The 144179-nt window shown below is 42.9% G+C and overlaps 2 protein-coding genes and 1 long non-coding RNA gene across 14 annotated transcripts; 2 read left to right on the top strand and 1 right to left on the bottom strand.

Moving 5' to 3' along the window:
• The first annotated feature begins 13636 nt into the window (after nt 1-13636).
• LOC125738049 (protein arginine N-methyltransferase 8-B) lies at nt 13637-52860 on the top strand. Of its 10 annotated transcripts, none has more exons than XM_049006557.1 (10): nt 13640-15332; nt 20896-21120; nt 22731-22886; nt 27622-27685; nt 31523-31665; nt 32067-32154; nt 38966-39081; nt 43248-43398; nt 49646-49767; nt 50162-52859. In XM_049006557.1, exons 1-10 carry the CDS (start codon nt 15264-15266, stop codon nt 50243-50245), a joined length of 1218 nt encoding a protein of 405 aa, XP_048862514.1. In that variant the 5' UTR covers nt 13640-15263; the 3' UTR covers nt 50246-52859. The 10 variants fall into 10 exon arrangements, with proteins under 10 accessions (XP_048862510.1, XP_048862511.1, XP_048862518.1 ...); XM_049006556.1 differs by having other exon boundaries at nt 13641-15332; nt 20893-21120; XM_049006558.1 differs by lacking the exon at nt 13640-15332 and adding an exon at nt 18749-19903 and having other exon boundaries at nt 49646-49789; nt 50162-52860.
• Nucleotides 52861-53865: 1005 nt separating this feature from the next.
• Nucleotides 53866-79553, bottom strand: cracr2aa (calcium release activated channel regulator 2Aa). 3 transcript variants are annotated; one of them, XM_049006533.1, is made up of 18 exons: nt 79496-79553; nt 74765-75043; nt 72675-72786; nt 71112-71292; nt 69753-69899; nt 68877-68967; nt 68699-68794; nt 68431-68618; nt 67414-67485; nt 66992-67037; nt 66590-66675; nt 62871-63216; nt 61557-61689; nt 60876-60957; nt 60643-60757; nt 57567-57668; nt 57118-57197; nt 53866-54938 (listed from the first exon to the last, which is right to left on the bottom strand). In XM_049006533.1, exons 2-18 carry the CDS (start codon nt 74906-74908, stop codon nt 54845-54847), a joined length of 2115 nt encoding a protein of 704 aa, XP_048862490.1. In that variant the 5' UTR covers nt 74909-75043; nt 79496-79553; the 3' UTR covers nt 53866-54844. The 3 variants fall into 3 exon arrangements, with proteins under 3 accessions (XP_048862490.1, XP_048862491.1, XP_048862489.1); XM_049006534.1 differs by lacking the exon at nt 79496-79553 and adding an exon at nt 78910-79470 and having other exon boundaries at nt 57118-57194; XM_049006532.1 differs by lacking the exon at nt 79496-79553 and adding an exon at nt 78910-79470.
• Nucleotides 60003-70904, top strand: LOC125738069 (uncharacterized). The gene is made up of 2 exons (XR_007396692.1): nt 60003-60192; nt 70761-70904. It is a non-coding gene; the product is annotated as an uncharacterized LOC125738069 (long non-coding RNA).
• Nucleotides 79554-144179: the final 64626 nt, after the last annotated feature.

Consider the following 144179-nt stretch of genomic DNA (forward strand, 5'->3'; position numbering starts at 1 on the left):
CCGGGTACTCCAGTTCCCCCCCCCCCCCCGCCCCCCACAGTCCAAAAACATGCTGAGGCTAATTGGACTTGCTAAATTTCCCGTAGGTGTGCATGTGTGAGTGAATGGTGTGTGAGTGTGCCCTGCGATGGGCTGGCCCCCCATCCTGGGTTGTTCCCTGCCTCGTGCCCATTGCTTCCGGGATAGGCTCCGGACCCCCCATGACCCAGTAGGATAAGTGGTTTGGAAAATGGATGGATGGATGTATATGTTTGTTTTACAGGAATAAAAACAGGAGAGATCATTCTCCACTGGAGAATGTCATCTGACTGAAGCTTTTTACTGTTTGCAGTCTTTTCCAGGGCTCTCCTGGAATGTAGGCAGATCTTAAGAAACCACACCAATGCCTACATGCTAAAGGGACATGGCCTTCTCACCAGGAGCCTCACTTAGGCTGAAAGAGCTTCAGATTTGCCATATTAAACAGGAGTGAGGGCCCATCCATTAACGCCAGGGCCATTCTTACTAAATCAACTGGTTCTACCCTTGAGTAGGATGCTTAACTGCTCCAGTAAAATAACCAGCTGTAAAAATGGGAGCAAATATTGTAAGCTGAGCTCCTTTGGATAAAATCATCACCTGGGTGATGTGTGTAGTCAGGAATTATGTTTATAAATGTCTGGTATCCTGTACCATGGTTCTGGGTCGACTTGGACTGGGAGACCTGGATTTCCTAGGTTGGAACTGTGCCTGATCTGAGATCAGGTCTGAAGACAGACACAGGCTTTTGCTGTGAATTTCAGACTGCTAACAGACAAATAGCTGGAGAGCACTGTGCCACATAGCATGTCAAATTCAAGACCGTTTCATGGTTATTAAAATAAGTAGCACATGAGGTCCTTTTCATAGCTTCATCTTCTTATTTTAGAGAGCAGCTATTTTTAAAGAGGAAATCAGTATAGTGTGCAGCCATGAAAGGTACGTAGATTAACAGGGAAAGTTAGTTTTTTTCTAAGATTTTACAATCGTAACAGGTGGCGAGCCCCCCTCCCCCCCCAGAAGCTGGCAAATTTTCCCTGTTGTACATTCCAGCACCCCCACCACTATTGTGGCTGAGGCAAGGGGGAGGCGGGAGGCTTGTCGACGTCTGTGCCGAAAACAGCGATATCGCCTCTGAGGAGGAGCTGCTTGTATCAAACATGGTGTGAGGGGGGTAGGTCCATGTCATCTCAAAATGAGGAGGGGTTGATGTCAGCACGGACTCTGTGCTGTGCCTGCCCGGAGAGGGGTCAGGGAGACAGAGGGAGTGTGGGGAAGAGAGGACAAGAGGGAAAAGACAAAAATTAGCTATGTATGCAAATATATCCACATTTTGGCTCCCCGTGAAATGAGCTCTGCTCCCCATCTGTGATGAGAGGTGTCAGCGTGGCAATTTTACAGCCTGCCAGGGTACCAGGGGGCAGCAGTGGCCCACTTAGACACAGAGGGGGCTAAAAATACATGCCACACTGTGCCATTTCAGAGAGAGAGGTAGGGCAAGAGGACCAGCAGACCTGGCCCTGACCCAGCCACACACCTCCCTGATGGTGGCCCTCACGTCAACCTGAAGAATTAAACCATCTCTGCAACAGCAGAATTATTTTTAAAAGCTCCCTGACACTCTTTTATGGCCTGCCTTTCTGTAGCTGATATGTTCTTCTCCTGCAGCCATACATTTTCAGGGGGAGGATATCAAAAATGATTAAAAAAAGGGAGAAGATCTTGAGTGACATGTCTGCTGTGTTAAATCATTTCCGCAAGCATGTTGACCAACGTGTTGTTACAGGTGTCATGAACAGCTGAGAAAGCCCACAGAGTTTCCTTAATGGTTCTATGCTGTATGATAGAAGCTGCCCTATACCCCCCCCCCCCCCCATTAGCTTTTGATGCATGATGTTAGCAGCTCAGTCTTCCTCATCCCACCATGATGTAAAAGGGGGGGAGGGTGTGGCCAGCGGGTTAGGACTTGATGTCCAACCCTCCAACAACAACAACCATTGGGATGGCAAACAGATATAGTGGACAGGAGAATGTGGAAGGAAAAGGGTCAATTTTATTTGCATTATATAATATATAATATAATAGCGTTACAGTGCACCGAGGCACGGACCAGGGAAACAGGAGCAAGACTTGGGTAAACACAGGATTTAATTGCAGACACACACTCAGAACACAACACAATGTTAATGATGGGATGGGGAAACATACTCAAATGCGGACTTGAATATACAGGATTAATTAACAACAACTAGACACAGCTGGGAACACTGGGATTCCACACGAGGTAAATGATGGGGAGCGTGGCACACGGGGGGATCAGACGAGCAGGGAATGACAGAACCACCCTGCAAAGGCATGCACTCCGGGCACACCTAAAGGGACCAAGGGCACGAGATCGGGGATATTGCAGAACAGGATAGCACCTGGGAAAACCAAAACAACAACCTCAACAAGGCATGGGGAACAACAACTGCACAAAGGACAGACAAAACAAGAACTCAGACAACAGCTGAAGAAACGCAGACACAAACAGGGACACTAAGGATGAGAACAACCGCGGGACAACCGTAGAGGACAACCCAACAGGAGGAACAAAAGGACCATGAGGGAACAAAGGCGGAACCACGGGGGTGGGCTTCGGGTTCCATCTCGGACATAGGCAAAGCAGCAGGCAGATGAGCCTCGGGAGGGGCTCCTATCAACTCGATGCAGGCGGAACAGCAGAGAGAAAGACGGACCCCAGGAAGATTTCTGGCTTTTCCTCCCTTCTGCGGTCTTTCTTCCTTTTCTTCCTCCGGGCAGCTTTTCCCAGAGGCGGGAACACTTCTGGCAATTCTGCTAGTGGTCCAAACAGCAATCCACTGTCCAGCGCGACTTATTTCATCATTGCCTCCGCGACTCAGCCAGGTCAGGTACTGCCGTACCTCTTTGGCTAGGTGCGGCTTGTTAGACAGTAAGATCTCCTCCGACACAGCAAACGTCTTCTTCAGGTCTATTGACACGTTTCAAAGCACGTTACGCTGTGCTTTTCAGCGCCGTCACCAGCATCTTCTGTGCTTCACAATCAGCATGTCAGGACACATATGAGAAAAAAATAAAAACAAAGCTTTTCCAGCATGCTTTCCACCCCAGTTCTGGACTGGGATGAATAGGGGCTCTGTCAAGCTGGACCTTAAAGATCACCGTGCATTTCTGGAGAGACACTGGGAAGGCAAAGGTGCCCAGCAGGACAGGTTGCCGTGACCTTTTACAATCTGGTGAGACCTTATTAAAACAGGACAGGTGTTAACTATAAGATATTTTCTGTATCTGCTTGAAAGCCACTCTGCCCTAAGGCAGATGGCCCTCACCACAGCCCATCAGCTGGATGTCCATCAGGCCACATCTGCCTCATATGCTAAGTCTGATGTCTGAGATTGGGATTAAGTCTGGCTCAGGGAGGGCAGCGGAACAGGTTCTGCAGCCATCTGCATTCAGGGTCTGCTCACGCCACCCAGAAGCCTGTTTAGGGACACATATGTGGATGTGCAAGCACTAGCATCTTAACTTACAGCTCTACTCCTATGCTACACTTAACTGGCACGTTTTTCAGCAAAAGTGCCAAAACTGTCAGCTTATTAAAAGGCAGTATAGCATGGCACTGTAGAATTCTCTAAAGGCTATTTATTAATTTTCTAAAATTGCACACGTAGGGGGCAGTGTGTGGCTATAATCACAAGGTCACCGGTTCAAACCTAGCCTCAGCACATCTGCGGGTCCAAAGCGTCCGGGGCGCCTCACCAGGTGGCTGCCTTTCACGGACAGCTTGCTCTACAAAGAGCAAGTTGAGGGAGGCATAAAAAAGTATTTCACCACAGGGACAATAAAGGATCAATTATTATTATTATTATTAGTGCCAGCCAGTCGAATCACAATAGTGAATCAATGCCTAATAATCAATTAATAATCTTTATTTCTACAGGTAACTAATGTTACAAGGGCACAGAGCAACAAGACACATGTGAAGCAAGTAACACTAATCAACACAGAACTAAGGAACTAAAAACCTGAAACTAAGGAAACAAAGGCAAATACTACACTATGAAAATAAACAAGAAAACAAAGTACAACATAAAACCGGAACAGAACACAAGGAGGGCAAGTCTAGAATAGGAAACTCAAAAGGAAAGATAAAACACTGGGGAACAGAGATTCAAATACAAAGAAAGAGATGAGGCTGGTCATTAGTCAGCCTCAAACCTCTTAGCTGCACTCTCAACCCGTTGGACCATGCGGCGGGTCAGGGAATAGTGAGACCACACTGGGATTGAAGCACAAGAGAGAGTATGAAGAACAGGATGGTCAGCAACACCTGCTGGCCAAACGGGGAGGAGGCAGAAAGAGCAGGGTTGGACAGATGCTGACACTGACGCACTTGTCGTAAGTCCTATTTAACCTGTCTAAACAATATACTGTAGTACACAGGTCTGGTTTAAATAATCAGCAAACACTAAATAACTCAGGTTTTACCCATAACAGAGCTCAAAACGTTGCGCAAAAAGGTAATCTAATTAAACAATAGTTGAATATATACATTTACTTTCATTGGCCTCCACACCCATGCATTTTAAAATAGATAATGCACAGCTTGGAATTCATTAACCCTTACTTTACTGGCCAGTTTGAAAAGCTTATTTTATGTTCAGCAAATGGCATAGACAAGAGCTAGTCCTGCTGTACCAAAGAGCATCAGAAGTCAGAGATGCTGGAATCTAACCCATTCCTGCTTCTCACTGGACTGCAACTGGTATATAGTGAATTGGGGCTTAAAACTCATCTCTTTACATAAACACCACAACTTGAACTATATCTCAGCAAAGCCAATTAAGATCAAGGAACCAATCAAAGTCTTAGCGAAACTCATTACTTTAAAAAACATTAGCATCATAGTGGGCTAATGTATGTGCCCAAAGCTCCATGCTGTTGATTAACATGGTCATTAAATTTAGGATCTTACAGCTTTACTTAGGTGTCATTTTTTAAAACACTGTAGCTCTTTTTCCATGGCAAATTATCACTACAGTATTCCTCAATGCCTCTGAAGAAAGGCACCAGTCAAATATTAATTAGCCCTTATAAACTTTACAAGTTAGACCTTGAATTAAACCAGCAGGCATAGTGTGCTCTACAAATGGGTGGGAGTCTTGATTCCAGGTGACCATTTTGAGTGGAGGGAACATAGAACCTCTCTAAGATTTAATATATTCATAATGGACACAGATATCTACTGTTTGTAAAGGCCTCTGTTCCTGGGATGCTGTTATAAAGCAATTCCCTGCATCAGGATTTTTTCGTCTTATGATTAAAATTATTCCTACAGATGCAGCTCGTACCACAAATAAACTTCTCAATCAAAGGCTTTGATTTGACACAGTCTGCCTCCAGCACGCAGGTCTAGCATAGCTAATGATTTCACTGTCAATTAAACAGACAATTAGTTGGAATCTGTTCAAGCACCCAAGCCAATTAATATTCCTGGTGACTGCCAGCATCTCCTGTCAGACAACTAGACTGTTGTTAAATCGGTTTGGCTTTTGATCTGGAAGATATATTCACTATATTACCAAAAGTGTGGGGACACCTGCTGTTAGGGTTATCTTCTTCTAAAGATACGCTGGAAACCAACCAGTCTCTGAACACAGAACAACACAGACAGCTGTGATGACTTTTTACTTGCTGCAAGGGAAGTCTGGTCCTGACTTCGAGGTGTCAGCCTCCCAGTTGAACTCAGCCAACTTCGAAAGAGGAACTCCCCTCGCAGTGTCTTTTATTGACGTACACAAACAGGATATGCAAATAACATTCAACATTTTTCATCACCATGTATGGGGTGGAAATATTCAAGCGACAGTTCTTAAGAAGTGTTATTGCTAAATTAAGATCAAGCTGCTGCAGGGTGTTATTTCTAAGAAATGGCATCTAGCAAAATTACAATAAAAAAGTACATATTTCTCTAACACCTGCCTTTACACACACATGAACTTTAAAGATATCCCATTCTTAATAAATAGGCTATAATATGGAGTTGGCCCACCTATAACAGCTTCAACTCTTGGGAAGGCAGTCCATAAGGTTTAGGAGTGTGTTTATGGGAATTTTTGACTATTCTTCCAGGAGAGAATTTGTAAGGTCAGGCTTGATGTTGGACGAGAAGGCCTGGCTCACAGTCTCCTTTCTCATTCATCCCAAAGGTGTTCTATCAGGTTGAGATCAGGGTGGCTCTGTGCAGGCCAGTCAAGTTCTTCCACACCAGACTAGCTCATCCATGTTCTTATAGATCTTGCTTTGTGCACTGATGTGCAGTCATGTTGTAACAAGAAGGGGCCATCCCCAAACTGTTCCCACAAAGTGGGGGCCATGAAATTCTCCAAAATGGCATAGAATGTCAATAATTCCTTTCACTGGAACCAAGGGACCCAACCAGGTCTGCTGGTTCTCTTATTCAACCCCTGAAAATCAACCCCACACCATAATCCCCCCTCCACAAAACTTTACACTTGGCACAATGCAGTCAGACAAGTACCGTTCTCCTGGCAATAGCCAATTTCAGACTCATCTATCGGATTGACAGAGAAGCATGATTGGTCACTCCAGAGAACATGTCTCCACTGCTCTAGAGGCCAGTGGCGGCGTGCTTTACACCATTTCATTCAACGGTTTGCATTGCACTTGGTGATATAAAGCTAGGATGCAGCTGCTCTGCCGTGGAGACCCATTCTAGACCGACCCATTCTTTCACAAATGTCTGTAGAGGCAGTCTGCATGCATAGGTGCTTGATTTTATAGAGCTGTGGTTATGGAAGTGATTGGAACACCTGAATTCAATGATTTGGAGAGGTGTCCTAATACATTTGGCAATGTAGTATATGTAACATCTCCTCGTTCATTAAGCACCCAGGCATGTTTCTAAGGAAACTGCTTTAGCACAAGCGAGTAAATGTTCATAAGAATGAATATTAGAGTTATTTAGTTTAGGTGTTTTTTTTTCACATGCGCCAAGGTGAAATTCTTGTCCCATAGTTGCATAGGGGATAATACAGAACAATACAGCACTGCAATAAAAGAATGAATGTACTAATGATGCTACCCCGTGATCTGATAATTACCATCTGAGTTGGCTAGACAGTGGTACCATTACCATGTGGTTCTATAAACATGAACAAAAGCAATGGTACTGGGCCTGCATGGGGCTGATATTAATGTGGGACCAGTTTGCAATGCAGAGGATCACAGCAACCACGGGGATCTCTGGACAGGGAGGGACACTCGTTGAGGGGCTGTGATTACTGCTGAATGGACACGTAATGCCAGGGAGTTTATCCAGAGAAAACAGCTTGATATGATCACAATGAGGTGACTGAATCAAAGAGCACTGACACCCCCTGACTGATGTGTCGGGCTGTTATTTTCACTGCATTAATCAGCAGCTGTATGTATTCACTGTGATGGAGTGGGACAGCCTGGTACCAGAATGTTCTGTAAGGAGAGACAGCTTTACAGGAAGGTAAACAGGGGCTTATGCAACCCCAGCTGAATTAATATATTTTAAAAATAGTTCCTGATTCAAAAGCTTACTAATTACTTTAATAGAGTAATAGAGATCACTTGATTTCTCTCCTTGATTAAAATATTAAACATTTTATTAAACTGGATGGGTGAATATTAGGAATCCATTAGTATTTACAAATAAGGAATGGAGAGTGTTCTTTAAACAGGCTATTAACATCCATGTCCCATTTTAAAATGATTCACTTTAAGAGAAATTTAAAAGCAGAAAAATTAAAAGGACTTTTATTCTGCAAAGACCTATGTATCTTACAGTTTCAGTGTAGCTGCCAAATCGCTGGACCATGTCCATACTGTAGTTGGGAAAGCACATTCAGAATCAAGACGAGTGAAATCCATCAGAGCTGCTGAAATGATAAATTACACATACACAGATCCAAGATCCAACCAAACATACTAATCTTAATAAGCATCTAATGAAGAAAGATCCAGACATTTACACCAGTAATTTAATTTCTGAGTGGCCAAATCTTCTGCAACTTACCTAAATAAATGAATAGAGGAATTTAATTTCAGTTCTGAGATCAGATCTCTGACAACTACAACAATGCAGAGATCTAATGACGGACACCTCACGTCCAGGTCATGTGCCGTGTGAATCTGTGCATTACACTGAGTTTGGATACTTGAAGAACATTTGCTGCCATTACTCCACACAGTGAACCATCACAGGCTTTTCCCGGGGGGGTAGGGGAATACATGCTTTCACGTCACACCACACATTTCATTCAGCTGTTTGTGTGTGTGTGTGTGTTGGGGGGGGGGAGGGGGGTTGGGGCGACAACCCCACATGCCACAAAAATATGGATGTATTCCAGTCCATCTGTCATCCCTAAAAGTATCCCGTTAGATTAAGCACTTGGAGCCATTAGGGTATAGCAGTAATAATAGAGGATATTAATACTGAGTTAACGGTCAGGAACGGTGTGTGTGTGTGTGTCGGCATGAAAGGGCAGGGGCGATGCACGCTCCTCAGACACGTCGCTTCTTTGACCTGCCATGTCCATGATTAAAACTCTTACCTCCTGGCATGAGTGGAATCCTTCATGACAGACCAAGGTCACTGGAATAATGTGGACAAGTCTGAACTTCAACAGCGAAGAGCTTTTATTAATCTTGTCTGCTCTGCCCGTGACTGACAGCTCAAGAACAGAGAGCAGCTGTTACAGATCCCATTGCTAAACTGTCTCTCAGACATCTAATGGTGGGGGTAAACATCCAGTACTGTCACTGCTGCTTGATGATTCAGAGTTAGAATTCACAGGAGCAGGGTTGTCTTAGGGTCATGTCCACGCCACACTTCTCAGATTTTTCTTTGCTTACATTTTTGAAAACCATGTATCTTTTTCGTTCCACTTCACAATTATGTGCTTCTTTGTGTTGATCTATCACATAACATCTCAATAAGAAACATTTCAGTTTGTGATTGTAAGGTGACAAAATATGAAAAAGTTCAAGGGGTATGAATACTTTTTAAAGGCATTGTAAATGCAAGACCACAATGCTCCTGTACATATTATTTATTTAGTCACACAGCAATTGGGGGTTAAGGCCTTAGCTTTGGGGCCCGATGTTGAAATCACTCTAACTCTGGGATTTGAAGCAGCAACCTCCTGATCACTAACCCACCAAGCCACACACCATCTCCAAGCCACACATCACCTGCTTTTAAGTACTTCTCATGGTTAGTAACTTAAAAGTAACCTAGCTATTAAAAAAAGATGAGTCAATAATAAAATAATGGAAGATGAATGGTACCGCCCAGGTACAGATTGCATCAGAGCTTCATCCAAAGTGAGTGCTTGGTCATGGAGGAATCTGAGAGCCTGCCAGCAGCTTTTCAAGACCTAGAGAGTTTAATGATATGAGGTGAGAGCAAAAACGCATCAGTCAACAATCTCCCGAACAAGAAGTGTGCATGTTGGAGAAGCAGGAAGGAGACTATTAATTAAGCCAAGTTTCCCACAGATTTATGGTGGAAAAAAGGTGCCTTATTCAGATGAGAAAGTTTTTCAGCCCGAATGCCAAGTGCCACGGCGGCAAAACTGACACCTCCACCAACAAAGTTTGAAAGCAACTCTGAGAGAAATATCACAAGCCCTAAGTGTATCTTAAAGGCCCTATACACATAGCCTTGAGGGTGGCAGCCAGATCCACAGGGCAGCACACACCAGCAATTTTATTACAAGGTGATTGACAAAACTTGTGCATATGTTAGAATACACAACTTCTCAGGAAGTTAGACATCTAACAAGTGATATAATTAAGAGAACTTAAAAAAAATTAATGTCAAGCGAGGCTCCGACTTCAAGGTTTACCACATTGACAGCTGACAAATGGACCCAGCTGGTTGATGAAAATGTCTATTATCTTTTTAAAAGGGCCATCCTTCAGTGTCTCACTCAGCACAGGTCTGGATCACACCCTAGTGCATTGTGGGAGCAGTATATTTATATTATAGAATGCCTGGTAATTGTATTATGGTTCACAGGGTGGAGCAGAAACAAGGAGGACAAAAAAACTTCATTCCATCTGGGAGAATAATATAGGAGGGGCAGGAAATTGATTTCCAGCTGGATGGTCCCACACAGTATATCCTAAAGAAACCCATTGGAAGTCCTGCAATCCAATGTGACTGCTTTGCAATGTGTGTGTGAAACTTCTTGGAAATGGGCACCTGCATGGGAGCCAACAGGGGCTGCAGGAGAACAGCGAGCAATCACACCATGCCAGTGTGCGTGCCGGTACAGTAGGGCTCCTCTTTAATTACTGCACGACAAGTTTCCACAAAGCTTAGCTTAGTATCTAATTAACATTCCTATTTTTTCTGACATTTACCGTGAGTCCTTGTACACATAGAAAATGTCAGGTTCGGCACGAGTGTGTCGGAAAGCGCAGCCTGCTGAAATAAATGTGTGCTTCAATCTCGTATCACCCGAAACGAATGCAGACCCTAGCACCATTGCATTAATGTTGGAAAGATCCTGCTCGTTAACCAAGGCACTTTAGTCATCAGCCCCAGTTTTAAATGATGCTGATAATTGGCATTAGGGTGCATGTATAGTTTATTGTAATAAACTGTACTGAGCAAAAGCTGAGCTCATTTATTCAGATGAGCAGAGTACAAGACTCAGGGATTTGATAGATAAACCATAAAGCTTATGGGTATGACCCTCAGTCTGCAGCCATTCGACAAATATCCACCTGTTACAAACTCATTATCTGTCTCCATGAAAACTGCTCCAGATCCAAACTGGCACATATGACCCCCCCCCCCCAACATGGAACACGAAGTGATCAAACTACCCATCTCTTCCTTTGACTTTGTGTTCATTATGCAGTTCAAAAACAGATCTCCAAATCTCAACTCAGTTCATTTTTGGTTGTTTTTGAGATAAGACTGCCAATGACCTGAAGTCAGGCTTCTTCATCTTGTGTTACAGTATTGGCAATTCAAAAAATAACTTTCATTAAATTTCCTAAATTTACATTTTTTCACCATTTACATTTCTTCTGCGAGCTTCTTCTTCTGCCTGATCCTGTACATCTGCAGTTCACCAGTGATACACTCCAAGGTCATATTGTACTAATGGTAAATACAATGACCTGAGCAAGTGGCAAGCCAGCCTCATGTGGTGAACCCCCAACAATCACCCTCCAAAAACTCACTGGAATATTTTAGAGCCATCTGTTACACACCAGACCAGAAAAGATGAGACAGAGGTGAGGAATAACACAACACAACAAAATGATTCAGTCGATCTGAAAATGTACTGGCAATTTCAGAGGCAAAAGCACATTCCTGAAAGCACACCATACTTAAACCTCATCGCTGACTAGGCTTTGACAAAGTGGTTCAATCTACAGCAGCTCGCTTGTAATGAGTCTCTTTCTCCCAAGCTGGCTCCATCATAGCATCATCGCTTTATGGCTCTCTCAGAACCCATTAAGTGGTTCCACAGGGTCTGGCTAATCTATATTTGAACAAGCAGGTTCTGTGAAACCTGAAGACTGACAGTCCACCATTTTTAGATCCAATAATAAGCCCTTCCGGAGCTGAAGATGGCCACTGGTGTCCTGGGTGACTGCTTTCTTGTCCGAGGCTGCTTTCAGGTCCGTGTGTTCTGGACATCTGTGATTGGCTGCCGTGTCTCCATCCATGACCCTTGGCATAATATAACCTTGCCAAGTAACAGCTGGGTGGATTTCAGTATGTGAGAAAAATGGAAAGATGAAGCTGGCGTTAACATTTGTCTCAATAATAACTCAATCAGAAAGAGGAATAAGGAGCAGGAGCCTCCTGCGGCTTGCAAACAGCCCTCTGTGACATGCCCTCTGCACATCCTCGTTTTGAATCGATCCCCGAGATCTTACAACAGTTATTTTCCAGCAGCCATCTGTGCACAAAAGCCAGGATTTTCAGGCAAAGATGACAAAAATCCTTCGGAAAGCACATGCTTAATTAAAGTGGCATTATTCATTTAACATGCTCAACCAACACAGCTTTTATGAGATCTACAAGTTCATTTGGTTACACACCTTCTTTAAGGGTGTGTGGTTCAGCGAGTTAGGACTCTGTGCCTGTGATCTGAATGTTACTGGGTTCAATCCCAGGGTTGGCAGAGTGATGTCACTGTTGGGCTCTTCAGCAAGGCCTTTAATCTCCAATTATCCAGGGACTGGCCGACCCTGCTTTCTCAGGGCCGCTTTGAATAAAAGCATCTGTTAAATAAATAATATGTAAAGGTACAACAGCAAGAACCTTCAGGGCACAAAGCAATGTCCTTAATTAGCATGCTGTTGGTATCTTTTTATCTTTCATGCTTGAAGCGTTTCTTTGGGGGAGGAAAGCACCTGAGGTTTCCGTTGACGTGGATCAAGTGAATGTGGTGTTTTCAGAGCAGGCGATGGCTGTCCCTCAGCTCAACAGGAAGCAGGTCATAGAGATGCCTTGCCCCTCCCGGCAGCCCTATTTATAGCACACTAAACTGTGTCTGGCGCCACGGCCAGGGAGGCATTTACACCCAAGGCTACAGGGGCCTCAATGCTTTGGAAGAAAACCTCCCCATGTATCATGTGCACGGGAAGTGGCCGCAAACATGCTCGTCCCAGCCTTGCCCCGGTGACTTACTGTTAACATCAGCAAAGAGCTGGCCCCATTTTACAGAATCTCAGGGGGACTGGTTGAGAGGGAGTGAGCTGTTCTGTCTGGTGCAACTCCCAAATTAAGCAACCAAACACCATCAAGATGACCTCTAGCTTAAAGAAGTGCCAGAGACAGGATGAATCGGGGTCAGCTCCTCTGCCCCCCTCCTCTTCCCACCAGCCCTGGTGCCCCTCACTGACACCAAAAGCAAACCAGGAGGAGCTCTTCAAACCCACGGAATGCAGCCTCTCCTGTCAACTGGGGGTGTCGAGCTGGTGTGGGCCAGGAGGCCCTTCAGCAAAGCTGCTAATAGCCATGCAGCCTGCGAGGGTCTGAACGCATCTGATTACAGCTCTTGTGGGCAAGTACTGGACTGCCAGCAATAACAGATAAAAATAACAAGGGGAAAGAATGGCGTGATTATGCAACACTGACGTTAGGACAGACGTGTATAAAAACTCTTATAGCCCAGGTAAGTTACACAAGCCAGCGCATTAGCTGTGCTTCGCGTTTGGCAGTTGCTATTCACCTCTCTCTTAAGAGAAAGCAGATTGGCGATAGCAAACGTCGGCTTTTTACAGAGATTCGTTGTGTGAGCAACAGCTTCTCCCACGTTGCGGTTACGAGCCAAAAATAGCTGATTCGTGTTTATAGATATGCATTTGTTTTTGATCTGAAGGCGTAGTTGGTCTATACAAAAAATATTATATATTTTCTAAAGCGATTATATTGAGGATGACACTTTATGTATAGGACTTGCACCCCAAACCTATTCCCTAGGCGTCCTGAATGGGACGCTTTGCTTTAAGGTATTTTTGTATGAATGAAACCCCAGGACACCCGAAACGAGGGCCGAATCGCGAGGCCGGAGTGCGCAAATCGGAGGGGTGGCGGCTGTACTCGGCGAGCTGCCGAGAGTCACGCGTTACGCAACCTGGAGGTGTGGGAGGCTGCGGGAGGGGGTGTCGCCTGGAAATAAAGCCTGCCGACCTGCAGTCGGTCCCCCTGGCAGCAGTGCGATGTGCACCCCGAACACGGCATCATGATGGAGAATATTCAGAGGAAAGAGTGTCTGCGATCGCCGGAGAAATTCATATGCAGAGAGCTGAAATAAACAATCATTCGTGATTTACAGACGATTAGTTCTGTAGATCGAAACTATCGGGCGAATGGATATTTTCGGTGTCTTACATGAAACTTGAGACTTGACTTTTCCTAATCGGTCACCTGACAGGCATCAAGTAAAAGTCACTCTTTTAACTTTACAGTAGGAAGCGCAAACACGCTGGCGAAGATTAATAACGGGTTGCAAAGAATGGAAAATTTTCAATAACATCCAAAATGAAATATGTGTTACTGAGTTTATGTAACCGGTAAATCAATTTGTCACACACATTTAATACTTAAGCCATAAACATTAAGTCTCCTGATCGCATGTGAAACGAATGGCAACAACTACCCACTATAAGAAGCACTGCATGGTGACTATTTCAAAATAAACACAAATTGCTTTTACGATGCCCGTGGTGTGCATCAAGCGAGCCTTTTATGAACAGCAATGAAACTGGTTACAGACGACCGTTCAGACGAGGATGATCGTGCGTGGGAAAGAAGAGGCCGCCGAGAATCCTATTGGTCACCATTGCGCTACAAAACGATGTCGGCTTTCTCCGACGCAAGGATGCGCTTAGAAACTGGAGGAGCAGCCGGCAAGTAGGAGGCATCCTCACTGCAGGATCACCATCCACTTTCCATGTATCCGCCACAGCGGACTCCTCCCTGGACGCCGCAAGAAGTTAATCTTACGATCCGAAGATGACGATCGCTGGCCCATCGATGATGGAGAAGGGCTTCTTAAAGTGTTAATTCAACGCAATGGGACAATGGTATATTTGCAGAAAAGGAGGATATGAAAGCCACTTTGAGACTGTCATAGCGCTGGCACTACAATTTTTTCGCCTTAAAGAAAAGCAACAGACCTAAGATTACTTAAGTGTTAAAAAAAGACATACCATTAGAGTCGAGGACATCTGCTGATATTTACGATCGCTTACTGGATTCCAGTTTAATTACAATTTCCCCATATTTGAACTGACCGCCAAAGGCTATAAAAACGCGTTAAGGGGAGAATAAAGTTTTATCTTCCTTACTTCGGGTGTTACAGCACAGGACAATGCGAAAATATACAATTCCTGAAGATATTTTCCCAAGAAACTGCATCCGTCCGACAGGTCCTGAAAAGGTTTATAACTTTTACACATGGATTCGCAGAGCTCTTCACAAGAAAACTGGGGGCGCACTTCTTCTGCGACCTAACCGACTTCTTAAATCTGTCTTTTATCTTCTCGTCTAATTCATGCATATTTACTTTTGAAGAAAAAAAAACTGGAATTACAAGAAAAATAAATCAAAGAAATAAAATTGGCGTTTCACTTGCATCGTGATACATACATATTTTTATGGACACTGAGCTAGAGGAATCTCGTTTGCTCTTATGGGAATTAAGCACTCTTCACGTTGCTTGCTCCTTAGGAGAAAAATGGCGGAGTCCGAGAGCACGGAGGTAGGTAAGAGTAAAATAACTGACTTAATTCGGTAAAACACTTAAGTGAAATATCCGTGTGATCAGCCAGTCTCTTCTCCATATTTGTGTTTAGAAGATGCGATGCGAAATTGCTCACAGATCTGTATACAGGTTATGCAATTATTTCGGGCTGTCAACTTCCAGTGTCCCGTCTTCAGCCGTAATTAATGCAAAAAGGGAAAATGCGTTTAAGTGTCAACCGATGTATATTTGTCGCGCGGTTTTTAATTGCGTCTGAAAGGTGCCGATGAATGAGACGCTGCCAAAAGCGTCGCTCGAGATGCGAAAGATGAAGATAGCGGATGAAGTTCCAATCCAGACTGGGTCCTAGTTACGGCAGCTGCGAGGCTGATCACTCCATTTTATGGTATTAGATTTAGTTTCATTTTAGTAAAATACACGTTTTATCTTGAGAATGAAAGCTGGAGCTTTGCGCTGTCCTTGGTGCTGCAGAATAAGCCGCAAACACCTCGAATTCTCTTAAACTGGGACTGCAGCCATTTTGGAATGCATAGAGCGATAGAATCCGATTGAAGTCGCTTACTGTTTCATAACGTCGCTTTCCGTCCCTGACAAATAGGGTAAGGGATAGCAAAAATGTACTATTAACTTTAATTTCTTTTAATTTTTGCGAGTCACGATATAATTAATGAATTTATAACGCAATTAATTATGCCTAATTGCAAATGTTATGTAAATCTGAGTGGCTGGCGTGTGTAAACAATATGTTCCTTAAGGTCTTAATGGATCCTACAGTGAGGCAACTTTGGGTATGAACTTTTTCATAAAACTTAAGGCACAGCCACGGTAAAACTGCAAAAATTTCCTTCACAGCTTTTCTGATCTCTCTTGTCTTTCTTAGTCCAGCTATATTTCAATTTTAAATACAGAATTTTTCAATATGGATTGGCGCTCTATCCCAGCCTTACTCACATAGCATCTGGGATAGGCTCTGTACCCCCGCGACCCTGAATAGGACAAGGGGCTACAGAAAATGGATGGATGCATGGACAGATGGATGAATGGAAAGTTTTGAATACAAAATTTTGTCCTTGAAAACGTATACTCCTCTGTAACCAGATGCAATAAATTACTGACATTAATGAATACATTGCCATGTATGGTTTTTGGGGCTTTCTTTAAATTGACGAGTATGCAGAATAAATTTACCCTTTGGCAAAACTTGGTAGCATTCATATTAAAATTTGCAATTTCAGTTTTTGAGATTTTGATTGGGATTGAGAAGATCATTACATGAGTACATGAGCCAATCAGATGCCCCCTTTTCCATTCTCTGCAGACCTCCAGCCAGGCAGTGTGTGGTGCCATGGTGTTAATGTAGCTGTACATTGCGGCACTTGCTATCAACGGGGCTGAGTGGCATGTGGGGCAAATGTTAAAGTGATGTCCTTGGTTCAAATTCAGGTTGGAATCCCGTATAAGATGTTAGGGCAAAAGTGAGCATACAAGGCTGTGTGAACATGGTGAAGTGCCTGAGGACAGGTTCATGTTGTAGCTGAGAGCCACTGAATGTAGTAGTAACCATAATAGGACAACTATTAAAAACTGCTTGTATTTGAGGCTAAGAGCAAGCCTTCAAGATCAAGTACCAGGGTTGTCCCAACCCTTTTCAGGACCATAAACAAAATTTGATTAATGTAGCTATCATTTGTCATCTCCGTTTCCATTCTGACATGCTGATCGGATGGGGAGGGTCCCTTGTGGCTGCTGGGCCCTAAACAGCTGCTTAGTTTACTTAGTTTACAGACATGCCAAGCTAAGGATAGCTGGTTATGGGATATTCCCTAAAACCAGGGCATGTCAGGCGTCAGGTGGGTGGACTCCTCGCAAGTGATGGCCTGGGTAACACACCAGTGCAGTGTGTAGATGGGCATCCTGCTTTGATATTATTCCTGGAAGAATCTGCAGCTGTGTGAGTCCCAAGGTAGCAAAAATGCTCTGTGACGTGACAGGTGAACCACAGTGGGGAATCACCATTATCTTACTGAACAGATGAGTCCTGGCGTGGACTAGATTATCTCTAACTGAAAAGACAGACCCTGTTGTACAGTGAACAGTGTCTTACTTCAATGTTGGACCATGGTGTGCATTTAACATTCTCTTATTCACTACATGACTCTAGTAAGTATGTTGTGATACTTAGGTAGATATGTTGGTAGAGTGTCTCATTGGGGGGGGCTAGGTCTTGAGAGAGGAATACTGACACCATCAGTGATCAAGATGAATTAGCCCTCTGCTAGTCTTGGGTGGTATACTGTTTCATACTGAAAAATATTGTGATATAAATTTTTGTTTGTCCCAAGCTTTGGGGTGGGTGGTTGGAATTTCTCTGCATTTGAACCGACTGTCTCATGACTGATCTTCAAATACTTCATCGCAATTTCATCATCACCCATGTAAACACAGAGTGCCTTGAGGATTGTTGTTCTGTTAAGGTCAACGCTGGTAGCCTATGATAATTAATCATTACAGTTAGTAATGACATACATACACACCAGAAATTACATTAGGTAACACTCCCCCCTCCCCAAAATATAAATATGTATTCAGCCTTGGTTGACAAATCCACTCAAACAAATAACGACCAGCATGTGAATGGTGTAGGATTTCACTGCACCACAGAACCAGGCGGTTTGCATGAATAGTACTCTTTTTCTGAATAAAGCTGGGCTAGTATGAAGAACTACTCTAGGCTTATCTAATAAAGTGGCTGATGAGTGTAAAAGTGACTATTTAAATTTTTCATCATTACCTGTAACTATTTACCTGCTTAAAGACATCCAGACCCTGAGCTAATTTCTGTTCCAACATACCTCCCTTCTTTTGTAACAGATGTCAGCTGTGGTACATGGCTATCCAGCTTCAAGTGGAAGTGTGGTAATGCGCTAAAATTCAGCATTGATCTGTAACACACAAAGAAAAAAAAATACATCAACGAAGTGAACGTTTAATATTATTCATCTCAGACAGTTGAATATATTAATTTATTGTAATGCTATCCAAAACATATTGGGGAAATCTGCAGCTTACATTATAGTTAGCGAACATTAAGGATGTACTCGGACTAGGCAGTTCGCACCAAGATCGAGTTCAAACCCCACCGCTCGGTTCGGCTGTAGCGTAGCTGTATCTATAGCATGAAGAAAGGTCTCTTCATAAAATATGTAGGTCACGTTCAACACTTAGCGTTAGGAACAATCATTGGAAGGTGGCATAAACACATTTTCATCTTGTCTTTCTATAGACAATAAAATATTCTAATAAATATTCTAATAAACAATAAAATATAAAAAGTACTCACCAACTCAAACAACGATGTTAGCAGTAGTTGTGCCGATCGCCAAATACGCTGGAAACACCAGCAAGAACAGTCCTGGATGCAGAAACAGCGTAGAGTTGCACGTGCACAGTCCTAACGCTCATTTTCAGTTTTATTCACTTTCAAGTTGATTTTAACCAAGCTGAATTATATTATTCAAATAGCACAGAAAATTATTTCAAATTAAACAATATTATTTAGGTTACTGATTAAATAAAAATAATTGATTTAATTAAATATATTTTAAACATGCAGTATTTAATGGAGCCAAAAATCAGTTTTTTGAGTGCACCTGACATCACACACACATCATGGAGCTCGGGTGTTGACACTGTAATTGGACAGGGGGGCATATCCATTGTTACATATACCCTGCTGGCATAAATCTCATTCACTGACCTTCTTCAGGAAGGATGCTATATAAAGACAAATATAACAGGACAGTACTTCTCACTGCTGATTTTATTTCCCAGCTATCATGTTTACAATGGTTGTTTCATGGGTAGCTTTATCTTATCTCATCTTAACCTTATGCTCGTGGTGGCATTCAGGTCTTCTGCAATGTCCCACATGTCCCCACACATGTAAAGGCAATCCCCCTACTTTTCATAGTGTAGCCCTCGCCTCAGCCCTCCGGGGGAAGAAGAAGATTTCATTTTGTAGATGTCTTGGATAAAGACCAAGATTCAGGCATTTAATGACTTCTTAGGCACAGCCATCAGTAATGTGTCTGTCTGCGGGGAGAATGTCGACCTTGTCAAAAGATTTACCTACCTCGGTGGCGACATTCATGCCTCTGGTGACTCTTCTTATGAAGTCAGCAGATGGATTGGAAGAGCATGGGGGGTCATGAGGTCGCTGGAAAGGGGTGTGTGGCGCTCCTGATATCTTTGCAAGAGGACGAAGGTTCAAGTCTTTCGAGTCCTGGTGCTCCCTGTCTTACTGTATGGCTTTGAGACATGGATACTATCCAGTGAGCTGAGACGAAGACTGGACTCCTTCAGTGAAAGTCACATTACCTGCATTGTGAGGGAGTGTCAGTTTCGGCCATGTGGAGCATTTCCCTGAGGGTGATCCTGCTGCTGAGGACCCAAGTGGCTGGACTAGGCCAAGGCTGTGGCAGATGGATGGCCATTTCCGGAGAGTGGGACTGGACCATGTATCTGCCTGGGGGATTGGCAGCCGGGATCCCGAAGAGTTTCGCTATGTGGTGGGTGTGGCCACACGCTGCATCAGCGCATGCTCCCCAACCTGACCTGACCTGATGTAAAAATGTGGTCTCTTGTATGTCCCTTTAGACACACAGATCCTAACAGATGAATACGATTAATGATCACTTTTGACATGAGGCTGAAAAGGTATATTTATATTATCAGTTTCTAAGCCAAACATAAGAGTATATCCCACCCCTGTATATCATAAACCCTATTCACTCTTTGGACTCAAATAACCATGCTACTGAGATGCTTGTCATTTTCTCTCAGAAGTATATAGTTCTTAGTGCTTATTCAGAATTTCTGAATGTGAGCATTATGGTCAGGCTGTCAGGTCACTTGGGTTTAGCTGTGTTGGAACTACAGTAGGCATGCTTATGATAGTGATACTGTATCACGGTGTCCATTATAAATAGCTTAATTGAATAATGAGGTGTTTGTGAAGTGTTAGTGAAACTGCAGCTCCCAGAGGTGCGTGCCATTTTTATAGTGCTCAGAAGGCAGTGTGTATTCAGCAGATGGGTGGGGGGGGGGGGGGGTTGGGGCACCTTCTCCCAGCAGACACTGTGGGTGATCAACAGCTAAGCACAGAAAGTGTTGCACGTGATCAACACCAGCTCCCAGTAGACATTGCAGGTGATTAACACCTCCTCCCAGGGGGTGTTGCAGGTGACCAACACAACTTTATAAATACTCTTACTTCATAGACGCCTGGGATGGGCTCTTTGGAAGAAGAATTTGGAAACTTTTTTTGAGACTCAGGAAATGTTGTTCACTTTTGTGGTTTTAAACCCTCCCCATCTTTCTATGCTCCTACATCAACCTTTGTGTTCATCACATGTGGCTCTCTCTCCACATATGATGTCATCTCTCTCTCTCTCTGTCCGTTGCGTGTGACTCTGCTTCTCTCTATATGTGATATCACTCCCTGTTCATCACATGGGACTCCACCCCCTTTGGTGTGAACCCCGCCCCCATCTCTCAGCAGCCCCCGGTCAGCCATGCGCCACCGTCATCCCAGTCGTCTCAGCCTTCTACGATGTCCAAGCCAGTGCTGCCCGTCCACCACCTGACCCGCCCTCCACATATGCCCCACACCGCCTCCTTGCCCAGCTGCCCGGGCCGGGGCAAGATGGCTAAGTTCGTCAACCCCGAGGAGATGACATCGCGAGACTACTACTTTGACTCCTACGCCCACTTTGGAATCCATGAGGTACTGGTGCTCCCCGAGAGGACCTGTGATCCGGGCATGCTGGTCAACGAGAGGCTGAAGGGGTGGGGCAGTGAGGGACAGAGCAGGAAGACCGGTTCTTTCTGCTTTATTTATAAAATGCAGGTCAGTATGTGGGCTCTTTCCACAAAGGAGGAAAAGGAATATTCTGAGGGATAGCCAACATGGATTTAGGAGAGGTAGATCCTCTTTAACTAATTTACTTGAGTTCCTTGAGGAAGCTACAAGAGAAATTGATCACAAAAAGGCCTACGATGTGATCTACTTAGATTTCCAGAAGGCCTTTGATGTTTGATGTACAAATGGCTCTTGCTTAAGCTCAAAACTGCAGGGATTTTAGGAACAGTAGCAGCTTAGATCGAAAACTGGTTCACAGATAGGAAGCAGCGAGTAGTTATTAGAGGCACAATGTCACAGTGGGTCTGCGTTCATAGTGGGGTACCGCAGGGTTCAATTTTAGGACCACTATTGTTCCTAATTTACATTTATGATATTGACACCAATACATACAGTAAAGTGGTTAAATTTGTTGATGACACCAAGGTGGGTGGTGTAGCAGATATTGATCTAGCAGCAGAGAGGCTACAATGGGATCTTGATGTGATTAGCGACTGGGCCGATACCTGGCAGATGAAATTTAACATAGATAAATGTAAAGTAATCCATGCAGGGAGCAGAAATATAAAATACAGATACTTTATGGGCGTGGGGAAGCAATAAAAAATGTCAATAGGATGTTAGGTTACATCTCTAGATGTGTAGAGTATAAGTCAAGGGAGGTGATGCTACGAATATATAATTCCATGGTAAGACCTCTAATATTGTGTGCAGGTTTGGTCACTATACCTTAAGAAGGACATTGCTGCCTTGGAAAAGGTGCAACGTAGGGCTACAAGAATGATTTCTGGTCTTAGAAGAATGTCTTATGAGGAGAAGTTAGCTGAGCTGAATATGTTTAGCCTCGAGCAAAGGAGACTAAGGGGGAATATGATCCAGGTATAAGATTCTAACAGGTCTGGATGCTGTTCAGACAAATGGCTATTTCAATATTAGTTTAAATAGTAGAACTTGTGGCGATAAGTAGAAATTAGCGGGAGAACATTTTAAAATGAATTTGAGGAAGCACTTCTTTACACAGCATGTAGTTAGAGTATGGAATAGTCTTCCTGCTAGTGTAGCACAAGCTAAAACCCTGGGTTCCTTTAAATCAGAGCTAGTGAAAGATTTTAACATCTCTGAACTATTAGTTAAGTTCTCCCCAAACGAGTGTGATAGGCTGAATGGCCTCCTCTCGTTTGTAAATTTCTTATGTTCTTATGAAAGTGTAAACGTACAAAAGGGAAGTACATCAGCTATTTGCTCCGTCCTCAGGCTTCAGATGTAACCATTTTCATTTCTCAGGCCTGCCTATTTGTCTCGCCCCCTCTGGTTCTATTCAGATTTTCCGTTACCTTGTTCCTGACCAAACTATAGGCACTTACGTGGGAGAGCAGAGGCAGGCTGAAAATGTATTTAGTGCCCCACTGCTCCCCAAGTTGCTGCACGTTTCTCTGGTCATGTTTGGCTTCATAAGGATGAAATGCCTCCCACAGGAGATGCTGAAGGACGAGGTGCGGACGCTGACCTACAGAAACTCCATGTACCACAACAAGCACGTCTTTAAGGACAAAATCGTTCTGGATGTGGGCAGCGGGACGGGGATCCTATCTATGTTTGCAGCCAAAGCAGGAGCCAGGCATGTATATGGGGTAAGAGGCAAGTCATGTAATTGATGAATAGACTGCTTATAGAAGATGCGCTGACGCCTTTTTTTGCCTTACTTGTCTTAAGAAAACTCTCCTTTTATCTGTTTTCAATCATATTATCATCTGTGTGTTCCTCTGTTTCTTCAGCTAGCTGATAGAGTAAGAGTTTGGATCTAACTGCAGTCTCAGGGCGAGATTTCCAATTAAAACTTATCTCAGGGGTCACTGTCCTAATGTACACTGTGAAATAGAAATTTAAATCTCTTAGAACAAGGCCTGATATTATCATAAACACATACTTATATAACCTTTCCTTTTTGTTACGCTACCAAATACATTAGACAGTCCTACGTTAACTTGGAGAGGAAATTACATGAAAACTTCTCTCGAAATTCCTTCATTCTTTTTCAGTTTCCATGGTAGCTGCTACAGTAATTAGATCCCCTTTGGCTGGAACTGGAAAGCACAACTTTAAAGTATTTCAGTGTGACATTTATTTTGAATTTCTGCTCTGTAACTGTTTAATTTACAACATTTTGAGGTCAGTTGTTCACCCTGACTGGAGTAAGCTGAAAAATTAGCTGAAGTCTCTTTTTATTAAAAAAAAAACATGCCCAACTCAGGAGATTGGTTCAGACTGAACCAATACAAATAATAGTAAATGAGTGGTATTCACTGTTCATGGATGCATTTTAACAATAGGCTTTCTTCAGCCTGAAAACCTCTCTATGTGCTGCAGTGAGCCACTGACAGCTTTAATCAGGAGCTTCAATAAAGGGCATGCATTGACGTCACTTTCCCTTCCGATGGACTGAGTGATAAAACAAGCTGCGACGTGACTGATTTTAATTGGGGAAACTGAAACAAATGCTTATCTGCAGAAATTAAAGCAAGTTTGACTCAACATAGATCCTTCCTAAATGGCTGCAACGATTCATCGAGTAACTCGATTACAAAAAATCCTCGATGCAAATTTTTTGCTTCGATGCTTTCTGTAATCCGCATGACTATCTACTGTTTAGTGATCACCGTGTTTCATTCGGAGGATTTTCATTGTCGCAGAGTGTGTTTACACTGCATTACGTATAGCAGGATTGATTTGATGCCGCAATGGAGGAAGACAGGGACAATAGCGAGGAAATTCAGAGAAAAAAATGAAAAATAAAAAGTTTGGGATTATTTCAAACAAAAGAAAAGCGGAAATACTGTACATTGTGTCCATTGTAAAACCAAATTAGGTTACCACAATAGCGTTTCACTTACATTTGTGACCCATCACCACGAAATGAGTCTTTCTACCAGTGCGACTTAACACATTTCGTGGTGATGGGTCACATTTGCGGCTAAAAATAGACCTGTGATAGAAACATATTTATGGCCATATGTGTGAATTAAAAAAGTATAACAAGATTGAGCTCAAGCAGCCCCAATTTTTCCTCAACAATAACACTAATGATGCTGTCATAGTTTAACTAGCTGTGTTACAAAAAGGTCTCCTTTTATAGATTTTTATGGCACTACATTCATTGGAACCATCTTAGAAATAGCTTTCCAACAGTAAAAAAAAATATTTTTCTAGGCCAAATATGAATGATTTGATGAAGTTTTAATTAGTGAAAAATAGCCATTGATTCGGTCATTGAAAAACAATAGTAACTAGCACTTGACTTTGTGATCTGATTCTTGGATGCTTCACTTCAAAATGCTCTAACTTGCTTAATTCTTATCCAAATTACACAACTGAGGTACTATTGGGCAGCTTATGAATAGGACAAGACAATTAGAGTATTTTGTAGTACATTGTATTAACCCAAATTAACCCCTTCCTTTCTAATGACAGTATGATTTGAGAGAATCTTCAAGGTTGATGAGGCATTGAACGGATGGTTACCACACAAGGATACTACTCTATATCCATGAAATTCCATGCTTCTTTGTTAATGTGAGTTATATCTCATTTCTAAGCTGGAAAAGAGAATAATTAAAGCTTGAAAAGTACTCATTAACCTTTAAAGAGTGGAAAGAAATCACATTTTAGACATTTGATCGAGATCTAAACTATGATTCTGGGTGAGGTAAATAATGTTGCGATTAAACTAATATTAAATGTCCTTGGGGTGCTTTACAGTATTTCTGGCTGGATGGTTGGCCTTTTTCCCGGATTCTCGTTCACCATGATGGATTCTGATCGGACCACCAGTCCTTTCGGTCCCTAAAAAAGTATCTTCTGGACATGTATTTTTCATGAAACTTTGTCAGTGTATAGTTTAAACATAGTGTAAAATGTCAACTTACCTTAGGATAGTGTCATAAACACCGTTTGAGAGTTAGGACCGAATACGAGACAAATTTTCAGTACGTGCGAATCAATGGCAATTGTTGACAGATGTAAAAAATTCGAAAACGATGTTGTAGATGTGCATTTCCTCTATGCCATAGTATGGATTCCCTGGGAAATCCGCATCAAACAACTAATAGAAAGCGATCTTTCTCGGAGACACTCATAGGCAAGACCCAACTTCGTTAGCAGGCTACCTGGAGAAAATCGCTCCCGCTGAATTCATATAGCTAGTTTAACATGAAGCTGGAGCCTGTCTATACACTAAGAGCAAAGAGACGGTTCCGTTACAGAGATGGTGAACTCAGGTGGAGCCTGTCTATATACTAACAGCAGTGCTTGTAATCGCTACTAAAGCTTTATTGGTAAAGAGCTGGCGAGAATCTGTAATCAAACCAGCTGTTCAACAAGCTGAAAGGTGAAGAAAAGCGATGTTGTCAGCTGCTCCCGTCCACCGTCCTTGTCCTCCACAGCAGCAAGGCTACAGTAAAGTACTCAACTAGATCTATTTCAAGGCTTTAGTAATATTATTTTGCAGATTTAGATTAATATAAATACAACTACATAATTATAATAATATAAATAATATTATATAAAAATTACCCCTCCCCCCCACAGCCTTGGGCCAGTAAAACTCTGAGACACTGAATTATTATTATTTCCTCTCCTTTTCAGTAAATCTTATGGACAGCTTTGTTCAGTTCAGCAAGCTGCTGAGTTGACCAACAGCATTTTGAACATGACTCAAGACATATCCAATCCTGGCAAAGCTAGCAAAGTGCTTTCTGTGTGTTCCGGCAACATCTACACCATCAGAACGTCTATTTTCTGCAGCAGGAAACATTCCGTCAAAGCAGAGAGCAAGCCTCAGTTCTGAGCATGTTGATATGCTCCCTTTTCTTTATTGTATCCGCCACATGCTCCTTTAAAGGCTCACACACACACACACTCATTCTCTAACACACTTAAACATACACAGTCTCACTCACATTCACTTACACACACATGAACATGCACACACCATTCCTACCTCATCCAGGAGATACAATCCTGTCAGAACTTTTTTTATGCCTATAAATGTACAAGAATACAGAGAGTAAAGGCCATTTTAATGTATGCCTTAATTTAAGATATATGTATACCTTCTTCAGTAATTTTATTTGACATTTTATTTATTTTTGCATTTAAGAAAGTGTTTTCTTTTAAAAAGCAAACCAAATATGTACATAAATGCACTAAAAGAATTTAGTTCTTTTGTCAGTTGTTGTATGGAGTTCAGTCATTAAAAATGTTCCTAAAACAGAAACCCATGAGTTATTCATTTTAAGAATAGTTACGATTGCTCTGTGTAACTGTCTGCACTTACTTTTCCGAGTAGTACTTTATGAGGAATTAGCCACCCCCACTTTGTAGAACACAAGGCTCATCATCTTGGAAGTTGTTTAATAAATGCTGACAAAAACGTCACAGTTATACACAATATAAATGAATGATGTTAAATATTTCATTGATGGATTCCAAAAATACATCATAATTGACATAAAAAGATAACTGCAAATCCCCACCCACCGTCCTTCCTTGAGAGCCCCAGGGTGCCCAATCTGCCCTCATGTGGTATCTGCAGATAGATGTTTGTTCACTCTTTGTGATGGATATTAGTACATTGTTACAGGAGACAGGCAAAACTTACTAGCGCATGAGGAGATTATTTGGGAGTTTGTCTGAACTCTGCAGCAGTACGCTTACAGCTCATTCATGATATGAGTGTCAGTTTGAAAGGAAGATTGCAGACACGCAATGGCCCTCAGTTTCAGTACAAGGAGAACAGCAGACACCTACTGTGGAATACCACCCACGCACATTTGTATTTGTATCTTTGTGGGGACCCTACAGTCATTAATATGGGGAAAACTGTAATCACAACATGACGACCTTAACCACTACCCAGCCCTAACCTTAACTATGAGTAACCGGACAAAATACGAGACTTACAAGTCTATTGGCATTTTTAGTTTTTTGATTGCATTTGCTGATTTTTATAAACTTGAATTTCCCGCCTGTGGAAAATGAAAAAATGGTTCCCACTATATCAGTATAACAGGTTTTTATCACATTGTGGGGACATTGTAAAATATATCTAACCCACACCCCGACACACACACACACGTTTTTTTACAGGACAGCTTAACTTGTACACACTTGCCTACGCACTCACACAGAGGGAAGGGTGCTTACCCCAAAAGGCACTTGGAAAAAATAAAACCAGCTGCCTCTCAGTGACTCAGTGTGTTTCTTACCAAACACAACAGTCAAAGGTCATGTGACATTACCAAGAGGAGCAATAATGCATTGTGTCTCTCATGAAGAATTTAGTTTGTTTACCTTTTTCTCCATTCACAGATTGAATGTTCAAGCATATCAGAATACTCAGAGAAAATCATCAAATCCAACCATCTGGACAATGGTAAGAGATAAGGCTTACCCTGCAGGACCAGCGTATGGGTCATGTAGAATGTGAAGGCAGCCTGATGAACGTAGATGAAGAGAACAACTTACAGGCTCAGCTTGTGAGCAAAAAACTGCCTATAAACCCCTTTGTGATCTGCAATTTGTCAGAACATTCACTAAGACTCAAGAGGACCTGAATCAGTGAAAATCGTTTCATTAAATAAATCACTATGTTTACATGCACACTAAGAAAAACGAATTACTGTGTTAGTCTAATTAAAACTGGATGTTTAAAGTACATGTAAACATGTTAGTCCGACTGAAATTGTAGTAAATCGAATTTCTCTTAATCAGACTAAGACACCCCGATAATGCAATTGGGAGTCGATTTACTCTTGCATGTATACGCTGAAATGGACTCAAACGAGCCTAGGTGCTTTGCGCATGCTCCACAGTCCCCCCTCCCCCTGGGACTTTGACCTGCAAGTAACAGAAGAAGCTCAGAGCAGCATAGCAGAAGACATACTGCACGTACGAAATGTGCAGCGCTCTAAAGCTATCCATTTCACTGCTCAACTAAAGGGCATTGCACCAGGTACCATACTTTTGGTACTTCAAAATTGTAACAAAAGTACGGTACTTTAAGGTGCTGGTTTTACACTGGCATAAAAACTGGTACCAGCACCGAGTGTCATCACAACGAGAAACAGGGGATTTTGTACTAAATTCGAAAAATGGCTGCAGTATATTATAGGGCTGGATGAGGTGCTGTAAACGCCCCCCTTGCCACTGATTGCCTCCCCTGACGTAATCATTCTTTTTAAAGGCAATGTCACTTTTTGCCTTAAGCAGCCTAATAAACTCACATTGCTTGTTTATTATGGTGTTTTACAATCAAAGCTGAAGTTAAGATTAATAACCTCCTGTAAAATGTGGTTGTATGTCACACCCCTGACATACAAAGCTGTCTTCTCCGAGACAATCATAATCATTCTCATCCTAGCTGTTTATATCACTCCCAGACGGGTTCGCGAGAAATTTATGTTGAACTCCTTTTTGTTTCATAAATACCCGAATATTTAATGCAACAAAATCACATCGTAATATCTGAAAAATTTCCCTTACCGTGCTGTCATAGTATATTATACAAATTACTTCATTTCTTGTTAAGGATATCCTGATCTTGTTATATCTGTTCTTCGACCAGATCGCAATTAGAACTTGTGTCACTTCATTTGTCACTTAACATTAATAATAAAGGACAAGTCATTTTTTACGTCAGTGATGTAATGGGTCAACTGGAAAAAGCCCAATACCAACAAGCTGAATGGAATCATATCGCCACCTATTGTAGCAAAGTCGGACATACTTAGGTCATTAAATCGATTCTCCTCCTGTGCATGTAAACTGGGCTATAACCATTGCTCAATGTAACGTTATCATGGTGAACTTTTCCTAAAGAAGTTTTCTAAAACCAACTCTTTTGTGAGTTGGAGTAATTTATGAGGAGGGAATGGCTATATTTTCAACAATGAATGTCTTGTTTTATAACATTTTAAGTGTCCCTATCTATGGCATAACAGATATAAAAGGTGATAATCTCTCTGATCATTAACTGGTTTAGTTCACCTGCCTTGTCACTTGTCACTGAACAAATAATGGTTTCTCTGTGGTGAGCAGTTGGATCGGAGATATTAAATCGGCCACTTGTCTGCCAGTTTTGGTCTTTTAGTAAAATGTAGGTTGCAAGGTTATTTAATTTTCTGTCTTATTTCTAGGGGAATGAGTTCAATAGAGACTGCTTTTGGACACTTCTGACTATACTGTACATATACATTGTCACTTCCTACTGCTTGGTCATATCCAGGCTGAACAGTAACAGCATTGATGGAGGACCTTAAGGACTTCTGGGATATTCTTAGTAAACTTACTCAGGTGATACTTGTCACATCCGATCCTTAGTTGGTTGACCCTCACTTTTACACTGTTGCCATGCTTTGTAGTATTTCTAGTGGCTGTTGCATAGAATCAGCAGCTGGATGTTTTCATTTATTTGACTGTCTCTATGATTGGTTATTCCTGATGATTCGGTAGGATGTTGATAGCTTCTTGATTGGTCTGCTGCCAGTGATGTGCCTGACATACAGCTTTATATGTCAGGGGTGTGTCTTGCTAAATTAATGCTAATCTGTAATCTTCAGTCTTCTGCACACTCATGTTCTGCCAGGTCTGGCTTCAATTTCTCTAGAATGGCCAATTAATCCCGCAGTCATTCTTCCTCCAGCACCCAACATGCACACAGATGGGTAAAGACTAGCACATCCACCTGTGCTGCACACCACCTGACTCGCTTCACTCAAATTTCCGAGCATTGAAACATGCTTCGAGGAGAATGCTCCTTGTCTCTATTCCACTGCCCTGTAAGTGAGCAGCTGACAGTAGGCAGCACTAGAAAGAGGTAGATATCCCCCCCTCCCCGGTTGGTCTTCATTCTCCAGACTTCTCCATAGCAGGCAGCATAATGCAGAGATTGAGATGAGGTCCTGAGGAGATACCATGTTCTTTATTTCAGGGGATTGAATGATGACAACCAGCTATCACACGTGTCTGTCCTGTCTGTGACGGTACCTTCTAGAGCTTAAAAACGTCACCTCAAATCTATTTTGTCTAAGATTTTCATCATTATGAATAATTTTGACAGAAAATAATTGACTGAAACCTGATGCAGTTATAAAATATATTTTTTTACATTTAAATAGGATTTCTGCTAAGGTAAGCTGGTTCAGGATTATTATTGCTAAGGTAAGCTGAGTCCGTTTGTTACCCAGCAGATAGTGAACCATGAATATTCAATGCATTAAAATGCTTTGGTGCAAACATCCCCAAGTCTTACTGATTGGATCTTCCTTTTAATTATATCCAGCTTTACTCCAAAGATTTTTTCCGACCATTGGATGCCGTTCTCCCCATGACCATGTGCAGAAGAATGAAATTCAGGCCTGTAAACCAGGAGTGGTACAGGTTCAAGGAGGAACGACCTGGTGTGACAAAAGCATGTCACATTTTAATGCTACAGTCAATCTGCAAACCCACCTGATGCAGGTGTTATCTGTACAAATTTCTGGGTGAACTCCATTAACCTCAACCTTTAAAGTCCTCCAAAGCACATTTTGTGCTGTATTTTACATGCAGTCACTGATACCACTGAACTCTTTCTGATGGAATTCAAAATAAATAATCAGTATGTAGAATAGATCTAAATTCGATCCTGAAACCTTCTGGTGCTACGTCCAGTGCTGTTTCCAGTGAAGGTACCACGCTCCTGGCCCCTGCTGATTCTCAGCTGGAGATGGGCTCCACTTGGTTATGGGAACATTGACAAAAATCCATCCTTATTTGCCCTATTTAAAATGTATAGGGTTTGATATGTCCTTGTTCATGAGTTTTTGCCATCGAAACACCTGAGAGGGTTGGTAAATGTTTCAATCCAGCTGTAGTTTTCAATATTCACATCGGTAAGATTTAGTAGACAAACCCAAAACACTGCATTTTTGGTTTTGATTTTGAAGAAAGGTCCACTTTCAGCTCGTTTTGTGCTCATGAAAAGGACTTATTGACTGGACAAATATTGGCTTTTTGGAAGTGGGGACCTCATTCACAGCTGAGAAGCCAGGGGACCTTTTATGCGATTAACAAAAGGGTGTACAGTTGATGGAATTATGTCAACACAAGAGTTCTGCAGCATGTTCACAGTTTTAACATGTGGGAAAACATCATGCTAAACCTTTAGGATGTTCTATTGTAGCTCTGAAAGATGATGACTCCACAGTTGTCCCCCCTGTTTGTTCTCCAGTCATCACCATCTTCAAGGGCAAGGTGGAGGAGGTGGAGTTACCTGTGGAGAAGGTAGACATCATCATCTCAGAGTGGATGGGATACTGCCTCTTTTATGAGTCCATGCTCAACACCGTCATCTTCGCCAGGGACAAATGGCTGGTAGGGGGCAGTGTTGTAAAGATGCTCTGCAGAGTGGTCTGAAGCTGTCCTGGAGAGTGCAAGCTGGGCAGCAAGGATGTCTACATATCTGTCTGTTGATCAGTTTGTGAATTAGTGGGTGGTAGTGCGTGTGTCTTGAAGAGCAGTTGAGAAACTATTGCATCGTCATTTATATTGTCATGTAGGAGTGTTTATGAGTAAATATGTGAATTTTTCTGTGTTACCTGGTTGTGATTAATTACATATGCATGCATACATTGTCTAAGTGGTAAGAAAAAGGCAGGTTCGGGGTGATGTGGGGGGTCTGCAGGATTTTAGTTGGTTCTTTCAGGTCCAAGAAGTGATATCATCCATGTGTGTGGTCCAAATTGCAGTGCCTCTGTCTGATTTACCCCTGGTAGAAACCTGGCGGGCTTATATTTCCAGACCGTGCTGCTCTCTATGTGGTGGCCATTGAGGACCGACAGTACAAGGACTTCAAGATCCACTGTAAGTGCAACCGGTTCGAACTAGTTTTCTGCTCCAGTCCCCGGACAGGACTGATGGGCCTTTCACACACAAAACACAGGAACACAGATGTATATGTTCTGTGTCAGGTGTAAGTGACTAAAGGTAGCCAGTTAATCAAAATTACCGCTCGACAATTAAGACTCGCTGTGGCTGCTGGGATTGCTATAGAGGCTGCTGGGATTCCTTAACTGTGAGGGAGTAGTCTAGACACTGTGCACTTCTGTTGTGCGCCTGTTTAAGTAGTTGACTGGAATTATTTGGAAGTGTATTTGAGTGTTTGTGTGCCAGTACGGTTACGTGGGTGGTTGTTTCATTTTTAATTTTGTTTTGGTCGGCGTGAGTGCTTGTCTGTCCTTGTTAATAGACAGCGCGAGTGTTATCGATAACTGCGGGTGTCGAGTGAGCGCCATTTCAGTCCACATACCTTCGCGACAAATATCCACGGGGTAATATTATCTAACGTTTGTAACATTAAAGAAACGGACAGTTGCTCCTAAGCTTTGTTCGGTCGCTATTTGGGGCTGGGAGGACATTTTCCAATTTTTTTCCTGCTCTGGAAGTAGCAGACCTTTCTAGAGCAACTTCGCTTTATTTTAGTTAAACATGGTTCAGCAAGAAGTTAGTTTTGGGTAGGTAATTGTTAATTTGGTCATTTTAAAAGTTTAATTTCAAAGGTTGTTATCTCTGACGCTGTTGGATAATTTAAAAAGTTCCCTTTTAAAGCAAGTGTTAATGTAGTGTTTTACTGTACTCGGCACTTTATTGTTTTAACTATACATTAATTAGATCAACTAAAAGTTAAATACCCTATATTAATATACTGGGCTGGGGTCATAGTGAGTTGGGTAATTATGAGGCCAGCTCAGTCTTGTATTTGCAAGATGTTTGCCCTTCTGGATGTTTGTGTCCAGTCGGACTTCATCTGCGAGCGATGTAATTGGACTCATTCATGGTCATGGTTCGCTACCTCGAGGAGCAACTGGCTCTCATCCAACACAACCAGGAGTTTCAGGAGGAAAGAGATAATACGCCTTTTAGGGAGACGTTGTGTACGTCAGAAGCGAGGAGGGGGGAGAATGAAGAACAGATAGGTCGAGAGAACTGGGTGAACGTAGGTCATAGACGTAGAAAAGGGCGCACACAGAGGCGGTATCACTTGAAGTGATGGTGTCTAACCGCTTTCAGATGCTTCCAGCTTTAGAGCCGGAAGAGACTGGGGAGGCAGGTGGGCCCTTGGGCACCAAGGAGCCCCCTCCCCCCAAGAAGAGGGAGGTTGTGGTATGTGGTATTAGGGGATTCAGTTATTAGAGGTGTAGATAGTTATGTATGCCCCCGTGATAGAGGGTCCCATATGGAGTCTTGCCTGCCTGTTGCCCAGGTAGGGGACCTTCCAAATCGTGTGCACAGGCTTTTGGCCGCAGCCGTGGTGGATCCAGTGGTCATGGTGCACGTTGGCACCAATGACATAGGCAAGGGCAGGTGGCCTGTTCTGCAGGAAAAATTTATAGAGGTCGCAGATAAGAATGGATGCAGAACATCCACAGTGGTATTCTCTGGAATACTTCCCAGAATATTCCCAAGTGCAAGCCAGGTTAAGTTAGCTGAGATAAGGAGATTAAATGCGTGGCTAAAAGGGTGGTGTGGGAAAGAGGGGTTTAGGTTTATGGGGCACTGGAAGACCTCCTGGAACACATGGGACCTGTTCAAGCTGGACGGTTTGCATCTGAACCAGAGGGGAACCAGTGTATTGGGAAGGCGTACTGTATGTGTAGAGTAGTTGAAGAATGTTTAAAGTAGGGATTGGGGGGGGGGGCAGGGAGGTTAGTTAAGAATATAGGTGGGGAGAGATGGAAAGCCCCAATTAATATTATTTAAGAATAATACCGTAAGTAGCCTACCCTTTGCGGTCTGTATTTAAACGCTAGGAGTATTAGAAACAAAATTCATGATTTAGAGGCTTTAATTTCATCAGACACTTACGACATTATTAGAACAACAGAAACATGGATGAGTGACAGTGATGGAGAGGAATATAATATGGATGGTTACACGTTATTCCGTAGAGACCGGATAGGCAGGAAGGGAGGTGGTGTTGCAGTATATGTAAAAGAAAACTTGCAGGCAAGGGAGCTCAATGATAAAAATAAAAATACAGAAGCCATATGGGTAAAACTAGATGCTAAAAGCTCAAATGGAAAAAAAAAATCAAGTGGTTGTGGGTAATTTTAATTTACCTAGGATACAGTGGGACTTCTGTAAATGAACTTGAGATGGTTGAATTAGAACAGGATTGTTTTTTTTACTCAGTTTGTTAATACCGCTACCAGGGGAGAAGCCCTTCTTGATTTTGTTTTCTCTAATAACCAGGACAGGATTGGAAAATTTGAGGTTTTAGAACCACTGGACGGTAGTGATCATAACATGGTTAAATTTGAGGTTAATTTTAGTGTCCGAAGAGCAAAGTCCAAAACAAAAGTATACAATGTTAGGAAGGCTAACTTTAATGGTATGACACCGAAATTAGAAGCTGTAAACTGGATGGAGTTAAAAAGCAAAACTGTTGAAGAGGCATAGGAATTTTTTAAAAGCACATTGTTGCAAGTGCAAGGCGAATTCATACCTCTTTCCAGCAAAACTAAACTTAGGAAACTGCAACCAAGGTGGTTTACTACAGAAATTATGAATAAAGTCAGGAGGAAAAGGGCTCTGTTCCACAAATGGAAAATAATTTCAAAATAAAGCAGGAGTATCTAAGTCTACAGGCTAAGTTAAAAAATAACATTAGACTCGCCAAGAGGAATATAGAAAGGAATATTGCATTGGAGGCTAAGGATGACATTAAAAGTTTCTTCCAATATTTTAACTCCAAAAGAGCTCTAAAAGCTGAAATCACTCATTTGCAGGATAGTAAGGGCTTTATAGTTGAAATTGAAATTGATACATCCATCCATCCATCCATCCATTTTCTAAACTGCTTATCCTACTGGGTCGCGGGGGGTCTGGAGCCTATCCTGGAAGCAATGGGCACGAGGCAGGGAACAACCCAGGATGGGGGGCCAGCCCATCGCAGGGCACACTCACACACCATTCACTCACACATGCACACCTATGGGCAATCTAGTAACTCCAATTAGCCTCAGCATGTTTTTGGACTGTGGGGGGAAACTGGAGTACCCAGAGGAAACCCCACGATGACATGGAGAGAACATGCAAATTCCGCACATATGTGACCCAGGTGGAGACTCGAACCCGGGTCCCAGAGGTGTGAGGCAACAGTGCTAACATGCCACCCCCAAAATTGATACAGTTCACAGTAGAGAACACGAGTACTGTAACTTACCATCATTTAGTACTTAAGTGTCGTCTATGACTAATATATGTATAACTCAGGCTGATGTGGTAGAAACCCTAGCTAAGCTCAAAATGAATAAATTGCAGGGAACCGATGGAATCTTACCTATAGTTTTAAAAGAGATGAGGGATATTATTAGCCAACCTTTAAATTTACTCTTCCAGAAATCGTTGTCTGCTGGTGTGGTACCTTCTGATTGGAAGTGTGCTAATATAACGTACATATTCAAAAAAGGGGATAGAAGTAATCCAGTAAACTATAGGCTAATCAGTTTAAGTTGCATAACTGGAAAAATAATGGAAGCTATAATCCAAGTTAAAATGGTAGATTATCTGGATTCATTCTGAGGGATAGCCAACATGGATTTAGGAGAGATAGATCCATCCATCCATCCATCCATTTTCCAAACCGCGTATCCTATTGGGTCGCGGGGGGTCCGGAGCCTATCCCAGAAGCAATGGGCACGAGGCAGGGAACAAACCAGGATGGGGGGCCAGCCCATCGCAGGGCATACTCACACAACATTTACTCACACATGCACACCTATGGGCAATTTAGCGACTCCAATTAGCCTCAGCATGTTTTTGGACTGTGGGGGGAAACCGGAGTACCTGGAGGAAACGAGAGATAGATCCTGTTTAACAAATTTACTTGAGTTCCTTGAGGAAGCTAGAAGAGAAATTGATCACAAAAAGGCCTACGATGTGATATACTTAGATTTCCAGAAGGCCATTGATGTCCCCCACAAATGGCTCTTGCTTAAGCTCAGAACTGCAGGGATTTTAGGAACTGTAGCAGCTTGGATCGAAAACTGGTTAATAGACAGGAAGCAGCGAGTAGTTATTAGAGGCACAATGTCACAGTGGGTCTGCGTTCATAGTGGGGTACCGTAGGGTTCAATTTTAGGACCACTATTGTGCCTAATTTACATTAATGATATTGACACCAATACATGCAGTAAACTGGTTAAATTTGCAGATGACACCAAGGCGGGTGATGTAACTGATACTGAACTAGCAGCACAGAGGCTACAACGGGATCTTGATTTAATTAGTGACTGGGCTTTGCTGGGACCTGGCAGATGAAATTTAACATAGATAAATGTAAGGTAATCCATGCAGGGAGCAGAAATATCAAGTTTATACCTACTAGAATGATCCCTGGTCTTAGAGGAATGTCTTATGAGGAGAGGTTAGCTGAGCTGAATCTGTTTAGTATCGAGCAAATGAGAATAAGGGGGAGCATGATCCAGGTATATAAGATTCTAACAGGTCTGGATGCTGTTCAGCCAAATGGCTATTTTAATATTAGTGTAAATACAAGGACTCGTGGCCATGAGTGGAAATTAGCGGGAGAACATTTTAAAATGAATCTGAGGAAGCACATTTGAGGAAGCGTGTAGTTGGAGTATGGAATAGTCTTTCTACTAGTGTAGCGCAAACTAAAACCCTGGGTTTCTTTAAATCAGAGCTATATAAGATTTGAACAACTCCCAGCTATTAGTTAAGTTCTCCCCAAACTAGCTTGAGCTGAATGGCTTCCTGTCGTTTGTAAATTTCTTATGTTCTCATTTACATGGTAACCCTGTCACAGTGTATTTACTGAGGGCTTCATAATTACCACACTGTAATACTTCTGAAGGGCTATTCTCTGGCACCTGACCTCAGTGTGATCTAGGGGCAGGATGGCCTATAGATTGAATCTCCGCATTGATCCAGTGCCTATTTTGCCTCATATGGTAGTTTGACAGACTGCAGAGGCAGGTGGTAAATCCCCTACACCAGCTTTATATGCAAGTTTATTAAACTCCAAATGATGGCTGAACTGGAGCCTGGACTACATACTTACAGTTACATTCATTTGCTTAGCTTTTAGTATTATCCTGAGGGACTTACAATTTTATCCATTTACATAGCTTATATAGCTATTTCATTTATATAGCTATTTCAGTGAAACAATTCAGGCTAAGCACCTAGCTCAAGGGTATAGCTGCAGAGCCTCCCCTAGGGCCAGGCATATAAAAAGCATAACTATGTCAACTGAGAAAATTTTTTTCGCTGCTATGACACTGGACTCAACTAAACCACATTTGTTTGTGCTGTGTGATGAATAGCCTGCAAACACATGAATGCATTAGGGGCCAAGTAGAGATCCATCCCCAGACGAGTGTGGTGCTTGACATGATGCTGCCCGCTGACTAAACACATGCACACATAACCATGCTACCCGCTGAGGGGTGTCGCCAACCTACACAATTTCTCTCACTTCATTCTCACATAACTTGAATTTTCATTAAACTGACAGAACAGCAGAGAGGTTTCTGTAGAGTAACCACACTCAACAGAGTCACATGTGAAGGGTGCGGATGAGGGAGCGTTAACATCTGGGAGTGCTAGTGTCAGGATGTGCTAATGTCTGGGAGTGCTAATCTAAAGATATGCTAACAACAGGGAGTGCTAACCTCAGGGAGTGCTAACGTCAGGGAGTGCTAATGTCAGGATGTGGTAATGTCAGGCAGTGCTAATGTAAGGGTGTGCAAATGTCTGGACATACTAACATCTGGGAGTGCTAATCTAAAGATATGCTAACAACAGGGAGTGCTAACGTCAGGGAGTGCTAATGTCAGGGAGTGGTAATGTCAGGCAGTGCTAATGTAAGGGTGTGCAAATGTCTGGACATACTAACATCTGGGAGTGCTAATGTAAGGATGTGAAACTTATACAGTTGAAAGACGCATAACTGAACTATAAATGCTGAAAATATAACTATCTCAACTCAACTCCTTCAATATAAACTTCCAGGGTCAAATATGACATTTTCAAGTCTTTCCATTCAGCTGCCAAGAGGTCATTTTTGAGAATACCCCTCTTGAAATGTGAATCTTATGAGAAGGAGCACTGTCAGACAGAGATACTTAAATCAGATCTTAAATTTGAAAAACCTACTAGTAGCATCATTGAATTAATGAGAAGCCATGTTCACAGTTCTTAGATATTCTTTGGTCAATCCATTCTTCGCCTTTGATTCGAAGCCCTGGTGATTAATTGCGCATGCGCCATATAAAATCGATATTATATTTCCCAGCCCCATGTCAGGGAGTGCTAACGATGTAGTAAAGTCATGGAGTGCAGTGCAGTGATCTTCATTCAGGCACTGTGACTGCATGTGTCTGACAGAATTTTTCATTTCCCCCACCCCATAATTTTTCTATGTGGCTACATGTCTGGTGATATCACAGCAGCTCTGCCTAATGCTGGGTAGTAGGAGCGAGGCCTACAGGTTAAGGTGTACGTCTGTCATAATATCCCAAAAGTTCAGGCTCTGCAGGGACAGCTTCTTCAGACCATTTTACCATTTTTACCATTGTTGGGATATATTCGAGATTCATTAAATCTGTAAGTAAATCACATTTGCATTTCTTTGTGTGTTTTTCCACAGGGTGGGAGAATGTGTATGGCTTTGACATGAGCTGCATCCGTAACGTAGCCATAAAGGAACCCTTGGTAGATGTCGTGGACCCCAAACAGGTGGTGACGAACTCCTGCCTGATAAAAGTAAGTGTCCTGATGTCCCAACATCTGTGAGCTGTGTAGTTACAGCATCAATCAAAAGTACTGTGCATTTGACAGAAATCATGGTTTTTTCATACAAAGCAACTCTTGTGAATTGCTTTGCTTTGACTCCTCTATTCTCTTTGTCCCACACAAGTACTATAGGACTAAGGTTTGAAGACTAAGCCATCCAGTTCATCAGTTATCCTTTGTTTTCCTTCTTCGCTGAAATTTTTACTCCTTAGTCTATAAAACTAATTTCTGTTTCTGGTAATAGACAACAGAATGCAATGTAAAGCATTCATGAATATAGTGTGAAGTAGGGCTGGGTGATAAAACGATAGCGATAACCATCACAATATATTTTTCTTCAATATCAATATAACAAATGTTGCATTTTGAGAGCCCTCTAGTGGCAAGACACAATGTGTCACCAGTGACGCATTTTGCATCACAGTGAAATGACGTCTTGGCAATGGACCACAAGCGCAGACACCGCTGCAAAAACACAAATGGGCGAAACAAATAAGAGAATGCATTAAGATGCAATGCACTGTATTTGTATGTTTGTGTGTAGGATGGAGGCTGTATGTGTGTGTCTCTGGCATTCATAGAAGCCATTTTCAAAGGAATGTTCACTTGACGTGTGAGGCTAGAGCCGATGTGCCAGCTGTCACACAGCACCAAACAAACAAAATATGCTGCAAAGTACTTTATGAATAAAATTGATCCTGATCCTTCAGTATCTGAAGTGGTCCATAGGTGACTTTTCAGCGTGTTTTGGTGGTGAGATCTTCATGTAGGAGAATTAGCAGTCACCATCAGCAAAACTCTATCTCATCTGGGTCCCCCTGGAATACTTTATTTTTTCCTTTACATAGTTATTTCTGGTAAAACGTTTGCCCCCAAAATGGGTGAATTGCATGGAGGCCTGACTTTAGATAGGACAGAGTCCTCTAGTGGCAAGCAGGCATGACCCTGCTGACGTATCACTGGCAGTAAATTTCCCTTTGTTGTCAGGGATACTGATTTTCTGTTTACATCAGTTGAGTGAATGGTGTGTGAGGGTGCCCTGTGATGGGCTGGCCCCCCATCCTGGGTTGTTCCCTGCCTCGTGCCCGTTGCTTCCGGACCCCCCGCGACCCAGTAGGATAAGCGGTTTGGAAAATGGATGGATGGATGGATGTTTACATCAGTGACGAGTAGCTGACTGAAAGACATAGGGGGTCAGCTATGAGTATACTGCTGGAATGATAATGTCTACAGGTTCCCAGGTCTCTAGCATTTTGTCTGAAGGCCTTTGATATCTGTCGTATATTGATATCAGTATATTGATTCTTGGTGTAGTTATCACATAATGTATCATTAACATAGAGTGAGATCAATGTCAAATCAACTCAGCTTCTTTGCATTTGAAGAGCTGAATGATTTAAAATAAGTATGTAAATCACATGTCATATTATTAGTCTTTCATTACAAGCAATGTCATTTTAGGAAATTTACATGTACATATTTAGCAGACACTTTTGTTCATGTGACATAAAAGCAAGGAAAATAGCACATTGCAAGCATTCATGCTGTCAGGGTGTCGACTAGGCATTTCTTGAAGGCAGAGAGAAAATGTGTTGACTGAATGTGGTTCGGCAGTTCATTTCACCACTGGGGAACCATGTAAGAGAAGTATCTGGGCTGACTCTTCTTATATGGTGGAGAAGATGGGTAAGATGGGATAGAGGTCTTGAGGAGCCTTTTGATTGAGATGGGTACCTGTCCATTAATGCATCTGAAGGCTAGCATCATGGACTAGAACTTAATGTAAGTGCCAATAGGGAGCCAGTGATGAGAGACGAGGAGGGGTGTGACATGAGAACATATAGACTGAAGAAATATCAAATGTGCTGTTAAATTTGGAGTAATCTAATGGTCTGACAGCACAAGCTGGTGTACAAGGTGGTAATTGTACATAATCAGTGACCTTGGATGGAACAGAAAATGGATGGATGGATGGATGGATGGATGGACGGACGGATGGACGGAACTTAACAATAGGTCTGTCACTCTTCCTTTATCTACGCAGCACAGACCTGCTTTATCCCATTAATCAGTTACAGGTGTAGAGTTACTTGTCTCCCAAGTTCACTGCTCAGAGAACCGACCACATCATGTCTGTTTTTCACAATGTGCTTTGATAAATTAATATTTGAAGAGTTCAGATGCAAAACAGTCTAAATCCGCCTGACTACTTTTCTGTTAAAAGAACATTTTTTATCAGGCACCTATGTTCAAGTTCAGTCACTTCAATTTAAAGGCAATGATAAGAATATTAGTTAATGAAAAAAAATGTTTTTTTTTTCAGAAATGTAACTTCAGCCAGTTCACTGTTTTTTGACAAATATTTTTCTCTTTTGCGTCAAAACCAGCTAAATCCACAGGTCCTTTTCTCGCAAAAACCACTAAATACACCTCGCCCACAAAGACATAGGAAAGAGTTGCAAAATCACTTAAGATGCAACTGGAAACAATGAAAATAATGTCAGCACACACAATGGGGGGGATAGGTTCATTCATACTCATACCCATATTCCATACCCATTTTCAGATGGGACCTGTGATCATGAGCTCATCCTACCCAATTTCTCTGCAGTCACTCTTCTGCCCAGTATGAATGAAGGCAACAGGCCTCATATTATATGATAAAAAAATTTTAAGATTCACAATGTAGGCTGTAGCCACAATGGCACAAAATGGCAGTACATTTATTTTAACAACAGAACAGACAATACGCAGACAAAAATTCAAAACAAAATACATAAAGTATAATATTAATGTATAACACAAAAGTTTGATCTACAAAAAAATATGTTTTATCCTCTTTTAAAACCATATACTTGATCAACACGTCTCTTTGTCTTCTCTTTAACTTCCACTTCTTGCCGCCTCCATTTGCATGGCATAACATCCATATGAGACAGAAGAATGGCATCTTGTTTGACTTTATCGCAGGTGTAATAGAGCTATCGTTTGATGTATGATACGTTCGTTTCCGTGAGAGTAACAGCAGCGCATGATGAATCATGAGTGCATGCTATACTTGCGACCAAGTCATTTTCGCTGTATCGGTTTTCTTTCGCCTTATAACGGGCAGAGTTTTGAGGGCGATGACATTTTCTTTGTCCATTTACTGTCATTAGGACAGGCTCATCCATGCCGTCATACTCCATGTTCGATTTATTTTAAAGTCACAAAAACGCTGTTTACAAAAACCCGACGACGAATACTGGAAGTCACATGATTCGATCGTGTGTTCTGATTGGCTCTCAGAACGTAGAGGATTTTGCTACAAAAGGGTAGTGGTGTTTAAAGGATTTTGCCAACAAATTGATATTTCAGATGAGGTGGAGAGTGTTATTTAGCAGTTTTTGTAGCAAAATTATTTGATTTACGTATACTGTGTGTGGAGAGCATTCACTCAACATTATCTCATTTTTGATGGAAGTGGCGTTTAGTGGCTTTTGCATCTGAACTCTTCATTTCTATATTCTGTATATTTCTGTATTCTGAAAATACTATCCCAGCGTTGTCACTAATTACACTTTGTACATTGTAGGGCTCCCTTTGGTAACCCAAAAGGAAATTACAATTCATCCCACTTGTCCAACCCCAACACCCACATCTTCTACAATTCAGTCAATCCTTACTTTGACAGGACAGCTCAGCTGACAGAGTATTGCAGCCAACCCCTTCTGTCTGTGTGAAATAATTTACCACAGAGATTCACAAAGACCAGAGATTAAAAACTCTTTTGCCTCACATGATTGATAGTCATGTCTGGAACTGAATTCACACAGGTCACCAGAACATATGCATTCCAGTCAGTGTGGTTATTTCATTTTGAAGGATAACAGCAGGTATTGTAGTCCATCACTGCCTTGTCAAATCACATTATAAAAAAGGACCATTTATAAACTAATAGCATCCAGACCAATGTTTAGGCACAAGTGGCTTTGTCTTGCAGTTAGAAGCAGTGTTGTTACCCCTTTTACTCACCCTATTTTCAGCCAGAATATGCAGCATCATGTTTATAGTGTGGTCCTACTGGCTGTGGTGGAGGTTAATGTTAAGCTGGGTCTAAATTGGACAGATATTTGATGGTTGTTGTCCCCACATAGGAAGTGGATATCTACACGGTTAAGGCTGACGACCTGTCCTTCACCTCGGCCTTTTGCCTCCAAATCCAGCGTAATGATTACGTCCATGCTCTGGTCACCTACTTCAACATCGAGTTCACCAAATGTCACAAGAAGACTGGCTTCTCCACAGGTAGGGTTTCTTCTGTGGTGCAATACATCTAGTACTGCAACGGTTCATCGAGTAACTCGAATAACTCGACTACAAAAAAAATTCTTTGCTTCGATACTTCGTGTAATCCGCATGAATATGTACTGCTTAGTGATCACCATGTTTCACTCGGAGGATCATTGCTGTCGCACAGTGTGCTTACGCTGCATTACGTTTCATTTCAAAAAAAAAAAATACTGTACAGTGTGTCAATTGTAAATACGAATTAGCTTACCAAAATAGCACAACGTTAATGATTCAACATCTCAACAGAAAGTATCCATTCTATGCATCCAGTCCACAGAGCGGAACCAGTATACAAAGTAAGCACGAGCGCTTCGCTCACATTCGCGGCTAAAACAGACCTGCGGTAGAAACGTATTTATGGGCATATGTGTGAATAAAAAAAGTACAACGAGATTCAGCCCAAGCAGCCCTTTTTTTCCTCAAAAACACCGATAACACAACAGCAATGAAAATGATGCTGTCGTAGTTAATTAACATGGAGCTGGAGCCTTTCTATACACAAAGAGCAAAGAGACTTCACCATCTCTGTAATGGAACACTAGGGTGGAGTGAAGGAAAACAACAGCAGTGCTTGTAATCGCTACTAAACCTTTACTGGTAAAGAGCTGGCGAGAGTCAGTAATCAAACCAGCTGTTCAACAAGCTGAAAGGTGAAGAAAAGTGATGTTTTCATCTGCTTCCATCCACCGCCGTTTGTCTTCCACAGCAGCAAAGGTACGGGAAAGCTATACAAATTAAAATAGAAGCTGTTTGTATGCAGATAAACTGTTAGCTTAGTTTGACATAATATTTAAATTTGGCAACTTGCAGCAGGCTTTCAGCAGCCATCACACTTTGTCGCAATGATACCTGCAGCATGCAGGGGTGAGTCTAAAGGGGAGCATGGGGTGTACTCAACTAGATATATTTCAAGGCTTTAGTAATATTATTCTGCAGATTTAGATTAATATGAATAATATTACATAATTACAAATAAATAATATATTATAAACATAGGGGGCGGCATGGTGGTGCAGTGGTTGACACTGTTGCCTCACACCTCTGGGACCCGGGTTCGAGTCTCTGCCTGGGTCACATGTGTGTGGAGTTTGCATGTTCTCCCCATGTCGTCGTGGGGTTTCTTCCGGGTACTCCAGTTTCCCCCCCACAGTCCAAAAACATGCTGAGGCTAATTGGAGTTACTAAATTAGGTGTGAATGGTGTGTGAATGTGCCCCGCGATGGGCTGGCCTCCCATCCTGGGTTGTTCCCTACTTCGTGCCTATTGCTTCCGGGATAGGCTCCGGACTCCCCACGACCCAGTAGGACAAGCGGTTTGGAAAATGGATGGATGGATGATTACATCATGAATATTCGGCATGCTTTTTAATAATATAATGATTGTGTTCTATGTGGTGTAGTGCTAAATAATATTCCATGGATTGGATGGATTATTAATATAACACAAAAATTACCCGCCCCCCTTCCCCAACAGCCTTGGGCCAGTGAAACTCTGAGACACTGAATTATCCAGCCGCCACATATGCTCCTTTAAAGGCTTACACACACACTCATTCTCTAACATACTTAAACACACACTCTCACTCACATTCACTTACACACACATGAACATGCACACAGCATTCCTACCTCATCCAGGAGATATAATCCTGTCAGAACTTTTTTATGCTTCCTATAAATGTACAAGAATACAGAGAGTAAAGGCCATTTTAATTTATGCCTTAGTTTCTAGCTTTGTATACATTACTTCAGCAAACAGAAGGTCTATACTGTGAGACTGGATGGAATCTATTTCTTTCAAGGCTAGCAGTGAATAAAGGACCTGATGAAAGAGTGTGTAAGGGAAATGCAAAGAGATGTGTAAATCAAGCAGCTGTGAGCAGCCGGCAGCGGGTTCTGAGGCCTAGCTGAGTGGGGAGAGCCAGGCGCTGGACCAACCCTCGGGGTAGAGCATCAGAGGACTTACTGTGTGAAGCAGGCTTTCAAAATCGCAAAAGAGAGGATTTATGGGTTATGTGCAGAATCATGGGTGACCACAGAGAATATTCATTGAGTGTCAGGACTGTCATCGTTTCACCCCCCATTGTGCAGTTTACTCCTGCACTATCCAAAAATAAATTAGGTCCAACCCCTGGTGTGTGGGGTAACTGAAAGGTAGAAAATAGCCATAGGGGGATAGGATTGGTGCATTGTCCATACACTGATACCTGTTGTTATAAAGTCCTTTTTCTTTATTATTTACAATCAACATCAAAACAAATCACAGCTGTGGAGCTGAATGATTTGCTGTAGGATATTTACCCCATGCCTGTATCTCTTAGTGGTTGGAGACGTCCTTCAGCTGATGGTGACTGACAGGTGGCTCATGGGGCGTGCGGTCAGCGAAACAGACACGCGAAAAGCTGTTACTTCTTGTAATGAGTGGCATAGTGCCACACCTGTGCAATGACAGCTTGCACCACTCGGGTAAACCCGGGATGGTCTGGAAGTATGAACAGATGCTTCAGGAGCTGTGCTGTTACATGACTTTAAAATCAGAGAGACAAGTCAAAAAATGACTCATGCGTCAGAAAATCACACATCCAAGTCTTTGGAAACCATTCAGACCAGAGCAAAATAGTATTTTTTCATGTCTAGCCAAATACGTTTCTAATCTGTAACCCAGTTAGAGGGTGCAGAGCCTGTGGGAACTGAGATTAGTTATAAGGTATATACTGTAAATAGTGTTCAGATGTCACTTACTGACCTGTGAGGAAACAATGAGAATTTGATGTAGGCAGTTAATAGGCCAGGGGTGCATTTCCCAAAACCTTTTTAACGCAATGTTGTTAAAGTTAAGGTAAGTTGTCTCTTAATGGTCAGATGTGTTTCTTAACTAAGTATATCTTCTATAAGATGTTCTTGCGTAAGGCTGGTCTGAGTCGCTCTTAGCTGTCTCTTACCGCTGTTGTCGGCTGATACTGCTCATTTAAAATGACTAACAGTTAAGGGAACAGATTTATACCAAACATCACTTAACTAAAAAATAACTGATCCATACGATAAAATTATTTTGTCTGATACATTACTGCAATCTTTGTTAGGTTTAATCCCTGAGCTCTGAATGCGCAGCAAATTGCCCTTAGTAATGCGTGGATTTATAATGAAAAATAAGGAACGCGGTGTTGATTATCTATTTCTTTATTAATTGAGAAGGAAGGGAGAGAGGTTCTGCCAAAGTTGGAGTGGATGTGTTCCCCCTAATTCTGATGGCCCTGGAATGCACAAACCACTCTAAATGTGCTAAAGTCACAAAATCTTAAGGTTGATAGAAGTTGACACTGTGCGCTGTTTACATGTAAGTCTGCTATATTTTCTCTAAAAAAGCCCCCTGGAATAGTCTTTAGTAGTCAGTACTGAAGCACACAGGACACTCTCTTATGTTAAAACAGTAATGCAACTTTTCTTTCAGCTATTGTGCCATTGCTCGTCCCTAAATCAATGACATGCACAGACTGGTGCACACAGAAGTTTTTTAGAACTAATAAAAATAAAATGGTGATACTACAATATGGGGAGACGGGTTCGTGCACCCAATTAGCGAACATCATATTTAGAATTAGATTATTCAAGTTGTTCATTTTGTATTTTATTCTTAGGTTTTCTGATTGATACAGTATTATGAAGGATTCCTGCATTGTCATTTATAATTTACACCACTTTCTCTCAAGCGGCAGTCAAGTAGTTGCTGCATGGTGGGAATAATCAATTCTGGAGTGTCACATCCCGATCTGCTTCACCTGTTCTACCCTTCTGTTGTAGTTTTTTCCTTCCCCGCTAGATCAGAAGTCAGAAGCCACTCATGTAGATCCAAATTCAGTCTTTATTGCAACAATGAGGTTACAACCAAGGCCGGACACTTGCAAGTGTGTGCAATACTGTTTTATACCAATTTTTATACATTTTCTTATCATTTAACAGTACCTGGTCACTTAAACATCATCATCATTCCTTCAACCATTCACAGTCATTGTTTTCTCCCTTGATTCACACCCCTAGGTGATGTTTGTCAGTCATTTCTTTTAATGTTTGGTCCTTTGGCCAAACATAATTGTGGCGCGACCATCTCTACTTGGTTTTTTTGAAAATACTGTACTCAGCCGTGAACTTTTGGTGAACTCAGGCCAATCTCTCCTCTTCAATAGCTAACTAGAGGGTTGATAATATATTTCTCCTTCAACATAGTGATGATATAACCCTAATAAAGGTGGGTATTCATACAGGGCTAACATAAAGTAGCTAACAGAAACTTTGAGGCTAACATAAGGTGCAAATACATACTTCAGTTGATTACATTGTGTTGATTACATTATCATTTTTACATTGTAATGATTACATCATGAGTATTTGGCATGCTTTTAAATAATGTAATGATTATGTTCTATGTGGTGTAGTGCTAAATAATATTCCATAGTCGCCACAAACATGCCCTGCCCAATGCTTGTAAGCCCTACTTCTCGTTCCAGCCCCATGTGTATTGCTCCCAGCTGGATCTTGTTAGCCCTAAGTAGAGAACGTATTTAAGTTCCTTGTAGCTACAGTATATAGTCCTTAGCTTTGTCATTGTTTTGCTGTTCCTGGTTTTGCTCTTGCCTGAACTACTCAATAAATGCCCCAATCCTGGGGTTTGTTCACATCACCCTGCATTCTGGGTCGTGCTTCATCCCGCTGTTGTTACATCGAGCCATCGAGCTGGTGTTCCAGCGTCTATGAAAGTAACTGTTAAGAAGCTCCCTCTTAAGCAGTCTTGGGATTGTTAGGAAAACAGACCTAGAAATACCTTTCGTAAGATAAGAGTCATCATTATTGGGAAACACACCCTATGTCTTTTAGTGATTCCCGAGTACATAAAAAAATTATAATGCTTTTTCGGTCTCATATTGCCTTAGAAGCATTTTGCAAAAGTCTAAAATTTGTAAGATTAGGCATTTTTTCCAAGAATTAGACCCCAGCACATCTAGATGCCCTTATGGGGTATACTGTTCTGCTGGAGACCACCAAGGAGGACATGTTGCAGAAGCCGAGGGCTGACTTTACCTCCTCAATTTTTTTTTCTGGGATACTGACATCACCAAGTTAGACGTAGGGAGGAAATAAGAGATCCAGAGGTCAGTCTCTCTGTGACTTCATTGAACAGCACACATGGAAGTGTTTAATACCAAAGCCTCTGCATCCGTATACCTTTATTTTGAGAACCTGAAGCTAAAGACAATCATTCTGCCCAGGGTTCACAATACGATTTTGAGGAGAGCTCACAGTTTTATAAGTGGAGGTGGATACTGTAAGAGTAAAGGGATACATCAGCGCAGTCCAAGTTATAGGAGGTACCACAAGTGTGCAAGTTTTGGGAAGTACCAGAACTGTAAAAGCAGGGGTGTGCTATTTGACGATATTAGATTGTGAACAATTAAAATGTCTCCACAATGCAATATCTGCATTTAAAGTAGTCTTGTCAGCCAAATCCATTTCATCACATTAATAAACCAGTAACAGCAAACAGTAGGTAGTGTCTTAGAATTCTTCCCCTCTCCCTTTTAACGCTCTCATAGCAACATGACATGAGGAACATGCACAAACAAATTCCCTATTTTGCAATGTAGTGGCATGGACAACATGAAGGAGTTGGTCCGTAAGAAGAATTTGACACCAGTAATATGGAACATGTTTGGATTTTCCAAAACCATTGCAGTGCAACCAACAGTTATTTCCTGAATTTGCACAGATAAGGTTCGCACATCAGGCAGCAGCAAACCTTTCTCACTACCTATAAAGAAAACACCTGAAATAATATTTGGAGTATGTTTTTCTTTTAGGTTTTATTACCTTATAGGGCTATATTTTTTAAAATATGAGAATGTTTGCTTGTACTATAAAAAAAAATGTGTATCTTAAAAACAAACACAAAAAGAATAGTGATAAGTTTGTGAATCATGATTGTGCCTGAAAAAAATGTGATATGATACTTTTGCCATATTGCCCACTGCTTTGTAATAGTACAGGGGGATATCACATGATGAAATGCAAGTGTTCCATAGTCTTACACCACATTTGTAGTGGGTTCCCTATTAGAGTTGAAGGGTCATATTGAGCTAAATCTGGCTCAGTATCACAGCAAGCTTGAGAGGTAGCAGAATCACACCACCTGTGTTCTCTTCTCATTGCAGCACCAGATGCACCATACACACACTGGAAGCAGACTGTCTTCTACTTGGAGGAGTACCTTACAGTGCGCCGTGGCGAGGAGATCATTGGCAGTATTGCTGTGAAACCCAATGAGAAGAATGTGGTAACTGTTCACCCCCGCCATGGTAAAGGGATGGGTGGTCTTTGTGCTTTGGGAGCTGTGATTAGAGCGTCAGAATGTCCAACAGCCAATGGGCTCAGTCTGTAGACATTAGCACAATGGCTTGTAGTACAACCATTAACATCTTAACTAATCCATTAGCTACAGTTTAGCTGTAAACGTCAGTGGTGTCTTACCATACAGCTCAGAATGGACAGCAAGGTTTCTGCCAGAAGTCACTGTGATTCTCACCAGTGTCCTTTGACTGACAGCTGATTTTAGCCAAACACCAGTATACTAGCAGGGAGAACAAAGAAGGAGAACTTGACTTAAAGGGGCTATTTTCCGGCTCCAGCCACAAAGGCAGGGACTGACAATCCATTTTCTTCTCTTGCAGAGAGACCTGGACTTCACTTTTGAGCTGGACTTCAAGGGACAGCTGTGTGAGGCGGCAATCTCCCACGACTACAAGATGCGCTAAGTGTCTGCCAGTTAGGGGGCAGATTGTGCCAATCTGGCAAAGGCCCTGGTGGGCCAAGGGGCTCTAATACATGAAGGATGAGTCAGATGGGAGGATGGGTATGGCCCCTATAAGGTTATTGGCAAGGCTGGCAATGAAAGTAGTAATTTCACTCTTTACCCTCACAAGAGTCTTGAGAATAACAGTTTATATAGCTCTATTATTATTATTATTATTATTATTATTATTATCGTAACAGAGTAAATTTTGAAGCCCAGGTGAGGAACATAGGTCTTTCTGAACAACCAGGGGACCCCTGGTTGTTTTCTTGTATCTGATTAAATGAATAATTTGAAGGAATTAAATTGTTTAAAAGTTATTTGCCTAATGAATTCTATACCTTCCTCCCTTCGCAAGTCCATGCAAAATACAACAACAGGCAGTGTAACATTTATCTCAATTTTCTGATAAAGCTGCGATGATTCACACATTTTGTGTTGATTGCTTAGAATATCATGGTAACACTTTACTTGACGGAGCGCAAAAACTTAGTAATAACCGAAGTACAAATCATGAACAAATATAGTTGCTACCTGAGTTTAAAAAATGTGTCATGTTTCGTTAATGATGAACGAACGAGATTAGTATATCACTTGTGTTATTCAGTACTTCATTAGTTTTTATCAGAAGTTCATAAAGGTTTACACAATTAACAGATATAGTGACAAATATAGTAACTGTATCTTGGGATGAAAGAAGTATAATTCATTAATGATTAACAAATATATGATCAGTGTTTAACTTGTTATTCGTGACTTGTTCCTTCAGTAGTTCACAAACGTTTACAGAATTAACAGATACAGTAAGAAATATAGTAACTGCTTGAGACAAAGCATGTGTCACAATTCATTAATGATGAATTACCATGAGACCAGTATGTAACTAAGACTTAGTTTGTGATTAATTAATACATGTGGTTAGCACCCAGGTTCGAGTCTCCGCCTGGGTTACGTGTGTGGCGTTTGCATGTTCTCCCGATGTCGTCGTGGGGTTTCCTCCTGGTTTCCCCCACAGTCCAAAGCCATGTTGAGGCTAATTAGAGTTGCTAAATTGTGAGTGTGAGTGCATGGTGTGTGCATGTGCTCTGTGATGGGCTGGTCCTCCATCCTGGGTTGTTCCCTGCCTCGTGCCCATAGCTTCTGGGATAGGGTCCGGACCCCCTATGACCCAGTAGGATAAGCGGTTTGGAAAATGGATGGATGGATGGATAGTATAATACCATGTGATTTGTACCCCGTCAAGTAAAATGTCACCAATATAAGTTAGAGTCTGAAGCAAGTGGCCATTTGCATGGCCATTCCTTTAAATATGAATATGACTGAAAAATTTTGCCAGTTATGGCCACTAAATATGTCAAATAAGATGTTTAAACCATGTAGTTGTAGGACTTGGCACAGAGAAACCTCTTTGCAAGGAAATCAGTTAGATAAGCGTGAACTCTTCTTTGAAGTTGCTGTATTGGTATTTTAGCCATTTGGAGTAGGTATGGGGGGTATCTGGCTGATGTTTTGTGGTCTTCCGGGACAGAACAGTGCGCTGAGCTGATAGTACCCCACTGTGTGTGTGTGCCTCTGCTATTGTCTGTTGGTGACATGCCACTCCTCTGGTGTGCACTAGAGGGAGCCCTCTCCCCATTTACGCACAAGCCCCACATCCCCCTACGTCCGGCCCGTTCCAACCGTTACAGCAGCTTCTGCCTGTAGTAATGTGCGTGATACTATGGGACTTGCTGTTCCGCTTATTCTCCAGTGCGAAGTTTGGATGAATCTGGAAAGTAAAGCTAAGCAGTGCCCCCAGGATCCCGTGGCTGCTGCTGCCAATGGTTCCCACCATGCAAAGGGGCCCCCGCCCTCAAAACTCGTTTCTGGGCAGACCAATGTGCCCCTGGAGCCGCGATTGCTCTTCTTCACCTGTGCTCTTACTGAAGTCGCTGCCAAGGTGATGGCTGGAGAACTACACTCCAGACCAGCTGCAAATTCCTTCATAACTGTGAAATACTGCACATCCTCGATGAAGATATTCTGGTTCCTTACCTGACACTGCATCTCCAGTGAGCAGCACCTGTCGTTTCAGTCTTAATGAATATTCATGGGCAACAAGTTGACAATTTATTTTGATTGCCAGTGATGTCAATTCCACACATATCAGTAGTGTTTAGTATAAGAACCAAATGACTGAGGTCTCGCTGCAAATTAATATTCAGAAGCTTTGTTTGTTTTTTAAAAAAAAAAAACAAACACAGTGATACTACGAAGAGCTATTTCGCTTATTAGTGTGAACAAATTCTCAGGCTTTTGCGTTGGATTAGTATTATGTGCTTTTGTATTGATTCTTATTTAGCTATTATCAGATTAGTGTAAATCCTCAAAATAGGGATGTGTGAAATCTGGAATGTACTGTAAATAAGTATATATATGCATGCATTACACTGCTGCTGTAAGTAATATCGTAGTCAGTATTTAGAACTGTCATGTCTACAGTATATGATGAGCAGTAATACAAATCAAAGGAATATCAGTCCATATATATTTGTATCCTTGTGAATATGTTTTAAGTGAATAAAACATTTCCTACAAAAAAAATCTGTTACCTTTATTTTGTTTTATGAATAAAAAATATTTAGCTCTGAACTTCCGCCCTGCCAAATACTGAATGAACGAGTAGATCGTTTTATTCATCGGCATGTCCACTAGGTGGAGTCCGCACAGAAGGATTTTTTAAGAGTATTTGAATCTGTTAGTGAACATCAAGTTTAATGTATCTTAAATGATTATGCAAAACTAAAATCCTAAAAAAAAAGGTTTTATACATAAAATGACTCTGAGGACTAACAGTTCGTTCTTTTCCCACTCTCACTGAAGTCTCATAATCCACTTAATCCAGCACGATGCGGGAATCTGGATGCTTTCGTAGGAAGTACAAGGCACAAAACTGGACTACAGGGCCAGACGCCAGCCTAGCACAAGGAACACACACAATGGTCAATGTAGGAATCAGTTTACTTTAAGTTTGTAGAGGCTTTCCTATAAGCCTCTGAATGGACGGCCAAGTGTTCTTAACATGTAGCTTTAAATAACCAATGTCCAAGCGGTTTCTGCAGATGGGTGATGTTCCTGTTTATTCCAAATCTTCGGTTCACATAAAACTGACCTTTTGCTTTATACAACACAAGTATTGTAGGTTAATGTGCTGGCAACGTGCTGTTTGTACCATGCTGTCTTACAGGTGCTACGGTAAGAAGAGCCATTCATGCCCACCTGTCCTCACGTGACCACATACCCACCTATCCTCACATGATCAGACCACTCCATGCAATACACCCCCAAGTGGCCAAAATACATAATACACCCCAAAGTTATAAATGGCCCCCACAAAGTCTTTGGACTGTAGCCAGAGGAAACCCACACATCATGAGAACATTTAAAGCCCAACATCAGAGGTGTGAAGCAACAGTACTATCTAGTGAGCCACTGTACTGCCAAAGTATTAAAAAACAAACTCAAAATTGATTAAATGTTGAATCATGACTAAATCAACATACCTCAAAAATAGTGTTAGTGTACCACAAAAGTTAAAAACCATTTGTTTGGTCATTATTTATTAAATTATTAATACAATATACATATAGAATCAGTTTCTTATTTACAACTGGGCCTGCATAGGAACATGTCAGTGTGCAAACAGTGTCGTGGGGGCATGCTGGGGTCAGGGAACCTCACTCCCATGTGACCATACAGAGGCTGAGAGACCCTGCAGGCTGGGATTAGAGTCAGGACCCTGAAGGTCAGTCGGCTCTGAAATTAGACGCCCCTATAGTTTCACTAAAGGTAACGGATAACAGGGGCTCTGTGCCGAGTAGTGAAACCCAGCAGCAACTCAGCAGGCGTAAAATCCGTTAACTCAGAATTCACTCGCTTGTCTCAGGACATGGCCTACTTTGAAATCTTCCAGAAATAGCCGAGTGCCTGGTATCTTTCAAATTTACAAAAAACAGTCATGCCTGACAGGCAAGTAATAGAGACCTAAAAGTATTTACATAGTAACAACGGTATTTCTTTGGCATCTGCAGTCTATACAAAACTATACACTATACAGTCTATTTGTATACACACAGCATGCATACCCAATGAAAATAGTACATGTGTGTGTGTTTTTTTGGCTCTTTAAAACAGCATGCGTCAGTATTTTCCAGTTCTGTCAGTCTCTGTATTAAGAGGCTCGGAGTCTGGCCATGCACACCGTGGCATATTAACAAGCATTAACATACAACCAACAGTACACAAAAACATAACCAGGACTGTGTTCAAAATCAGCCTGGTTTGATCATTTTTTTTTTTTTTTTACATCAATGGCTTAGCTTCTACCACACATCCACAGTGATGACATGTCAGCACCCTGTTTCCTGTTGGGTGAAGAACCCAGACAGCAGAACATGGTTATCACAGTATTAGCAGCAGTGTGTCAGTGCTGACAGGCCATAGACAGGCGCTAAAGAGCTGGCTGACTGGGTCCAAATGCACAAGCAGAAGAAGTAAATCGCAGCTGGGAAAGCACAAGTACCTACTGCCCCAAGCAGCAGGACCGTCTGCTGGCAGCCCTGTTCACCAGCTGGATGGTCTTCTCCTTCTCTCCGTCTTCCTGCTCCTTCAGGAGTCTACCAGGGCAAACAGAGAGGGGAGTTACTGAGCATCACTTAACATTACCCACAACCCTCCACTCTCTGGCTAACCCCAACATCAGTAGCATCAAATGCAAAACCTGGCCAGCTAACCAGAATGTATACAGAACTTAAAAAATAAAAATAAAAAAAATCATTAAGCCCCAAATACTTAGCAACTTAAAATGGGACACATCCCTTATATGTGCTTTATTTTGTTGTGTACTGGAAATAATTTCCAACAAGTTGAATATACACCGCTCAAAAATAAATAAAAATAAAAAAATAAAAATCAAAGGAACACTTTCTAATCAAATTAATCTTCTGGGATATTGATCTGGTCAGTTTAGAAGAGTGGGTTAATCAGTTTCAGCTGCTTTGGTGTTGATGAAATTAACAACAGATGCACTAGAGGAGCAACAATGAGACGACCCCCAAAACAGGAATGGTTTAACAGGTGGAGGCCACTGGCATTTCCCCCTCCTCATCTTTTCTGACTGTTTTTTCACTAGTTTTGCATTTTGCTACAGTCAGTGTCACTACTGGTAGCATGAGGCGATACCTGGACCCTACAGAGGTTGCACAGGTAGTCCAGCTCCTCCAAAATGGCACATCAATACGTGCCATTGCCAGAAGGTTTGCTGTGTCTCTCAGCACAGTCTCAAGGGCATGGAGGAGATTCTAAGAGATGGGCAGTTACTCCAGGGGAGCTGGACAGGGTCGTAGAAGGTCCCCATCAGCAGGACTGTTATCTGCTCCTTTGTGCAAGTAGGAAGAAGATGAGCACTGCCAGACCCTTACATGTCCTCCAGCAGGCCATTGTTGTGAATGTTTCTGACCAATCAGAAACAGACATCATGAGGGTGGCCTGAGGGCCCAACATCCTCTAGTGTGCCTTGTGCTCACTGCCTGGCACAGTGTAATTCGATTGGCATTTGCCATAGAATACCAGAATTGGCAGGTCTGTCACTGGTGCTCTGTTCCTTTCACAGATTCACCCTGAGCACAAGACAGAGATGAAAGGGTCTGGAAAACGTTATGCTGCCTGTAACATTGCTCAGCATGACCAGTTTGGCGGTGGGTCAGTGATGGTCTGGGGAGAAATATCCATGGAGGGACGTACATGTCTCTACAGGCTAGACTACGGCACACTGACTGCCATTAGGCATTGGGATGAAAACCTCGGACCCATTTTTAGACCCTATGCTGGTACAGTGGATCCTGGGTTCCCCCTAATGCATGACAATACCCAGCCCCATGTGGCGAGAGTATGTCGGCAGTTCCTGGAGGATGAAGGAATTGATACCATTGACTCGCCCCCATGCTCACTTTACCTAAATCCAATAGAACACCTCTGCGACATTATATTTCAGTCCATCTGACACCGGCAGGTTGCACATCAGACTGTCCACTGAAGCCTCATTTTTACCATTTAGGTAATCCACTCAATCTAGCACAATGCGGGAATGTGGATGCTTTCCCAGGAAGTACAAGGCACAAGACTGGACTGGAGAGCTCAGTGATGCCCTGGTCCATATCTGAGAGGAGATCCCGCAGGACACCATCCGTGGTCTCATTAGGACCATGCCCCGACATTGTCAGGCATGCATACAACCACGTGGGGGCCATACAAACTACTGAGTATGATTTTGAGTTGCTGCAATGAAATTTCAGCAAAATGGACTAGCCTGCCGCATCATTTTCTCACTTTAATTTTGGGGGATGTCTTTGAATTCAGTCATCTGTAGGTTGATAATTTTCATTTAAGCATTCAAACAATATGGCATCATTTCATTCCTAACACGTTACCATATCAGTATAGATATCCAGCATGACTTTTCCCATTGAGATGTGATGTGTTTTCAAAATGTTCCTTTAATTTTTTGAGCAATGTACAATCCGCATAATGACTGCCTTTACTTAAGACAAAAGGAACCAGTTGGCCACAAAGTGACCACAGAGAAGCAGGTAAAGCAGTTAGTATATGACAGCACACATCGTACCAACTGCTGTCAGTCTTCAAACTTTCTCCCACCACTAACAAAACACAACTGATAGCTTAATTGGCCTGACTAATTCTTTATTAAAAGAATAAGTCAGAATGAGGACCAGCAGATACAGGACCCATGACATCAATTATTTACATGGTCTTCCAGGAAGAAGAAGATGTACTCACTTGGCCAGATGGACCATGGACTCCAACACATTTTGGCCAGAGAAGGCACTGCATTCATAGAAGCAGAGCTGGCATTCCTGCTTTTGATAAAATAAAGGTTTCATTAATATTTGCCCGGCCATTAACAGATGGCCAACAGACATTCAACATGACTCAATCCATGTAACAAAGTGAGATGCAGATTAGATAAGTCTAGTAATAAGCCCGCCCAAGGCACCGGGTACGACACCCCACGGGAATACGTGTGTGTCAGCCCCCATGGCCATGAGACAGCTTCATTCAGACTAGAGCCCTCCTAAAGGAACAGACCCATAATGGTCACACAGTCTTTTTGAAAAACTTCAAAAGGAAACAAGAGAAGGAATTGCGACCTGTAAGCTTGTGTTGCTCTCCTAGCAGAGAGGCAGCTAACATTGGTGACTGAGCACGCTGTACTGAAGTCTACAAACCTTGGCCAACGCCTCGCCCACTCTGGCCTGGACCTGCCGCTCACTCTCCATGTCCTTTTTGTTCCCCAGGAGCATGATGGGAATGTCCTCTCCTGCCCCTTCCTGTGTCAAAATCATAAGGAAATTCTTAACAGTCATTTTGCCCAAAAGAGCATATGTGTGAGTGTATGTGTTTGTGTAGTCCAGGAATCAGGCATCAAGAGCTGAATTGTAACTTGCGCAAAGAAAGTTTTCATATCTACTTAATATCTACTGAATATGAGTTTGAATATAATTTGACATTTCTTAATGAAAGAAACAGTGATGTTTAGCATTGATCCTACTCTTATGCACAGATATTTAGGGGGTTAGAGACTCAAAAAAAGAGAGTACCTTGCATAGTCAAGTACTTCAATCTTTATGGCGAATTACTATTTACATTCCATACCTGTAACCATTCAAGAGTATTAATCTATCATAATATCACTAGTATGCAAAGTAAATGCAAGTTCAGACAGAAGGGACACTGGCAAAGGTTCCACAGCCAAACTACAAATACTACTTTTTAAATGGTGAAGACAAAGACAAAAATGATGAACTTACAATGTCACCATTAGTCACTAGCTGATGACTTTGTGGTACCACTAAGTCTTCAATACTTGTTCACAATAGTTAACAGTCATTTCTTCATACTAAAATCACGTTTTCAAAATTTCAAAAGTTAGCCAAGCAGAGGTCTATGAGGAATAATTTGTGGATCATTTATAGCTGGAACACAAAATGCATTAACCACATCTTTTACAATATCTTACATATGTATATACAAATATTAAATATGTATTTAATGTACCGAGTTATTTTTAAAATGACTAATATATGCAAAAGCAAAGGTTTTGCAAATTCCTGTAAAGAGTACATTCTCTAGAGTGAAGAGCTTGTATTCTCTAATATAACATCCATTAAAGTGAAGAAAAATCAAACATACTTCAAAGAAAAAATCATGCATCTTTCCTGTACCTTCCTGGCATTATGGTTTATTAGGTCATTGCGTTTTGTGTGAGAAAGCATGGCTGTTGGTTATATCACCAAAGATTATGTAACAAAAGTTTGATAGAATTGGCTTTCAAACTTTTCATTAAAGTATTTGTCATTGGTTAACGCTCTTGGAGTGATTACAGGTAGAAGGCTGGCTAAGTTTTCACCACAATTATAGACTGTGGCTTCATATAACAATGTGGGACTTCTGAAAGCTTCTGAAAAAGCTCAACAACCTATTTTGGCATTAACATACCATGAGAGCAGTGCAGTTTATACCAACCTGTAAGGAACATGGGAAATGTACCCATGTGTTTATTATTTAGCTAGCTAGCTTAACTATCTACCTGGCAACCTAATGACTACATTAGCTATTTATCTGAAGGATGACATTAATTAACGTCTTCATATTGATCACAATTGAGATGCTTGATTTGATGGTGGTGCAGTGGTTTGCACTGTTGGGTCAGTCCATGCCAAATCAACCAATTTCCAGAAAAGTCCCATGGGCATCATTCCTGATTTTGATGAAAACTTGCTATTTTGATCCTTATAGAGAACACTGAAAATTCCCCAAGTTTTCTTGAAAAATTCTGATGCAGTCCAAAGTTATGGCCCTTTAAAATTTGGGTGGATGTAATTTGTAAGGGTTTGCAGAAGACCATATCTTCATTTCTAAGCATGCTAGAGAGCTGAAAATTGCTTTTCCCTGCTCTTTCAGAATCTGAAAATGGTCACAGGTGAGAAACCCCCTTGCAGGGGGTGGGGCTCATGCATGCCAAATGCTCATTTTTTAACTGGAATACTATATGCTGAAGGTGTCGAGTTGAGATAGTTATATTTTCAGCATTTATAGTTCAGATATGCTTCTTTCAACTGTATAAATTTCATTCCCATCACTATCTACACAGTCAACTATGCCCCTGAAGTAGGGGGTCCGGTGGGGGGTTTCTCACCAGTGACCATTTTCAGATGGCAATATATCAAAGAATAAATGGTTATTTAGAATGAATTTGCATCTGCTTACGGCATCTTCCTCAAATAACAAAAATATAGAAGAATATTGGCTGTAGGTGTGGTGGTGACCCCACAGCTTGGGGTCAGAATCCGAAAAAAGTGTCTGGGGTTGAACCAAAAACTGATTTCTGCAGGTCCATAACTTTGAAGTACCAGATTCTGAAAGACCAGGGAAAAGTAGGCCAGGAGAGCAATTTTCAGCTCTCTAGCATGCTTAGAAATAAAAATTATATGCACGATTCACGAGTGCAAAAATGTGGCGTGGCACCCAAATTTGAAAGGGCCATAACTTTGGACTGCATCAGAATTTTTCAATAAAACTTGGGGAATTTTCAGTGTTCTCTATAAGGATCAAAATATCAAGTTTTCATCAAAATCAGGAATGATGCCCATGGAGCCACTAGTTGATTTTGCATGGACTGACCCTGTTGCCTCACACCTCTGGGACCCGGGTTCGAGTCTCCGCCTGGGTCACATGTGTGTGGAGTTTGCATGTTCTCCCCATGTCGTCGTGGGGTTTCCTCCGGGTACTCCGGTTTCCCCCAACAGTCCAAACACATGCTGAGGCTAATTGGAGTTGCTAAATTGCCCGTAGGTGTGCATGTGTGAGTGGATGGTGTGTGAGTGTGCCCTGCGATGGGCTGGCCCCCCATCCTGCCTCGTGCCCATTGATTCCGGGATAGGCTCCGGACCCCCCGCGACCCAGTAGGATAAGCTGTTTGGAAAATGGATGGATGGATTTAGCCACCTACTGAGACATGAATTAGGTAATGTATTTGTGGCTTTGGCTGTCAAGGTGGGCTAACTGGCTTGCTGTAATTCACTGTCATTCATTTCTCACAACTGTCTTAATTAGTTATTTATTTACTATGGGAAGAGGAACAGGGAGGGTAGGAAACGAGGGGCCCTCTGGCCAATGAGGGCAAAGGGACAGTGACTCACTTCTCATAAGGCCCCTTGTGGTTTGAACAATGAACAACACCCTTGTACAGTAAATGTACTCTGATGAGATGATGTACTGTGACTGGCATAAGAGGGCTCTTGCCTGCACACTGGTCAGCCAATGACGTACAGCGATGAAGCTTTGCTCAGCAGTGATGTCATACACAATGACCACGCCGTCAACTTTGCGGAAGAACTGCTTCGTGATGCTGTGGTACCTGGGTGGCAGAGTTACGGTGACAGGATTTCGCATTACTCGCTAAAAGATATTTACTATGGTTACTGTCTCTCACATTGCTCGATTGGTGGAGCTGGGAGACAAGAGGCCACACTCACCTCTCCTGCCCAGCAGTATCCCATAACTGCATAGCCACCTGGGTGCTGTCCACCATCAACGTCTTCATACTGTAGTCTATGCCTGCCAGGAACACATTTCTGGCTTGGATAACATCCCCATGTAACATCTCATTATTAAACAATACCAAACAATCTGAGTGGTCAGCGAGGCCGGTGTGTCTCCCCATCATAACTGGCCCGTGTGGCAACGTTTCTCCCTGTTATAACTAGCCCGTGAGACAACATGTCTCCCCATTATAACTGGTCTGTGAGGCGGCAGGCCACCCCGTTATAATCAGCAAGGGGTGCGGCAGGCCTCCCCGCTATAACCAGCCCATGGGGGTGCAGGACTCCCTGTTACAACCGGCCTGTGGGACGACGTGTCTCCCCATCATAACCGGCTAGCAAGGTGGAGGGTCTCCCCGTTAATACTGGTCCACAGAGTGGTGGGTCTCCCCATTAGAACTCGTCCGCAGGGCAGCTTGTCTCCTTACTAAAACTGGTTCATGGGGCCGCGGGTTTCCCAATTATAACCAGTCCACAGGGTGGCGGGTTTCCTCATTATAACTGGTCTGCAGGGCAGCCAGTATAACCGGCTAGTGGGGTGGCAGATCTCCACATTAAAACCAGCCAGCGGGGCAACAGGACTCCCTGTTAAATATGGCGTGCCAGTCCACATACCTACAGTGGCAGAAGTTCCTGGGGAGAAGCAGTTGTTGCAGAATCGGCGCAGGAGGGAGGTCTTCCCCACACTGGAGTTGCCCACCAGCACAATTTTGAAGAAACGGTCTGGAGCAGAGATGACGGCTTCGCCCTGGACCCCAAAAGGCACAGAGTTGTGTAGGTCAGGGCTCTTTTGAAGCTTCATGACTCCTGCAGGCCCTAGCTGCAGGGCTGTGACTGTTACATATGCATTTCTCCATGTTCACCAGTTCAGGCAGTAAGTTTAACATGCAAAATAATAAAAACATTAATTAATATATAGTATCTGTAAAGGTGTCCACTGCATGGTTATAAATGCCTTGGTAAGAAAACAGTCAATCCAAATGGATTGTATATAACAGTCTTTGTAATTTTAGGTTAAACCTCTGGGGTCTAGGGCTAGGAAACACACTTTCACTGACTGGGGCATGGTCACACATTTCATTCAATATCATAAACTTAATTCATGGTAAATATATTCTTATATATTTGTTTTGGCATTAAACTCATCTTAATCTTAGTGTACTTTGTAATATGTCAGATTTATGTGACATTTGTAATTTGACATCAAAGATGTTGTAAAATGCAGTTTGGAACACTTGCAGAAACATTATAAAAGTACATAGTAAGCAATGGTGGCAGTTTGTTGTGATCCCAGATATCTGATCACCAAAGTCTTGGTTACATGAAGATGACTAAATGGTGTAGTTGCAACATTCAGTTGGATAAATAAATGAGAAAAACCTAACTCATTTCTGGTCTCCTTCCATTGAAATGTAGGAGCTCTCATGTGTATGCATGAGCCATTCACACCTGGCCACATCCCCCCCCCCCCCCCCCTTTTATGGTGCTGATGAGGATGTATCTGGATCGCGTTTCACCTTTGCGTTGTTCATCTAATTACCATACGGATGCGATTTGAATACGCGGTAATGTGCCCATTTAGAATGCGAATAGCGATCTTCAGGTGAGGGCGGCACTACACGCCCCTGATGCAGGTAAAACAAAGGTGACATGGTATAGTTTTTTTGCTGATTTAACCTAATTTTAAAAACTTTAATACTTCCGACAATGGATGCTTTGAAAAGAAGACAGATTACGGATTTAGTCAGTGTTTTTTTTCATGATTTTACATAAAGATTTCAGTGAGATATAAACTGAAATAGATGCAAAAAAATACGCTGCATCGCCGACGATGCACTCGACCCCAGAGGGTTAAAAGGGAGCCAGTGAAAGGAGCAGAGTACTCCTCCATGTTACACTGATGCATTGGCGATTGCTGTCTGCTCTTACGTCCTGGATAGTCTCCTTGCCAACTGGCCGGCCCCGGGGGGATGAGGGCACAGCCCTGTTGGCATTGGACGGGCTGTGAGCAGAGGTGTTGCCTCTGGTCTGTGGATCCACGTTCTCGCCCTCCTCATCTTCGCTCCACTGCGGCAGCTGGCACTGGAAATCCTGCTGTAGCAGCTGGGGCAGGGGGTCCTCCTCGATGGAGATGATTCTAGGTAGGTGACGTTGGCCCCCTGTCCCCTGAGCCAGCTCCACCTCCTGACTGAGAGGCGGCCCAAGCCCGTTAAGACCTAGGGAGCTCTTCCTCCAGGAGCACGAGGGGGCGTCCTCCTCATCCTCATCCTCATTGCTGAGGTGGAGACAAATATATGCTTAACACGGGTCCAAATATATGCACGTGGAAAAGGACTTAGAGGGCTGGCATAAACCAATTGCTTATTATTGGAATGGACAAACAATTACACAAGTTTTATCTTACAATCATGCAAATATAAAGTTAATCACTAGTACATATAAGGTCAATATATACATCTACCATGTTGGAAGTAAATCTTTTGTGTAATTATTTATGTTTTGCTAGATGAAATGACATTATGTTTTGACTGCATCAAATTGAAATTAAATTCTTCTGCCATTCCAATTCAGTATCTTACAGGGTGTCGTCAATTCAAAATCCAATTCATAAATTCTGAACAATCCTGGTAAGCTACATAATGAGCTAATCAATCAAACTTGCTATGTGTTCAGTCACATCCTTTGAATTGGGATGGTGAATCACCCCTCATGACCAGCAATGGCAGAGAATTGTGCAAGTCAACAGAAGACAGTGAGATAGCAACTCCTGAATGGCACTTTTGCGGGTGACCATGAATCCCTTGGACCATCTCGGTAAAGAACAATTCGCAGGGAAATACAGGATGGCCTCAGGTGAAATAATGAGCCTCCTTAGTCCGGTGCAGCATAAATTAAAAAGAGGAACACATCTGAATATTTGCCCTTAGTGCATTGTGCAGCTTCTGACAGCTCTCTGCTTCTACACTACTGGTGGGTTCCTGCAGACCTACAGATGCACATGGCCTCAGCAATGCTGCTGTATTCTGCAACTGTGCATGCATTAATCACATTACTGTTGCACCGTGCGCACAACTACATACAATGTCCAACAGGAGGGGATGCCTTGCATGACATTAACTGATTGTCATGCTATTGCAGGCACACCTGGCATTTTAAGTGCAGTGGGAGGAACCCTTAACTCTGTTAATATTTGCAGCCCCTTGAATCCCACCTGCACCTGTCAAAAAGGATTCTTGGCACTAGAGCTAAATGTCCAGGTAATATGCTACTGTGAAGGGCATTTTACAGACATTGTCGCCAAGTGGCCTGGGAGTACACACGATGGTTATATGTGGGCCAGCTTTGGAGTGTGTCAGATGGCAAAGGATGGTGTGTTTGCTGATGGCTGGTTATAGGGAGACAGCAGGTATCCTCTTAGCAAATATAGTAAAACCTCTGATTGCGAACATAATTTGTTCCGGAAATGTGCTTGTAATCTAAAGCACTCCTTTTAAATTTCGCGGAAATGTGGACATTGCATTGTCGTTAAACTGATTCATCACTAGCATTGATACACCCTTATTTGGGTGGTGTTTTTTTTTTTTTAAACTAAGTTTTGACTATAACAGCGAGGTATGCCGACTGAGACAAAGCATATACACTCACCGGCCACTTTATTAGGTACACCTTGCTAGTACCGGGTTGGACCCCCTTTTGCCTTCAGAACTGCCTTAATCATTCGTGGCATAGATTCAACAAGGTACTGGAAACATTCCTCAGAGGTATTGCTCCATATTGACATGATAAAATCACGCAGTTGCTGCAGATTTGTCGGCTGCACATCCATGATGCGAATCTCCTGTTCTACCACATCCCAAAGGTGCTCTATTGGATTGAGATCTGGTGATTATGGAGGCCATTTGAGTACAGTGAACCCATTGTCATGTTCAAGAAACCAGTCTGAGATTATTCGAGCTTTATGACATGGTGCATTATCCAACTGGAAGTAGCCATCAGAAGATGGGTACACTGTGGTCATAAAGGGATGGACATGGTCAGCAACAATACTAAGGTAGGCTGTGGCATTGCAACGATGATCAATTAGTACTAAGGGGCCCAAAGTGTGCCAAGAAAATGTCCCCCACACCATTACACCACCACCAGCAGCCTGAACCGCTGATACAAGGCAGGATGGATCCATGCTTTCATGTTGTTGACGCCAAATTCTGACCCTACCATCCGAATGTCGCAGCAGAAATCGAGACTCATCAGACCAGGCAACATTTTCCCAATCTTCTATTGTCCAATTTCGGTGAGCCTGTGTGAATTGTAGCCTCAGTTTCCTGTTCTTTGCTGACAGGAGCGGCACCCAGTGTGGTCTTCTGCTGCTGTAGCCCATCTGCCTCAAGGTTCGACATGTTATGCGTTCGAAGATGCTCTTCTGCATACCTTGGTTGTAACGAGTGGTTATTTTAGTTACTGTTGCCTTTCTATCAGCTCGAACCACTCTGGCCATTCTCCTCTGACCTCTGGCATTAACAAGGCATTTTCGCCCACAGAACTGCCGCTCACTGGATGTTTTCCCTTTTTCGGACCATTCTCTGTAAGCCCTAGAGATGGTTGTGCGTGACAATCCCAGAAGATCAGCAGTTTCTGCAATATTCAGACCAGCCCGGCTGGCACCAACAACCATGCCACGTTCAAAGTCACTTAAATCACCTTTCTTCCCCATTCTGAAGCTCGGTTTGAACTGCAGCGGTTCGTCTTGACCATGTCAACATGCCTACAGTAAATGCATTGAGTTGCCAGCATGTGATTGGCTGATCAGTAATTTGCGTCAACGAGCACTTGGACAGGTGTGGCTAAAAAAGTGGCCGGTGAGTGTACATAATACTTCGTATCGCAAGACTTCGCTCGTCTATCAAGTTAAAATTTATTTTAAAATTTTGCTTGTCTTGTAAAACACTCGCAAACCAAGTTACTCACAATCCAAGGTTTGACTGTACCTGCTAATTGCAGTGTTAAATCCCCAAACCATGGTTGAGGAAAGGTACAGTATAACATTGCACACCAAAGACATTTTCCCCTAAATGCTGCTGTGCTGTTCTTGTTAAGTGTAGTATGCTGCATAACACTGTAGTGATTATTTAATTAAGTAAATATATTTTGACCACCTCCTCAATAAGCTGTTTTAAGACTTCTTTTGAGAAATATTACTTCCTTTTCCTATTGCTGCTCACCATCGCATTTTCTTTACCTGGAAGCAATTTTTGAGCACTTTTTTTTTTTAACAAATAGGTTCATTTACTTTGGTCTTAATTTTTGTTGTTTTTGTGTGTTTTTACTGATTGACTAATTAGTTTATATTTATACATGTCTGATGTGAAAATCATAATTCATCAATGAAATAAGTAGGACTGATGTTCCTGTTATCAACAGACTGTACTTTTCTTGTGTGAAGGCTCAAGAGGAAGCAACAAAGTACTCAAAGTTTGTTGGTTAATTTTGGAATAACAAAAGGGTTTCTGGAAACGCACCTAGACCTCACTCATACATTATTTACATCAATGTTCATTACCTTGTTCATTATTTGCCAAGATCAATCGTTGTTTGGAAAGCCACCTCAGGCCAAAAAAAGTGAGCTTCAAAAATTATGAAAACCAGATTACCTGACATTGGCCTGCTTGCGGTCAGCAGGCCGCAGCGGGGTGGATGTCGATCTGGGCGAGGGCGTTTTCAAGGAAGTCCTGGGTTTCTGGAGAAGACATCAGGAGTGTCGTTTCAAATGCAGCGTCACTTTGAGAGGAAATGTATAAAAGGCCGAAAGATTACGCGTGACTGAGGGTCTTTTCACTAAGAAAACAGGACCCACCAGGGTCATAACAAGTGTATGACCCTGTGTAAGTAGGCACAACTGGAAGAAACAATGTTTTGATGATATTTTCAGGTGTTTTATATCAACAGAATTCTGCCCAGTAAAATTGCCTCATCATAGATAACCTAGTCATTCATTATCTTCTAGGAAAATATTAATGGAAGCAGACGGCAGGCAGCTGGCAGGACCACTTTACCATAGAGCACATGTCACGCTCATCCCGCAGATGCTTGTTCATCTCCCTGAGAAGCGAAAAACAGAAGTGCAGGTTAAAATCAAATAGGATTACGAGCAATTATGAGACTCTTCCTGTGTGTGTGTGGATTATGTTTATATGATATTGTTGGGACCAAATGTTCCCCGCAATGTAATAAAATCCTGTAATTTTGACGTTGTGGGGCCCATTTTATAGGGTACCAAAAATATCTGTGGATGCAAATCAAAAAAACTAAAATGCCAGTAAATTATGCCAGTTACTTGTTTGGTTACTCATTTGGTTAAGGTTAGGGTTGGGTAGGGATTAAGGTGGTTATGTAGGGATTAGAGTTTTCCCGATAGAAGATATAATTACAAACCTCTGTAAGTGTGTCTTTATGTGTGTGTGTGCGCGCATCTAACCTGAGGAGGTCCAGCTGCTTCAGCAGGCTAGTTTTCTCCCTCTGCAGGCCCTCAGTGACCCAGTACATCTCCCTGTGTACAGAAGAACCACTCAGAGTTAAAGCTTTGAGGAACAGCCCTATATGCCATTCACAGCCATAACGAGGAGGAAGAGGACTGAGAAGGCCTCAGCTGGTCGAGGCCCTGAAGAGAACCGAAATAGCCGAGCAGCAGGTAACAGGTAAGCAAGGTGTCAAACGGTGATGACAGTGTCGACTGGATACAGGGTGTGGTGCCCGAGGCGATCAGATACTGGTCATCGGGTATCCATGGTCATTTACAGCGGTATGGGGCTCAGCGGGTTAGAGACACTGTGCCAACGTTTCAAATCCGACACTGGTTTTACTGCAGGACCCCTAAGCAAGTCCCTTAGCCCCACTTGCTCTAGAGATTGTATAACCTTGTTTTCATTTGTACATTTCTTTCGATAAAACCATCAGCTGAATAAATATAGTCCTGCGCTGTATAATGACTTGCTCGTCAACATAATGGTTACATAAGATTAAAATGGACCTGAAATTCATTGTAGCTCATTACTCACATGTTTGTGGTGATGCTGGTGTAAACAAACCTACTGTGCTGTCAGTGGTATAAAAGTATAGCACATTTATGTAGTGTACAATTATGTAAACTACATACACTACAAAATACTTGATGATGAGAACAAACAACTGTTACTGGTTTATGTATATGCTATACTTTTTATCATTATTTTAGAGTGTACTCTTTCTACATCTAAAAATGTTTACTGTAAAACAGTACAATGTGTTATGCATAGCATGTTAGTACACTCCATTTCTCAGAAAGTTTCATGACACATGACCGTAAATTGTAATCTACCAATCTACTGTGTATAACACAGTGTAGGTGTGGATGTTGATGGTGCTGGTGACCTGGTCATATCCCTCTCTTATAAATGGTGACTTCCTGTTAATCTAAGAGTGATGAGCCGCAGGGGGGTGTGTTGGAGAGACTCACATGTCACGGTCCTCACGCAGGTGGCTGGACTGTTCCTGCAGCAGCCCCAGCTGGTCCTGGGCGAGAGAAAGCTCCTGGGCCCTTCTCTTCAGCTCCCTGGTCAGCTCCTCATTGGTTTGCTTTAGCTTGACATTCTCCACACTGGTCTCCCGCCGTTCACTGTGCAGGTCCCTGCACTGTCTTTCTAGCTGGGGCCATGTATAGAAAAATTTGTTGTGTTTCGTGTATCACAGACACACCCTCACACAAGCACATGCCCACTCCATACCTTTTTCTGCTTCTGGATGAGATTCTCCATCTCTTGTTCTTTCAAGACCAGCTTGTGCTCCAGGTCCTGGCTCCGTGATAGGAAGCGCTCAGAATCCTGTAGGGATTGGCAGAGGCACAGAATCAGTCGGGGCCTGGGAGAGGGGTCAGGCCTGGGCTACTGGAAGGCGACTTCTTACCTGCAGGGTAATGCGTTCCTTCTCATCCTGGATCTGCTGCTCCATCTCCTCATAAAGGCGTTGGATTTCATCATCATGAGAAGCAGTTCTCCTGCATGGACATGGGGCACTGTGAGCTCACTGGCTCAAAACACAGGACCACCAGGCCAAGCTTCAAGACTGAAGCATCTTAATGCTGCTGAACATGGAATGCGAAAAATTCAAATACTTTGCAATATGTGTACTGCCATTGTACCTTGTCTGTTTTGCACTATATGCCTGCTGCTGTATGCACAAGAATTTCCCCCCTGGGATCAATGATCTGATCTAATCTAATTGAAAAACTTGTGTTATTATATACGTTTACCTTTTATTTCATAATGAATTGCAGGTCTGACTGAGCAGCAGGTCCATTCAGGGTTAAATGATCATCTCTGCATTACTGAAATTGCATTGCTCCGCGCATGGATGTCCCATAATGCAATTAACAAATTGGAACCCGCTGCCTCTGACCACATCAACCATGCTTCTGTGCTCCAGGAGTGCGGTAGTTAATTTCCACTAATCTAAAGTGTAATAATTCACCTCCAGCTTCTATGTAGTGGTGACTCTGATTTGAGGAGGTAAAAATATTGCAGGGGATGGTATGGGTGGTTCAGCAAATTGCTCTAGGGTTGCCAGATAAAACTCCACCTTTGTGATGGGGTATGTAAAAACCATAAAAATCCTATGTACTTGTACTGTGGCAAATAAAATGCCATTAGAATAAGTCATGGTGCCACAACAGAGCAGATCAACTGTGATACAAAGACAAAAATAAGGTTCTGATTAGAGAAAAGGGGTATTTAATTGCAAATGAATTAACTTTGCAGAGCAGATTACAGAACAGCACTGTACCTCCTCAGCAGACTTTCCATGTCTCTCTTGTCCTTGTTGGCCTCTTTGATCTGCTGGGTGACCCGGACAAGGAACTCCTCGAAGTTGCACAGGAGGTGAGGCTCGTCCCGTCGAAGCTCAGCCCATAGAATGCGCACTTCTCTTGGACTGGTGGGGTCGCGGGAGGGGAGGGGAAATTAAGGATGAAATTCAGGAAGTCATTCAAGAACTCCTCCTGAAATTAGAAATGATGTCTGAAGCATGTGTGTCTGTGATGTTGAGTTATTTTGAGGTTGATAATGGAAATGTCCATTTGATACATAAACAGCTGAACCACTAAAGCAAAAAAACAGAAATACATCCATCAATCCATCTTCTAACCACATATACTGGTCAGGGTTGCAGAGTGCCTGTGGAACAGTCTATTCTGGGCAAAACAGGGAACAAGGCAGGGGTACACCCTGAACAGGATCCTAGCCCATGAAAAGACACTCTCACATCCACATATAACCAAACAAATTGGCAGCCCAGAGACACCAGTCAGGCAAATCACATGTTTCTGGACTGCAGGAGGAAACAGGAGTAGCTCGAAGAAACATGGCAGAGGAAAGACACACTGTGAGGGTATGAAAAAAACAGGGCTACCCACTGAGTACACACACTAAATTATATATATATATATATATATATATATATATATATATATATATATATATATATATATATATATATATATATATATATATATATATATATATATATATATATATATATATATATATATATATATATATATATATATATATATATATATATATATATATATATAAGGGGCGGCATGGTGGTGCAGTGGTTAGCACTGTCGCCTCACACCTCTGGGACCCGGGTTCGAGTCTCCGCCTGGGTCACATGTGTGCGGAGTTTGCATGTTCTCCCCGTGTCGTCGTGGGGTTTCCTCCGGGTACTCCAGTTTCCCCCCACAGTCCAAAAACATGCTGAGGCTAATTGGAGTTGCTGAATTGCCCGTAGGTGTGCATGTGTGAGTGAATGGTGTGTGAGTGTGCCCTGCGATGGGCTGGCCCCCCATCCTGGGTTGTTCCCTGCCTCGTGCCCATTGATTCCGGGATAGGCTCCGGACCCCCCGCGACCCAATAGGATAAGCGGTTTGGAAAATGGATGGAGATATATATATATATATATAGTGTGTGTGTGTGTGTATATGTGTGTATTTAAAGAAAGGACCCTGTGTTCTTTAGGGGTGAAGGGTGATATTAGGGGTGATCAATGTGGAGGTGTCTTATGGGAGTGGCTCAGGTCTCTAAGTGAGGGTTCTCGCAATAGGCATAGCCTTGGGTGGAGCTTGAAGCAGGAGGGACTCACTCCTCAAACACGTGGCTGGCCCCCAGGCTCTCCATTAGCAAAGAGAAGTGCTTCTCCTCCTCATCCTCGCTAAAGTCCAGCTCGTCACACTGACTCTGGAATACAACTTTAGAGGAGGCCGGGCCAGGTGAAGTTGTGGTCTGCTCTGCTACAGAGATCCTCCGGCCAAACAGAAACTCACCTGGACAACACACAATGATGTCAGTTCATGAAAAACAGAGACTTGCACACAGCTTGTCATCATGTCCTCGTACAAGCCTTAAATGTGTAATTTGATATTCAGAAAATGTACAAAGTTTGTGTACTGAGCCTCAACAATTCTAAATATAATTTTCAGTTAGAGTACTGCTCCTTAGTTAAATAAAATGCTTAACTAACATACAGCAAAAATACACTATATGGACAAAAGTATTGGGCAGACCTCATAATCAATTAACTCAGGTGTTTCATTGAGACCTATTTCCATAGGTACATAAAATCAAGCACCTGGCCATGCAATCAGGTTTACGAACATTTGTGAAAAGATGGGTTGTTCTGAAGATAAGTCAGTTCATGAAATTTCTTCCATATTGGATATTCCACAGTCAACTGTGAGTGGTATTATTGTAAAACAGAAACATTTAGGAATAACAGAAACTCAACCACAAAGTGGCAGACCACGTAAAGTAACAGAGTGGGGTCTCCAAGTGTTAAGGCACATGGCGCGTAAAAGTCACCAACGCTCTGTTAATTCAATAACTGCAAAGTTCTAACCTTCATCTGGCATTAACCCCAAGCACACAACCTGTGTGCCAGGAGCTTTGTAGAATGAGCTTCAATGGTCAAGTAGCTGCGTGCAAGCCTCACATCACCAAGTGCAATGCTAAGAAACAGATGGAGTGGTGTAAAGCACGCCACCACTGGACTCTGAAGCAGTGGAAACGTGTTTTGTGGAGTGATGAATCACACTACTCAGTGTGGCAGTCTGATGGAAAAGTCTGAGTTACTGGATGCTAGGAGAATGCTACCCATCTGACTGCATTGTGCCAGCCGTATAGTTTGTTTTTCAGGGGTTGAGCTAGGCCCCATAATTCCAGTTAAAGGAACTCTTAATGCTTCAGCATACCAAGACATTTATGACAATCCTATGCTTCCAACTTTGTGGGAACAGTTTGAGGAAGACCCTTTTCTGTTCCAGCATGACTGCGACAAACCAAGTTGCATAAATACATGGTTGGGTGAGTTTGGTGTGGAAGAACTTGACTGGCCTCCACAGAGCCCTGACCTCAACCCATCAAACGCATTTAGAATGGAGATTATGAGCCACGCCTTCACATCCAACATCAGTGTCTGATCTTACAAATGCTCTTCAGGGTGACTGGGCAAGAATTCCCACAGACACACTCCAAAATCTAGTGGAAAGCCTACCCAGAAGAGCAGCAGATGTTGTAAAAGTTCTTGTAGGTTTAATGGTTAGGTGTCCTGATACTTTTGTTCAGTGTACAATTGCACTTTGTGTTTCCTTGTATAGTGTATAAGCTGGCAGGAGAAAGCTACTCATAGACATGGAAAGGCAGAACCCACTGAATCCACTGGAAAACTCCTCCAAGGTGAGAAAGCCATTTCCATCTGCATCAAGGGAGTCGAACACATCCTCCAGGTCCTCTGAGGTTAGGGGAAGCTCTCCACAGAGCCTCTGGAAGATAGTACATTAGGGGAGAATGACATGTACAACCTATTATTTTACACTCCTACCATGAGAGAAATGCAAGTGCCTTCTATGGCGAACTTCTAGTTTTCTCCCCATGAGAAATGAAGCAATGGTTGATGGTTCAAATCCAACCAGAGTCAAAATCTGAGGGGTGGGGTGTTGCTCAATGGCTAGGTCTCTGTGCCTGTTACTGAAAGGTCACCAGATTTAATCCCATATATATGCTGGTTTATGAACTCTTAACAGAATGGCAAAAGCCAAGCTATGTCTCCAAGTTCTTGAAGCCACATCTGGTCAAGTAATCAAACTAAAAACTATGGGAAAAAAAATGGGTCAACAGATCATGTTCTCAAAACACAAAGAACCCAATACAGATCCAGACAACAATGACTGTAATGCACCCATCTGCCTGGCTTGTAAATAGTTTTGGACAAAAGAATTTGCTAAACAAACATGTAAATGTAACTGATTGCACCTGATGGGTACTCTGCACTCTGCTGTACAGGTAGGTATTCATCTGCTTTATAAAGACTAATGTGATCATTTCTATATCAAAGTTCTTTTTTTTCCATAACATATAAAAAACAATGGGGTGTGGCATGGTGGTGCAGTGGTTAGCACTGTTGCCTCACACCTCTCACCAGGTTCGAGTCTCCGCCTGGGTCACATGTCTGTGGAGTTTGCATGTTCTAACCCATGTCGTCGTGGGGTTTCTTCCGGGTACTCCGGTTTCCCCCCACAGTCCAAAAACATGCTGAGGCTAATTGGTCTTGCTAAATTGCCAATAAGAGTGCATGTGAGAGTGAATGGTGTGTGAGTGTGCCCTGCGATGGGCTGGCCCCCCATCCTGGGTTGTTCCCTGCCTCGTGCCCATTGCTTCCGGGATAGGCTCCAGACCCCCCGCGACCCAGTAGGATAAGCGGTTTGGAAAATGGATGGATGGATAAAGAACAATGCAAATGGATTGTATGTTTAATTACCAATCCCTTTCCAGGAGAGTGAGAAATTAGTTTGTAAAAGAAATGAGTGGAGGCCACAATTCCTTACAACTGCTCTGAAAATTGCCTCCAGTAACCCACAGGTAATAAATCACCTTGGTTAAGGGGTGGGGATGCCGAGTATTATGATGGTAACTAATAAGAAAAATCCACTGTCCAGCCAGCTTTCATACCACACAATAGGAACTGGGACCATTATGTACGTAAAACTTGACACATAATACAAAACTACACCACTACCCCAAAACAATGGATAGACAAGTTGTTTTGTTAGTTATTTGGAAAATCGATTGCAATCAAAATGGGACACAACCTTTTATTTATATTTTATGCAACCCAGAATATGTTTGTAATTCGTTATTAAATCTGGCAAAAAGATTGATCTTTTGTTTTCCACAGAATAAAAAAAAACAATGTGACATATTTCTCTAATTGATGCTAGCAAGTTTCACCATTGCTACCAGCAATATTTTTAAAAAGTATATTGGTTATCGATCTAATTTTCTAAAGCAGAAATACGGAAATGCAAGCAAAAGGGTATTCACTGATTCACCTAGAGTGTAGGGTTCCGGATTTAGCCTCTGAGGAACTACAATCAGCCCGAGTTCTTGTGGTGTGACCAGGACAAAAGTTCCTGGTACCTGAAAAAGGTTCTGTAATGTGAAAGTTAGTGTGCAAATGGAACATGTTGTGTGTGAGTTATAGCCAGTCAGCGGCCTGGAGATCATCATGTCCCTGAGCACATGCAAGAAACATGACGAGCCTGGCCGAATGTGCACCGAAAACATCTTCAAAAGCTTAATGGAGCTACTGCAAACAACTCCATCTGAGGAGGAATGAAGCTGCTGAAGACGATTGTAGACACACGTATGATGTCACAGGGCACAGAATGACAGCAGCTGGAAGAAACCAAATAAACCATAAAGGAGAACCTCCCCCAGCCTCCTGATTCCCTTGTTTCTTACCTGCATATCCCTGCGTGTCACAAAGCCTTTGCCCTCCGTGTCACAGATCTGGAAGAACTCTTGGGTTTTTTCCAGCAGAGTAGTGTGACCCCCATCAGTACCCTTTGGGCCCTCGCTTGGGTCTCGGATCAGCTCAGCAGCCATGTTCTGTAGGCAAGCTCCCCACACCGGATCACCCTGTGCTGGGTCCGGATCAGAAGATGACAGGGAGGGCCTCCCCTCCACCAGTGATTCCACTGTGCGTCTTCAAGCAACAGCGCCCTTAACTAGCTGGAGTCGCTGGGAAAGAGAGGAACAGATGAAGGATGATGGGTTACAAAGGATTCTTCAAAAGAACACCGTGCTTGTTTTGAGAATGAGCTTGTCAACAAGTACAGTAAGTGGGTGTACTGCGGTACACATACCCCAGACAAGCCACCTGATGCCAGAATACATACATAACAGCCCCATCACCTGCTTCAACAGTAAGTTTAGGAATGTGCTCGGCATCAAAAGTAGCTTTTTATCCTTTTTGGAGGGTGACTCATGGCATAGCTGCAAAACAGCTACCAAGTTTGATTCTTCAGAACAAATGTAAGACAAACACATGATATGGAGTCAGGGTATGACTGGAGCCCTGCAGAGCCTCTGGGATCAGTTTACTGTACACATCTTAGAAGAAACAAACCCCATTGCCAAGACGACCTAGAGGAATGGGCGGCAGCCTGAAAGTTCATGTTTAAGCAGCACAACTCCCTGCCCAGTAAGTCAATACAGTCAACTGGTAAGCAAGAGGTTCCGGGCTAAAGCCTGATCTAATATTTGACAATGGGGTAGGAGAGTTTCCCCTGTCTGCTCTGTCTAATTAGATGCATGTGAGGTAACAGGATAACAAAGCTGCAGGGCCAGTTTTAGCAGTAAATGCAGGAATCCACTGCTTAGCATCAATAGTAACTTTAAACCCTTTTTTGGAGGATAATTCATGGCTTAGCTGCAAAACAGCTACCAAGTTTGGATCTTCAGGACAAATTAAAAAGAAAATGCTACTCTAAAAAGTACATGTATATGGTGAAAATGTTGCCAAGCTTTCATACTGTGCAATTGAGGTTTGCTACTTGTGGATCGCACTATTCACTGATGCCCAAAGGTAATCAAATTAATTGTAAAAAAAAAATGGTTTAGTACAAAACAAAAGAATTTTAAATCATATTCAGCTGTTGCAGTGAGAAAATACATACTCAGTATTCGTAAAAGAACTCGATAATGACTGCCAGCCTTTGGCCTGTGACTGGGGTCCAAACCACAAAAACATCACATGTACTTACTGTCATTCAATGGACAACCAAATCGAGAACAACCATGCCAGTAATACTTCTGATCTAACATACAGTACAGTTTAACAGGAAACTCTGGTGACCTCTGACCCCCCAATGAAATTAGCACAAGACCTGCCTGACAGCCATAACATCATTAATCATGCCCATTTTGTGAGGAAATTGCTTTGAATTTATCCAACATGGAATAAAAGTTTTCCTGAAATGTCAGATTCCAGCACAAAAAAAAAATTGAACAGCATTCCTGGTTAAACAGAAAATACAAATAACCAATGAACTCTGACTTACAAGGAACAGTTCTGTCAACCGTCAAGGAGTTAAATGACAAGAAAGTTTTTAAAAAAATGCTGAGGTACTGAGGAATTTTGATCTGGTGTCCAACCAAAAAAAAAAAAACTGCATCATCAACCATGTGCATGTCCATAAGCAGACTTAACCTGAATTTAAAATGCTGCAATAACAAGAAGAAGCAGAACAAAAGGCCTGTAGCAAACTCCAACATAAATGCTGCCTACCATGCACTTCACGGTATGTTTCTTTGCTGTGAGATGTACGACTACTTATGCAGCATAACATACCAAAATACCACAGAAGCATCTCAGCTTTAGCAGATTTCTGCACCACGCTGAGATGCTGATGCGGTAACACGATGCTGTGTGGTTACCGTGTTATTGACGCTAATCTCACCCATTCTTCATTTTCTCTACAGGCGGTTTATTGCCCCAATTGCCTCAGGAGTAAACTGTTCGATGTAATAAAATCTATTTATTAGGCCAAGCATATTCAAGATACACGTTTACATTTGATGTAATTTGACGCATTATACTGTATATGCAAGTACTAATGCACATTAAATGTAGAATCTTTAGACTCATTAAAATTTGCCACACTGCAGGAGTGCCCTAACAATACAATTTGATGAACTGGGGGCTTTACAAATCATGTTCTCATGTATCTATACAGGACACAACATTTGACCTTTACTATAGGCACAGAGTTTCGTGGTTTGGGGGCTGGGGCACCTCCCCTAGGATTCCTCGGACACACTCATTGCAGCCCTGTACCGGATAGAGTTTTGATGATGGAGGGTGGGCCAAAACATAGGCCTGACCGTCAAACACTGAGTAAGCTCAGCATCTCAACCAGATCAATGTTAAGGTGCAACATTTGGCTTGACTGTTAATCACCAGTTAACCTCTAGTCCTTATCTTCAATCAGACAAACAGCAGATAAGTATCGAGCATTTTGTGATGTGAACAGGTTTGAACAAACAAACACTTAATTAATTTACCACCTTCTCCAGTTTTGTGACGTTTTATGGAGACAGGAAAAGTGCGACTTACAAACCCATGCAGAGGAAACATCATTACCATGCATGACTCATACTAGAGCATATGCCGACTGTGAAAGGTATGGAGCATTTCAGAAAAGGTTCCTGCTATCATTCACTCATTTCATACTCCAGTGTTACTAAGTCACAATGAGCAAACGGAGAGTCACATCAGTCATGTGACTGTCACATCATTGCTCACTCAAAGACCTGTACTTGCTGTAGGCATTTCAATCTGAGCCAATCAATGTTTTTCTTCACTTACCTAGGAGGGGGTCTAGAGGAGCCAGAAGCCAAACCCAAGAACCATTGGGCTCCTTCCTAGTTTCCAATACACCAGTACTAGGTATACAGTGTTCTTGATTGGCTGGGAGCTAGGACAGACTAAAATGTGGACTGTCTGGAGGTCCTGTGATCTGGGTTGAGAAACCCTGACTTAGTGGACAGAGCTGGAAGTAAGGGACACACTATAGGCCTATTATCTACAACTAATAATTACAATACAGTTTGCATTACAAACTTGTTTTCTTACAGAAACTAATACTAAAATACTATGGTAATGGAATGCACATATATTTAATACAAATCATATAATAAACCTTAGTTCTAATATACATACATAAAAAATACTCGCCCTACAAAGATTAAGACACTTTACAGGTAGGCCTAAGTTACAGTCAAAGTTTTTTTTTTTAAGTGTTTAGCGGGAAGAAGTGCTTGGATCCACACATAGATATGAAATTAACAAGAACATGTAGTGTGGACGATGAAGAACTCGACTGCACAGAGGAAGTCAGTTTTGCGATTGATGCGGCTGATTTCCCAGCACCGATCCCTGTCTGTCCTTCTCTTACCTAGGTCACTGGTCCTACAGTCTCCCACTCAGAACGATGCTCTTCGCGACTCATAACCCAAAACTGTGATCTATCCACATCCATCCACCGCACACTAAAATAAACCATCGGAATTTCTGAAAAGTTGCAGATCGCATTGCTTTTAAGGAATCTGCAAAACATATGTTGCCCACTTCCTGCTCTTGTTTATTTTTACGCAACAAGATGCACAATGAAGCAACAACCTATGAGTCATGCGATCTTAATGATGACGATGTAAACTAAACTAATATCTAGCACAGCAAGCATATAAGAATTAACGAATTCCCACACATACATGATGTTCCACTAAACGCTAAAGATAGGGAGGCATATTTGTTTTTGAGAGGCATTCTTATACAATGATAAAGGGTAAACGAAAGTAAAGCGTGTCAGGTGGCTTCAGCTGGAAACTTTAAGGCGGTCACAGGCTCTTTCAGTTTTAAACCCAGGGTAATGTGCCGGTCTGCAAGGACGCGAACAACTCGGCCAGCGGACACCTGTTATCCAGCACTTTTCCCTTACATCGCACATTATTAAACTAATCGGAATTTTAAAAAAATCAATTAAAAAATCAGGGTATACTGATGACTATAAACTATACGGTGCCGGTTAAAAAGAAAATCTTACCTTTAACTTTGGTCCCAAACGCGCAAAGGCTGCTGTGTTATACAAAGCGGAAGGAAACTAGTTTAACGTGTTACTCATCAGCCAATAGAGGTACGATGTCCTATGAAGGTGGTCGGGGAACCGTACAAACCGCCCTTTTGGTAAATGAACGCAAGTTGCATGGGCTGGGCGGAAGGCTGGGCTGAGCTCCGGCCATAACTTACGCGATCACCGCTTCTAGAGCAACTTGTCGTCAGTGCAGCGGAGTCATTTTATCGGGATGTATTACGCTGACTGAGGGGCAATTTCAATGCAGACAGATGGATATATAATACCAAAAGTCACAAGTGGGAATTTTCAGTACACACGGATAGATATAAAATAGGCCTACCAAAAGTCACAAACAGGATATGTGGATTAGTTTAAAATAACATTAGTCAGAAAACGTTCATTTTTACCACACAAGGAAAGCTATAAAAAGTTGTAAGGAATGGATAGGGAAAAGAGTTAACTATGTCTTGTAATAAACTGCCACCCTGTGGTCCAAAGTTGAAACACATAATTGGTTTGATTCAAATGAATTACATTTTTATTCAGTGCCCTATACCTCATGTCTCAAATTCTCATGACCTGTGCGTTCAATCCTCGTGTGTGCCACGCCTCCTGATCATCCACGTGTGCTTCCCCGATTGTGATCACCTGTTTCCTGTTATTTTTGGCTTGTCGTGTGTATTTGAGTGTGCGTCCGAGTTAGTTTCCCCAGATCCGTCATTGATGTTCGTCGCTGTCTGCCCTGTCTTCCCCACTAAACCCTCGTTTCCGCAATCCTGCGTAACAGTCTCTTCCTTCCTCGCTTCCCCGTCCACCCGCGATCACTACATCAATGTGCTTAACTCAGTGTTTGGTAATCATAAACAAAATAATGCACACTCAAGAATTATCACCAACGGAGACAATGTGTGCTTACAAAGCTGTAGTGAAATGTCTTTAAAATGCTTCAGAATTGGTCGTGTTGGTTAGGATCTAACTTTCACCACAGCCTCAACCGGCAAAATCAACGCACAGAGGGACATTAACATGGTAAGAGGCCCTTGGGGTTTTTGAATTTTCAGAGGCTCCTTGATGGTGAAAAATGTCAACCAGGATGTGGTGAGGATAAAAATTGTCAACAAGGGGGCTTGGTGATAGTATAAGTTGTTGACCCAGACCCCTTTTGGAAAACCCCTTTTAACGAGCCGTTTTAAGCATACATTAAAACGCCCCTTTCTCTACAACGTAGTCACGGATAGCAGAATATTGGAATATTGACGTGACTTTGAAACCCTCAAGTGGCCATAAATGATATTGCAGCAGTCATTCACCAGTGGCAAACCTGCTGTATGAAAATTTTAATTTCAATTAAAGCTGTCTTGAATGCAAACTGTAGGGAGTTGTTGTATCATTTTTTGCAAACAGGAAAGCATGTCACGGGGCGAGGGATACCCAGAGAATTAGGCAGATTATGCTTATGGTAAAGAACCTGCTAAGCATAAAATGTATTTTTGTTTGTTTTTAAACGGCGCATGAACGCGTTATGCTACTGTTAGTGCACTTCTTATATTTATTACTACTGTACTGTTTTTTTGGAAATGTCACGCCCCGGTCGTCCGATCCTCCCGTGTGCCACGCCCTCCTCTTTACCTCCTGTGGAATCCCATGTTCTCAGCGGTTCCTCGTCCCGGTGTGGTAGGAATTTTGCTGAAGTCGATTTGTTTAAGAGTCTGACAGCACTTTACCGCAAAGCTTTGGAGGAACAGACACTCAGCAGTCTTTCATGCGTCTCGTGATGTGCTCCCCGAATAACAATTGCATATCTCTTTTATAACAAAAAAACGAAACAGTTTACAGACAAGTAAAGGAGGGGCTGGATATCGTTGGACACCAGGTGCTTCTGCTTACAGGGGCCCGTTATCAGTTCAAGGCAAGGTCAGCCTGTTAGAAGTTGATTGTTCTTATGGTTTCCCAACCAAACCTCAACAGGCTGTTTTCAGTTACTTTCTTCATTTTACTTTTAGAGTGAAAATCCATTACGTAAGCAAGCTTGCATTATAGCTTTACTGTATATGTTTAGTATAATAACTATTTCAAAGCAGCAATTAATCATTATAATCATTGTAGTTAAATCAACAGTGCTATTATGAATTTCTTTGGTAATTACTGATTGGAATTACAATTGTATTTGCATATCATTGATTTTTTTTTTTCTGCCACACTGTTAACCACTGTTACGTATTTAAGTCTGTGTATCTTTGATAGTCCGCTCATTGACGTCATTTCGAGCTCCTTAGTGTATTTCATCCTGAACATATCCCATGTTCACCCAATCTCCCCATATCCTGTGCCGCTTCTCTGCTTCATGTGTGACAGGAAATAAATTTGGTTAAATTTTTTTAAAAAATTTGGGGCATGATTTAATGACCAAGAAAAAATGTGGGTCTTGAGGCTGAACAAGTGCTGTTGTACAGGAATAACAGGGGCCCATTAGAGCCATTAAAGTTACACTGCTGTGGACACAAAAACAAAAAGGAAATTCATTATGCAAATTTGTAAAATAAATGGACCAGAAATACAGAAATCCGTTCTATCACTTTTTTTTTGCCATCTTTACATTGTATCTTTGACGAAACTACACCAAGCATGTTTGTAACCATTATTACAATAATTACTTCCTTTTAGAACAGTACAGCCTACCTTTGAGGGGAGGCAGTCTCCATTAAAACAAATGCAAATGGATTTACGTATTACAAATTGGCAATACAACTTTTTTGTTGGTTTCTTCATACATACTTTTCAAAGTGCATTTATTATCACAAATAATAGGGGAGTGGTGGCAGCAAAAAGATGTATTGACAAACATGAAAAATGAGCAATTATTAATTATATAATGCTCAGGAAAATATAATATTCTTGGTCCATACTTTGATGTAATGGGCTAATATATGATGTTTGGGTCAGCCCATGATATGGTGTATGTAAAAGTACCTGGTTACCTCTAATGTTTGCGTTAATGTCTGCTATGTGGTTTTCTACTTGTATATTCCGCATGTCCACAATGTGTGCCACGCCCCCTGATCATCCACGTGTGCTTCCCCGATTGTGCCCAGCTGTTTTCTATCAGTCTGTGTATTTAGTCTGCGTCTGAGTCCGTATTCCCCAGATCCGTCATTGATGTTCGTCGCCGCCTGCCCTGTCTTCTCTAATAAAACCCAGTTTTCCTGCATACCTGCCTCGTCCTTCCCCGCTTCCTGCCTGCCCGTCTGCCACTGGTTACAACAGAAGGACGGATCTCTCCGAAGATGCATGTCGCAGCCCGAAGATCAGCGCATCGGTCTGCTGTAGGAGGTGGTCTATTGGCTGAATCTGCCCGAGGTCCGGGAGGATCCCCTGGCACTTAACTTAGCCAACTGGAGCGGGACCCTCTTGAGTGAGGCACCCCTGCCCGGAACCACGTACCCCATTCCTACGGTACGCAAAAATCTCTGGCTGCTGGTGCAGCGAATGACTGAGGAGGCTGCAACTGATCGCGCCACTCTCAGCGGAGGTTGCTAAGCCACCACCCGCCCTGCCGGAGAGGGCTCCGCCTCTGCTTCAGGCTGCCACTGCAAGCAGAGGCGGAGAAGCAGAGAGAGAGGGGGTATCCCAGTTTGCCCCAGACATCACCGCCGCGGCACCCACGTACGTAGGCAAAGCCCGCAGAGCAGCCGCCACCGCTAGTGGCTTATCCCTTCCGGGAAGCATGCCTAGCGCTTAAAGGGGCCAAGGCAGTGTGGGACTCTATCCCGCGGGTCCTGTGGGCTCTTAAAGATGCAATGCCTGCTCCTGTCCTGCCTGTGCCTGTCCTGCCGGCACCTGACGTGCCTGTCCTGCCGGCGGCCGCTCCACCCAGCGAGGTGCCGGCCACCGTGGCGCCCCCTGCTGGTCCAGAGTCGACAGTGCCTGCTCTGCCCGAGGCACTTGCCACGGCTCCGCCTCCAGCTACTGCTCCATTCCCTGCACCACCCGAGCTCCCTGCTGCAGCTGCTGCACCGCCTCCGCCTGCTGCAACAGCCGCCTGTCCCTGCTTCACCCGAGGCCCCTCTGCCTCCGCCTGTGACTCCTGCTCCTGTGGTCCATGTCCCAGTCCCTGACCTGGCTCCAGTCCCCCCCAGCACCGGTCCTAGTCCCCAAGGAAGTCCCAGACAGTCTGACCACCGCTCCTTCCTCCACCTCACCTTTGTGTCCCAAAAGGGCAGGGGACGCCTCCGCAGGGCCCTGCACTCCACTTCTACTAATGCACAATGAAACAAAAAGTCTAAAAACAGAAAATGACTCTAGTGAAATGTTTCTGATTTTCACTTGAATAATATGTATAGAATAAAAAGCAGTAGTCCCATTAAATAGCAACCTTGTGTCACCACTTTTCTGTGAACTGCTAACTTGATATAATCGTATACTTATTAAAGTAACGTGAATTTAATACATTTTCAAGTTTAACAAATAGAATATTAAAGAATATTAATACTACATCTAGTTTTACCTATAATGACCATAATAAGTAAACTTTTCGATCACAATATGTTGAGTTAAAATCCATTATACCAATATTAATTGCTGATTTATGGCACCATATGTAATGAGGAGCAGCAGTTGTGTTTCATGTGTGTAAATTCTGTTCAAAGTGCTCTAAGTCGTGTCGTAGGGGTTTTAATGGGTCTTTAAGGCGCCATAACTGCTGAGAACTGGGGTCTATGCCCAGCCACTGAAAATGCCTTTAGGACCTTGATACTTTGAAGTACGAGAATGGAATCTTCCCTAGCCTCGCTTAGCTTAACCAAGCTTAACTAAAATTGCTCTTGTTGCATGTATTTTTGTTTTCAGTAATAGCAAAATCGTGTTTGAGTATGGCATAAATCCACATTTCTATTTGGGTAGTTTATATTGTAATAATTTGAATAGTGGAAAAAAAACATCCCAGCATCGTGTGAAATTTCCATGTTGATTAGCAGAACTGGGCCTTCTTTTCTCTTCCACTGTTTACATGCAATTTAGTTCACTTCAGTGCATGAAGCCCATAAGTTTTGTAGTCATGTTGGATAAATCAGGTTAACCACTAGGCAGGGAGAGCCTGATTTCTATTGTTTTGACTAATTTTATTTTGTCTTGCACAGCCTAAGGGTCATTCAGGGTAGATTTCACTACATGTTGTACTTGTATAACCATGTATGTAGCGAATAAAGTATCTTGTATCTTGACTGGAGCCGATAAGGTGGCATGAGTTACGGCATTACAAGCCCGGAGGGGGTGACAGCCTCTTCTGGTAGGAGGCAGAGGGACTGCTAGGGCTAATCTGCTGCCCGGGAACTAAATTTCCAAATCCAACTTAAATGCCAAAAAGAGGAGGAATGATAACATCATGCGGATTAATTATTCACCAAATGTCAGTCTGGTGTCAATGAATTGAGGCCTTCAAGGTTCCTGCAAATATACAGGTCCTTCTCAAAAAATTAGCATATTGTGAAAAAGTTCATTATTTTCTGTAATGTAACGATAAACATTAGACTTTCATATATTTTAGATTCATTACACACAACTGAAGTAGTTCAAGCCTTTTATTGTTTTAATATTGATGATTTTGGCATACAGCTCATGAAAAACCCAAAATTCCTGTCTCAAAAAATTAGCATATTTCATCCGACCAATAAAAGAAAAGTGTTTTTAATACCAAAAAAGTCAACCTTCAAATAATTATGTTCCGTTATGCACTCAATACTTGGTCGGGAATCCTTTTGCAGAAATGACTACTTCAATGCAGCGTGGCATGGAGGCAATCAGCCTGTGGCACTGCTGAGGTGTTATGGAGGCCCAGGATGCTTCGATAGCGGCCTTAAGCTCATCCAGAGTGTTGGGTCTTGCGTCTCTCAACTTTCTCTTCACAATATCCCACAGATTCTCTATGGGGTTCAGGTCAGGAGTTGGCAGGCCAATTGAGCACAGTAATACCATGGTCAGTAAACCATTTACCAGTGGTTTTGGCACTGTGAGCAGGTGCCAGGTCGTGCTGAAAAATGAAATCTTCATCTCCATAAAGCTTTTCAGCAGATGGAAGCATGAAGGGCTCCAAAATTTTGATTTCCGAATGACAGAAGCGCCTGACCTGGGCTACAGAGAAGCAGCACTGGACTGTTGCTCAGTGGTCCAAAGTACTTTTTTCGGATGAAAGCAAATTTTGCATGTCATTCGGAAATCAAGGTGCCAGAGTCTGGAGGAAGACTGGGGAGAGGGAAATGCCAAAATGCCTGAAGTCCAGTGTCAAGTACCCACAGTCAGTGATGGTCTGGGGTGCCATGTCAGCTGCTGGTGTTGGTCCACTGTGTTTTATCAAGGGCAGGGTCAATGCAGCTAGCTATCAGGAGATTTTGGAGCACTTCATGCTTCCATCTGCTGAAAAGCTTTATGGAGATGAAGATTTCATTTTTCAGCACGACCTGGCACCTGCTCACAGTGCCAAAACCACTGGTAAATGGTTTACTGACCATGGTATTACTGTGCTCAATTGGCCTGCCAACTCTCCTGACCTGAACCCCATAGAGAATCTGTGGGATATTGTGAAGAGAAAGTTGAGAGACGCAAGACCCAACACTCTGGATGAGCTTAAGGCCGCTATCGAAGCATCCTGGACCTCCAACACCTCAGCAGTGCCGCAGGCTGATTGCCTCCATGCCACGCCGCATTGAAGTAGTCATTTCTGCAAAAGGATTCCCGACCAAGTATTGAGTGCATAACTGAACATAATTATTTGAAGGTTGACTTTTTTGGTATTAAAAACACTTTTCTTTTATTGGTCGGATGAAATATGCTAATTTTTTGAGACAGGAATTTTGGGTTTTTCATGAGCTGTATGCCAAAATCATCAATATTAAAACAATAAAAGGCTTGAACTACTTCAGTTGTGTGTAATGAATCTAAAATATATGAAAGTCTAATGTTTATCAGTACATTACAGAAAATAATGAACTTTTTCACAATATGCTAATTTTTTGAGAAGGACCTGTATATGTCAGCCTGCAGGCATAGACCAACTGGGAGTCTTCTCATATATTCAGTGTATTGCTTTTCTGCATGTGATCAGTCTGACATCTCCACATGGGGCCAGCATTACCTTCCTGTATAAGATCAACACTGCTGCCCTCCATGTAATAAGTCTGACATCTCTGCATGGAATCAATATCACCTTCCTGTTCCGGATGAGCATTGCCATTCTGCATATGATCAGTTTGACATCTTCGTATGGGATCAGCATCACCTTCCTGTACGCGATGAGCATTGCCATCATGCATGTGGTCAGTGTGATATCTCTGCATGGGATCAGTATCATCTTCCTGTATTGGATGAGCATTGCTGTCAAGTATGTGATCAGTCTGACAACTCCGTATGGGGTCAGCATCACCTTCCCGTACGCAATGAGCATTGCCTTCCTGCATGTAATCATCCTGATATCTCTGCATGGGATCAGTGTCACCTTCCCATGCAGAATGAGTATTTCCCATATACAGGATGTGTGTTTCGCTCTCAGTAACCTCAATGCCAAGGCCACACTGACTCCACACCTGATTCCTGTAAATTCTGCCTGCTGGTTTCCCCCTCTTATATGCCTCCAGCACATTATAATGTGCTCTGTCTGCACACATCTGTTGGGAAAGATGACACTGGTTTAGTTATGGACGTGGAAATAGATATGTCAGCCTGCAGGCATAGACCAGCTGAGAGTCTTCTCATGTACTTACCCCATTGCCATTCTGCATGTGATTAGTCTGACATCTCCACATGGGGTCAGTATTACCTTCCTGTATGGAATATTATTTAGCACTACATAACACATGGAGAATGTAATCATTAGGACTCTATTAAGAACCTGATATAAACCGTGTAGAGAGTGACCTTGTAACCCTCATAGAATGTAGACCAATTACTGCTGTGCACGATGTGATGAAAAAGAAGTATGAATTAGCACCTTGTGTTGGCTTATAAGTTTCTGTATCTTATGTTAGCCTTTGATGTGTGAATATGTACTTTACTATTGCTGCAGCTTATCACTATGTTGAAGGACAAATGTATTATTAACCCTCTAGCCAGGCAATGTGCAACAAGCTGAAGTTGCCAAAGTTTGCTACTGAAGGAAGGGATTTGCTTGAGTTCACCAAAGGTTCACGGCTGGGTATTTAAAAAAAACTGAGTAGAGATGGTCGTGCCACAATTATCTTCAGCTGAGGGGACCAAAGAGTAAAAGAGATTGACAAACCTATCATCTAGGGTTGTGGATCAAGGGAAAAAACAACGATGGTGAATGGTTGAAGAAATGATGATGCTTAAGTGACAAGATATTGTTAAGCGATAAGAAAATTAGTGTTAAACAGTATCGGACACAGTCCTGCAGGGTGTGTAGCCTTGGCTGTAACCTCACTGTTGTAATAAAGACTGAATCTGAAGAAAGATGACGCTGGTTTATCTATGGAAGTCGACATTAGACCAGCACATTGCTGGTTCAAGTCTCAGGGTGGACCTTGCCTTAAACCCTTCAGCATGAAACTGGACTTGCTCAACTAAACTTTAAACTTTACTTTGTTAAAATCTGAAAAATGTTTAACCAAATAGTGTAACCACAGGACCAATGAGATACAGTTTGAACAACTGCATGTCAGTAACTGCTTTTTTCCGGATTAATTTATAGTGAGATTATTATTCACACAGTATAATGGCCCAATGACACTTGCTCAGAATTCACGGGTCCTGTCTCTGCTCTACTAAAAATTTGATCCCTGTATTTATTCCACAGTCCACAGACATGGTGTTAGCTGATGACCTTGTCTGCCCATCCTAAAATGGGCTGGTGCCCTCTCCAGAATGACCCCTATTTCTAAGATGTGCTTCCTGCTATTGGTTCTGTATCAGTTACCGAGTTGATTTTTTTAAAATTGAATGAATAGAAGACTATCATATTTTTGTTTTCTGAAAAATGTCAGAATGATAATTATTTATACCATTAGGTGGTGGTTCAGTGCTTTGTGTAGTTCTAGGCAGTAAAGTACACATAAAATATTGGTTTAAATGAGCTGGCATCAGAACAGATGGGAACTGTGCCAGAGACTATTTAGATGATGCTAGCATGGACAGATTCATAAAAGTGCAGCGGATTGAAAGGTAAATGGCAGTGAAAAACTACTGGATAAAGCAGAAAATATAGCCACCAATAATATTGTTAATTTGAAAAAAAAAGAATTTGATGTTGAACTTTAAAAAAATGCAACAGTGTATTAAAACTAAAAATAACTGTCAGAAAGTATTTTCACTTATTTTGATTCAATTCTGGATTTTTTGAAGTACATTTTTATATATATTTTGATAAGGGTGAGGACATGAGACAATCAAGAGGGGATTAAAGAACCTCTGCTCCGCCACATCAAAAGGAACCATTTGACGTGGTTTGGGCATCTATCAATGATGTCTCCTGGACGGCTCCCTGGGGAGGTGTTTTGGATATGTGTAACCGGAGGAGACCCCAGGGCAGACCCAGGATACGCTGGACAGGTTATATCTCTTGGCTGGCCTAGAAACACCTTGGTATTCCCAGGTAGAGCTGGAGGAGATAGCTGGTGAGAGGGAGGTCTGGGCATTCCCTGCTTTTTTGAATTTCAGATTTTTTTCCCATTCAGAATTTTTTTCAATTTTAATTCATATTCTTTTCAGCTTACAACTTTTGGTACTGATTTTGCATAGGGGTTTGACATTAACTGAATGGGGTGTAGAATAAAGAGTAACAGCATAATAAAATAGGCTGAGGAACTAATGAAAGTGAAAAAAAAAATCAAGAATGGAATCAAAATTGTATTTAAACTGAAAACAACTTCCAAACACTTATTTTTAATTTGAATGCATTGATGTGTTTTAAGTTCAACATCAAAGCTTGAACTTTCAGTTTCACCTCTTTTTTTCAAATTTACAAAACTATTGATCCTGTTGGCACCATACAGAATACAGGCTAAAGCAGCTCACTCTCTTTAATGTTGCGGTATAATGTATGCAGTAGCCTATTTGTATATTCAACTCTACCAATTCTGATCTAGGCATGAGGTGTTTATTGAAATCGTTCATTGCTTAAAAGTGGCATACATGTGAACTGTTTTAGGTTTGTTTCCAACATGTGACATGGTTTTTAAGACATTCAGGACAAATCATTCAGGGCTTGTTTGGAGTCATTAAAGGCCTCAGCGCTGAATGGCCCAGGCTTGTGATGAATCTGCTGCCAATTATAATGCCACTGAGAAATGGTGTCCTAGCCATGTCTTCACCATCATCACCGTCATCATTATCATCGTAACCATCTTCATCAATTTTTCGGGCTGCCCTAACCTTCTGTCTATCTGAAAAGTCCAGCCTCCTTGTGATCCAGTCAGTGCTGGCACTGAATCTATGCAGGGCAGCATCTTTTAGATGCTTAACAAACCGCTTAACTTGCTTAACTTAACAAACCGTCCACTACTATTATTATTGCCAGTACCATCCAAAATTTCATCTACAGATTATTAATCCAACAAAACATCTGTCCCTCTTTAATTTAAAGCCAGTACCGTAATGAGGGTACAGTTCAGCTGCTCCCTCAGAATAACCATGCAAGAATAATTTTATTTCCAAAATTACAAACAGGGCCATGCAATGTGCAGAGACTGGTAGTGAGTAAATTTGTTTTATTCAAACAGGCTTCCCTTATGATCAGGGAAAATCCGGGGAATGGGGAAAAACTTCACAGGCAGGAGAAAAAACAACAATACTGCTGTTTTGGAGAAAAAAAGGAAAACAGGACGATGGTTTTCAGTGTACTGTCAAGGTAGGGGGGTTTTCTGTTGCCTGAAACAAGGAGAGCAGACACCCAGACTGAGATAGACTGAGAAAGCAAGCAGGAGAGACAGGTGCAGCATATTACAGGCCATACTAGAATAACAGTGTGCATCACCCCATTCATTCACCCCATATAATTCATATATTTTCTCAGTGGTGTACTGTCAGATCTGGTACATCATTGCAGGCAGTGCCGGTCAACCCATTGAATGACATGGGGACACCACCTGCCTGCACCTGGCATCATCCCCCCCCCAACACGAAGAAATTGCCCAGGGGTGCTAGTGTTGAAACCTGCCTAGATCTCCACAAGGGCTTAGACCAACACGGATGGCAGGGATAGGATTAAAGAGAACATTTCTACTAAAACGCCTTCTTGTTCTCATGTTAGCACGGCTTCACGTTTTGGAAGGTCTTTCATATCTCAGAACTGCAAGTTTTGACTGATCTGGATTTCATTTTCTGCAGGAGGCAGCTATGGTTGGCCAACACAAACATGTCCACTTATCCACCACGAACTCCCCATGAGAATGTAGCCAAGAAGCTCTATGTGTAAGGGAGTGTTAACACCTCACAAACTATTCTAATACAGTGTGGCTGAGTACATGTGCAGTGCTACACAAGCATGATGGGGCTTCTGGCTGTGCTGTACTAAGGATACAACATATGTATGTAAGATTTTCCGATCATCAAGGGACAAGCCCCTCCATACACCTCTAAAAGTACTCAATTTCTCCACGGAGAAATGTGAGAGGACCTGGAGGTTATTGGCTGCTTTTTTTTTGCTTTTCTTTTCAGTTAATCCAGTCTCTTAAATGTCTTCTCTGGTCAACACGCCCCCCCCCCCCCCCCCATCCCTGTGTCATATCCCCAGGGTACTAATAAACCCCCCACATTCTCCCCAAGTCATTTGGGTCTGTTCACAATCCCAACAGATACAAATTTAATATTCATCATGCGTTCTCATGACTAAGGTGTCATCTCATACATTCCCTACCATAAATTGCCTTGTAAGTGCTCATTTGAAAGAATGGCCTATAACCACATATTCCTGTCTTGCATGCTGATACTGATGCTAATATAATTTTAACAGCATTTATAACAAATTATCCACAGCTTTATTATGCTTCATGCGTCCATGGTGTGTCATAACGTTTGCTGTTGTTCCATCCGCTCAAAACTGTATTATTTAAGAAGTTACACAGAGGACTTCAGATTCAAGTTGTTTCTCAACAGCCCTACAAGAGTACTGCATGACTGCCTGTGACAGGCAGGGGTTTGCCATAAAGAGGGAGAGGGGGGAGTTAGGATGAATCCACAGGCCTCTGACTCACAGGGTTCCTAAAAACATTTGGAACATAACTGGATTGGTCTGGCATTGGGGCCTAAAATCTCTAGCACCACCCCTGCCTGTGACATTCCTGCTGTGTGCATGAGAATCCAGTCATGGGACGTGAACCAAGCACCCATCTTACCCTAACCCATTGTGCTCCCTCGTCCCTGTAATAGTGTAATATTGTAGTGTCAGATGTTGGCTGTTCCACTGAGCTCCAGTTTTGAATTTTTCTGCATTGGTAAGGCCAAGAGCTGTAGAAATATTTAACTTGCAGCATGTGATGGGAAAAGTCTGACAGCTTGTTTGGTCCCAAGAAGCCAGTGGATCAGTTTTACACACCAGAGGTCCTGTTACATTTCCAGAACAATATAAACATTCCAGTTGAATGTCATGTTTTGCAAGAATGTAACATACAATATAGTTTCTGGAACTCGTATGGCAAGTGAATAAGCGATGTACCAGAATGCCATAGGTTTGAATCCCACAAGAATAGCTACTGTTATACCATTATTACTAGGTTTATCTTATACTGAATGAATATTGAAGTTGTTTAGCTATGCATACGGTGCTTTGGATTTAAAAAATGACGTACATAACATAAGGTAAATACAATCCCAAAGCAAATAAATACACAAATGCAAAATAATGTGGGGTAACATGTCCTGTGATTCATGTGCTGGGCAGACGTCCCTTGTTTACACTGTCACTCCAATGGAATTTGTACGCAATAATCAGCTGTTGGTCATTACCATTCACTGCTAAACACTTTCCAGCATGTATATGCATGTGTCATTCATATGTTGTGCATATCTCTAATTGAACAGGAATGCACTACTGTGTCCAGACTGCTGTATTCAGGACCATTCCGCTCCTCATTTTATACGTACATATATACAGTATGAATCACATTGCCAGGTAACTCAGGCAGGGTCCAAAAAGACTTATAATAAAGACTTATAATAAAATGATTGAATGGACTTATCATTGAAGAAGACATTAAGTGTTTCATTCTGTAGTATATGGTTGTTTAGTAGCACTGGGCTGTAGTGAGAAGCATATGTGCAGTAAACAACATAATATGCAATATCATCAATGGCCTTCCAACATTTCTGTAGCTTAAGCTAATAAAGTAAAAAACTGCAGGTATTACTGATTATCAACAGGAACTGGAGAGCAATTAAGAATGAAAATTGGGGTCTAGCTGTATCAGGTTGATGGAGAATAGTCTGCCTGATCAGGGTGGAATAAACAAAGAGAAGCTGAAAGTGGATTTAAAAGTATCTGCAAATGTAAAGTATCAGGAACAGTTGTTTGTCTCTGTAGAGGTGCCACATTTCTGTCAGAAGCTCTACGCTCCCTTTAATTTCAGCCCAAGCCTCAGGCCTGTCTGAGTGAAAGCATCACCTGGATCTTGTCCTCCAGCATAATTTTATGCAGGCCCTGGAAGCCAGGACAGTGCCACCTTCCAAACTAACATGGCTTTAGGATACACATACAAGAGTGCAGATAAGGATTGTTTTCAAGTGTGTTTTTGTTCAGAGTTCTTGCTGAAGTGTGGGTTGTTTCCTGCCCCTACCCAGATGACAAATGTTTGACCTAAGAAAGTCTCCTTGGTCTTATTGTGGTGTTGGCAGTGTCTTCGTTACATTTCACAGAGAACTTCACTGATATGAGAGAGCAACTTGATATTAATTGTAGGATGCAGCCCAGAGACACTGTCAGACCCTACTATCTCATCATCAGTTATTCATTGTCTTGGACAAAAGCATCTGCCAAATTAATCAATGTACTTTGACACATTAAGTTCACTTTACAATGTGAAATTCCTTAGCATTGCCAAAGTCTTAAAATACTAATAGTAGATAAATGTTTAATTAAAATAAAATCTTGTTGGACAAGTACGTATTGTTATGTCATCACTTCCTACCAGGCAAGGTGAGGATGCACTCTTCTTCAGGAATTATAAGCCTGTTCAGTTCAGAATGGCAACCCACATGAACATTAATCCATCCATCCATTTTCCAAACCGCTTATCCTACTTGGGGGGGGTCCGGAGCCTATCCCGGAAGCAATGGGCATGAGGCAGGGAACAACCCAGGATGGGGGGCCAGCCCATCGCAGGGCACACTCACACACCATTCACTCACACATGCACTCCTACGGGTAAGTTAGCAACTCCAATTAGCCTCAGCATGTGTTTGGACTGTGGGGGGAAACCGGAGTACCCGGAGGAAACCCCACGACGACATGGGGAGAACATGCAAACTCCACACACATGTAATCCAGGCGGCGACTCGACCCCGGTTCCCAGAAGTGCGAGACAACAGTGCTAACCACTGCACCACCATGCCGCCCCGATGAAGATTAATTAGTAAACAAATTAATTCAAATATTAAGGGATTTCTACTACAATCTTAATTTATATTTTGGCGTCAATGAGTTTGGTAGGATGAATAGGCAGGAAATATTTGTTTTGCTTAAATCAGAAGTTGCCATTTTCCCTCCTGCCAGTCAGTATTCCTAACATTTTCATGTTTTTTTTTTAAATCACAAAATATTGATATAATACAACATACCTTGCACCTTGAAGTTTTCCAGATAATACTTGGTACAAATATTAATTCAATTTATTTGGTGCCCATGGACAATTTCAGGGGGTTAAGGGCCTTGCTCAAGGGACCAATGGACATGTGACTAATTCTTCTTAGAATGGAATTCAAATCAGCTTCATTTCCAATCAAAGGCACAGAGGCCAAACCAACTTAGCTAAATACATTGGATAAAGCAATAATATTTGGAAACAATCAAAATTCAATTGAGAAGTCTGAAGACCTGGACCGATTTTGTCTATATCATCATTGATTAGTCAACATCATGGAATATTAACAAGGTCATCCTCAGCGTAGAGATCTAATCTAAGGAATGATTTGTGCTGGCGTTTAGTTGTCATTATGGCCCTTCTGAGTGGTCTATGAGTGTTCAAGAGCGACGTACTCTTTCATAGTCCTACTGAACAGAACAAAATGTACTACATACTCTCGCTAAGTTCGAACCTTGAATTAATAATCGGTTTGCGTGCATGAATAAATGAACGTCCTCTCGTTGTTTGTAAACAATCTCATGGCACACGCACCCTACGGCAGGCACACAGGAAATGGTTTAAATTCCATGGCAGTCTCAATTTATTGATTGCAGCATGTTTGCTTGTGTCGCATGTGTGCTTGTCCAGCGAGTGCTGGAATGTTATGAAGACCTGTACAGAGAAATTCAACACTAAGCGGCTTTTGAAGTTCAGTCACCTCACAACCAGACAGGTTAATAGCACAACTTATAGCCTGGGATAGACATAACTGGTACGCAAGTATGCATTCACCTTTAAAACGATACATGCGACAGTCAATCGTTTGTAAAAGTGCAAATGCATACCTATTTTATGTGCATTTGCGCTGCAATAACAAAAAAATACCTTGCATTTTAACCGGTATACCGCAAATAAAGTAGAGCTACCATATAAAGATTAAAATGCATTTTTTTGTTTTCATATCAGTGCAAATGCACATAAAATAAGTACGCATTTACACTGTTACCACAATTGATGGTCGGCTGTATTGTTTTTAAATGCGTACTTGCTTACCAGTTATGTCCATCCCTGCTTATACTACCTTTTATTTCCCCGTATGTTTTTTCACAGAATTTTTCTGTTTTTGGTTCTTCTGCTACAAGGGTGTCACCTTGGGTAGAAACCTCAGAGAAAAGCTCTCTATTGGAATGCCAGCAAACCAGTATCGGCCAGAGAGTAACTGGGGGGCAGCTGGGCCTGACCCTACCTACCTCCCTGCAGCTGCATTCTACTACTTATCTGGGCACAGCTTCATCTGTCAGTACATTACTCTACTGAAAAGAAATAGCTTTGGGTTCCTCACAACCTTAAAACCCTAATCCACCTCCTGTGAGGGAAACCTAGCCCATTAGCAGTATTTCTGTACATTGGGAAATCCTTGCCTTTGATGAGACCCAGTCACAGCCATTTAATGTTGATTTGGGGTGTCCACAAGTTTTCAGCAAGCCACTTATACAGTGTTGAGTATGACAAGACTGGATCAAGCCTTTTTAAGTTGTACGAAACCACATAATTATGATCAATATTCTTCAGTGTACAGTATGAATGAATCCACATACAGTACATGTATTATGCTAAAAGTGGTTCCAGTTTAATGTGCCTTTACACACATTCCACTTGTTTTTTCTTTTTCTTGTTTTTTTTTGTGTTTGCCGTGAATTACTTCTCATCCACCATACTCGCTTACCTTAAAACAGGTCCTTTCCTACGTGGTCCACATAAACAGACCGGTGTACAGGGTACAAGATCTTTGGAGGAATCACATCAGTATTATCCACAAAGGGTCAGGGTGCATGCAGGTTTTTGGAATACCCTTTAGGTCAAAGAAAATCGTCTGAGAGCTAATAGGGTCAGGCCTGTTGGGGATTGGGGCTGGTGTGGTGCTTCATAAACTTTGCGTTTCAGTCGCAGCATTCTCTGAGGTATGCAGACCGGGGAGTGGTGAGATCTCTGTAGGTGGGTATACCTACTTTTGGTCTGGTCGATCTGATGGCTGCCATACTCAAGGAGTAGCTGTTGCCATAGCGGATCAGCTCCTGCCAATGGTGTCTGACATCACTCTTTTCAACGAGTGTATTATGAAACTCAGGCTAAGGCTCGCTCGGTGGTTGAAGGGTGCCCACGAGGTGACACTCCTCTGGTCATGGGTGACTTCAATGCAACCACTGGCACTGACAGGGCTGGCTACGAGGATTGTGTCAGTCCGTGGTGAAAGTGGCCCCATGTTCCTTGACTTTGCAAAAGGTCAGAGACTGTGAGTCGCTGGATCCTGGTTCCAATGCCCTGAGCCACATCGTTGGACTTGGTACTCCAATACTGGTGGTGCGGCGAAGGAGATCTATCACATCCTCGTGGGCAGACGCTGGAAGCTCCTGCAGTACTGCGGGGGTCTACAGAAGTGCACCTTCACGTTTGTGAAGTCTGACCACAGACTTGTTGTTACTACTCTGAAGATTCAGCTGAGATCCAGTAGGCTACAACCTTCTAGGAGAACGAAGCTGGACTTAGCCAGACTTCATGATAAAGCTGTTTCGGATGAGTTTGCACGCAATTTGTGTGGAGAACTTGCAGACTTGGGTGCAACAGGTGACACACCATCTGTAGTTTAGTGACCAACGTCCTGCTTACAGAGGAATCGAAGCATTACGCACATCTGAATCTGTTCCTCTGAGACGTGCAGTCAGGGTGAATGATGGAACGATGCTTACGGATGACGCTGCAGTTGTGACCCGCTGCGCCGGCTACTTTGAGCAGTTCTTTAAAGCTGATCCCCCGGCTAGGATGTTGGACATCTTTAGGGCGACAGTTCTCAAAGCTGACCCTCTGATCAGCTATGAACCACCTAATCTCACTGAGATTACATGGGTGATGAATCAGCTGGGGGTAGGCAAGGCCACAGGGATCTGTGGTATCCGAGGTGAACTTCTCCAGGCTGGTGGTAAGGCTGTCCTCCTGGCATTGCAGGCAATCTTTGCTTCCATTTGGGAATCAGGCATCATCCAAACTGACTGGAAAATGGGACTTGTGGTCTCTATCTGGAAAGGGAAGGGTGATCATCTAGATTGTGGCAACTACAGGGGGATAACACTGCTTTCAGTGCCAGGTAAAGTCCTTGCTAGGGTCATCCTTAACAGGATGCGTTAACACTTGGTTGTCTGTCAGCGACTGGAGCAGTCTGGTTTTACGCCTAAGAAGTCTACCATCCTTGCACCGAGGGTTCTCATCGAGCGCAAGCGTGAATATCGGCAGAGGTTCTTTGCAGCCTTTGTCAATTTTCGTTAAGCGTTTGACTCAGTTGATCGAGTTACCCTGTGGGACATCCTGAGACTTCGCGGGATCCCCCCGAAGTTGCTGGACATCATAGCCGGCCTATACACTGGTATTGTGAGTGCTGTGCAGAGTGGGAATTTCTTCCCAATTAATTCTGGGGTTCACTAGGGGTGTGTTCTTGCTCCTACTCTGTTCAATGCTTGTATGGACTGGATGTTGGGTCCAGCAGCTATGGGGCATCTGTTGGTAAAGAAAGATTTACTGATCTTAACTTTGCTGACTATGCTGTGATCTTAGCGGAGTCATTGGAGGCTCTGATCGGGGGGTCTCCAAAAGGCTGAGTGTCTGGGTTTGCAGGTGTTTTAGTTAAAGACTAAGATCCAGGCATTTAATGACTTCTTGGGGACAGCAATCAGTAGTGTGTCTGTCTGTGGGGCAAATGTCAACCTTGTTGAGAAATTTACCCACCTCGGCAGTGACATTCATGTCTCTGGTGACTCTTCCTATGAAGTCAGTAGATGGATTGGAAGAGCATGTGGGTTCATGAGGTCACTGGAAAGGGGTGTGTGGCGCTCCTGATATCTTTGCAAGAGGATGAAGGTCCAAGTCTTTAGAGTCCTGGTGCTCCCTGTTTTGCTATACGGCTGTGAGATATGGACTCTTTCCAGTGACCTGAGACACTTCGGAGAATCCTTGAGTACCACTGGCTTGACTTTGTGTCGAACAAGTGATTGCTAGAGGAGTCCCAAATGAGACACATTACTTGCATTGTAAGGGAGCATCACTACGGCTATGTGGCACGTTTCCCTGAGGATGATCTGGCTCGCAGGATCCTCATTGCTGAGGACCAAAGCAGCTGGACCAGGCCAAGGGGACACCCATTTAACACCTGGTTGTTTCATTTGGATGGCCATTTCCTGAGGGTGGGACTGGACCGTGTATCTGCCTGGGGGATCGCTGGCTGGGCACCAGCGCATGTTCTCTGACCTGACCTTTAAGTCAATTATTTGACGGCTCAGATTTGAAGGCTCTTCAGCTAAACAGTCCTCTAATTAGTAATCTAGTCAGGGAGTTGCAGTGAAAACTTGCATACACAACAGCTCTTTCTGTATCACATTACCCACCACAGACAAACGGGGCCTGGATATTGTTTAAAAGTCTAGGCCGGTAACTTCTGGGTTGGACTTTTATCCGTGTTGTATCAGAGACTCAGGTGGTCTGTAAGGCAGGCCACAGTTCCCAAAGTTTGTCCATTAGCATTTTTTTATGTCCTCAGCATGACTTTGTCTTTCTTATATTGTCCGACAACCGTGCACTCACTGAAGCCAGGGGATAATATACGTAAGACCACAGTCTGCCTTTCATCAGTTGCAGTGGACCACCCAGTCCGGGCTGGATGGAGTGAAATGCAGGATCCAGTCCAATTGTTTCCCTCCAACTGTAAAGGTCGGGCCTTGTCCTCAAAACGTCCCTCACAGCTGCAGCCTTGGGTATTGGTTAGCATAATGACTTGCAGGGATGGTCCAGCCATTACTAGTAGGAAGTTGAAGGCCCAGTCTGTAATGAAAGGTGTTGTCTGTGGTGTCGAAGTCTGGATGTTGCATGTAGGGTCATGAAACCACACACTGTAATATACTGTAGGGATACTGGGATTCATTGTCGAATTGTATGCAATTATATGGATTATATAGAATCATTATTCTTTATTTTGCGAGAGGTGGTCAGCTGCAGCTGGCTGTCCAGCCCTATAAATGCCACCCTGCTTGTGGTTTCTAACGTCTGTGCAGATGCTGCTGCGTCGCAGAAAACCGAAAGATGAGTGATTTGCAAGGAAATTTCGGCATGCACTTTACAATTGCGGTTTGCTTTTTGAACTGAGCTGTCTGACTCTGAAAATTACAAGTTTCATCTTTTTAAAACACTTTTTTTAAGATGCTCTCAATGAAAGAGGCATTTATTTTATCTATATGCAGGGTAAGTTGATGTAGTGAGTTTCACAGAGAGAAGAGAGGACTTATGCGAGTTATTGAAAGCGTGTGCGCATGTGTGACTGGTTCCAATTGCCAGTTCGTGTCTCTGTGTATAAACATGAACAGGCAGCCGTAGCCTTCCAGAGAGGCAGGGTGAAGCAGTCAGGGATGACAAATAGGGCCAGCTTAGCAGAATGGGGGGTTTGGAAGGGTATGACTTCATATGAAAGGAAAAATCCTAAACCTGGCTTGTCCCTGCTCCTCGACTGAACCAACACTGTATCCATTTCCAGTGCCTAAGCTCAGAGTGACACACATGTCCGATTGTATAGGAGCAGAACAGAACTTGGATTGAAATTGTTGTCTGCTTTGCTTCAGACATCATATCATGCATGTAAATCTAACCCCACACTAAGCAGAAAATTCTGGGACATCGCATGAATTGCAATACCATCTCAGAGAAAGCTGTAACTCATTTGGTACTGTGGAAATATGCGTTACCATTGACGGAACAGGATAAGTTGACTGCCGTTGAAATCTAAATGCAGATTTTGTATGTGCTAGCATCATTTAATTAGCTAAATATTCTTTTAATATCACACTGGCTCAGCAGAGAATGAGTTGTATTTTATGAGTTTCTCTGAGGGCACAGAGATGTATTTATAGAAGGTGTAAAAAGCTGACCTTATGTCGACCTGGAAAATGCTGACACTGATTAGCTGTTTTCCACAACAGGACCAGATCTTCCTGACCACCTAACCGTTGGCCGCTGTAAGCAGGACCTCTGGTCGGAGGCCTCCTGGCCCTCAGCCACTCTAATAGATGCTTGCACTGCCCACTATTGCTGGGTTCGACTAAAGGTAGCCTGAAGCCTTCAGGGCAGTGGTGCTGGCTCAACTGCAAACAAGCTCCATATATAGACAGCTGAATTCACCACCGCAGACTTTGAGTTGACCCCGGTTTTTGAGTAGGGGACTGAGCTGCAAGTGATTATCACGACTGAACCTTACACAAATATACTTTCACCTTCCTCTTACTTCCTCTAAATACATCTCTGTGGACTGCGTTAGTCCAGAAGTGGCCTTAATTGCTGTGGAGGCAGACTGGGAAGAGTCTAAGTAATGATGGTTTTTGGAAACTTCAAAATATGCACTCCACCTGTTAAATACAACTGTTTATATGACATTACCTGAACAAGGTTGGTTAATCAAAATATATATACACCTTGCTAGTACCGGGTTGGACCCCCTTTTGCCTTCAGAACTGCCTTAATCCTTCATGGCATAGATTCAACAAGGTACTGGAAACATTCCTCGGAGATATTGGTCCATATTGACATGATAGCATCACGCAGTTCCTGCAGATTTGTCGGCTGCACATCTATGATGCAAATCTCCCGTTCCACCACATCCCAAAGGTGCTCTACTGGATTGAGATCTGCTGACTGTGGAGGCCATTTGAATACAGTGAACCCATTATCATGTTCAAGAAACCAGTCTGAGATGATTCGAGCTTTATGACATGGTGCATTATCCTACTGGAAGTAGCCATCAGAAGATGGGTACACTGTGGTCATAAAGGGATGGACATGGTCAACAACACTGAGGGGCCCAAAGTGTGCCAAGAAAATGTCCCCCACACCATTACACCACCACCACCAGCCTGAACCGTTGATACATGGCAGGATGGATCCATGCTTTCATGTTGTTGACGCCAAATTCTAACCCTACCATCCGAATGTCGCAGCAGAAATCGAGACTCATCAGACCAGGAAACATTTTTCCAATCTTCTATTGTCCAATTTCGGTGAGCCTGTGTGAATTGTAGCCTCAGTTTCCTGTTCTTTGCTGACAGGAGCGGCACCTGGTGTGGTCTTCTGCTGCTGTAGCCCATCTGCCTCAAGGTTTGACGTGTTATGCGTTCGGAGATGCTCTTCTGCATACCTTGGTTGTAACGAGTAGTTATTTGAGTTACTGTTGCCTTTCTATCAGCTTGAACCACTCTGGCCATTCTCCTCTGACCTCTGGCATCAACAAGGCATTTTCGTCCACAGAACTGCCCCTCACTGGATGTTTTCCCTTTTTCGGACCATTCTCTGTAAACCCTAGAGATAGTTGTGCGTGACAATCCCAGAAGATCAGCAGTTTCTGCAATACTCAGACCAGCCCGTCTGGCACCAACAACCATGCCACGTTCAAAGTCACTTAAATCACCTTTCTTCCCCATTCTGAAGCTTGGTTTGAATTGCAGCGGTTCGTCTTGACCATGCCAACATGCCTAAATGCATTGAGTTGCCAGCATGTGGTTGGCTGATCAGTAATTTGCGTCAACAAGCAGTTGGACAGGTGTGCCTAATAAAGTGGCCGGTGAGTGTACATTACCAATGTTATACAATAGTAAGGAATCTTTCAATTAATGTCAGTGACCCATGGTCTGAAAATGCAGGCCTGCCATAGATGATCAGTATTAAGTTTTAACTTTCTGAATCCCTATGTGGCTTTCTTTGTTTGCTGTTCCCGTCGTTTCCATGGCTCTGACTTCACAATGATCCTGAATGGTTTAGCAGGCCTGTTTCATATTCATGGAAAGTATGACACGGAGTATGGAATTCAACCACGTCGATCGCAAACAAATAGCATGAAGACACTGTTGCTCCTTCAGCTGTATGTCGACACTTTACTTTTTACAGAAGCAGCTGTGACTTTTCTCGATGCCACTTTTGTGTTGGCACGTTCACACCTGACATGAATTAATGGTGGGGCTACCTACAGTATACGCTCTAAGCCCAGGATCTCCATCACTCTTCCTCTCTCTTCCTATCTCTCTGCTTTTGTGGCTTTTATTTTTTTAGAGCGATAAATCTCCTCTTTATTTTCCTACTGGGTACATTAAATTTAGCTTATTTTCCCTGAGTCACTACAGGCTCAGTGTACCACAGAGATTACGTGAGAAAAGACTGCAAGCCGACTGCAAAATTATTTACTGCATAATAGCATATATCCCAAGGATTTTATTAAGAATGTCATGCGGCAAGGGAGCTTTAAAATCAAGGTTTTGATTGTCCAATTTCATGCTGTGCCACTAATTCATGACAAGCTGGAAGCTGGAAACCACGCCCATACCCAGGGCCAATGTGTAGGGTTCTTGACAGACTTTTGACAGGAGTCAACATCCTTAGCATTGGGTAGTATCTCACCACAGTGCTCTTCCTCCACAGATGTGACACATTAGCTCATCCATGAATTCAGCCTTTGGTGAGTAAGCATTTAATCTGGCTGAATAAAGTTCAGAAGTATAGCCTGAGAACTGGCAGCACACTACACAAATTGTGTCCAGTTTAATGCATCCCATTAGCCTTCTAACCATTCATCCTGGTCATGGTTATGGAGGGGGGGGGGGTCCAATTAAACTGGACTTCTGCTTAAGCAATTATAGAAACATTATTAATCTTGGGATGAAAATACCTGTTAAAAAGGGCAAATGAATGTGGAAAAAGATGTTCATCATATCGCCCAGCTTAGTGTTATCTTCTCAATGAGCCTGCCAGGGAGGGCTGGTTTATGCGAATAAACCAGCACTTTATAAGAGCTGCAGTGCATCAGGTCAGGTTGGGGAGCATGCGCTGATGCAGCACATTGCCACACCCACCATATGGCAAAACTTCTTGGGATCCCAACTGACGACCATCCAGGCAGACACACGGTCCAGACCCACCCTCCGAAAGTGACCATTCATCTGCTGTAGGCATGTGTTATGTGGATGTCCCCTCGGCCTGGTCCAGCTACTTGGATCCTCAGCAACGAGGATCCTGTGAACAGGATGATCCTCAGGGAAACACGCCACATGGCCTAGTGCCATAACTCACACTCCCTCACAATGTAGCTAATGTGCCTCATTCAGGATTGCTCTAGCAATGACTTGTTTGACTCAGTCAAACCAGTGGTACTCAAAGATTCTACAAAGAGACACAGTACCGAAGTGAGCTGAGACGAAAACTAGACTCCTTCTGTACTGTGTGGTGTGGTCTCAGTGCATGGTATATTATTATTACCCTAAGACATCTGGATCCTCTGAACATACTAAACCAGGGGTGGGCAATCTTATCCGCAAAGGGCCACTGCGTATGCAGGTCAGTTGTTCAAACCCAGGTGTGAGGACTCTTCAACCAATCAGTCCTCTAATCAGTAATCCAATTAGGATTAGTTGCAGCAAAAACCTGCATAAACTGCGTCCCTTTCTGGATAAGATTGCCCGCCCCTGTACTAAGATGAATTATGTGTTAATTTTGGCTTAAAACATGACTGATACATGCAGATTGTTTCCCTTCTTTCCAGGACTTACACAGAGGGGCAAAATTAGGTTGGCCTCATTTGCCCTTTTTAATCAAAGATTTCTGAGCTTGTTTCTGGCTTCAGCGTCTCCTGCCACCTGTGTCCTGAAACGGTGTCTTTATCTAGGCAGTAATTTCCCCCCCCCAGGATGGCTGCAGCCATCAGTTCTCTCTAGTTGCCACAAAGCAGGCTTGAAGATCCTCTACACAACCATGTAGCATCTCAGTGAAAAAGCGAGCAGACTTTACAGACTTGTGAGCCCACGTAAAGCTGTCCATGTGACCCTGCAGCCCCAGTAACTTTGTTTGTCTGACCCAGTATGTTGGGTTGACCCTGAATAGAAACAAATAATCTCTGAACTAAATTAAGCTGCTTTTCCTTTCATCTTCCTGCTTTGGAATCGACGTAGATGTTTCTGAATGATGATATTCAATTGCATGCCCCTCCGATGTGGTTTTGGTGTTTTGCCTCAAATTAAATGCTCTTCAAAATCTTCCTGTGTTCCAGACAAACCATCATATATCTAATATGTTAAACATATCATTAAAATGCCTCCAGTTCTCATGTTCTGCAGCACTGTGTTGTAAATGGGTTAATATATGTGCCTTACCAGCATTAGTAGACACTAGCAAAATTCTCTTCATTTGCTGTTGCATAAAAAAATTAGCACTTTATTGTCTATTGGCATCTGATGTCTGTGATCTTTTCTGAATGGTGAACGTGAAAAAGTTTCTGGTTTGATTTAAAATCACTGTCCACCATCAGACAGTTAAAGACATCAAATGACAATCTATTCTTTGGCTTGTTTTTATCTTGGTTCATAGTTTCTACACCAATCATAATTTTTGTGATTTTACTTCTCCGAATGATAGACTCTTCAAATAGGCTACATGTACTCTTTACTGCTCCTACTTTTGATAGGCTCCTAAATCATCATATTCCCATTGCTTATAGTCTGCTTATTTATAGTTCTACGACCATATTCAGATGTATATCTTTCTGGGTAATTGAAAATCCATTGTATAGTAATAAGCGGAATGTGAGCTCAGAAAGCGAGAACTACCTGTAATTTGATAATGCTAATGCGATACATTTATATGAATTTAGCTTTGGTTTGGTTTTGGGCTCTAAAATCCTTAAAAACATACCTACAGTAGTGAGCTGAAATTCTAACCTGCTTCACAACTCAGTTCCACAGAGCTGGAGTAATTAAATGTTTAGGACATACCCAAGGGGTGATCATTGGACTTTGTAAAGTTTCCAGAATAAACTTTCTTTCAATGACATTCATTTTGTGAGATATAAGGTTTTTGGTCAGAGTACTCCTATTCTGTGACTGCTCTTGCTAACATTTTGCTCTGTGTGAAACTGCTTGGGGACTACAAACATGGGGCCATTTACCCAGAACTGGGGTATCAGTTCTTTATTGGTCTATAGCTCTGTCAATCTGAACCTAGAAAATAGAGAAAATAACCAGGGGCCAAAGCAGGATTTCTTGTTTTGGTAAATACTTTTTCATATTTAAGATAGTCTGTGCAAAATTACTGAACAAAGATTAAGTCCATTTAAACTAGGGTACATGAAATCCAACATGTTATGCGAGTAAGCAAGAAATCCAGCTCTTCACTTAGTTCAGGGTACCCCAGTGTAAGTGGGCTTATTATTCAATTACATTTAGCCCAGACTTCCTTAAATTTGACAAGCTATTGACCAATAATGTCCTGTTTTTACATGTAGTCAACCAACATCCTGCCAGATAGATTGTTGCAGACATGCTCACAATGGACTGGAACAAATATGTGTGATTTTAAGATTTGCAAACATTTTTGATGGTTGAACTTTATTTATTTTGACTACAAAAAATGTTAGTTGAGTTATAGTTAGAGTAATGCTAGAAATGCTAATATGCTAACAAAAAAGTTAGCTTCACTAATTAGCGGTTAGTGGATAATTGGAACCCTGGCCCCTATTGGTAATAAGGTTTACTTATTATTGACAAAATTGTATTATTGTCTCTTTACAAAAATGTAAATAAAATGGCCGAGGACAAGTTTGAATCTTTCGACAAATGAATGAAGTCATAGCCATAGACCCCATGCTTTCCTTCACCTCCACAGGGCTGAAAGACTACACTTTGACGTTACATGAAAAAATATTCAGTTAACTAGGTACATTACATGTGATAGCAGGATTACTCCAGTTTTGAAATACTGTGAAGAAGAAAGAAAAAGAAGGGGGATATTCAAATGATCGTTTATATTCACTTAGGAACCCTCGGATCTCAAAGAACATCTCTCTGTATCTCATGGTGCTAATATTTTTAACACTTTAACAGGTGTTTGCCCAGCTGATATCTTTAGGAATAAATAACTGTTCATTTAGTGTGAACAGGGTTATTATGGTTAACAAAAACTAAAGCTACAATTTAGCATTTTAATAAGCTGAAATTTAATATAAGGAAATAAAATTTAAAACTAAACAAATTTATAAATTTTGCTTCAGAAACTGACATAAAATAAATTCAGATGTCAAATACTTTATATTACCTTTTTAAAATAGTTAGTTAATGTAATGTTTTGTTTATCCTTAATGACCATTAATAATACCTGAAACATGTTTTGCCCATTTTGAGGATGTCAGTACCTAATGTGGGCAGTGTATTGATGTAGGACACTCTAAAGATCAGACACATTTAACCTTCAGCCAATCCATAAAAGATAAAATTATTAAAACTTATTAGTAAAATTAAAAATCACTAAAATACAAATTAAAATTACAACTAGCAAAATAAAATGAAACTGAATTTCAAATGAAAATTGAAAATACCATAATAATAAGAACATAAATAAAAAGATCAAAAGTATAATAATACAGGAGAGGAAGAAAGTATACTCAGTACCTTAGTCTACAGTTATATGCAGAACTTTTCTCAGTGTGACGATTGCCAAAATTCATTGAATGATAAATTTGGACTATTGCGACCTTTATAGAACATAATTAAAGTTTTCTTTGGAACATGGCAAGAGAGGAAATATATATATATATTCAGTGTCAGTGAAATGACAAACTGTAACATGACTAAACAAATGACCTTGGTTTTGGTTTCCATCAACATTTCTGTTAACCCTTATTCAGATGTTGGTAATAAGACCTGGAAAATGAAACTTTTATAGACTTAGGAGCTCATTTGTGGTACAAAATAGCACGCACTGCCCTGTCCTCGGTCCCACATACAACACTGCGGCACTTCAGTCAAATACAGTGTGGTTCAAAGCAATAATACAGACCAATAGGAGACAGTAATAACTTTAGTATTTAGGTTTTGATTTATGACCAGAAAGAGCATAAAAGAAACAGCAGTGTTATCTTGTTTAGTACTGAGCTTTAGGTTTTGTCATGTTAAAAAATCAGAAAGAATTGAAGGCAAGAAGACAAGCAAACTTGTAAAATCTAAATGACACAATATATATTTTTTTGTCGAAAATGTTGATGATAGAGGCACATTTGTTTAGTTCAGCTTTGTATGATTTACAGCTTAGACCAGAATTCTCGTTTGCTTATTTTGCTCAGTGTGAAGGTGACTTCTGTTAAGTGAACTGCATGCATTCGAGGCTGAGTTGTGGGCATGCGTTTTCTTTTCAGGTCTTTTTTGTGGGTGCCTGTCATGCATCGTGATGCTCCAAATACCGCCACCAAAGTTTGCCATTATTAATGGCTGAATCCATCTTTAAATGAATAAACCATCAAGCATTCTCTGCAGCTGACATGGTCTGTTTTAGCTAGCTGTGTGATTCAAAAATAGACTGTGGATTCTGTAAAAAGCTCTTTTGTTTCTCTCAATAGTGTTTAATCTGCTTTGCTCATGTGATTACCCTTTTCTCTGTTTTATTAAAGTAGGATGTAAGGTTTTCCAGCAAACGACTGAATGATGATGCAACTTGTTATGACTTGCTGGGCACGGACTGGGGAAGCAGGCGAAAACAATGAAGGATCGGGGAAATAGGATTTAATGGGCACGCAGAGAGGCATACAGAACAGAATCTTCACTAGGGGCCCCTTTTAAGCACCTCCTCCATCACCACTAAGGGAGGAGGAGCGATGGTCTGACAGTCAAGGACCTCCTGTTGGACAGGGGCTACGGGAGCAGGGTCAGGAACTGGGTGGAGTCGGAGAGTCTGAAACCATGGGGGGCAGAGCAGGAGGGTCTGGAACCACGTGGGTGCAGAGCAGGAGGATCTGGAACCACAGGGGGCAGAGCAGGAGGGTCTGGAACCACGGGACCTGGAGTGGGAGTCACCGGAGGGTCAGGAACCACAGGGGCTGGAGCAGGGGCCGCCGGAGGGTCAGGAACCTTTGGGGGGCGAAGTAGGAGAGTCAGGAATCATGGGGCCCAGAGTAGGAACCACTGGAGGATCAGGAACCTCGGAGGGCAGTGCAGGAACTGGAACCTCGGAGGGCGGCGCAGGAACTGCAACTACGGGGAGCAAAGCAGGAACTGGAACCACAGGGAACAAAGCATCCACGGGCGGTGCAGGAACCTCCGGGGGCGCAGCCGGAACGGGCAGTGCAGGAATCTCAGGCCGCGGCGGTGCAGGAACCATGGGGGACGGAGCATCCACCAACGGAGCAGAAACCACGGCTGCAGGTGTTGCCCCTTCAAGGACCGTGGGGACCCACGGGATGCCATCCCGAACTGACTTGGCTCCTTTAAGGGCCAGGCGTGTCCCAAAAAAGGGGTAAGCTGCTGGTCCCGGCAGGTAAGCGGCAGCGATACGGACGTCAGGTATCTGCAGGGGCGAAACGGCAGTGACGTCAGGCACAAACATCACCGGATTAAGAATCGGGAGGGGTTCCTCCCGATTTCATGCAGGGAAGGTAGTGGAGACTGTGACGGCTCCCTGGAGGACCTCCGGTCCACTTCTTTTTCCCTGTTGTGAGAGGCGGAGTCGGGGGCACTTCTGGTAGCTCGAACAGCAGGCCATATGGCAGTCCGCTGTGCAAGGCTACTCGCCACATCATCGACTCTGCAGCCACTCAGTGAATTAAGGTGGCCGTATTACATGAAATGATTATCCGAACAGAACAAAATCAAATATGTTGTCATGAACAATCTGTTTCACACTTAAAATGACATTATAGGTCTTATTCATTCTATGCCATGCCGCAACCATAGAGGATGCAAAATGTTTTTGATGCAGCAGACCCACATGCAGAGCACCACAAAATGTATTGTGCCATTTAAAAAAAAAAAGAGATGACAGCTCTTTTAAAATGAAATTCACTCTCTTTATTAACAGCCACTATTGTTTTAACACTAGCAGTGACACAAGGAAGCCAACAATTTACTCTTCACTCACAGATACACACTAACGAAATGCATGCATTCCATGGCAAACATTACATGGTTGCATTTACTATCAATATAAATACACTAATGCATATTAATTCATTGATTGATGAAGAATGGTTAAAAATTCCCATAAACACACTTGTAAACCTTTGGACAGCCTTCCCAGAAGAGTTGAAGCAGATATAGGTGCAAAGGGTGGGCTAACTCCATATTAAATTCATGTGTACCTGTATGTATGTCCCAATACCTTTGGCATTATAGTGTATATGCTTTTTCCAAGTCAGATGCAGATGATGATGCTGATCAGCACCTCCAAGTCCGAGGCCATAGTTCTCGACCAGAAAAAGGTGGATTGCCCTCTCATGGTGGGAGATCAGTTGCTGCCCCACACAGGAATTTAAGTATCTTGGAGTCTTGTTCATGAGTGAGGGAAGAAGGGAGCAAGAGATCGACAGATGGATCAGTGCAGCGTTAGCAGGAATGTGGAAACTGTACCATTCTGTCATGGCAAAGAGTGAGCTGAGCTGGAAGGCAAAGCTTTTGATTTACCAGTCAATCTATGTTCCTACACCCACCTATGGCCATGAGCTCTGGATAGTGACTGAAAGAATGAGATCACATATAGAAGCAACAGAAATGAGTTTCCTCCATAGGGTGTCTGGACTCAGCCTTAGAGATAGAGTGAGGAGCTTGGACATTTGGGAGGGGCTCAAAGTAGAGCCACTGCTCCTCTGCATCAAAAGGAGCCAGTTGAGGTGATTTGGGCATCTATCTAGGATGCCTCCTGGACGGTTCACTGGGAAGGTGGAACTGGAGAAGGTGGCTGGTGAGAGTGAGGTCTGGCTATCCCTGATTAGACTCCTAACCCTGCGACACCCGGATAAACATCAGAAAATGGATGAATTTGTATAGGTTCAGCCATTTTTCTGGAGCCCCAGGAATATGATTACTCTGCTGTCCACTTGAATCAAACCTTCCGGATACAGGAACAAGCTCCTAACCCACAGAGCCAAACGCCACCCCCTTATTAATATTTCAATATATGAAGATGAATTACATATTCCATAGCATCATTTACCTTCCTAGTAAGGAATGTATTGTACCCACTGAGCAGATCATTGAAGGCATATTAGTGCAGGCAGTCTAAGGTTTAAAGGTTTAAAATAAACTTTGGTAATCTAGCAAGCCTGCACATGTTGAGTTAAAGTCTGCAGTTTTACTTATTTTTCAAGATGGCATTTGTGAACCAACCACCCTCTTACCAAACCAGAGACTGGACAGCTAGCCATGGCCCGGAATTGGAGGACGCTAGTTGATATTGGCTAGCAACTAATTGTTCCACCTGAGATTGCACCCACCACCCTTAGGCCAGACTTGATGCTCTGGTCCCCTTCACTGAAATCTGTTTACTTCACAGATCTCACAGTCCCGTGGGAAAATTCAGTTGAAGAGGCTGATGAGCGAAAGAAACTGCGCTACACAGAATTGGCAGCAGACACTAAACAATGAAGATGGAATGCGAAAGTCTATCCAGCAGATGTGGGATGCAGAGGTTTTGTGTCTTCTTCCACCATTAGGGTTTGCTGAAAGACCTTGGTATCCATGGACAGGCTATGCGGCAGATAATTAAATCAATCTCTGAAGCGGCCGAAAAAAGCAGCCAGTGGATATGGTTCAACCGGAAGGACCCTTGCTGGGCTCATAGAACATCAACATGACCCGCTCACTTATCCCCAACCACTTCACTCCCCACTCAAGAATCCAGGTCAGATTCCTTCAGGAGGAGCGGAACAAGGTATGCGGTCAGCTCGAGGCTTGACTCAGGGAAGAAGATCCCCCTGCCTTGCATAGTCTGGTGAGCTGTGCCGGATAAACAACAAGGCAATTTTCATGATTGGACACGGAACACAAGCTCAGGCCTGATCACGCTGTAGCTGGCCACCTTTGATGAGCGTGTTTAGTGTTGAAAGGCCGAAACACCCTATGACTCAAAGGCACACTACTGATGATGTGTCCCGAAATTTACATCTTCCCCATGTCTGAGATACAGCTCCCATCCCTCTCGTCATGTGTGTACCATCTGTTGGCACAACGGGCAGTTTAACATCAGATAACGTATTTCATGATTCTGTGGAGAATTGAAACAGCCTGTATGAGATCTACAGAAATAAGCTACTTGCGATTCCTTCCTTTCTGTTTGTATCGTCTCTTGTGTTATGATCTTACTACTGTATTTGTATACACTGACTTGTAGGTCTCTCTGCACAAAAGCATATTCCTTATATGCAAAGTGATGTCATTTTAATAATTCCAGATGTTCATTCTGAAACTTTGTACCATGTTTTCCCATTTCCACAAAGTTCCATCTAGCTAGAATAGATCCATCATAGCAGAGCCACTGCTGTGAGTGGTCCAATAGCCTCCAAGCGTATAGAGCAGTGAAATTCTTTAGGGGTTGTTGGCCTTGAGGTTTAACTCATATGAAGCTTAATTGTACAGCTCAGCATCACTTTAACCCACATGAAACATGCTCAAGGTATCATAGTCCATAACTTAATCTTGTTTCTTGTTAATACTTTGATAGATAGGAACTTTTTGTGATTAGATTAGCAAGGCTTTGAAGCACTGGTGAGATTATATTGCAATATCAATCAAATACTGGTTCTAGCAAGTTGGAACCAATAATTTAACCAATGGGAATTAAGTTAAACCAATCAGTGATTATGGATATATTATAATTGCGCTGCAATTATATCGGACAGTGGAGGTCTGGATCAAAGTTCAATCCCCTTGATCTCCTTGATCCCCTTTTGCACTCAGTCCCTAAACATGACCCATATTTTCTCATGAATGAAAGTGAATGGGAAACAGTGGCATGGCTTTTTTTTAGAGTATTTATCTTTCTCCTGAGAAACACTGATAGTCCTCTGTGTAAACTGTCTTTATTCTGCCATTATTTGGAGGCATTTGAATTTTCCTTCAAAGTGATTCTGCTGTATCTCTAAATGAAAAACAAGAATTGTCCTTGTCAGCAAAAATGCACATGTAAAAAAAAATCGAAAATGACATCCTGTGCATGTTTTGGCTGGTGATTATATTGTGGCTTGTAGTTCTGAACTAGAGGGCGGCATGGTGGTGCAGTGGTTAGCACTGTTGCCTCACACCTCTGGGACCCGGGTTCGAGTCTCCGCCTGGGTCACATGTGTGTGGAGTTTGCATGTTCTCCCCATGTCGTCGTGGGGTTTCCTCCGGGTACTCCGGTTTCCCCCCACAGTCCAAAAACATGCTGAGGCTAATTGGAGTCGCTAAATTGCCCGTAGGTGTGCATGTGCGAGTGAATGGTGTGTGAGTGTGCCCTGCGATGGGCTGGCCCCCCATTCTGGGTTGTTCCCTGCCTCGTGCCCATTGTTTCCGGGATAGGCTCCGGACCCCCCGCGACCCAATAGGATAAGCGGTTTGGAAAATGGATGGATGGATAGTTCTGAACTAATCATGACATGAATAAGACATTTTGACAAAGTGTCTTTTTCCAATGGATAGTCAGGTATGCGTGCATGTAGAAAATGTTCTTACTACAGCTTGGGATCCACCTGAATATGTTGCAGAGCCATGGTGGTACGGTGGCTCACACTGTTTGAATCCCACCTTGGTGCTGTATATGTGTGTGTGTGTGTGGGGGGGGGGTTGGCTTGCATATATATTACATTGTGGGTTACGGGTTAAGGTCGTCATATTGGAATTAGAGTTTCCCACAGTCCAGATACATACACTTAAGCTAATTGGTCTCTCTAAATTGCTGTTGAAGTATGATTGTGTGTGCCCTATGGCCCTGACCATGATACATGGTTATGGGATGGATGGATATTACAGTGGTGTGTACATATTTGTTTATTTTGTGAAGGCATAAACATTTAAGAACCCACACATTTTCCATAACTGCTTATCCTTTGACGGTTCATGGCAGCACAGGGTATGGATGTGATGCCAACCCTCTTAGGGCAAATAAACACTCAGAAAATACCAATTAACTCAAACCTTATGTCTTTAGACTGTAGTGGGAAAGCACAGTATCTGAAAGAGACAGGAATATGTCAGCCTCAGATGCATGCTCACAGACTACCTCTCGGGGAATGTGTTAAAATGGTGCATCAGGAGGTGGTTTATCATCAACAAAACTAATTATGATTCTCTCAGTACACACCGTACTCAAGGTTAAATGGTTGTAATGTGATCCATGGAATGCCAGACTAATAGCACATGTCAGTGCATCCATTGTATGGCATTCATCAAAAGAGGGAGTAAATTTGGGCAGCACATTGAGGAAGCAGGGGAGAGAGAGCGTTCATGAGCATATCATCCACATTATGCTGTTTTTCCACATTTCTTCAATGTACGCTTTTTTGATATGACACCAGAAGGGCAAGTTAGAAACCTGAGAGACTTGGCCTTTCATAGGACATTAGAGGTACTACAATCTGAGCTTAATTTGTTTTAAAGTGATAAACTGAAAAAGAGAGCAGACAAAAGCATCAGTATTGGCAAGTGGCCTCCTGGAGCCTGCTAGCTCACACAGGAACTGGGCATATTCACAACGAGATTTACACTTCATAAAAGACTTTACGAAGCTTCACTGACCACCTTTCAAAAAACAATGTACGCCATGCCTGCAAATAATGAGATGGTGCTTGTATTTGTAGTTGCATTGTAGCCTATAATTCTCAGTTTGCAAAGCATATCCCTATACCCTTATAAAAGACACAATCTCTCCTAATTGGCTTACTCATTGGGGGCTTTGGGTGCGGATGCTGTAAAGCGCTTTGAGACGATGTAATGTTGTGATAATGCGCTATACAAAAATACATTTGTTTGTGTTGTTTGCTAAGCATTTATTCTCGGTTACAAATAAGTTGTGTGGTGTGTTGGCTTGCAATGCATGGCTAAGTATGTATAAACAGCAAATAGCCGTCAAATGCTTTTTATGGGAAAAAACAATTTAACATTCTTGTCTTCAAACAGCAAACCAATGATACTTATTACAAAGTATCATGTTAGTGTTAGTCCCTTGTGTGCAATGACATTCAATGTAGCATTTTCGGAAAAAGCAATGACATAGTGAATTTCTTCATTTGTATACTAACCACAAAAATGAAGTACTTTAGTCATTACAAGATAGCTATGATCAATGCATTTCTGATTGCTTTGTAAATTATATAAAACCTACTGTAGGAGCACACAAAACGCTATGACCATCAATGGATAGAATTGAAACACATTTTACAGAGTTATAATGAGGGTCTGGAGACTGTCCCAGACAGCTTTAGGCACAAGGCAGAGGCACATCCTGGATAGGATGCCAGTGTATCGTAGGGCCGGTTAGGCCTGCGGGGATTTTGATGCTGTCCTGTAGGTTTAGCTAAATGCTACTCAAAGTATATTTGCATACCGCAATGCAGTGAGAATAAATTCTGCTTCTCTTATTCAAAACAAAAGACATAAATAAGATGTCAAATACAGTTAATGACACTTGATTAGATGGGAAGAGTATGATCCAAGGATGTCGGCACTTGCACACATACATCTTTGAACTATCATTCATAATCTACACGGTCATCTTCTGCCAGTTAACACACATCACTCAAACCCACAACTCTGGAACTACACCCTCACCCTAATCTGAAGCACTAGGCTTCCTGTGTCGTCAGACCTTTTTATCTATGGTAAATGCAGCTGAAGTGTGGGAGGACTCGACTACATGCTCCATATAATCATCAGCAGAGCCAGAGTGATTGGCTTTGAGTGATGTCGATCATAAATTGCAGAACACAATTTTTCCAAATGCACATATATGATGCAACTATACTTTTAGTAGTTTACAGAACTACACCCGCACTTAATACAAATTGACAGTAGCAATTACATCTTCCTAATCATACACCAAGCACTTTACTCCAGCTATGTTGGCACATATCTAGTTTTCTGTCCCATTACCAGCATAACTTTACTGTTCCTCATTTATTACATATTTATTATGCTTCAAATTTGTTTTACTGCTTTCAGTATTCTTATTGCGGAGTTGACCAGCTGGATAAAGTTGGACTGTATACCTAGCATGTGGCAAATACAATTCTTGAATCATTGAATATACACAAATCATAGCTATAATTCCAATAATTTTCCAAACCGCTTATCCTACTGGGTCGCGGGGGGTCCGGAGCCTATCCCGGAAGTAATGGGCACGAGGCAGGGAACAACCCAGGATGGGGGGCCAGCCCATTGCAGGGCACACTCGCACACCATTCACTCACGCATGCACTCCTATGGGCAATTTAGCAAACCCAATTAGCCTCAGCTAATTGGACTGTGGGGGGGAAACCGGAGTACCCAGAGGAAACCCCACGACGACATGGGGAGAACATGCAAACTCTGCACACATGTGACCCAGGCGGAAACTCAAACCCGGGTCCCAGAGTTGTGAGGCAACAGTGCTAACCACTGCACCACCATGCCGCCCCATAGCTATAATTGTTAAGAAAATTTGTTTTTTACTTTTCGTAGTAGTAAGATTTCTGTGCAGCCTCACCTTTTCACTGTTGTCCCTCACAATCTTTACCCCCCATAAAATAATTTGCATCAGCAAACATGATAAATGTGAGGTAGGGGACATACCTGTCTTTCTATATGCAGCTTTAGGCCCTCAATGTACGTTTGACAAGGAGCAAGAGGACATGACTAATGGAAGAACTACCAAAAACAGAATCTTTGCACAAACATAAACTTCATCGAGGTTTTGTTTTTGTCTGCAAGTATATAATTTTCAAGTGTTACAGTAAATCTCAGTGTTATCCTTGTGAGATGGATGAAAAAAATGTAATCACATAGTTTATATTCTTGTCAAACATGTAATTTTCAGGCCCAAGCCAGTGTATCAACAATAAAAGAACTCCTAAGACATTAGACATTTGTTAAATCTTTTCAACAAGGGAATACAAGTAATTCTCAAACCAATTTAAAATATGTATAATCCACTGTAAACCTCTCCAGTTGCTTGACTGTAAAGTATTTTAAACAAAGGATTGAGGTTTCTCAATGTCCATGTTGAGGAGAGATGAAGGCAGGTTTTTGAAAACATCAACTGGCCACAGTGGCTTTGCGATGGCTCCAGTGCAGGGCATGTTTAGACTGAGTCAGACACAATGATGAGGTTTGGTTATGAAGGAATGTAGGAGGGAGTCACTGCCACACCTGAATTCACATCTCAGGGATCCCATTCGTCATATGGAAAATTCACCAGCCACTAACGTGATATTCCAGTTTTCTTCATCTTGCAGGACTGTAAAGGGACTGTAATATCTCTGACCTGGGAAATATCTAAAGCATTTTCACAATATGCTTATTGTGTTCAATATGGCTTTTGTCACATCAGAGGCAAGGACAAAAGCGAAGGCAGACATGGGAAGAACCAAAAGGGGCTTTATTTAAACAAAACTACAAACAGGGCAAGGGAAATGGACCACAAGGGAGCAAAAATGGGGTAGGGAGAATAAGGAGAGAACATAGGATACAGGGCAAATTGGAGAACACATGCAGGCAGCAACATCAATGAGCTCAAGACAGGGCGGCACTACTGTATATACACCACTGACGAGGGAGCAGACGAGAGGCTCCTGAGGTGATCCAAGTTTTTCTCTGTTTTCCATAGCTGTCCAGGTCCTTTGTTGGAGTTAAAGTTTTAGCACTTTCGCTCTTCCAGCCTGGTAAATCAAGAGTTCCTATAGTGCATCCCCAATCATCGTATCACAGGGTTCTGCCTATGGTGCATGGCACCTTCATATTTGATAAAGTAGATCTTTTTAATCATAATGAAAAGTTCTCCACTGCTCCAGGGTTTTTTATATACTTTTACATAGCCTGAACTTACTGACCTTAGAGCCTTGCTCTGAAAGCAGTGAATAATTGATGGGTAGTGAGAAGGTTGAAGAACTTAAGCAGTGAAGGTTTATCTGGGTATGCCATCAAAATCAGAAGGCTTTTATTATACCAAAGGAAATTGTTAGATTTCACATTTCACAACCATGCAAAAGACAAAAATAGACAGTACACAGATTCAACAAATCTCCGTATAATAAATAAGTATGACATCTAGAGATGATAAGTATGATGATGATTATGACGATAAAGCCATGGAAAAAAGTAAGATACCACTCCATATTTTTAAAGAAATCTGCATTTTTAAATCCTGGTTTAATTGTGGTTCTGATGGCAGAAGGCTAAGCTGCGCAGTAGATTGCTTCCAGGTTAAAAATTTCTAAGACAGCAGTAAATGTCACGATAGCCTGAACAGAGAGACCAGGATCCAGGAATGCAAGCCGACAAGCGCTTTATTTGGATAAACCAAACTGAGGCACCAAAAGGGACGGGCAAGAGGTAAGGTCGAAAGACAAGCAGGGAGGTCGTAAGCCGGGGAGTCAGTCCTACGAGGAAGCGCGAGACAGGAACACACGGGGGTACGGGAACGAGATGAGCCGGAGCAGGCAGGGTTGACGGATCAGGTGCTGGGACGGGTCTGGAACGGGAGAGAGAGAGAGGTAAGGAGAGGACACGAGGCAAACAGGCAGGGTTAGGAATCAGGGAGAGACAATCGACAAGAAAGTGCTCGGTAAGGCTTCTATACATCAGCGCAATACTTCGCAGTGGTCTGGTGACTTCTGGCTGGCTTTATCCCTAGACCCATTACGCGTAACGAGCCGCAGCCGGTGGTATCCGCCTGTGTGGGCGTGACAGTACACAACAATAAGGTGAAGAAGGAGACATTGGGTACAATCAGATGCTAGCCAGGTAAATGGCAGTAGCGACATTCTAATACCATAGATGACTGTTAACTTCTCATGAATCGTAGGATGACATCAAGTGACCTTCAAAAGGAATGGCAAACATTACGTACAGGTGTGAAGTGCACTGCTAGGATAGTGTGTATAAGGCTCCTAGAAGCAGGACTGAAGTCCCATAAAGCCCTTCAGTAATGAGAAACCTGAAAATACCAGGCTACAGTTTGCAAACAAATATATATATATATATATATATATATATATATATATATATATATATATATATATATATATATATATATCATTCACAGAAGCACACCCGTAAATTGAGAAATAGATGAAACAAAAATTTATGCTGTCTCTTAATTTTTTCCGTGCCTGTATATATTGCACATGAAAGATAATAGCTGTGCAGTGTAACGTGGTTGAAGTTCCCTGATATCAAATGGCAAAAAAACTCCCTGGCCATGTAATACGAATGACGCCTCCACGGAAGACCCTTTGCTCTCCCACTCTTTGTCATGGTGATATAACAACAATTATCATCATGCTTTTTGATTTATGTTTGTTAGGTTTGCTTGCGTTCTTGGTACATGTGTCCATGAGCGATGCCAACTCAGTGCCTGAACTCGTGGTTTCCCCTACTCCCTCTGAATAATTGTGCATAAGTCATTTTCTCCTATCATTGCCATCAGGTTTCTATGTATCAAGGAAGGTGTAGTAACTCAACCATTGTGTCTTGCAAAATATCTGTAATAATGCAATGTTACCCAAGGTTAAAATCTGAAAAAAATTGTTGCAGATAGGGCAGAGACTGAATATTACCCTACTGTAGTAAATTTAATTGACAGAGATGTCCTTGCCTCCCCATTCATTTAGAAAAGAATCATTTACAAGTGTCTGTAGTAATGACCCATTTCTTCAGATTTTTATTAATTGTCTGCTTTAGTAACACATTATTCCATTGGTTCAGCAAAGATATTTTTTGCACACTTTTTCAGCAGACCTATTAGTCGAGTAAGGGTTTAGTAATCACTGTGATTGGTTTGCATACTTTTTTTTCAAAGAGATAAGGTTTACCAGTGGATCGGCTACAATTTGTTTTCTGAGCTTGCCCATTGGATCTGGTAGGATCTGTTACCTGTTTACTTACCAATGAGTTTTAGTTTTGGACTAGGTAGTACCTGAAGCGTTACAGAATTTTTTTTAATCAGATAAGACCTGTTACCTGCCAGCTAGACAGTGGTGTGTGGCTCATCAGGTGAAGTCTCTCTGTCTATGATCAGAAGGTTGCTAATTCAAGCCTCAGCAGAATAGTGACATCTCTTTGAGCCCTTGAGCATTGGCTGGCCCTGTACTGTGACCCGCAGGCTTCCTCTCTCCTGTCTGTGCATCTCATAGAAAGCAAGATGGGGTAGGCAAAAAATTCCCCAGCAAGGTAAATAAAGTATCAGCGTTCTATTTCCTTGTTCATGACACTGCCAGTGAATCAGGTAGAATCTTTTACCTGTTTCCTTTCCAATAAGCACATCCATTGGATCTGGTACAGTAGGATCTGTAACATGTATGCCTACGAACAAGGTTTCAAATTGCTTTAGTATGCTGGTGGAAACCTCTGACCGCAAATCTTATGCTAACCGCACCACTTACACCATATGTGCTACAGATGACTTTTAGTTTCGCAGGCCACGGCCACAACACAAAATGTCTCTCTAATTCTTCATTTATTACTGATGCCTGCAACTCCAAAGCCAGATTTCAGCTATCTGAAAACATGACCTCAATTATGCTGTGAATAACTTTGTTTTGGATATGTGGTGCTGACTCCTGCCATAATTTGAAATTACAGAAACTCTACTACTCCAAGTGCTCTCCAGAACATGTTCCCCTACATCCACGTGTGCCTGTGTTTGGGGTGTCTGGTTTTCCCTACTTTCTTTGCAGAGTCTTGCTGTGTTTCCTCTGGTCTGTCTCATTCATTGCCTCATTCACCAGCAGATTCAGACTGACAGCAAGTGATTTCCTTCAGTAACGCTGCAGCGTTTTAAAGTGTGACCTGGTACTGTGAGCATTATCCTTGTATTTATTGTGTCTCCAGGGGTGCAAATTTAAACATGTATAGAAACACAGACATTCAAGGAGTAATGATGGAATATAAATTTTTACACAAAATAAGGGGACACAACACGATTTGCTCTGCGTTTCACATGATCTGTCACAGTATCTTTGGCATACTAAGCAGTATAATTAAGTTAAATTGTCATGCCCTGTATTCCTGCCCCCTTGTTCCTTCCACACCTATTGCTAATTTGTCTTACCTCTTGTTTCAACCCTCGTCTGCCTCGCTCCAGCTGCCCCTGATCTGATCCCTCATTAGTGATTTATAAGAGTGCATCCCAGTCCTGTGGTCCCCAGTCTGGTCATTGATGTTGCCCCAGTGTGTACCCCTTAACTTTCCGCTGTTGTTAGCGCTGCCTTTTGTTTGCCCAGTTTAGTTACCCTCAATAAAACTCTTATTGTTTGTCTTTATGCCTGCTCCTGCCTCTGTTGTGTGTTGGAACGTGACCAAAAGTTGCTGTTGTCGCGATCGTGCGGGTCGGCAGGTAAGGAGAGGCAGGCAGGCAGTGATTAGGGCTAAACTGGGGTTTATTTACGACAGGACAGGACAGAAGCACAAACCACACCGAATCCACAATGACGGACAAGGGGAACAGGTAAGACCAGGACTTAAATAAGACAGGACCAATCAAAGTAAATGGACAAAGCTGGAGACGATCAGGGAGGAACACGTGGGTAATCAGGGGGGCGTGGCACATACGAGGAGCCGACGAGCAGGTCATGACAGCTGTCATGTACCACACCTTTATCTCTTTTTTTTCCTTTAAATTAACTTCTTATGTCTTGCAAGTGGTTTCTGTATAAAAGGCCTGCATGAAGATTTAGTTGGTGGAAATCTCTCTATGGCCACCTCCCTTCCAGCGTTGCAAACCGCTGGCAATTCCTTTTACCATTGAATCTGGTATGTTTTCAGGTTTCTCCATGGGAGTGAGAAAGCAGGTTGGACAGGAGCAGACACTTACAATGAATGTCTTTTTGGGTAGTGTGCTTTTTCAGATGTGCTCCCTTGGGAATGTGGTCGCAGAGGCTCGCCGCAAGGCAAGACAGTGCTGTAAGGACTGGTATTTGGTTAAGAATGTGCTGTCTTCCTCTCACATCCTCCTGGCTGTTCCAGGACTAGTCAGGCTCACCATGAGTTTGGGTCTACACTAATCACTAATGAGAGAGTCTCTCACTTTTAAAGCCTAAAAAGCAGCCACTCTTTGAAAGAATCAGTTCTATATGAGTTAAATTTCCTTGGTTACTTATTTTGACATATGTCATTTATATTGTTTAATAAATGGCCACATCTTTTTAAAATACTTGTTACTTCAAAAATCCAGCCCTTTTCCAACCTCCTATTCTGGTCCAAGTTGTAGAGGGGCTGGGGTCTGTCCCAGGAAGCACACCCTCGACGTACACACTCGCACACTTTGGCCAATTCAGAGACACCAGTTCATGAAAATGCATATCTTTGAGAATATTAGGCAACAGTGCAACTCACTGCATACCACAATTCTGCTTATATTCATAAAATATTTTTTGGATAAGTTTAAAAAACATTATACTATAATACAATAGTGTTTGTTTTCAAGGTAGCTACTGACCACTCTCTCCATAGCCTTTCACAGTACATTACTCTTCATTCCTTTTTTAAGTTCGATGTAAGTATTTCCATATGCAATCTTTCAATATGACATTTCCCACCAAGAGCTTTGACATGATAAAACAGGAGTAAATTGACTGATGTCATAGTCTCATATGTTACTGCTTCAATCAAGCCACAGACGTCCTTCGTATTAAAGAAGCCCGTTTGACTTCTTACCTCATAGTTAATGTGGCTGTTGAAACTTCTCCTGAGGCACCAGTGCCCCAAACCGATTTGGATCCAATTTGCAACAAAATTCTCAGTTGCATAAGGAAATAATTTTTCACTGCCAGGGAATACTCGGGTGGTCAAGTTGTCATGGAAATGATAAAAAATGTATCAAGAATTTGAGGCCCAGTAGCAGTAGTCCACTAGAATGCCTTCCTGGGGCCCATTGCCTTTCTCCTGTGGCATATCCATATCCTTAATTGCTGCTATGAATAGGTTGATTAGTCTGTGCCCTATCATTCCTTAGCCATTACTTACCTAAAGTCAGTGATTTTACATTTCTTTTAAAAACATCTACAGTGTTTATATTTAATCTGAACATGAATATCTTACCATGTCATTTTTAGAATTATGAAAATGTGTGTTACACACATGTGAATTACAACCCCATATAATCATATAGAATATTTAATGTTATGCATCTAAAAACTGTCACGACTGTGGACTACGCTCACCTCGTTAAGCCCGTGTTTATTCCTGATTGTGATCAGCTGTTTGGTGTTATTTCCGGCTTGTCCAGTGTATTTCAGTCCGCGTTCAAGTCTGGTTCCCTAGGTCTGTCATTAACGTTACATGCCTGCCCGGTTTCCCCCGAAATAAACCCCGTTTGCCTGTATTCACGGCTCCTTTCGCCTGCTTCCCCACCCCGTCGTAACAAAAAACTACTAATGGAACATTTACAAATTGCTTTCTCCCTGCATTTGTGAATGTAATGTTAGAAGATGTTTGTGTTTTTGGTCAGTGTTGCAACATGCTCACAGATGTTAAAACTCCCAGGGTTCATTAATACCAGTTTTATAAGTGAGAATATGTCTCCTTCAGTTTTGGTTTATGCAGAGTCAGGTTACAAATTCAGAGAAGTATCCAAAGCTGGAATGATGTTTTGATGGTTTTTGAAAAAATGGCTTTCCTGGATCTGATGTAGTTCTGCAGCCCCCTGATCACTTTGAAGGAAAATTCAAATGCCTCCAAATAATGGCAGAATAAAGACAGTTTACACAGAGGACTATCAGTGTTTCTCAGGAGAAGCTAGATAAATACTCTAAAAAAAAGCCATGCCACTGTTTCCCATTCACTTTCATTCATGAGAAAATATGGGTCATGTTTAGGGACTGAGTGCAAAAGGGGATCAAGGAGATCAAGGGGATTGAACTTTGATCCAGACCTCCACTGTCTGATACAATTGCAGCGCAATTATAATATACCCATAGTCACTGATTGGTTTAATTCCAGTTGGTTACATTATTGGTTCCAACTTCCTAAAACCAGTCTTTGATTGATATTGCAATATAATCTCACCAGTGCAATATAATCTCACCAGTAATCTCACATTAGCCTTGCTAATCTAATCACACCACAAGCTGAGCAAAATAAAAACACACACAACTACTCTTTTGGATTTTTATGTTTATTTTGTTAAAGGAGTGTTTATGAGATAAAATGTATAGTGTGTTCTTTTGTTAATGAATTATTGAGAATTTACATTGAACTTTCTCCTCATTATTACTGCCACAAACTTATTTCTACAGTGAATTCTAGCTGAAAACCATTCAGGAAATCTAACATTTAGTTATATAATATATATATATATATATATATATATATATATATATATATATATATATATATATATATATTCATATTTAGTGTGTCACAATCGGGGCGAGCAGAGCGGCGATCGTGCGGGTTGGCTGGGAAGGAGCAGGCGAACAGGCAAATATCGGGGCAAAACTCGGGGTTTATTTGGGGATCAAGGACTGCGAACAGGGAACAGGCGGAATACCATCACCAGACCACAACTAACCACAATGACGGACAAAGGAGACAAGCAAGACTAGGACTTAAATAAGACAAGACTGATTAAAGTAATCGGACACAGCTGGAAACGATCAGGGAGGCACACGTGGGTAATCAGGGGCAGGGACGGATTACGGACCAGGCCAGCGGGGCCGCTGCCCAGGGGCCCTTGGGGTGCAGGGGGCCCATGGGGCCCCTAGCCCAAAACAATTTGCAACGCTTATCAACAATGTATTTTGTCTATTTTAGAGGGCCTACATTCTTTGATCCTCTGCCTACAAGGGCCCCTGACCCTATAGGGAGGGCGTTTGGCTGCCAAGGGCCCTTGTATTGTGGTGGTTGTGGTGGTGGTGCTGGTGCTGGTGCTGGTGGTGGTGGTGGTGGTGGTGGTGGGGGGGGGGCCCTCACGAACGTTTTGCCCAGGGGCCCACACAACCCATAATCCGTCCCTGATCAGGGTGCGTGGCACACACGAGGAGCGGACGAGCCGGGCATCACAAGTGATTTGGATATGTGATTTTGGGAAAGTCCTAAGTCTTTAACATTTAATACTCTGCAATATCTATCGTATACCCCATATGATAGCATTTTACTTAAAGCAATCATCATGTCGCATTACAGATACCGTCATAATGCACTATAATGGCTTATACTGACCATTATAATGCACTATGAAGTTATAGTGTATTATAGATGAGAGCTTCACAGCGCATTTTAATGCACAATAACCAACTTTATAATGTTTTATAAATAGTTATAGCTGTGTTTATAATACTTCATGAATGCATTCTAATTCTACATGAGTACTTTAAGTAAAGTGTTACCCCACATGTTTTATACTCTGTAGAATCTCTTTTGCTCTTTTTGTTCCATTTCTGTGGGATGTCCCATTGCCTTCTTAAAAATCTATTTGTGGTCAGTATTAGTTGATAGGTCATACTTTTCCCATGTATTTAATTTAATATGAAATAATTTATTAGCTGGTCTTACCTATTGAATCGATGGTCTTCAAAGAGTTGTTTCTGTGGCATGCGTTTATAGTTTCAGGGGTACTGCTTAAGATTTTCGGCCCCATGACAGCATATTGCATTGGGCCCCCAATCCAAATCATTCCCTCCAATAAAATTTTTTTAGGAACATAATCAAACTTTCCCCCACTTTACGGCAACCCTGGTTGTCGTAAACAGTCAGTGCTTTGCCGTCTGTGAGACCATCTATTTCTGCAGAAAAATATTCAAGAAGGCTGATCCATGGATGTGTGATGAAATGTACTGCATGACAGTTTTCAGCAAATGTGCAGTCGTTTCTTTTTACATTGTAATTTAAGGTGATAGAGAGCGTTAACATATTTTGTTTCTGACAGACATAAAAATTATTTTATCCTGCCTCTCATATTCAGTTCCGTTATGCCCCCCTACCGTGTTTTATTTAGACACCATATTGTCTAAGGATGATAATCGATCCTTTATTGTCCCCGTGGGGAAATTCTTCAGAAGGTCACCGATTCAAACCTGGCCTCAGCACATCTGAAGGTCCTTGAGCAAGGCCCTTAACCCCCAGCTCCCTGGGCACCCCAAAAGGTGGCGGCCCTTTGCAGACAGCTTACTCTACAAAGAGAAAGTTGAGGGAGCCATAAAGACAATTTCCCCACAGGGATCGACAAAATGTCAATTATAATTATTATTATATTATAGAATAATCAGGACTTCAGTTTCATCTGGACCAGTCCTTCTCTCAAGACACAAAGAAAAACAAGAGCTGGGAGGTGAATGACTCGCTTCATTTCTCAAGTCGAGGGCTTATGATGAATACATGGCCTTTCCCCACACAGCGAGGGCAGAACTGGAACTTATTGGAATCTCTAGGCCTCCAGAGCTTTGTACTCAGTGCATCCATTTGTCTGAGCCCTCTGAGCCAGCCGGTGTATGTTTTTCTCCCTCAGGAATATCACATGTGAACGTCTCAAACTGGACTGAACTCTTTAAACTACGGAAAATATAGCCAAGTCTAACCCCATGTGCTATGTTAGATGCATCTGTTATTTTTACTTTTTTGTTGTTTTCTAATCCTTTCCATCACTATGGTCCGTTGGGGATGTTTTTCCATTCCTCTGTAGTCAGAGACACTGACATGTTTACTGTTTTCCCGTCAGGAGAAACTAACCAAAAAATCTTGTTGTATTGCTGACAGAGTGGTGTGTCTATTTATCAGAACCAACATGCGAAAAGAAGTGTGGAGCTTCCCTTAGAGGGGCGAGATCCTTATTCATAATTGGCTGAGACAACTGTTTGTAGATCTTTGTGTCAGTGATAATGGTTGAATTGTTGCCACAGAACAATTTGTCTGAAATAAATATTATATATGTGTTTTTTATTTTAAAGTCTTCCTAAATTTTGTGAATTTGTCCACTGGCTTTGTGAAACATTCCTATACTTTACGTAAGGCTGCTTCATCCTCAAAGGTTACAGTTCCTTAACTGCCTTGAGACCCCCAGGCAGTACCCGTCTACAGCCCCCCTACAGTCATAGTTATATTTTAATTATTTCTCAGCTTTATTTATCTACAAGACATGAGGAGATGTATTATTGTACAACCTAGCCTGTTCCAATATGGCATATTAACCACAAGCAATTAGGAGATGAAAATTCACCTAATCACATGGTTTTGAAAACCCATGCAAACTCCTCACTCATAGCTGGGGTGAGGCTCTTTAAAAGGATGCACCCATCAGTAAGAAGGAGGGCCCTGGTGGGTGTAGCCCCAATTTTCCCCTCCTCAAATCAAAGGACCTTTTTACCAGTGCTACTTTCTTATGGAGAGATCCAGCAGCCCTTAGCCGCTCTTGTCGAATTGGGAGCGGATGATAGTTTCATAGACACCTCGCTTGTCCACCAGTGGAGGCTGCCAACCACTCCCATACAGACACACCTGGTGACCTACGCTCTGGATGGGCGTCGGATGGCCACCATCACCCGTGTTATGCTCCCAGTGAGTCTTGCTGTTGGGGGTAATCAGGTAGAGGATCCCTTTAATGTCATTGATTCACCTCAAGCACCTATAGTTTTAGACCACCCTTAGCTTGTTAAGCATTCTCACTCACCTAGACTGGAAGAAGGGAGCCATTTTGGGCTGGAGTCCTCTTTGCTATGCTAAATGTCTCCGCACAGCTCTTTCTTCAGTGGTGCCCAAAGAGAAGGAGGAGTTTCCTGACCTGTCTTTGGTTTCATACTTGGACCTGAAGCAGGTATTCAGTAAGTTCCGGGCTTCCTCCCTACCTCCACATCACCCTTCTGAGAAAGATAAATAAGCAAATGATCACAGATCCTGTTAATGATGACCCTAGCAAGGACCTTACCAAGCACTGATAGTTGCCACAGTCCAGGCGGTCACCCTTCCCTTTCCAAAAAGTCCCATTTTCCAGTCAATTGGGATGATGCCTGACTCCCAAATGGAAGCAAAGATTGCCTGCAATGCCAGGAGGACAACCTTGCCACCAGCCTGGAGAAGTTCACCCCAGATTCGACAGATCCCTGTGGCCTTCCCTACCCCAAGCTGATTCACCACCTGTGTATTAAAGTGAGATTGGATGGATCACAGCTGATCAGAGGATCATCTTTGAGAACCGAACACCCAGAGATGTCCAACATCCTAGCTGCTAAGTCTGCTTTAAACAATTGCTCAAAGTAGCTGGCCCAGTGGGTCACAACTGCAGTGTTCTCCATTAGGATCGTTCCATCACTATCCGTGACTGCAAGTTTCTGAGGAACAGATTCAGATGTGTGTAATGCTTCGATTCCTCTGTAAGAAGGACGTGGGTCACTAGACCACAGATGGTGTTTCACCTGCTCACAGATTCGTCAAACAAATGCCTCCTTATCTGCCCTCTGAACCCCCACAGCCATCCTTCTCAGTTCCCAGTACAGACTGGAGTTGCCATCAAATTGTGCGCTGCGACTCCTCTCGAAAATATCCAAGGTGCCCTGTGAGACTAAATACCTCCTTCTGGAAACACTGGCAACACCAACACAACCCTCATCAAGCTCATCAGAAACGGCTTGATCTTAGACTTTCGGTAAGTCCAGCCTCATTCTGCTAGTAGGTGGTAGCCTATGTCAGTTGTCAGTTCTGCAGGAGCCTCTACATTCTGCCCACGAGGATATGATCAATCTCCTTCACTGCACCACCAGTTTTGGAGTAGCAAGTCGATGTGGCTCAGAGTGTTAGAACTAGGATCCAGCGACCCACAGCTCCTGACCTTTTGCAAGTCAAGGAACATGGAGTTACTTTCACCCCGGTCTCCAGACTCATGGGGACTGACACAATCCTCATAGCCAGCACTGTCAGTGCCAGTGGTTGCATTGAAGTCACCCATGACCAGAGGAGTGTCACCTCATGGGCACCCATCAACCACCCAGTGAAGTTGCAAGTCAAATAACTCCCTCAACCATGAGGTGACACTCAAATATCACTCACTGTGGTCGGGGCATACACTGAGGCAACAGACAAGACACCCAAGAAGTGCCTTAACCTGAGTCTCAAAATGCGCTAGTTGAAAGGAGTGACATCAGACACCATTGGCAGGAGCTGATCCACTACAGCAACAGCTACTCCCTGAGTATGGCAGCCATCAGACCAACCAGACCAAAAGTAGGTATACCCACCTACAGATATCTGGCCACTCCCTGGTCTGCGTACCTCAGAGAGTGCTGCCCCCGAAATGTGGAGTTCCTCTGACAGCAGAGGAAGATGGTCATCTTGCCGGAGACAAGATGATCCATGCGCCTACTCAGATGGGCCACCTCAAACTGAGATCCAAGTGTCACCATGCAGCAGGCAACCCCTGAGCACCATGCCAGCCCTGATCTCCAACAGGCCTAACCCTATTAGTTCCCCAAAGGTTTCGACTCCTCCGGTGATGAGGCTCTGGAAGGCTGTCCCCCATCCCCTTCATGGTACATGCAGCCTTCCTGTGGACGCTTCAGCAAAGCTACTCCTGTGGACAGCAGATGGGCATCGTGTCTGTTTATATCAAGCAATTGTGAGTCATTTTATAGTGGCTGCAGTGCCAGTCCCGCCACCAACCCTGAAAATTTGTTTTCCTGCAAGTTGGAGGACAACTTGCAGAACTGGGTGCAGTTTAATGTCATACACAGAACACTGCTAGTAAGATTGAACCTAAATCAACAATTCATTGCAACATCAAGAACTTCAAGGAAAGAGGTTCAGTTGTTGTGAAGAAGGCTTCGGGGTACCCAGGTAAGTCCAGCAAGCACTATGACCATCTTCTAAAGTTGATTCAGCTGCGGGATCAGGGCACCACCAGTGCAGAGCTTGCTCAGGATTGGCAACAGACAGGAATGAGTGCATCTGCACGCGCAGTGAGCAATGGACTTTTGGAGGATGGCCTGGTGTCAAGAAGGGCAGCAAAGAAGCCACTTCTCTCCAAGAAAAACATCAGGAACAGACTGATATTCTGCAAAGGGTACAGGGATTAGACTGCCGAGGACTGGGGCAAGGTCATTTTCTCCGACGAATCCTCTTTCAGATTGTTTGGGGCATCCAGAAAAAGGGCTGTCCAGAGAAGAAGGTGAGCACTACCATCAGTCCTGTGTCATGCCAACAGTAAAGACCATTCATGTGTGGGGTTGCTTCTCAGCCAAGGGAGTGGGCTCACTCACAATTTTGCCTAAGAACACAACCATGAATGAAGAATGCTACCAAAACATCCTCTGAGTGCAACATCTCCCAACCACGCAAGAATAGTTTGGTGACAACGAATGCCTTTCCCAGCATGATGGCGTACTGTGCCATAAGGCAAAAATGATAACTATGTGTCTTGGGGAACAAAACATCGATATTTTGAGTCCATGGCCAGGAAACTCCCCAGACCTTAATCCCATTGTGGTCAATCCTCAAGAGGCGAGTCAGCAAACAAAACCCCACAAATTCTGAAAAACTCCAAGCATTGATTATACAAGGACGGGCTGCCATCAGTCAGGATTTGCCCCAGACGTTGATTGACAGCAGCCAAGGCAAATTGCAGAGGTCTAGAAAGAGAAGGGCTAGCACTACAAATATTGACTTCTTACCTAATGGAAGCTACAAACAGTGCTAGGGTTTGTGGATTGTGAACACTAGCTATCCAATTTATAAGATAGCAAGTATAAAACATTGCAGATTGCAATACTGTACTCAGTAATTCATTCAAGTCAAAGTAGCATTAATAAATGGGGAAGGAAAAGTTACATTGGTCTCTTGCAGGCCTGTCACGTATTACGTAGTGTGTTAACTGCATTTCTGAATCCGCAAAGTGCTTACCAGCTCACGAAGGAGAATGTGGCGGATCATGGATAGAAAATGAACAGGAATAAATAACTGTATATAATGCATAATGTCTCTCCCATATACCAGTAGTTCCACATTTTATTCAGATCAGAGTATCATAGTTAATAGCAACATAGTGGTAAAAAATCATACAGAACAGTAGCGGTCACTGACGAGTATGTGACTGATCAGCAGATTTGTATTAAAATTGTTTAAAAATCTTTCATACATGATATCCTTTCACGATGTGACTGTAAATTCAAACACATTTAAGTGTATGTGCAAAATTAGTCAAAACGAGGCTGTTTCATGTCCTGTTTAATATTAAAGATATTGTATGCAATTAAAATATTATGTTTTATTAATATTACATATTATGTGATTTTATTTGCTACAAATAATTGTCAGTACTGTTTTTGGCTTACGCATCATCTGCGAATTCCTACGATCTTTTGGTAAGCTCCAAAAATGCTATTTAAGTTGATGTTAATGTTCTGTCACTATATGGTTGATAAATGCAGTTGCAACAGTTTGGAAGCTCATAAGCCTCTTGTTAGTTAGCAAGCTCGTGATTTCATCAGTTTGCTAGATATCAGCAGTAAGCAAATTCGACCGTGGGGTAACATACCAGGATAAAAATCAATATAACATTACCGAAATGTCTAGTTTGAACCATACGTCTTTGATACTACATTACTTAGATGGAAACTGAAAAGCTTTAGTTCAAGGTGGCATAATATTACAGATGTTGTTTTACAAAAAGCGACTCCAAGTTAATGTAACCTAATGTACAAATTCCAAGTCAAAGTAAGCTTTGTCCTCTAGAGGGCGACATTTATCTAAGTGCTAGTGAAATAGCCAGTTCTATAGCACTCTGGGGCATAAATTGCCCAGCTGCATCTGCTTTCCTGGTGTAAGCATGGAGGAGCTAGACTCTGGCCAGTACACCACATCTGAAGGATCAAGCCACGGAAATAAAGGCAGCCTGATGAAATGAAGCACTTCAAGATGTGAGCTCGGCCATGCAAAACAAGCGGCTGGAGACACCCAGTGCTTTTCCCATACTCCTTGGTACACATCCTGTTGTTGTCATGTTTTGGGCTGATACCCATGCAGGGAGCTGCCAATGTGCGTAAACAAGGCCTCTGACTTCCTGGCGACATGCTGCAAGAAGGGGGTCCGGATGTCCCATGAAGGTGACCTGGGAACTTCTGGGAAGAAACATACTCTTCATGGTACTTCTTCAGAAAGTCAGTACATTTTTACACGCACACACACACACACACACACACACACACACACACACACACATACATATATATATATATAGCCCTGCGATGGGCTGGACCCCATCCTGGGTTGTTCCCTGCCTCGTGCCCATTGTTTCCGGGATAGGCTCCGGACCCCCCGCGACCCAATAGGATAAGCGGTTTGGAAAATGGATGGATGGATGGATATATATATATATATATATATATATATATATAATAAATGTAACCTTAAAATATATTTAAACAGTGTAATATGGATTGTTAATTAATATAGTCTTTTCACTCTAACCCACCTCCAGTTTTATTCCCCTTCCAACATTTACAAAAACACAGATGAAAAACAAATAGTGACATTGTGCTCAGCAGGTGGAAATGGTACTTTGGCTGTGGACCCATTTCCCTTTGGGTATGGGTGTGTGGATCTGGTCTCATGACATGACAGGAATTGCCCAGCTATTGAACAGTTTGTGTGTGTATCTTTGCTGTATGAGGGGGAACAATTTATTGAGTGAATGACAGGGCATTTCAAATGTTGGTGCTATATGACAATATTGCTTTTAATGCAAAAACAGTAATCAGTATGTCCTATCATGTTGTACATAGATGACCATTCGATGTGAGCCTAATCAGCCATTAAATATTCCCACAGGTACACTGAAAGGGATACTGGGATTTTCTTCCATCCGCAGTACAGACATATTCTCCATTTCACACTGTTTCAAACTCCATATGGACAGTGAGGAAATATACTATTTAAAGACTGCAGACATAAGTTCAGCAAAGTGTAACTGGCCACATGACACAACTGACAGCATTGTGTAATGATCATATTCTTTTTACCAGCATTGAATCTCTGCCCTATAACCTGCCACCCAGCTTAAAATGTTTTTGAAATTTTAGTTCCTTCACCTCTCTTTCTCAGCTTGCTTATCGGAGGGAAGTTAATGTCGTAATTTTTATGAACAGTCCGAAAATGCCGCTCCACATTTCCATTCTTCGGAATAGCAATGGCAGACTGACAGATGAAGCAAGCGTTCTTCAAATATAACACTGTGAAAAAAACCGTATGGAAGTGGTAGGTTTTTGGCTTCTTACTTGGTCCAGCTGCCCCATTCATTTTTATACCCTTTCTTAAGTTTAGTAGCTTGCTGGAGTTTTGCAGCAGCTGACATGGTTGAACACGCCATCCGTCCAGTATTTTTTATGCCATGCGATCTACCCACTCTACCTTTGTGATCGACCAGTAGATCGCGATCCACGTATTGGGCACCCCTGAAAAAAAAAACAAAAAACTAAATGTTCCACTTTAATGAATTTTATCCATCCATCTTTCAACCACTTTTCCAGACAATAATCATGGGAGGCCTGCAGCCTATCCCAGGCAGCACAGGACACAAGAAAGGAAACGCCCTGAATGGGATGTCGGCCTATCAAAGGGAACACACATACACCAATGAGTCAAAACATTATGACCACCCAGGAGTACTGTGTTGTGACACAAAGAGTATGAAGCCCTGCTGAATATTGGACTGTGTAACTACGGAGCAGAGTTGTTGGTCCAAGGTAACCCACAGATACTTGACATATACCCTGTATGGGGCTGCGTAACCCAAGTCCAAATTCCATTCAAGCAATGGAAGAAGGTCTGACCTCCCCACATGCCTTGTCATTTCCAAGATGCTGTAAGCCAGTCATCTTGACATGATGATCTGGCCTTTGCTAAAATTACTCACTTTTCTTGTCATATAAGCATTACTTTAAATTTGGCCATAGACCTCTGCTTAGTCTTTTCTCAAGGATCAAATCCATTTTATAGTATTGAGGGCTTTTTTGGAGTTGGTCAGCTATCAGCATGAAATGGGACCACAATGAGGGACTTAAGGCTGCAAGGTTCCCCGTCCTACAAGAGCCAGACTAACATCATCCAGCCTACCCAGAGAATCTACCTCCTCTCACCCAGTCACTCACTTCCATTCCCTTTCGAGGCTCCCAGCTGAAAACCCACTTTAGTGGCATGGTCCAAACACGGTTCCAATAATCCACCAACCTCAGGATTTGAATGGAAGAAAAAATATCCCAATTTATATATATATAAATATATATAAGGCCTCTGGTAGAGGACCCGAGCTTGAAGGACAAAGACCGCCCACAGGAGGGCGAGTGGGGAATTTATTTTATGTGCATGTGTGAGTGAATGTGCCCTGTGATGGGTTGGCCCCCCATCCTGCGTTGTTCCCTGCCTCGTGCCAATTGCTTCCGGGATGGACTCCGGACCCCTCGCGACCCAGTAGAAAAAGCAGTTTGGAAAAGTGGATGGATGGATATATATATATATATATATATATATATATATATACACCATTCACTCACACCTATAGGCAATTTAGCAACCCCAATTAGCCTCAGCATGTTTTTGGACTGTGGGGGGAAATTGGAGTACCCAGAGGAAACCCCACGACAACATGGGGAGAACATGCAAACTCTGCACACATGTGACCCAGGCGGAGACTCGAACCCGGGTCCCAGAGGTGTGAGGCAACAGTGCTAACCACTACACCACCATGCTGCCCCATGTACATATAAATAAATAAATACATATATATAAATAAAATTTATTATTATTATTTTTTAAGAGTTCAAACCTTCTATATACACAAGACATCTGGTCCGGTTAAAAGATGTTTTACCCCCACAGTAACACCCGGTGCCCTGGGCCACGTTATCATTATTATCTCTTTTGGGGGGTGGGATTCATTTGAGAAACAGCAGTCTAACCATTTGCTGTTTTCATTATGTTTTACAGGACTGTGATATGTAACACTTTTTGTATGGAGACTAAACCTGAGCATCAGGTAAAATAAATGTTTATTTCAATGATAATGTCCAGAGGGTTTCGATTTATGTTCTACTGTTAAGTAAAAACAGGCCTCACTGTGCACTGTGTCATGGAAAAAAGATTAGGTAATGGAAGACCACCAGAACATTGAACGTCAAAATATTTTTTACTTTCAGATTGTGTATCGCTTTTCATGCTCTCTCCAATATGTTCACAGTGTGTACCTGCAGCTGAGATTTGCTAGATTTTCCATACAGAATGATTTTAAAATTCACTGAGCCCAAAAGGAAGACAAATATAAGACATTTAACAATCCTATGCTTTGATCATCTGTTCCTTCAATAATGTTTTTTTCTGGAGTACTGTTGTTCCTCAAATCATGTAATGTCAAGTTTTGTGGTCTGCTCCTTCAATGTGACGTGTTCATGATAGTCACCTGCGATGATTTACTTCCTTGAATGGGATCCTGCTGAATATAAATTCAGAGAGCCTGGTCCTCCAATGAAATTCTGTAGAATGTTATTTTGGTCGGTCTGTTCCTTCAGTGAGATCCTGTTAAATGTAGCTGAGAACCTGCTCCTTTCCCTCTGATGAGTTGCCTTACAACATCACTTTTCATAACTGCCTTGCTATTTCGCACCCTTCATAACCTCCTTCTCTATTGTATTGTATGCTTTTGTTTATTGCTTTTAAAGTTACAGTCAACTGTTAAATCAGTACTGGAATTTTTAAAGTGCATTTTTTGTTTTTCCAATATTCTGATGATTTCTCTCTGCTATTTCCCCCAGGACACAAAAACTACTCATTTCAAAATGTTTTCCAGATTACTACTTTTATTTAAGATTCTGAAATATAGAATTAAGATGTATTTGACACATCACAATATACCAGTCATAGCTTTTAGCTATGAAGTAACCGATTAAATAGAAGTAGTTGGATATTGTAATATTTGGAAGACAATGAAGGCAATGAAGCAAACACAGCAGTAGAGCCAAAGTGATGATGAGGAACGGAAGGATGCTGCAGGACTGAGTCATAAAAACATAGATGGCATTAAGTCCAGAACCAGCATTTTCGAAGGGATTATGTAAGGCATCGAAGGCTACAGTAAGCACATGGGGTTTAATTTTGCTGCTTATCCTCGACAATGAAGATTGATTATCAAACCAATAAACACCTCTTTACTTAATGACACTCAGCTGGTTTATGTTAACTTTAGTCACTGAAGGGCTATTTAAACCAGCTGGGCTGAAATGCAGGCATCTGAGAGAGTAGATGAATCTCCACAGAGCAGGAATGGCTGCCCGCAGGGGAGGCAGCAGCCCTCTCGCAGCCGTCTTTGATATCAGCTTCATTGAAGGGTTATAATAAAGAACACCACTGTGTATGTTCTCATGTTCTCCCAGCTGTGTGCCCCCTCTTATACCACCTTTCTATAACAAGGCATGAGAGTTTGTCTTCTGAGTGAGCAGCATTTCAGAAGCCCCATTTCCTTGTAATGACAATGATACATCACGTAGTAACACCGTATTACACAATAACTTGACAAAATGTAAACAATTTTCACTTCATTATGCAATAACACCCACATTTTGTAATACACAGCTCAAATGCTATTACTATATAAATTTGCCCATATTATTACATATTGCAATGATTAATTCAAGTGAAAGTTGCAGTTTTTTTGTGATGAAAATCTAATAAAACACATAAGTGCGTTATGTAATAACCAAAATGGATGTCTTCATTCACACTTTGTCCAGTTATTACATAATGTGGTGTTATTACATAATGCATGCATAGTGTGATATGCAGGTCTGTGGTTGTGCATCACTTGATAATAGGTGCACAGGACTGAGTGCTGAGTGTCCACAGTATACCATCAAGGACTTATGGATGTTCAGAACTGTGTATAAGATTGACTATTGCACATACTTTCCTTCAGTTCCAGGCACCTGGTGGTAGGGTATTAAAAAAGATTTGGGTGAAGCTGATCCTCAATACCAGACTGAGAATACATCTCTTGAGTGTACAGGGCCTATGTGTGTTTGGTAACAATTATTTACTGCGTCTTTATTTTCATTCATACCCTCACTGACCCTCAGCACCACACATCTTATTGTGCAGGCCTCAGCATTGAGTGTCAGGGCTTACCTGTGCCCTATTACTACTTAGACCTCATTACAAAGTGTGCAGGACTTATGTATGTCTCCTTAGGAATTTGTCAGGATCAGTCGCTGTCCTATGTCAGCTCCCTGTTTGGCTAGTAGGTATCACTGGTCATCCCATGTCCTTATACCCTAGTGTGTTCCCCTGCTCCCCGGGTCACTATGTAGCTTATTTGGGCTGTGTGGGTGACTAAAAGGCATGCATCCCTATTGTCATGAGTTTGAGATTGGTTAGAGGCTAACCTCACCTTGTTAATCATGTCTGTAATTAGTTTTTTTTTCCAATGTTATTTATGCTCATGGGAGTTTTACACAAAAATGTTCTGAGGGCAGAAGGAAAAACGACTGGTTCAGGGAGATAACCAATTGGATTGTAGCAGACATGGGTCCAAGGAACTAAAAGAGGTGGGACTAAAAAATCAGATGTCTTAGTCCTACCTCACCTAGTTGCTTGGACCCACCTCCAGTTTTATCCTCCACACCCTTATCCTCCCTTCCCCCTTGCTTCCCCCCCATTCTCATTACTGCTTACTTCCCGACCCTAGACCCTCTACTTAATGATGTGTCTCAAAAAGTCAGATATGTCCCGAAGTGTGCCCTTAAACCCAAATGCTACAGGGATGCTGGCTGGTATTGCTCTCTCATCCTAACCTGTGTCAGAGTTGCTAAATGAATGCAAATGTAAATGGTATTATTCTGCGTTCCATTTGAACTCGTAAATTCCGAGTTCTTAGTGGCAAATTTCAACAGGGAATTTTGACTTAAGGGGGTGCTCAACTCGTGAACTCGGAGGAATTTACACAACCCCAAGCTCAGAATCAGTGTTAATTTTGTCAACAAAAATTTTCATGATAAGTATTCATTGACGACCTTTTATTTCATGATTAAATTGTAACAACAACATAAATGACAAATGTTTGACAAAGAAATTACAGCAAAATCTCATTATGCTCTGTCTGTTATGACTTACAAGACACGGACCAGGGAAGCAGGCAAAGGAGATAAGAACTGTGGTGAAATAAAGGGATTTAATAGGCACACAAATGTGCATAAGGAACAAACAGGCATAACAATACAATGACAGAACTCAGGAAACGTACTCTGACGTGGACTTAAATACACAGAACTAATGACGACAACTTGAAACAACTGATGACATGGGGATTCCACATGAGGTTAACGAGGGGGCGTGGCACATGGAAGGAGACTATTGGGTCATGACACTGACGAATAAAAACGAGACTAAATTGCTGGCTCTGTTTGTGTGGACACAACCTAGATCACAGCAGCCATATATATTGGTTGTTATCTTTTTTAACCAGTCATTTACATGCATAAAGCTGCAAGTGAATGTACCAATTCTCTCTGTCTTCATGCATCTTTATCATTGGCTGACTTGTTTGTCCTGCTTAGTGTCACAACTACACACTGTACAACTACCAGCTTCCAGTATAACTTAAATGACACTAATGTTCCTTTTTTGCCATTTGAGCAATTTTACTGTGCAGTAAAACCTTGGATTGCGAGCAACTTGGTCTGCGAGTGTTTTGCAAGACGAGCACAAATTTTCAATAAATTGTAACTTCATAAGCGAGCGAGGTCTTGCAATACGAGTATTATGTATACACTTTGTCTGCCTAGCGTTACGTGACACAACTGAGCTGATGGTTCTTCTCTCTCTCTTGCTGTGGGATTGTGGGTAATCATTTCCCATGCTCGGTCTCAGTCGGCATGCCTCACTCGTATAATCAAAATTTAGTACAGAAGTGCCATCTGAAGGCCGTAGCAGTGTGAGCGATGAATCTGTTTAACAACAATGCAATGTCACATTTCCACGAAATCAAAAAGGAGACTAAAGCAGCTGTCATTGGATAGGTTCCTGGGTAAAGTTGCACAAAAAGAAAAATATTTCAGTGAGCCAACAGATAGCAGTGATTCTGTTATAGCGAAAGTCATCCTACAAAATAACCCTCCTCTTCTCCTCTCTCTCGTCTCCCTCACACCATCACACCATTACAAGGTAAAGTGCAGGTTAATTTGTTTTATGCATTTTTACTTTATATTTTATATTAATCATTTTTATATGAATATTTTGGGTTGTGGAACGAATAATCTGAGTTTCTATTATTTCTTATGGGAAAATTCGCTTTGATATACGAGTGCGTTGGATTACAAGCACATGTCCGGAGCAAATTATGCTCACAAACCAAGGTACCTCTGTATTATGTACTTTATGTTTTTAAAGAAGGGTAATTGTTTGATAGGTGTTTTGCGGCGCTAATTATAAAAAGTATTACAGTATAAAATGGCCATACAGTTAAATTCTATGGGTGTTTAATGCCCTAATAGCAAAAATGAAACAGGGAAAAGTATAAGTACTGTACATCTTGTTGATGTATGCAGAAAACAAATACGACATGTGAAAGAAATTTGATTGTGTTGCACTTTTTCTAACACACTTTAGGCATTCATTTTTATATGTGAAAAGAGTATGGTAAGTCAGTAACACATAGGCAGCCTAGATAATTAAGCACCGTATGGTATGATAAAAGGCACGCCTACTTCTCAAGGGAATTTATACAGCCAAGAGAAATATCCTTCAGCAAAATTCATTTTGGTATCATTGACCTATTTGAGAAAATTATGAGTTCTACTGACTAAATCTTAACTAATGTCTCGTAGTACAGCGCACAGAACGCAGACAGAGGAGCAGGACACCAGGAGTCGGGAAAATGCGGGGTTTTAATTAAAGGGAAGGCAAGCGAACAGGCAGAAAAACACAGATTGATAATACAATGACCGGACTAGGGAAACAAAATTAAATGCAGACTTAAATACATTGAACTAATGAATGCAACAGGAAACAGCTGGTACACACAGGGAATCCACACGAGGTTAATGAGGGGGCGTGGCACATGGAAGGAGCAGATGATCGGGGCAGGACAACCAAAACAAAACAAAAACAAAAGAATTAAAGGTGACTTTAATCCAACTACAATTTTCAGTAAGTGACTAAGACTAAAACTAAATTAAAAATTCTTGCCAAAATGAATACTGCTCAGAATCCAGGATGGCTGTGCCCTTTATGCATTTTTCAGATCTGCCTCCTTGGTTTGTTAGTGTTAAATAAACCATAACAAATGTATCCCTACTATGAATATACTGCTGTTTACATCTTGTATTACAATGTGAGGCTGCAAAGAAAAAAAGATGGATTGAGTGTTTCTGTCACGGGAGATCAGCAGCGATCGTGGGCAGAGCGGCGATCGTGCGGGCAGGCGGCTAAGAAGCAGGCAGACAGCCGAGAATCAGGGCAAACGAGGGGTTTAATCTCAGGGACGAGGGCACGAACATCGACTGACATCAATGACGGACAAAGGACTCGGGTAAGACACGGACTGAAATACACAGGACTGATTGAAAATAAGCAGACACAGCTGGGTACAATCCGGGAAACACACGTGGGTAAGCAGGGGGCGTGGCACACAGGAGGAGCCGACGAGCAGGGCATGACAGCTTCTGCATATTCTGTTTGTGTTCTTTTAAAATTTATTTGTATTTTGTTTACTTGTTTCCTCTATATCAGGGGTAGGGAACCTGATCCATGGAGAGCCGGTGCGGGTTTTTGGGATGGCCTCTCAATCAGCCAATAACAGTGGATTCCAAGGACTGGAGTTGAGAATCGCTGCTTTATTATTGGCTGATTGAGAGGCCATCCCAAAAACCTGCACCCACACCGGCTCTCCATGGATCAGGTTCCCTACCCCTGCTCTATATGTACTGCCTTTGCAGTCTATATACTGTATCTTTGGTTGTGCTCCATATACTCACTGCTGTATGCAGAAGAATTTTCACCTGAAAAGTATGAATTTTAATCTTAAACCAAGTTGTAGTGGATATTTCACCATATTTCAGGGACTATCCTGACATTTTTTTCAGGAGATTGCCCCAGTCATACCCAGTTCCCCCACACCAAACCTTCCATGCCCGCCCCCTTCTCCCATCCCCCTGCCCCCCAGTGCAGCTTCAGGTACCATCATACTTCATCTTCCCTGAAATTCATATTCATTTGAAATGAAGGGTTTTTCATGCTCTTTTCCTGGTACCTGACTTTAGCCCCTTCTTACTATGATGCGCACCGAGAGCAGCCAGGCCGTTGTCATATTCATGTGTCCATTTACCAGAATGTTATGTTTCTGGTCACGTACGTTACTTCCCCGTGTCTGGCGTGTGTGGATGTAGAAGGCAGTGCAGTGTGGGGAACACCCAAGCCCATTCTCTCCTTCCTGTGTGATGCTAATCTGTGATGATGAAAGACCAAAAGACTAAAAACATACTCGCTCATTACAAGGACACCGGCTAATAAAAGAGATGGTGAGCGATAAAATCTTGTCTAATGCACTAATTCTTTATTGTTTTCCTCAAACTTCTGGTAACTTCTGTTAATGCCGTTGATATGTGGCAAACCTGAGATGCTTGAAGATCTTTTCAGGTGAGATGTTGAAGGTGATGAGATGCTAACATACAGGTGGAAAATGGCCATTCTCCATGCTTCATGTATACTGATCCATGGATACGGATCTTCTAATGGGGACTGATGACCGTGGAGATCTCCCAATCACAGATTGAGATTGAGGGGACAGTGGATATGCTCTTCTGTGAGAAGGAAGGCTGAAGAGGCCAGTTTTGATGGTTTGAGTCTTGAGACAGTGAGGCTGGTTTGTCTGTGTAAAGGAATAAGTAATGAAAGAGTTGTTTTGGGAAGCATATAGCTGTCAGTGATATTCAGGATGTTCATTTTCTTACACTTTTTGTGCAACTGTATGTTTTGTACATTAGGTCACTGAAATTCACTCAACTTTTCATATGGTTAGGAAATAACAGGAAAGAAAGTTATTTTTTTATTCCCCTAGGACTCTGTCTCCTTTCTAGCACCTTGTAAGAAGTCATTTGTAAACGCACACTTTTACAAACACCATGTGATGAATGGCCTTTGTTGGCCAGCACGGAGAGTGGTAGAAAGTAGGCCAATTTGTGAAAATACAAAACTCACACAGTGGAAGGTAGCACAGAGCATGAGAAGACACTTCTACATCCTGTTTCTTTAGCAGACACTTTTGTCCAAAGCAATCTACGATTAAGAAAGCTTGGATTTCAGAGCTGGGTCATCCTGGAGTAGCTGGGGTTAAGGGGCTTTCTCAAGGGCCCAATGGCAATATGATTATTTTACTGGCCACGGGATTCAAATCCAAGACCCTCCAGGCCCCAGCCTACTAAACAAAACAGTACTCCACAGTGGAAGATAGCACAATATCACAAGCTAAGAGAAACAGTGGGAAACAGGATAGGACAGAATGTACAGTAGCACGCTTTCACTGTCAAAGATGAGACATACAGATGAAGGCTGTCATGCCCGGCTCGTCCGCTCCTCGTGTGTGCCACGCCCCCTGCCTTCCCACGTGTATTTCCCTGATTGTACCCCGCTGTATCTGATTACTTTGATTAGTCTTGTCTGGTTTTAAGTCCTGGTCTTACCTGTTAGCATTGTCTGTCATTGATGTTAGTCGGCGTGCCATGTTCCCGAGTCCTCGTCCTTCCAATAAATCCCCGTTTGCCCTAAGTCTGCCTGCTTGCTTGCCTCTCCGCTCTTCACCTTACCCGTGCGCCTCTACCGCCGACGTATATCGTGACAGAATGACAGACCTCGCAAAGAAGCGGAGCAAGCAAATTCCGGAAGAACCGGAACTCCGTCTGGGAGCCTGCGCGTTGGCCAGGCTTTGGCCCTTGAGCGAGGAGGAGGTGGATGAATCCCTGCTACTGTGGCCATCCGAACCGGACGCCACGGAGTTGCCACCGCCGCTCGAGCGGAATTGCTTCCGGCCTGAGCGGGTGGCGAACAAAGGGGCCGCCACTGTAAGAGATGCCATCCCGCGAATCCCGCGGCGTCTTAAAGGGACCAAGCCCGTCTCATCTGTGCCGGCTCAGCTCGTCCCACCGCTTACGGCAGAGACACTCCGGCCAGAGGTAATCGCTCCAACCCCGACTCACATTACCCAGTTCTTCACCCTCCAGGGGTTATACTGGAGGGTGAGGGATGAACTGGCCGGGCAGATGTCACCCGAAGCGGACCAGCTCGTGATGCAGCTAGAGGAGGGGTTCGCTGCGTTCACTCCTGCTTCCCCCCCGGAAGTCCTGGAGCAGCTCGCAGCGGATCTCCGAGGGCTGCTCCTGCTCCGGAGAGCGGTGGATCCCGCTCCAGAACGGCCGTCGCTGTCCTCGGACCCTGCTCCAGAGCAGCCGCTCGCGCGGCCGCCGCTGCCCGCGGACCCCGCTCCAGTACAGCCGCCTTCGCTGCTGCCGCCGCCTGTGCAGCCGCCATTGCCGGCGGACCCCGCTCCCGTGCAGCCGCCATTGCCGGCGGACCCCGCTCCCGTGCAGCCGCCTGCGCAGCCGCCTTCGCTGCCTGCTGCAGCTCCCGGGCAGGCGCCCCCACTGCAGCAACCTGCAGCTCCCGGGCAGGCGCCCCCACTGCAGCAACCTGCAGCTCCCGGGCAGGCGCCCCCACTGCAGCAACCTGCAGCTCCCGGGCAGGCGCCCCCTCTGCAGCAACCTGCAGCTTCCGGGCAGGCGCCCCCACTGCAGCCAGCTCCAGTTCCTGACCGCGCTCCAGTTCCTGACCGCGCTCCAGTTCCTGACCGCGCTCCAGTTCCTGCAAAGGCGCCCCCTCTGCAGCCGCCTGCTGCAGCTCCCGGGCAGGCGCCCCCTCTGCAGCCGCCTGCTGCAGCTCCCGGGCAGGCGCCCCCTCTGCAGCCGCCTGCTGCAGCTCCCGGGCAGGCGCCCCCTCTGCAGCCGCCTGCAGCTCCTGTCCCTGACCGCGCTCCTGTCCCTGACCGCGCTCCTGTCCCTGACCGCCCTGCTGCAGCCGCTCCTGAGGTGCCCCCGCTGCAGTCCCCTGCAGTTCCCGGGCGAGCGCCCCCACAGCAATTGCCTGCAGCCCCAGTTCCTGATCTCGCCCCAGTTCCTGATCTCGCCCCAGTTCCTGATCTCGCCCCAGTTCCTGATCTCGCCCCAGTTCCTGATCTCGCCGCAGCCGCTTCCGAGACGCTCCTGTCCCCGCCTGCTACAGCCGCTTCCGAGGCGCCCCCGCTGCAGTCACCTGCAGTTCCAGGGCGAGCGCCCCCACGACGGCGGCTTGCAGCGCCTGGGCCGGCGCCCCCACTGCAGCGTCTTGCAGTTCCAGGGCGAGCGCCCCCACAACGGCGGCTTGCAGCGCCTGGGCCGGCGCCCCCACTGCAGCGTCCTGCAGTTCTAGGGCGGGCGCCCCCACGACGGTGGCTTGTAGCGCCCGGGCCGGCGCCCCCACTGCAGCGTCCTGCAGTTCCCGGGCGGGCGCCCCCACGACAGCGGCTTGCAACGCCCGTGCCGGTGCCCCCTCTGCAGCGTCCTGCAGTTCCCAGGCGGGCGCCCCCACGGCAGCGGCTTGCAGCACCTGGGCCGAGGTCCCCACTGCAGCGTTCTGCAGTTTCCGGGCTGATGCCCCCGCAGCCTGACCGTGTTCCTGTCCCGGCGCCCCGGCGGCCTGACCGTGTTCCTGTCCCGGCGCCCCGGCGGCCTGACCGTGTTCCTGTCCCGGCACCCCCTCCGCCTGACCGTGTTCCTGTCCCGGCACCCCCTCCGCCTGCCGCAGCTCCAGAGGCGCCCCCTCCGCCTGCCGCAGCTCCAGAGGCGCCCCCTCCGCCTGCCGCAGCTCCAGAGGCGCCCCCTCCGCCTGCAGCAGCTCCAGAGGCGCCCCCTCCGCCTGCAGCAGTTCCAGAGGCGCCCCCTCCGCCTGCAGCAGCTCCAGAGGCGCCCCCTCCGCCTGCAGCAGCTCCAGTCCCTGTCCTAGTCCCCGAGGTGGTCCTGGACAACTCCATCTTGGCTCCTCCCTCTTCGGAGGTGGAGGAGCTGGAATGGGACCCCTCGGGGACAGAACTTGTAACCCCTTGTCCCTCGCCCCGGCGACATCGACCCCGACCTAGGGTCAGCCTGTCTGTGTCCCGCAGGGGAAGGGGACACAGACGCAGGGCTGGGGTCCCGCCCGCCCTGCCCCCTGGCTCGCCCTCCCTCGCCTGCGCTCTGGCTCGGTTGGCGCCTGCGGGTCCTAGCCCTCCGGGTCGGGCGTCACCTGCGGGTCCCCCTCCGAGGCCTCGTCGCCCCGCCTTGCTCCCCTCTCCAGAGCCTGGTCGGTCGCCTGCGGGCTCCCCGACGGCGGCTCCTCGGTTGCCTGCGGGGCCCCTACCTCCGGCCCTCCCCCGGACGTCGTCGCCTGC

Source organism: Brienomyrus brachyistius, chromosome 3, assembly GCF_023856365.1.
Source record: "Brienomyrus brachyistius isolate T26 chromosome 3, BBRACH_0.4, whole genome shotgun sequence".
Classification (NCBI taxonomy): domain Eukaryota; kingdom Metazoa; phylum Chordata; class Actinopteri; order Osteoglossiformes; family Mormyridae; genus Brienomyrus; species Brienomyrus brachyistius.

Coding starts and splice junctions, on each gene's coding strand:
- cracr2aa (XM_049006533.1), bottom strand. CDS start 74,908: ATGGCTGCTGAGCTGATCCGAGACCCAAGCGAGGGCCCAAAGGGTACT. Junction 67,038..67,413: donor AAGCAGCTGGACCTCCTCAG/GTTAGATGCGCG, acceptor TTCGCTTCTCAG/GGAGATGAACAAGCATCTGC. Junction 57,198..57,566: donor TGGGCGAGGCGTTGGCCAAG/GTTTGTAGACTT, acceptor TTTTATCAAAAG/CAGGAATGCCAGCTCTGCTT.
- LOC125738049 (XM_049006552.1), top strand. CDS start 19,817: ATGGATGGCCATTTCCGGAGAGTGGGACTGGACCATGTATCTGCCTGG. Junction 22,887..27,621: donor GAGCCAGGCATGTATATGGG/GTAAGAGGCAAG, acceptor CTCCATTCACAG/ATTGAATGTTCAAGCATATC. Junction 27,686..31,522: donor ATCCAACCATCTGGACAATG/GTAAGAGATAAG, acceptor TTTGTTCTCCAG/TCATCACCATCTTCAAGGGC.